The sequence below is a fragment of the Lycorma delicatula genome, chromosome 9, assembly GCF_047948215.1.
Source record: "Lycorma delicatula isolate Av1 chromosome 9, ASM4794821v1, whole genome shotgun sequence".
NCBI lineage: Eukaryota > Metazoa > Arthropoda > Insecta > Hemiptera > Fulgoridae > Lycorma > Lycorma delicatula.
In genome coordinates this window covers 132,790,272-132,934,450 of record NC_134463.1, presented here as the reverse complement: position 1 = coordinate 132,934,450, position 144,179 = coordinate 132,790,272, and the positions used below count along the sequence as shown (strand labels likewise).

General features: G+C 32.4%; 1 protein-coding gene and 1 long non-coding RNA gene across 7 annotated transcripts; one reads left to right on the top strand and one right to left on the bottom strand.

Annotated features, from left to right (window-relative positions):
- Window positions 1-51,276: 51,276 nt before the first annotated feature.
- LOC142330764 (testis-expressed protein 2-like) lies at window positions 51,277-63,159 on the bottom strand. The gene is made up of 6 exons (XM_075376209.1): window positions 63,153-63,159; window positions 62,581-62,642; window positions 57,075-57,256; window positions 55,542-55,809; window positions 53,747-53,968; window positions 51,277-51,585 (listed from the first exon to the last, which is right to left on the bottom strand). Exons 1-6 carry the CDS (start codon window positions 63,157-63,159, stop codon window positions 51,277-51,279), a joined length of 1,050 nt encoding a protein of 349 aa, XP_075232324.1.
- Window positions 63,160-81,876: 18,717 nt separating this feature from the next.
- Window positions 81,877-126,718, top strand: LOC142330061 (uncharacterized). 6 transcript variants are annotated; one of them, XR_012757666.1, is made up of 9 exons: window positions 81,877-82,216; window positions 83,730-83,923; window positions 94,549-94,721; window positions 96,192-96,388; window positions 104,320-104,482; window positions 107,005-107,177; window positions 108,648-108,844; window positions 122,584-122,811; window positions 126,327-126,718. It is a non-coding gene; the product is annotated as an uncharacterized LOC142330061 (long non-coding RNA). The 6 variants fall into 6 exon arrangements; XR_012757665.1 differs by lacking the exon at window positions 104,320-104,482 and having other exon boundaries at window positions 81,884-82,216; XR_012757670.1 differs by lacking the exons at window positions 104,320-104,482; window positions 108,648-108,844 and having other exon boundaries at window positions 81,878-82,216.
- The last annotated feature ends 17,461 nt before the right edge of the window (window positions 126,719-144,179 follow it).

The window sequence follows — 144,179 nt, the reverse complement described above, 5'->3', positions numbered from 1 at the left end:
ATTAAAAATAAAAATCATATTTTTTATTTTATCTAAAAAATAAGAGTAAACTTTTTTCGAAATCGTTATCAAACGATTTATTTTAAAGGGGCGAGTGGCACTTCGTAAATAACAATTTCAAAAATGAGTATAAAAATCTTAAAATTTTTTATACTCATTTTTTTCACTACTCATTCTTTTATGTTTGAATGATTGAGTAAAATTTTATATGATTATGTGATATTTTTGCATAGTATTAAAATCAGAATGAAAATACTGTCCTTTATGTAGTTAGATCTGAATTTTTTTTCTTTTCATTTTCTAGATGCATTATTTTTAAAAGGTTGTTTGTTGATCTTTTGATTTAACAAAAAAATATTCTAACTTAAAACATAAAAAATGAAATGTCCGATCGCAGGTAGTAAAGTAATAAAAAATATTTTTATCTGATCCATTACAGAAATAAATAAACGGTATTTAAATTTTTTTTGGTTATTAGCTAAAATAGTAAATCTTTCATAAAATAAATTAATTCAATAAATCTGTTGGAAGCTCCATAAAAGAAATACTTAAATTTATAAAATTGCCGAGTATTTATTTTACTACGATCTTAAACAATTTTTTAATAGTTTTTTTTTTTTAATTACCCTATAAAGGCTGCGTATAAACGAAAGAATTTTATTTAAGTGAAATTAAAACCTAAAACTTAAGAGTATTCAAAATATTTAACGATAGTCATAAAACTGTTACATGACAAAACTAAAACCACATCAAATTAATAATATTTTAAAAATCTGTACAAATTTGCTTTAAAAATTTGTATCGATTATTCTACTTTATTGAATGCTATAAAATTTTGTAAACTCGTGTAAAATATTTATTACATCTCATACTATTAGTAACAGTTTAATTATTATCGACCAAATTGCCGGTGACTACGGTTTTTTTAATAAGATATTGGTCGGCTGTTAGTAATTTTAAGACATTTTTATAACTGAATTGTATAAATTTTCCCATTTTGATGTAGAAATGTTAGATACAAAAAAAAATTATCTTGTAATTAATTTTTATGTGTTATAACTTTGATTAGTTTTTTATACATTTTTTAAATTCGGAAAAACAAAATTAAATATCACTAATAAAGGATTTATAAAACATTAGAACGTTATCAAATTTATTTTATCAACATATTATTTAACAGCCTATCTCCTTAGCGGAGTAGTAGCTTCTCAGTCTTTTATCCGGAGGTCCTGGGTTCGAATCTCGGTCAAATATGGCATTTTTCATACGCTACAAAATTCTATTTCCAAAGTTCTCTGTAAGCTTTTGTGGTAAATTAAAAAAAAAAGATAAATAAATACGTACTATTTCTTCAAATTTGTATTAGATATCCGTAAAAAAATTAATTAAATACCGTTTCCTTGTCAAACTTTCCATTGTTTTACCCTATCTTTTTAAGAAAATATTTTTTGATGGATTTATAAAATCATATTCTCGTTTGTTCTATAAAGCGATTTTTTTTGTGCTCATTTTATGTGTTTTCAGTCATACATAGTAAGGTGAGATCTGAAAAAAAATGGTCATTTTAAAAAGTAATCCACTTAGTTGATCGGTCAGACATTTTCTCACTAATCTGCGTACAAAATATATACGCGCGCACACACGTATATATACTAGCCGGTCAGGGTTTGATTTGTTCGGCCTTCCCGTCCGGTCAGGACCCCGCTATGTTCGTTATCCTCAATGGTTGTGAGAATAATAATGATAAATAGCAATTAAAGCCTGAATGCTCTCTTTTTTTCAACGTTTCTCTAGTTCTTGACATAGAAGCTCTGATGTATTCCTGCTGTAGACGAACATATCCCTTTTCGTTCCCCTTTCCATTACCTTCTTTTTTTACTTCCTTGTACGAAGTAAAGGAAGTATTGTGATCGCGAAAAATTTCGGTTTCCAGATTTCAATGGAAATATCCATTTTCACCATCCCTGAATCCTTTTCGACTAGTTTCGGCGTGACGTCTGTACGTCGGTATGTATCTCGCATAACTAAAAAAAATTAGCCGTAGGATGATGAAATTTTGGATTTACGACTTTTGTAACATCTAGTTGTGCACCTCTCCATTTTATTGCGATCGACTGAACCAAAAGTGCTCAACAAAGCCCAAAACCCCAAAAGAATTTGGATTTCGGACTTTTACTTAACTACAGTAATAAGCCCTCATTGAAAACTTTTCAATGATATATCATAAGTGGTACTTGTTTTCATCGGTTTCAGAGTTACAGCCGAATAAAATTTTAATTAATGAAATCTTTGGTTCTTACAAGAGAAAGGGCACATCGGTTCGAATCAGACTTCATCTCCTTTTTTTTAAATTTAAATATATTGATTTATTAATAATTATTAATCTCTGATTGTAAACAAATTTTTACGATAAATTATAATTCAATAACAATAAAAAAAAATTAAAAAATATCACAAGTTATTAATGAAATAAAATAAATTTAACGTACTTTTCATTTTAAAGAAATGTGCATATGTAATTTAATTGCCGTACAAAGAAGTCATGTGGTGTCCACATCAAATCTTCAATTAAAAATTTTAGTATTTATGTAATCTGTACAACTTTTATATATATATATATATATATATATATATATATATATATATATAAATGTTATGTTCGTTTGTGTACGCGTCAAAAACTCAAAATGTTCTGCACCGATTGAGCTCAAATTTTTAGCACGATATATAACCCGCATCAAAGATTGTTTTTATCTATTTTTCGCATCAGTCACATACCCGCGACCGCGAGAAAACAGTTTTTTTAACGGTCAGCTGTGTACCAGTGACCGCGCCATCTGCCGGAGCGCGAGGGAAGCACTCGCCAAACTAGCTAACGACAACCGCAGTCACATGTGAAACAATACCTGTTCCCAATTACATTGTTTATTAACAAAAAAAAAAAAAAAAACGTATCCACTTGCATCTGATTCAGATTATTATACAATCTGAATTAAATATTCACTTTAATCGAGGTACTTTTGTGTGATCGTGTCGCGATTGAGCTGCGCCTTTCACCAAGCTCTGAATTTATTAGAAAACGACCAACAGTGGGATATATGTATTAATCACGCGTACAACACTGCACAACCAAACCAGATTCGCGCATTATTCGCAATTATATTGACCTCTTGCTTCCCTTCATCTCCCACAGCGTTATGGGAAAGATATCGATCGCATATGGCTGAGGATATTTTGCATAGAGTACGCCTAGAAAATACCAATATGACCGTGGAATTTACAGAAGGCATTTACAACGAAGCATTGATAAATATTGAAGACAAGTGCTTAGCTATTGCAAATAAAGTTCTTAGTCAATTGGAATGGCAGCACCCACCCGAGCTGCGATCGCTTCATTTGATGTGGATTTACGCTGTGAACAGAGTTACAACATCGGTGATCTTCAGTCATATGTCCGATCAAACATTCCCAAATTAACGCGTGAACAGAAAGGCATTTACGATCGCATAATGCAAATGATAAATGACGGAGTTGGGGGGAACCCTATTATAGCATCGTCTTTTTTAGCTTCCGGGACCATCGATAAACAATGGAAGATTATATATTCGTTAAAACGATAACGCGAATTTAAAAATTTAGTATGCCAAACTAATAGAAACAGCTAAGTACTTTTTTTCTTATGATGAATATAGATACTGTAGATAATTTAATAGATTCTGATATACAAAATTTGGTATGACAGATAAAATCTCTGAATATCATTTAGACAACTTTAAATTATGATGTAATAGTACTTTCCGAGACTTTGGAATAGTGATGACGATCCATTTAATTAAATCATCGGTAGTTATAAATCTTTTTAGATAACAATTGTTATATAAGAATAGATATTCTTTTTAAAAGAACAACAAGCTATACGGAATGAGTATTAAAAATCGTTTTGCAGAATTTTCTTCCTTATCATTTAACCTCCTGAAACGATATCATGATGCGGCTGACCAGGCCACCTGACCTTTCAGCATACATTTTCTTTCTATCAAGTTTTTTGAAAACTCAAGAATTCAGGAGTAGAAAAGTTGAATTTAATAAGAACTTAATTAAATCCCTGTAGATATGTCCAACCGACCGCTAGTCCCTACCTCAACCTAAAGTCAGTACCTCAACCAGGTACTAACTTTACGTAATTTTATGTTCAATTTGTGTCGGCTGACACCGACTTCAAGAATTTGTGATAAATACTTTTACTTAATAAATAAATAAAAAATTATTTATAACAGTTAAGTAATATTATTTTTTGAAGTCGGTTTTTATTTTTATTTTTTATGAATTATTTTATAAAACCTTCTCCTTTTGTAATGTGCGAGCGGTCAGCGGCAAAAGGTGTAGAGACCCATTCGGAGTTTTTTTGTATTTCTGCTCAGATTATCATCGGATTTGGTTAAAAATTATAGGTGACCGTTCCGAAATATATTCTTAATTAGGAAATAAGTTCTTAAGAACTTAATTAAATCGCTGTAGATATGTCGAGTCGATTATGCAAAATCCTTACTAAAGCATACAGAAAGCTGTTCATCTGAGACATTCCTTAGATGACGAATGGTGATGTATAAAATGTATTTACCTTATTAATAATTAAGATGTGCCATCACTACTTATTCTACAAAAAAAAATAAAAAGTAAATGTTTTCAAAAGTTTTATTAAACTAATGATTTTTTTAAATACAAATCGTTTAGAAATTATAAGTGTTTAATCTCATTACATAATCTCAGATTTTTAAATAATAAATATCCAAAACCAAAAATATTTTCGTGGTGAGGGCCCACCACCCCACCACGCTTAATCCCACCCCGCCCATATCGTTATGGTTCAACCATTTTGTTTGACTTTTCTTTTACTTATACTACCTTATCTTCGTTTAGTTTACAAATACCTGTTGATGTTAGATCTGTTCCTGGTACTTCAAGTTTTTTGTGATGTTTTTCCTTCGATTTAGTTTCTACTTGATGTTATTTGACGTTAAATGTTTTCTTGCGGTTTCTTTTTATTTTATGTTCCTTTCTTTTTGTTTCTGTTCACCGAGACAATCCTTTTATTGGTGTTTTTTGTCTAAAGAGTTATCAATTGATTAAGTAGATTATCTACTTACAAGCTTTATAAGTCTGAACTTAGTTAAGTTTAAGCTTTGAGAAAAGTTTAATAGGTGTACTTCTATCGATGGTTCCAATAAAAGTAAATAGAAAAAATGTTATAAGTTACTACGTAACTGATTAAGCATTGTTAAGAAAATAAAATTTTTGTTTGTTTGTTGTATATTTTTTATTTAATTCTTGCAATTAAAGGTGCATATATATATATATATATATATATGTATTTTATGTACGTTTCTTATTTCATTAGAGTTCAGTAATTTTGACTGTTTGCGGATTCAACTGAATTACAAGCAGTACAAGCATTATGTACTCAGTACATAATGAATGTAATGTACTCATTACATGGATTACTTAAGCTAGGTAATTCAGTATATTCTATATACTGTATTACTTAGTATAAATATACAGTATAACTATACTTAACATACGGAATAATACTACGGAATAATTTGAAATATATATATATATATATATATATATATATACTAGCTCTACCCGCCACGCTTCGCTGTGGCACATTGTGGTTTCATGGATGAGAAATGAGAAACAAAACAAAGCATACGTTTCATAAAAGTTTAATTTTGCAATACTTGTGGATATACAATATTTTTTGTTTTTCCACTGTCTGCGTAGGCTATCTGATTTGCCGACTCGGGAACACGCAACATACAGTTGCCCATGTGAGAAGCAATCCGCATCTAAATCTAAACCACACGATTCTAAAGATTGACCTTGAGCTTTATCGATTGTGATTGCAAATGCCAATCGAATTGGGAATTGCAATCTTTTAAATGAAAATGGTGTATCGGTCGAGATTATGGGTATTCGAGGAATGAGGACATCTTCACCTTTGAAAGGCCCCGTTAAAATCGTTGCTTCCACTACGTTATTCATCAATTTTTTAACTGCAAGTCGCGTGCCGTTGCAGAGTTTTGGCCGATTAATATTCCGCAACAGGATAATTGTCATTTTCTGATCGAACAGGTGCTAGAATCGATCTAATGAGGAATGTTTTTCCAGTTCCTCCTGGCGCATCCAAGAAGAAGGTTCCCCCCAACTCCGTCATTTATCATTTGCATTATGCGATCGTAAATGCCTTTCTGTTCACGCGTTAATTTGGGAATGTTTGATCGGACATATGACTGAAGATCACCGATGTTGTAACTCTGTTCACAGCGTAAATCCACATCAAATGAAGCGATCGCAGCTCGGGTGGGTGCTGCCATTCCAATTGACTAAGAACTTTATTTGCAATAGCTAAGCACTTGTCTTCAATATTTATCAATGCTTCGTTGTAAATGCCTTCTGTAAATTCCACGGTCATATTGGTATTTTCTAGGCGTACTCTATGCAAAATATCCTCAGCCATATGCGATCGATATCTTTCCCATAACGCTGTGGGAGATGAAGGGAAGCAAGAGGTCAATATAATTGCGAATAATGCGCGAATCTGGTTTGGTTGTGCAGTGTTGTACGCGTGATTAATACATATATCCCACTGTTGGTCGTTTTCTAATAAATTCAGAGCTTGGTGAAAGGCGCAGCTCAATCACGACACGATCACACAAAAGTACCTCGATTAAAGTGAATATTTAATTCAGATTGTATAATAATCTGAATCAGATGCAAGTGGATACGTTTTTTTTTTTTTTTTTGTTAATAAACAATGTAATTGGGAACAGGTATTGTTTCACATGTGACTGCGGTTGTCGTTAGCTAGTTTGGCGAGTGCTTCCCTCGCGCTCCGGCAGATGGCGCGGTCACTGGTACACAGCTGACCGTTAAAAAAACTGTTTTCTCGCGGTCGCGGGTATGTGACTGATGCGAAAAATAGATAAAAACAATCTTTGATGCGGGTTATATATCGTGCTAAAAATTTGAGCTCAATCGGTGCAGAACATTTTGAGTTTTTGACGCGTACACAAACGAACATAACATTTATATATATATATATATATATATATATATATATATATATATATATATATATAAAAGTTGTACAGATTACATAAATACTAAAATTTTTAATTGAAGATTTGATGTGGACACCACATGACTTCTTTGTACGGCAATTAAATTACATATGCACATTTCTTTAAAATGAAAAGTACGTTAAATTTATTTTATTTCATTAATAACTTGTGATATTTTTTAATTTTTTTTTATTGTTATTGAATTATAATTTATCGTAAAAATTTGTTTACAATCAGAGATTAATAATTATTAATAAATCAATATATTTAAATTTAAAAAAAAGGAGATGAAGTCTGATTCGAACCGATGTGCCCTTTCTCTTGTAAGAACCAAAGATTTCATTAATTAAAATTTTATTCGGCTGTAACTCTGAAACCGATGAAAACAAGTACCACTTATGATATATCATTGAAAAGTTTTCAATGAGGGCTTATTACTGTAGTTAAGTAAAAGTCCGAAATCCAAATTCTTTTGGGGTTTTGGGCTTTGTTGAGCACTTTTGGTTCAGTCGATCGCAATAAAATGGAGAGGTGCACAACTAGATGTTACAAAAGTCGTAAATCCAAAATTTCATCATCCTACGGCTAATTTTTTTTAGTTATGGGAGATACATACCGACGTACAGACGTCACGCCGAAACTAGTCGAAAAGGATTCAGGGATGGTGAAAATGGATATTTCCATTGAAATCTGGAAACCGAAATTTTTCGCGATCACAATACTTCCTTTACTTCGTACAAGGAAGTAAAAAAAGAAGGTAATGGAAAGGGGAACGAAAAGGGATATGTTCGTCTACAGCAGGAATACATCAGAGCTTCTATGTCAAGAACTAGAGAAACGTTGAAAAAAAGAGAGCATTCAGGCTTTAATTGCTATTTATCATTATTATTCTCACAACCATTGAGGATAACGAACATAGCGGGGTCCTGACCGGACGGGAAGGCCGAACAAATCAAACCCTGACCGGCTAGTATATATACGTGTGTGCGCGCGTATATATTTTGTACGCAGATTAGTGAGAAAATGTCTGACCGATCAACTAAGTGGATTACTTTTTAAAATGACCATTTTTTTTCAGATCTCACCTTACTATGTATGACTGAAAACACATAAAATGAGCACAAAAAAAATCGCTTTATAGAACAAACGAGAATATGATTTTATAAATCCATCAAAAAATATTTTCTTAAAAAGATAGGGTAAAACAATGGAAAGTTTGACAAGGAAACGGTATTTAATTAATTTTTTTACGGATATCTAATACAAATTTGAAGAAATAGTACGTATTTATTTATCTTTTTTTTTTAATTTACCACAAAAGCTTACAGAGAACTTTGGAAATAGAATTTTGTAGCGTATGAAAAATGCCATATTTGACCGAGATTCGAACCCAGGACCTCCGGATAAAAGACTGAGAAGCTACTACTCCGCTAAGGAGATAGGCTGTTAAATAATATGTTGATAAAATAAATTTGATAACGTTCTAATGTTTTATAAATCCTTTATTAGTGATATTTAATTTTGTTTTTCCGAATTTAAAAAATGTATAAAAAACTAATCAAAGTTATAACACATAAAAATTAATTACAAGATAATTTTTTTTTGTATCTAACATTTCTACATCAAAATGGGAAAATTTATACAATTCAGTTATAAAAATGTCTTAAAATTACTAACAGCCGACCAATATCTTATTAAAAAAACCGTAGTCACCGGCAATTTGGTCGATAATACTTAAACTGTTACTAATAGTATGAGATGTAATAAATATTTTACACGAGTTTACAAAATTTTATAGCATTCAATAAAGTAGAATAATCGATACAAATTTTTAAAGCAAATTTGTACAGATTTTTAAAATATTATTAATTTGATGTGGTTTTAGTTTTGTCATGTAACAGTTTTATGACTATCGTTAAATATTTTGAATACTCTTAAGTTTTAGGTTTTAATTTCACTTAAATAAAATTCTTTCGTTTATACGCAGCCTTTATAGGGTAATTAAAAAAAAAAAACTATTAAAAAATTGTTTAAGATCGTAGTAAAATAAATACTCGGCAATTTTATAAATTTAAGTATTTCTTTTATGGAGCTTCCAACAGATTTATTGAATTAATTTATTTTATGAAAGATTTACTATTTTAGCTAATAACCAAAAAAAATTTAAATACCGTTTATTTATTTCTGTAATGGATCAGATAAAAATATTTTTTATACTTTACTACCTGCGATCGGACATTTCATTTTTTATGTTTTAAGTTAGAATATTTTTTTGTTAAATCAAAAGATCAACAAACAACCTTTTAAAAATAATGCATCTAGAAAATGAAAAGAAAAAAAATTCAGATCTAACTACATAAAGGACAGTTTAATACTATCCAAAAATATCACATAATCATATAAAATTTTACTCAATCATTCAAACATAAAAGAATGAGTAGTGAAAAAAATGAGTATAAAAAATTTTAAGATTTTTATACTCATTTTTGAAATTGTTATTTACGAAGTGCCACTCGCCCCTTTAAAATAAATCGTTTGATAACGATTTCGAAAAAAGTTTACTCTTATTTTTTAGATAAAATAAAAAATATGATTTTTATTTTTAATACCTCCTCTATGAATCATGAGACCTTGCCGTTGGTGAGGGGGCTTGAGTGCTCAGGGATACAGAGTAGCTGGACCGAAGGTGCAACCATATCGGAGAGGTATCTGTTGAGAGCCAGACTAAGGAATGATTCCTGAAAGAGGGCAGCAGCTCTTTCAGTAGTTGTTAGGGGCGTGAATCACAATGACTTAAACGGCCGTATCAACATCACTCAGTCCTCTGAGTACTGCGCAGCTGAAAGCAATGGAAAACTACAGCTGCTTTTTTTTTCCAAGAAAATGTGGCTCTGCATTTTCACATAACAATAATGGAGGCGCCTTCCTTGGTAAAATATTCCGGAGGTAAAATAGTCCCCCGTTCGGATCTCCGGGTGGGGACTACTAAGGAAGGGGTCACCAGAAAATTAAAAAATAACATTCTACGAGTCGGAGCGTGGAATGTTAGAAGCTTGAAAAAGGTTGGTAGGCTAGAGAATTTAAAAAGGGAAATGGGTAGGACAAATGTGGATATAGTAGGAATTAGTGAGGTTCGGTGGGAAGAGGAAGGCGACTTTTGGTCGGGTGATTTTAGAGTAATTAACTCAGCGTCAAATAACGGGCAGGCAGGAGTAGGTTTCGTGATGAACAAGAAGATAGGGAGGAGAGTGGAGTATTTCAAAACGCATAGCGATAGAATCATTGTAATAAGGATAAAATCAAAACCTAAACCGACAACGATTGTTAACGTCTATATGCCTACAAGCGCCCATGATGATGATGAGGTAGATTGTGTATACGAAGAGATTGATGAAGCAATTAAACACGTAAAAGGAGATGAAAATTTAATAATAGTTGGAGATTGGAATGCAAGCATTGGAAAAGGCAAGGAAGGAAATATAGTGGGTGAATACGGGCTGGGCAAAAGGAATGAAAGAGGGGACCGACTTATAGAGTTTTGCACGAAGTATAATTTAGTAATTGCCAACACCCGATTTAAAAATCATAACAGAAGAATATACACTTGGAAAAAGCCAGGCGATACTGCAAGGTATCAGATAGATTATATCATGGTTAAGCAAAGATTTAGAAATCAACTCGTTGACTGCAAAACTTACCCTGGAGCAGACATTGATAGCGACCGTAATTTGGTGATAATGAAATGTAGATTGGGGTTTAAAAACCTGAAGAAAAGGTGTCAGATGAATCGGTGGAATTTAGAGAAGCTTGAGGAAGAGGAGGTAAAGAAGATTTTTGAGGAGGACATCGCAAGAGGTCTGAGTAAAAAAGATAAGGTAGAAAATGTAGAGAAGAATGGGAGAATGTTAAAAAGGAAATTCTTAAATCAGCAGAAGCAAACATAGGCGGAATAAAGAGAACCGGTAGAAAACCTTGGGTTTCAGACGATATATTGCAGCTGATGGATGAACGTAGAAAATATAAGAATGCTAGTGATGAAGAAAGTAAAAGGAACTATCGGAAATTAAGAAATGCTATAAACAGGAAGTGCAAACTGGTGAAAGAAGAGTGGATTAAAGAAAAGTGTTCAGAAGTGGAAAGAGAAATGAACATTGGTAAAATAGACGGAGCATACAGGAAAGTTAAGGAAAATTTTGGGGTACATAAATTAAAATCTAATAATGTGTTAAACAAAGATGGTACACCAATATATAATACGAAAGGTAAAGTCGAAAGATGGGTGGAATATATTGAAGAGTTATACGGAGGAAATGAATTAGAAAATGGTGTTACAGAGGAAGAAGAGGAAGTTGAGGAGGATGAAATGGGAGAAACAATACTGAGATCTGAATTTAAGAGAGCATTAAAAGATTTAAATGGCAGAAAGGCTCCTGGAATAGACGGAATACCTGTAGAATTACTGCGCAGTGCAGGTAAGGAAGCGATTGATAGATTATACAAACTGGTGTGTAATATTTATGAAAATGGGGAATTTCCATCAGACTTCAAAAAAAGTGTTATAGTAATGATACCAAAGAAAGCAGGGGCAGATAAATGTGAAGAATACAGAACAATTAGTTTAACTAGTCATGCATCAAAAATCTTAACTAGAATTTTATACAGAAGAATTGAGAGGAGAGTGGAAGAAGTGTTAGGAAAAGACCAATTTGGTTTCAGGAAAAGTATAGGGACAAGGGAAGCAATTTTAGGCCTCAGATTAATAGTAGAAGGAAGATTAAAGAAAAACAAACCAACATACTTGGCGTTTATAGCCCTAGAAAAGGCTTTCGATAACGTAGACTGGAATAAAATGTTCAGCATTTTAAAAAAATTAGGGTTCAAATACAGAGATAGAAGAACAATTGCTAACATGTACAGGAACCAAACAGCAACAATAACAATTGAAGAACATAAGAAAGAAGCCGTAATAAGAAAGGGAGTCCGACAAGGATGTTCCCTATCTCCGTTACTTTTTAATCTTTACATGGAACTAGCAGTTAATGATGTTAAAGAACAATTTAGATTCGGAGTAACAGTACAAGGTGAAAAGATAAAGATGCTACGATTTGCCGATGATATAGTAATTCTAGCCGAGAGTAAAAAGGATTTAGAAGAAACAATGAACGGCATAGATGAAGTCCTACGCAAGAACTATCGCATGAAAATAAACAAGAACAAAACAAAAGTAATGAAATGTAGTAGAAATAACAAAGATGGACCGCTGAATGTGAAAATAGGAGGAGAAAAGATTATGGAGGTAGAAGAATTTTGTTATTTGGGAAGTAAAATTACTAAAGATGGACGAAGCAGGAGCGATATAAAATGCCGAATAGCACAAGCTAAACGAGCCTTCAGTAAGAAATATAATTTGTTTACATCAAAAATTAATTTAAATATCAGGAAAAGATTTTTGAAAGTGTATGTTTGGAGTGTCGCTTTATATGGAAGTGAAACTTGGACGATCGGAGTATCTGAGAAGAAAAGATTAGAAGCTTTTGAAATGCGGTGCTATAGGAGAATGTTAAAAATCAGATGGGTGGATAAAGTGACAAATGAAGAGGTATTGCGGCAAATAGATGAAGAAAGAAGCATTTGGAAAAATATAGTTAAAAGAAGAGACAGACTTATAGGCCACATACTAAGGCATCCTGGAATAGTCGCTTTAATATTGGAAGGACAGGTAGAAGGGAAAAATTGTGTAGGCAGGCCACGTTTGGAGTATGTAAAACAAATTGTTGGGGATGTAGGATGTAGAGGGTATACTGAAATGAAACGACTAGCACTAGATAGGGAATCTTGGAGAGCTGCATCAAACCAGTCAAATGACTGAAGACAAAAAAAAAAAAAAAAAAAAAAAATTTTTAATACGCTGTTATTACCCCCCCCCCCCTCCCCACCAAAAAAAGAAAACTACACCGCTTTAATTTATTCAAAAATTTCGTTTATTTAGTAAGAGTTAAGAAATAAATGAAATAGCGAAATTTGTCATTTTAATAGATTACAAAAAAATTGAAGTTAATAACAGTTTTACTTAAAATTCTAACTCTCTTCTTAAATGGAAAAAATTGCAACTATTTTTTAGCGTTCATATTTTACATATAAAAAATTCACCTATATATCAAAATATGTGCATTTAAAAAAAAATCTTTCTATCATATTTATCCGTTAAAAAATTAACAAAAAAAAGAACAAATTCAATATAAATCTATCGATGCAGTTTAACACAAATTTAAAATGTGCAATGTGGAGAGTAAATGAAAACTGTAATGGAAATTTAAGGTCTTTTTTTTTTTTTTAAATGGTAAAACAATAAAAAATATTTTTTTCAAAATAAAGTTTCTAAGGGTACATACTACTGTTTATATTTAGTTTCTATATATAAATAAAAAATTCTAAAAAAAATCATTTTGTATTTTAAAATATGTATTGTTTTTGAAAAAATATGCATAAAGACAAGAGCGTAAATACGACAAATAAATATCGTAAATAGTATCCTAACAGCAAGATATATTTATGAAAATGATTTTTTTATTTATTTACTACTTATTATTCTCTTTTCTTTTCCTTTACGTTTAGTACTTCGGTAGAGATTTCTGTTTCAACTGAATTTGAATTTTGAAATACATTCGTATTATGTACGTACAAATGGAAATTCATATTATCGTACATAACTGAATTACGAATTACAGTTTGCATTACACCGTAGAAGATTACAAAAGAAGTTTGTATGCGGTAATGTGAAAATGGATATTTGTAACGTATGAAAAATTCCATATCTGACCGGGATTCGAACCCAGGATCACCGGACGAAAAGCCGAGACGCTACCACTCTGCCAAAGAGACCGGTTTACCAGATTTTTAAATCGTTTTAAAACTGCATTAACGAAGCAATCTACTCTGCAAAAGCGCTAACGTAGAGGAAAACAAAGAAAATTATAAACAGTGTATGAAAAAAAATGTTATAAATAATGAAACGTAAACAATGTAAGTTACAGGAGAGAAATATTTTAAAACATTATAAAAGCAGTTCAATAAAAAAATTTGTGATTAATTTAACCTTTAGGGTAGTTAATTAGAATTATTGTATAATGTAACCGGTGAGCTAAGTACGTAAGGAATTCGACATAAATTTTCCTACAGGCAAAGAAAAATTAAATTATTACACCTATATATGTCGATCGATGTTAGCAGGTGTCACCTGCTAACACCTGCATCTCTGATATAATAAATACAACGACGATCCTATAGGCTACGTGTTGTAATACCACACTATATTTGTTCAGTAAATAAAGTAATAGATAGTTTCTTTTATTTTTAACTGCTTAGTCGTACTTCAGCTAACATATAAATGTATACTTCTATCAGCATCATACAAAAATCATTTTCGCTGTGGCATGATAGATATATAGTAGAAAATAGTACGAATCATACTGTACCTTGTTAATATGGACTCGATTTAAAATACGCGTTAGAAATTTTAATTTTTCAAGTCTTATCATTAATTAGATATTAATAAAATAAAATTTAAATTCGTTCATAAACTGTTCTACTGTTTTTTTCCTTTAATAAATCATTCAAAACTGAATAAAAACCCCCGTTTCTGGAATTCTGATAACATTTTAATATGAATAAATAAGTATTTTATAATTTACATAGACCACACTAGGAATGAGTATCTTACAATTTTTATGAATAAGATGATCTGGTTAAACTCTATATTAATAATTTAATTTATAAAAAATGAAACAATAGTAAAGATTAAATAAAATAATTAACAATTTAGAAGACGTTAATAAAAATTATTTGAGTACGTATGCAAAAAATAATCTTAGTGCAGAAAATTCAATTATTTTTTTATTTTTAATTGGTAATTCAAAAATATTCATCGACTAATTAAAATTGTTTATGCAAAAGAAAATATTTTAATTTTATTTTAAATAGATCGGTGTGAAGGTCTTTTCACCGGTTTAATAATTTGATAAAAATGGCAAAAAAGTATAATAAGTTCCTCTACTGTAAGCCGAAATATCGGGCGAGTCAAAAAGTAATTCACAACTTTAAATCCATATAAAAATTTATTTAAATAACTTACAGATTTCGTTGAGGTTTCATTTCATAGAAAAACACATCGAGTTTGTCACCCGACATTCATTTCGGTTCGATATGGCATCCCACCTCAAGTCGATTTCTTTCCAGATTGTAGCCAACGTTGGTTGTAACGTCACCAGCTGCGGCGTTAATCCGAAGCCTTAACTCAAAAGATCAGCAGGCAAAGGTGTTACATAAACCCGATCTTTAATTAAACCCGCAAGGAAAAATTTAGCGGAGTAAAAAAATCTAAGAACCGAGGTGCCAATGCGTTTGGACCTTTACGGCCAATCCACCGACCTGGAAATCGAGTATCAAGGAAATTTCGGACTTCTAGGCGGAAATGATATTCAACAGCAACGGTGTTCATCTTGGTTATCATCGTCTAACTGAGGAATTAAAAAATTTTGAAGCACGACCAGATAAACGATACCTCGCCAGAGAAAACAGAAAAATGATTTACGGTTGCCTCCTGAATGAAGAACGGGCCGTACCAACCGTGTTTGCTTAGGGATATCACGAATGTGCTGCAAAGTTTTATGAGGGTTTTACCCCGTATTTGACAGTTATGGGTATTCACCTTGCCGCTGATGTGAAACGTAGACTTTTCAGTAAAAATTACATCGTCGTGTGCAATTCTATTCAGCATTTCCACACAAAACTATAGCCTAGAAACTTTGACGTCATCTGTAATACGTTGAACCAGAGTTAATTTGTACGGCTTCAAGTGCAATCGACTTCGTAATATGCGCCAAACATTCGTTTGTGGAATGTCTATCTCACGTGACACTCGTCGAATTGTTTCTTTGGACTATGTGCAAAGCTTTCCGAGTTGTTCCACAGCAGCTTCACAGACTCATGGGTGTCAAGGTGTTATACAAGTTTCAACAAAGGTTTGGTACCAAGAGTAAATTGCACGCCTAGTAGGAGGCCCCTACCGTACTCTCTGCGTAAATTACGTTGAACTGCAGTTGCCGACTGCAAGTCGTGAAACTAAAACACCCAGCGAGCACGTTCCGCACCAGTAAATGTATCGATTTATAACAACACTGACGAGAAGGGTGAGAATATCGCCGGGCGAGTCCGGTGTCCTCTCGGCTCGTAAGGGTCAAGGGGATGACCTCCTCCTTCGAGTGAGAGACGAAAGGAACACCTGAGCGACTCTGTAGGGAGATTGCAGAGACGGTTGAAGGTGTCACGACGACATTGTCAGGAAGAGGAGGAAGACGGGTCCACGTCTTTATCAAGGATGTGGATGCCTTAACCACAGAAGAGGAATTCTTGAGAGATCTTTGTCGTGTTACCGACGACTCGTAACGCTTGATATACTCTCTATGAGGTCAGCCTACGGAGCTATTCAGGTGGTGACATTGGCCCTGCAACCTATCCTGGCGAAAAAATTGTTACATGACGGCCGGGTACGGATCAGATGGGTGGCCTGTAGGGTAGTGCGGCGGTGGTTGAAGGAACGGTTCTTTCGTTGCTGGAGTACGGGGCACCGGGCCAAGTTTTGCGGTGGCTCGGACAGGACTGGTCATCGCTTTGTGGGGAGGTCGACTATGTCAAGAGGAACTGCCAAAAGGAGGCCCGCTGTGCTTCATTCTGCACTATTGGCCACGCTCAGGGATGCCGGGGTTGCAGGGTTGCACATCAGAATTGAGAAGTACACGCTGGTAAGTGTGGATCTACGGTGGCTCCGGCATGGGACAGCCTCGTCTAGGAGAGGTGAGACGCTCCGGCGTCCCATCGTCGATGAGCGAAGTAAAGACTGAAGACCTTCAGGTGGAGGATCCTTTTAGGAATTCCCCGTTTGAGACGAAGGCATCGTAAAGACCGAAGCCCCGGTGAGGGGATCCCTTCGGGGATCTCCTTTCTAGAGGCATGGCACGAAAAGACCGAGTCCCGGCTGCCTGGGTGGGGCCTTGGAAACGGCATAGCCGGGCCCTGCGTTACTGCTAAGGTGGTTTGAGGTACTGGCAACCCCCAGAGCTGTGTTTACGCTTAAGTGCGAATTTGGTTCTGCGAGGCGGTGCAATTAAAAAAAAACAAAAAACAGCACTGGTGGCTGAATTCGGTACTAATGAACTAGAGTCAATTTTGATGTGATTTTCTATATGAGACCACAACCGAATCGATAAGTTACTAAATAAATTTTTATATGGGTTTAAAGTTGTGAAGGCCTTTCTGAATTACCCTTATTTAAAATACACGTTTCGAAGCTTCATCAGTTAATTTAATAATCGGTTTTTAAATTTTAAAATAAATTACAAATTCATTAAACATTCTACACCTGCTGATTAGACGCTAAGTATTAAAATTATATTTAATGCTTATTATATTAAAATTATTTAGTGTTTAATATTAGATATTTAGAATATCTATAATAAAGAGTTATTAAAATAAAGTGGAAATCAAACAACATCCAAAAACGATTTACAAAAGATTTATTTAAATCTGCACTTAAAATATTATTACGACCGTTAAACAATCATTATCAGTAGATATTAAAGAATTAATAAAAAATTCTACATATTAACTATTATTATTTTTTTAACCTCTCATCTGAGTTTTAAAAGTTATAATGGTTTATAACAAAATTTTTTGGCTGTTTTAATGCTTCGAATTATTTTCCAAAATTTCATCGTTCATAGTTATTATATTAGTTCAAACTTGTATATTACATAATAAAACAGTATACATATATTATACGCCATAACTATTTTGATTACATACAATAAATACCAACATGCGTTCAATGCCAGGTTTATAAAGGAAAGTGAGGGAGGAAGTGGTTACCTTGACTTCATCACTATAGCCGTATATTATCAGCATGCCGATGCTCTGAAATAAAAGTGATATTTATCCCTAAATGAGATACCTTTATTTTCTTCATCGCTGGTAGTGATTGCATAAATATAATTTCTTTCAGAGAAAGACATTCATAGTAGTAGTTACATACTTCAGCATCTAGAATGATCGAGACAGTGTAAAGCGAGAAATTAATTTTTATTCTTTGCGATGGAAAACAATGCGTTATATATAATCTCCACATATTAGGAAAAAAAATACGAAGTGTTAATAAAATATAGGAGCTCTATATTAACTATTTTCAGTAGTTAAATACAGAAAAAGTTTAATTTACCAAATGGTCCTCCTTAAAAACGATCTATTTTTCTGTATGAGATCACCAAACCCCAAACACCCATGGGACCTCCCGTTTGGGAGGTCCCATGGGTGTTCGACTCAAACGTTTTAAATGAATAGGGTAGTTGGAATGTCACACATAATTTTAAAGACATATACCCATTTTTTAAAGTACATAAAATTTTATTTCACTAATAACTTCTGATTTTTTCCGTATTTTTTTAATTTTATTATTATTATTGAATAATTATAGCGACCATAATTTGGTGATAATGAAATGTAGATTGGGGTTTAAAAACCTGAAGAAAAGGTGTCAGATGAATCGGTGGAATTTAGAGAAGCTTGAGGAAGAGGAGGTAAAGAAGATTTTTGAGGAGGACATCGCAAGAGGTCTGAGTAAAAAAGATAAGGTAGAAAATGTAGAAGAAGAATGGGAGAATGTTAAAAAGGAAATTCTTAAATCAGCAGAAGCAAACTTAGGCGGAATAAAGAGAACCGGTAGAAAACCTTGGGTTTCAGACGATATATTGCAGCTGATGGATGAACGTAGAAAATATAAGAATGCTAGTGATGAAGAAAGTAAAAGGAACTATCGGAAATTAAGAAATGCTATAAACAGGAAGTGCAAACTGGTGAAAGAAGAGTGGATTAAAGAAAAGTGTTCAGAAGTGGAAAGAGAAATGAACATTGGTAAAATAGACGGAGCATACAGGAAAGTTAAGGAAAATTTTGGGGTACATAAATTAAAATCTAATAATGTGTTAAACAAAGATGGTACACCAATATAAAATACGAAAGGTAAAGTCGATAGATGGGTGGAATATATTGAAGAGTTATACGGAGGAAATGAATTAGAAAATGGTGTTATAGAGGAAGAAGAGGAAGTTGAGGAGGATGAAATGGGAGAAACAATACTGAGATCTGAATTTAAGAGAGCATTAAAAGATTTAAATGGCAGAAAGGCTCCTGGAATAGACGGAATACCTGTAGAATTACTGCGCAGTGCAGGTGAGGAAGCGATTGATAGATTATACAAACTGGTGTGTAATATTTATCAAAATGGGGAATTTCCGTCAGACTTCAAAAAAAGTGTTATAAAAAAGTGTTAAGAATTGAGAGGAGAGTGGAAGAAGTGTTAGGAGAAGACCAATTTGGTTTCAGGAAAAGTATAGGGACAAGGGAAGCAATTTTAAGCCTCAGATTAATAGTAGAAGGAAGATTAAAGAAAAACAAACCAACATACTTGGCGTTTATAGACCTAGAAAAGGCTTTCGATAACGTAGACTGGAATAAAATGTTCAGCATTTAAAAAAAATTAGGGTTCAAATACAGAGATAGAAGAACAATTGCTAACATGTACAGGAACCAAACAGCAACAATAACAATTGAAGAACATAAGAAAGAAGCCCTAATAAGAAAGGGAGTCCGACAAGTATGTTCCCTATCTCCGTTACTTTTTAATCTTTACATTGAACTAGCGGTTAATGATGTTAAAGAACAATTTAGATTCGGAGTAACAGTACAAGGTGAAAAGATAAAGATGCTACGATTTGCTGATGATATAGTAATTCTAGCCGAGAGTAAAAAGGATTTAGAAGAAACAATGAACGGCATAGATGAAGTCCTACGCAAGAACTATCGCATGAAAATAAACAAGAACAAAACAAAAGTAATGAAATGTAGTAGAAATAACAAAGATGGACCGCTGAATGTGAAAATAGGAGGAGAAAAGATTATGGAGGTAGAAGAATTTTGTTATTTGGGAAGTAAAATTACTAAAGATGGACGAAGCAGGAGCGATATAAAATGCCGAATAGCACAAGCTAAACGAGCCTTCAGTAAGAAATATAATTTGTTTACATCAAAAATTAATTTAAATGTCAGGAAAAGATTTTTGAAAGTGTACGTTTGGAGTGTCGCTTTATATGGAAGTGAAACTTGGACAATCGGAGTATCTGAGAAGAAAAGATTAGAAGCTTTTGAAATGAGGTGCTATAGGAGAATGTTAAAAATCAGATGGGTGGATAAAGTGACAAATGAGGAGGTATTGCGGCAAATAGATGAAGAAAGAAGCATTTGGAAAAATATAGTTAAAAGAAGAGACAGACTTATAGGCCACATACTAAGGCATCCTGGAATAGTCGCTTTAATATTGGAAGGACAGGTAGAAGGGAAAAATTGTGTAGGCAGGCCACGTTTGGAGTATGTAAAACAAATTGTTGGGGATGTAGGATGTAGAGGGTATACTGAAATGAAACGACTAGCACTAGATAGGGAATCTTGGAGAGCTGCATCAAACCAGTCAAATGACTGAAGACAAAAAAAAAAATTGAATAATTATTTATTTTAAAACGTTTTTACAATCACGGGTTACTAATTATTAATAAATTAATATATTTAAATTAAAAAATAAGATGTAAAAAAAAATAAAAGGAGATGAGGTCTAATTCGAACCAAAATTCTATTTTTTTATTTTCGGCTTCTTTGGACACTTACGGTTCAGTGGAATGCAATCAAAAAGGGAGGTATACAACTAGGTGTTACAGCAGTCCTAATTTCAAAATTTCAACATCCTACGGCTAATCGTTTTTGAGTTATGTGTACAGACGTCACGCCGAAACTTGTTAAAATGGGTTCAGGGATGGTCAAAATGGATATTTCCGTTAAAATCTGAAAACTGAAAACTGAGATTTTTCGCTATCACAATACTTCCTTTACTTCGTACAAGGAAGTAAAAACCATCATGCTACATTTAACCTAATATAGATGACGGCCATTTAATATTTTTCACGACTAATTTTAAAAATGACCAACAGTACACCCTAAGTTGTAGTCTCATACCGAAAAATAGATCGTTTTGAGGTTACAGAGTCAGCTAAATTTTATTTTTATAATATTTCATGATTTAGTTATTTTTTAAAAAGTAACTATACAGATATTTCTTCTCCTTAGTTGAAGCAGTGAAGATAACGCAGTATTTCAGAATAAAAAATCGTACATTAATATATTGTTTTAAAAAATCTGTCCCAGCCTTTCTTTTAGCAGTGACGTGTAAAACACCTGAATTACAAGAATCATCAATCGGAATTCCTTTCTCCGAGTGTAATGATGATCATTATGCAGCCAGTCTCTATGATGAAGAGATTAAAATATTACACAGGGTTGAATGTCACCAGCATTTCGGTAGTCTTGGTTTGTTGATATACAACCATATATTGGATAGAGGGAGTATAAAAGTCATTTGGAACCTACTTTTATAAATTAAGCCTAACTTAGGATGCTCTTGTCATTTGCTCTATGCCATTTCTGGGAGCAGTTTGCGACTCATGATAGATCGCCTATAAATCGTTACGGTTATGGAATTGAATACACTTACATTTAGCCAGAAATATTAAAAGATAATAAATGTAAACACGAAATAAGAACATTATTTTTATAGCTAATTTAAAATAACTATTTACTATTGTCGATACTCAGATTATCAAAGGGAAGGTAAAATATACTCGTACATACTACGAAAAAGGTTAAATTGGCCTACTACAGCGTACGGCGTTAAAAGTGTGCGTGTGTATGTGTGTGTGTGTGTGTGTGTATATATATATATATACCCACACACACCTTAGATCTTTGAAGACCTATAATATACGAAAACCACTAGACCAAACCGGTGGATTATATTAATTAACTGATATGAACATACGGCTCAAGAAGTGAAGATAGCCGCATTTAGTATGAAATTAGGGAACCCACCGGGTTGGTCTAGTGGTGAACGCGTCTTCCCAAATCAGCTGATTTGGAAGTCGAGAGTTCCAGCGTTCAAGTCCTAGTAAAGCCAGTTATTTTTACACGGACTTGAATACTAGATCGTGGATACCGGTGTTCTTTGGCGGTTGGGTTTCAATTAACCACACATCTCAGGAACGGTCGAACTGAGAATGTACAAGACTACACTTCATTTACACTCATACCCTCCTCATTCATCCTCTGAAGAATTATCTAAACGGTAGTTACCGGAGGCTAAACAGGAAAAAGAAAGAAAGTATGAAATTAGGACCCACCGGGTTGATCTATTGGTGAACGCGTCTGCGCAAATCAGCTGATTTCGAAGTCGAGAGTTCTAAGACTCAAATCCTAGGAAAGGCAATTACTTTTATACAGATTTGAATACTATCTCGTGAATACCGGTGTTCTTTGGTGGTTGGGTTTCAATTAACCACACATCTCAGAAATGATCGACCTGAGACTGTACAAGACTACACTTCATTTACACTCATATATATATATATATATATATATATATATATATATCATCCTCTGGAGTAATTCTGACGGCGGTTCCGGAAGCGAAATAGAGAAAGAAAAATTAAATTAAAAAGTAATGATAAAGGTAAATTAGGAATGATAAAGGTCGATTACAGAAAATATGTAAGATTAAGTACAAAAAACTATGAAAGATACACAATAAAAAGAGTGGAAGTTAGGAATAGTGACAAGTGGAGAAGGGATGAAGAAAACCGGTACAGTATTTATAGATTCTCCTAAAAGCAATAGCATTTAAAATATCAAAAAATGTATTGAAATATTGTAATTGTTTTAAAAACCCGTTGTCTATAAAACTCATTTTTTTATTATAGAAATTCATCATTCTATTTCTTAAGGGTATAATTTAATTTTTTATGTCCATATTAAACACATATAACTGCTGCAACATTACTGTATTAAATCGAGACACGATTCTGGCTTATGTGTATTATTATTACGAAATCGAGATCTCACTTTGTGAAAGGAGAGATAACGGATTTCTAAAAATCGTTTGACATAATTTATAGATAGATACTCGATAAATTATTATTTTTTAATAGCACAAAAACTTTCAGTAAAATCAATGTAGTTACTCACATAAAGGCGGTTAAAAATTATTGCAATAATTATGATATTGTAATAGTAGCAATGGGTGTTATAAGGACGATACAATAGTATATGCTTTTATACCGGTAGTTATAATATTAGGTCTTCTTCAAAGTCATTGTTACGAGAGAGTTTGTCACGTGCGAGACACGTGTCGTTACCATGGCAACAGGATCCGACAATGTCCTCTTTTGTTAAAACTCATAGAGATGGCAGCGCATGCGCGGCATTCCATCTTCTACGTTTCTATTATGTCCTGCTTAATTATTCGTTGACGGTGCCTACTTTAGATGGGCGCTAAGATTGTTGGATGGAAAAGCGTGATGAAACTTATACTACACGACTCGCGTCTCCAAAGATGAACTTTCACCAACGCCACCACCATTACCACCACAACTAACAGACAGTCACGCACTTGTATTGTAATAGACTACCGCAGTCAGCTATGAAAGAAAAAATACATTATTTTTTTGTTGTTTTTTTTTTTTGTATGCTCTTGGGAATTTTATATTATAACAATGAAAAGATGAAAAGAAAATGATCACATGATAACTAAATAAAAAGAAAGTTCCCGAATTTACGTATAAAAATTTTAGATTAACACAAAGTGCAAATTATCAGGTAAGGTTTCAATACCAGCTATGTTTTATATTAAGTTACATTCTCCAGTTAATAATACTCTATCATTATTTTCCAAAATTTTACTCTGCCTATGATAAGAAAAAAATATTTAGGGTAACTTGTCAGTTACGTGACTTACTAAATTAAAAAATCAATAAATACGGGTGGATACTCGTTCATTGTTATCGTAATTATTCAGTTACTAAAACACTATACATAAACCCAATGGCGACTCGCCTATATGCACCTCCTGATATTATCGATTTTCACTTGATTTAATGGAACGATTCCTTCTTTCTTTATATTTATACAATATATAATCCTTAAGCTTAAAATCAGTATCCATCTCACAGTTTATGAAAGTGATACAAGTCTTTGTGTGGAACTGTGCGCTTCACAGTTCCAGCGGCATGGTGTTTGGCTGTTGTGCGCATGCACACATAGGAAGCTGCACGCGAGGCTGTGAGGGAAGAGAGCACTGTTTCTCCCGCAGTACCGATCTTGGCGTGCAGGTGGAAGTTAATTTTTTTTTACTCCCCTTGTATACGGAACGTTCCTTGTTCGTTTCCTTTTCTAGTTTAGTCGGTGGAAGGAAAATGAAAGTAATTTAGTTATTTCATTAATAGTGATCAGAAGGTGGCGGAAAGCAAGGACTTTTTGATTGCTATATCTGTCCAAAAACGCTGGAAGGACGAAAGAGAAAGTAATTAGTAAAAACTAATTACGTATTTGTTTCTGTGTAGATAGAAATTTAAAAAAATTCCTTAACCAATAAAAAACTGACATTTTCCATACGATGCAAAATTCATTTGTCACTATAATATTGTAATCGCGCGACAGCCTTTATCTCTAAATAAGTTATAATAAATCAATTCTGTTTTGAAATTTATTAAGAAATTTTTCACTTCAGTAATATCTATTTTTTTTAATAATTTAGTACTTAAAGTACGAATTTCTACTTTAGCATCATTAATTAAAAAAAGTACGAGCACAATAAAATAACCAGCTGTTTCCTACTGCTTCGCTCACGTGGAATTTAGATTTGTACATAGCATAAGTTTTAAAAAAATAATAGATTTTTAAAATTCTAACAAATATTGATGTTTTAGTAAGAATAGTAAGAATTTATGTATTGAATAAGATGTTTAGTAAGAATTTCTAGAGGTCGGTAAAAATAAAATGTAAAAATATAAATTTTACGATAATAAATAATTTCTTTATTTTGAAATTCGAAGACCGGATCTATATTATTTCAGAGTATCGTAAATTAATACGCGTACTCGAGTAAAAATATTAAAAATAAATGATACATATGTTCTACCGCGTGAAATGATTTATCTTAAAACGTAAAGTAACTACTTTTACGTACGATGAAATTCGATACAATTTTTATTTCAAATGAAAACATCAACATTTTATTTTACTCGGTAGATAAAAATGCGCTAGGAGATTCCTTTGTAGTAACAATCGTCAAAGGGAACCGTAACAAAATACGATAATTGGAAAAACGCGAAAAACTAGATGGTTAAAGAGTAAAATACCATCTTTAATTATAATCTAAAGAACAATAAAAATAAAAAATGTCACAAAAATTCAATTGTGATATTCATTTGCCCGTAAAAATATCGGTATCTAAAACGAAGCGAAAAGTTTTAGGTGTATAAAGTTACTTAGAAAAGGAAATAAACAAGTTAATCTTTGCATCAAGAGAAACTAAAGAATTTTTGTTGTATTTAAACATACTATATAAATTACGTGTACATATTCCATATTCATACGCAGGTATGAATATTTGTATATGATTCTTTGTAATTTGAACGGAAACCTTTCTGTGCATGTCATTTACTTATTTTAATCGCATTTACATTTTGTAGTAAATTTACGATTTACTACTTTACTTATGATTTATGAAATAAGAAGAAAAAAAATTAATTTTTAGTAAGAGAAAGGAATATTAGATTAATCGAATAATATTATTTAATTTATTTTCTTTTTAATTTGTTAAGCGACATCATTATTTTGCAACAGTTAATTTAATTATTTTCATTCTTTTATAAATTTTTAGAAAAACACTATATTTAAAATGTTTGAAAAACGGGTTAAAACGTAATAAATTGCAAATAACATTAAAATTATCTACTTTAATTCGTTTAAAGATAAATTAATACAGTTAGAGTTGATACGTTTATAAAATTCATATATCGATACTGGAAGGCAAAAATTACATTTTATTGGTATTGTATACACCAGGGCTTCTTAAACTTTTTTATATAGCGACCCCCTTCAAGCTTAGGAAATTTTAAACGACCCCCTCCTCCATATAATGAAATATATATTAACCGTAGATGTAGATGTAATATCGCACTATTTTACAATGTAAATAAAATAAGGATTAAAGAATACGTACCCATTCATTTCACATATATATAATTGGAAACGTTGACGGGATATCGGTCGTAATAAAACACAATAAATAGAATGACATAAAACTATATATATATTTATTCAATAGAAAAAATAAACTTTTGTAACAATTTTTTTATAAGAAAACATAAAACTATATCTATATATTCAATAGAAAAAATAAACTTTTGTAACAATTTTTTTAATAAAAACATATTATTAACATCAAACAATATTAATGTGACGGATGTGATTGTTTATTTTTACACAAATAATTGAATCTAGGCTCAATTTGAGTTAGTGCAGATCGTAATAAATTTTCAACGTTTATTAAAGTTGAACGGTATTTTGATTTTATGTAAGTTAATGTGGAAAAGGCTGATTCACATAAATATGTTGTACAAAATGGCAGTAATTTGTTCATTGCCATTTCCGATAGTAGGGGATATTCTGATTTGATTTCTATCCAAAATTCATGCACAGGCACTTGAGAAAATCTAAGTCGCAAGGTAGTATCACTTGTTAATTCGGCAAATTCTTCTTGTGCTTTTAAGTTTAAAAAATTAATTTCTTCCATTTCAATTGAAAATGGATTGCAAATCCATTGTTGTGTATCGATATCATTGGGAAAATACCTATGCATGTAAACTTCCATATCCTTCAAATGATTAACTATAATTTTTGTTATAGGAGTATCTTTTTTTGAAATATTGTTACTAATTATATACTCGTCAGTAAATGGAAACATTTCGAGCGATCCACTTTCCACTCTGTTCTTCCATATAAGAATTTTTTTAACAAAGGCCTCAAGTTTATTTTTTAACATAAACATATTAACGCAGACTCCCTGCATTGATAAATTCATATCATTGATTTTATCAAAAATATCTGCCAAATAGCATAGCTTGAGAAGCCATAAATTATCTTGAAAATAATCGGCCAAATTAGAATTTTGCTCTGTTAGAAATATAAGAACTTCATCTTTTAAAGTTAATAATCGTTTCAAACTTCGACCTTTTGATAGCCACCTAACTTCAGCATGTAACAATAAACTTGTATAATCCGAATCCATATCGATGCACAAATTTTTAAACAATCGACTATTAAGTGCTCGACTTTTAATAAAGTTAATGATTTTGACTGCATCAAAAAACACAGTGTTTAATTCTGGTGCAATTTTTTTAACAACAAGTGCCTCTCGGTGAATCATACAATGTGTAAATGTAATATGATCATTTCCAGCTTTAACAAATGCTGTAAAACCAAGATCTTGTCCGGTCATTGCTGCAGCACCGTCCGTGCACACACCAACACAATTTTTCCAATTTAATCCTTCTTTTTCAAAAAACTCATTTACTTTTTTATATATATCTTTTCCACGAGTATGACCTTCCAGAGGACGACAAAACAGTATATCTTCGTGAATGCTTCCCTCATAAATATATCTTACAAAAAGTAACAACTGTGCCATTTTTGAAATGTCTGTCGACTCATCCAGTTGTATTGCAAACTTTGAGCTGTCTTTAAGCCTCATAAGAAGCTGTTGAAATTGATCATTGCTAATGTCTGAAATTCTTTTGGACACAGTGTCATTTGATAATGGAATTTTACTAATTTCAGCAGCATACTGTTTTCCATGAACAATTTCAGACATTCTTATAGCTGCAGGTAGTAAAAGTTGCTCTCCAATAGTAAAAGGCTTTTTCGTTTTTGCTATCAAATACGAAACTTCATACGATGCCAATAGATATTTATCATTCAAAGTAACATACTTCTCCAAAGTGTTCTTTTCTTTATTTGATGTTTGCAAAAGACGCTCAAAATATTCTATTGGCTTTTTTGATAACGTTGCATGTTTAGTATTCAAATGTCGTTGCAGTTTTGACGGTTTCATGCTTTCTGCAGCCAAAACTTCTTTGCAAATTAAGCACACTGGTTGTTCTTCATTGTTGTGAGAAGAGCATGTGAAGCCATACTGCAAATATGATTCGTCATATTTTCTTTTTTTTGTTTTGCTAGAAGTCGGATTTGAAGCACTGCAACTTGGTTGTGACGGCGTGGCAGACTTATTAGTTGGAATTTTAATTAGCCATTTATCCATGATGGTTAAATAATAATAAATAATTAAACAAAATGTAGTTGAACTTTAACGTAATAATTAAAAACACCAACTGAAAATTACACAGTAAATACACACATGTCACTACGAAGACAAAGCTGAGTCCAAACTGAAGTACAAACAGAAAAATAACTACACTCGAATCTTTACCAGTGCAATGACAACAAATTACGATCAGATCAACCCCGACGCATGGCGTGTTCAAAGTGTGCAGCGCACAAAGGCACCGTATCACAAAGACGCCGAAAAAGAAGCTTTCATTTAATTTTTTTTATTATTCTTTTATAAAAATAATATGCCGATTCGCCTAGCCTAGCTTGATTATGCTTCCGTATTGTATGTGTAAGCTGTAAGGCGACGCGGCGTCTGGGTACTTATAATCACTAAGTTATCTTGCAAACACTGACGCCGGCGGCCAGACATCAATGTCGAACGTTCAGTTGAAAATCGAGGAGCGCGTTGTATTTATTATTTTAAATGCTACTTCCATATTTTCATTTATAGGCCCTACATAACAGTTTTGCATTGCCACTTTTTTCAAAAAATAGTTATAATAAAACTACAATAGTATTTTGTATGATTTTTATTTGTATTTATATTTGTACGTAGTGTGTATACTAATTTTAAAATTTTATTTATAATGATTGAAAAGTATCAGATCTTTGCGACCCCCTTTCAGTAGTCTCGCGACCCCCCTGGGGGTCGCGACCCACAGTTTAAGAAGCCCTGGTATACACGAATGCAAATGGTAGAAATGAACTTAAATTGTACAACACTATTCCACATTTTCTACCTTACGCTACAATAACTGAAGCTTTAAAAGTATCTCTCTCCTACTCTTCACCACTTCTTTCCCTAGTCCTTACTTATATATATATATATATATACTACATACATACAGAGTGATAGTGAGGGAGGGGGGAGAAATAGACAGAGTGAGTGGGGGGGACACTCGAAATCAGGAAAAATACGAATAGAAATTACATCACCAAGTGACTTAAATAAGAGTAGAATGTTGACGTAACCCCTATCGTATTAAATTATTAATATAATTATTCATACAAGTAAAGTCACTATCAAGTTATAATAAACAACAAGTTCACAAAACCGATTAATGTATAAAAAATAAATAAATATATATAAAATAATATTTTCTGCTGTTATTTTATGTTTTTGGTTGCTGTCTGCTGTTTCCTTTCATTCTATGTAAAAAGTTGTAAAAGATTTTTTATATATTTATTGCGGTTCTTATTCTTATAAGCTTATCGATGGAATACAAGACAAGTTGAAAGTTAAGAAACTAAGAAATCTTAACTCGAGGAAGAAATATTTTTTTTTACATGTAAACTGAATGTAAAGAAAGCAACAGGATGCAGTTCTATATCACATGTGTGTGTAAATATACACATAAATATATAAATACTGATACATTCATTAAAACCTCTCAACAACGAAATTAATAATTTAGTTTAAGCATATTATATTCAGCGGATTAATTTACTTATTTTTAATGTAAATTAAAATTATGTTTGTTATTGTAAATTGTATAATTTATACTATATAGTAATCACTCCGAATTTTAATTTGTAATTATTTCTACACCTACATTTATTAAAAAAACAAGAAACAGTGTCATTTCTTGTTTAGAAAATAATACCTATTTTAAATAGGTACTGAATTAAATAGAATCGTAATATTTGTTTATTTTGTCATCGCTCGATTGAATAACTTGTAAAAACGATCTGAAAAATAAATCCTAATATTAAGCAATATAATATACTTTATGATACGCAGACATTTTATCGCCTATGTCAATATATTAGGAATTTGGAAGTCGTTAAATAAGTACGCTATACTTGTGTAGGCTTCGTAGAAATTTCTATGAAACAGAGGATAATAATAATCGGTGTAATATAAAAAAATATTTTGAACGTAGAAAAATGGACATTTAGAGAAGGATTTCTATTGAAATCCCTCAAAAACTATACGTATGGATATCTTATACGGTGTACATAAAGAAATAGTAAATATATATATATATGTCCATATAAAGATGAGTCCATGGAACGATGATAACGTTTAAATTTTAATTAAACGATTTTTTTTTTCATTTTTCAACGTGTAGTTAGCAATTTAAGCTCCTGTATTGTATTTTTTTAGCTAATTTTTTATCGTTTAACTTTGTTAACGTAATTTGTAAGCTATAAATAAACAGTACTAGACAAAGAATTAAATCATATCATAGTGACATATTATGATATATGTACCTAAAGTTTGGCGTAAACCAAAGGATCGTGTAACCGATTGTTAATTTTGTTTAACAAGTGTATCTGGAATTTCTAAAAAATCTAAACGTACTGTAAAATATCCTTCATCGCGATCTGCTATCAGGTCTGTACCTCACAATGAAATTATTCCAGTTCCTGGGCCGCCTGTGAATGTACGTTTCGAAAGCGGCGATGTAGAATCAGGCGATACCGAAGAAGACAAAAACGATTTTGATCGTGAATTATCTTCTAACAAGCCATATCTTATATCGCAAGATGAATTAAACGACTCGGCTAGAGATTTAAATTTATAAAAAAAATCAAGCTCAACTGTCAGGATTAAGATTGAATAAAAAAATTTCGGGCTTTCGAAGCTGACAAAATGAACTTTCCGAGTCCTTTATCGATGAAAATTATTCGGTTTATTGCACAAATATTGATGAGCGTATGTTGCGCTTAGAAAAGTTCATAAACCTGAGGACTGGCGCTTTTTCATCGATTCGTCCAAGTATATTTTAAAAGCGGTTCTACTACACGACGGTAACGAATATCCTTCGATACCGATCGCTTATGAAATTTTCATAAACTATATTTTAACTATATTTTCCCTTATTTTTTTTTGAAGCGTAATTTATTTAAAACTAAGGTCGATAGAAAAATTTTACTTACAGATCTGTAATGTACGCAAAAAAAAAATTCATGAAATGGTATCACGCTTTGAGAAACATTAAAAAAATGGTTTTTTATCTAACAGTATAATTAACGTCGAGTAATTTTTTTTTAATATTAAAAAGACTGTATTTTCTCAACAAGAAAACGATATCGTTTACTTGTGAATTCTATTATATTATTAACGTATCATAAAGTTTTGAAAAATGCGTTATTTTTTATTTATTTCAATTTCTTTTAGCTTAGTAGCTGAAATTGAAATTAGACGTGAAATATATTTTTATATAAATCAAAATGTAATGTTTATATAAGTTTTTCTACGTTCCAGTTTAGGTATTAATTTTATCAAATTCGAGTTAACTATTTTTAGGATATTAGCCGTTTAATAAAACATTTTATTATAAAATTTGTACGATATTTGATAATTTTTAAGAATTATCATATCCAGTTACCTCGATTTGTATACATATTGCTGATTTAAAAGATAAGTATGAAAATAAAACTCCGGTTCACTGAAACTTGTGAATTAACATATTTTTCCTGCACAGATAAATTTACACGGTTTCTATGATAGCGGTCAATAACATCATCTCTTTAAACGTTTAGTAGTAGACCTAGCCTTCTTAATTTAACATACTTTTTGGCGACCTAAAAAAATAGGTTTCTCGCTAAGGATGGAATTAAAAACAAAACTATGTAATATTTGTTAATATATACACATTTTTTAAAAATATACGGGCTCAAATTAGATTTTTATAAACGATTCTTTGAGATAAAAAAAAAATGTGCTGCAGGAAGTTTTTCTTAATTAACTTTAAAATATATAATAGGACGATTCATTCTCTCGTTTGTGATAACGTGTTTTTCTTTCTTTCTTTACTGTAAATGTATTCTAATAAAATATTTCAGGAAGAAAAGGATTAAAGTAAATTAAATTTGTATGTGAAAATATATTTTAGAATTTTTCTCCGTACTCCTTTCTAAAAAATAATATATATATATTAAAATATGTCGAGACAATACCGGGAACTAACTCGGAATAAATAGTTTACGTTTGAATTGAAATTAATAATAATAATAGACTACAAAAGCAGAAAAGTGGTAAATGATCTTTGCAAATTACAAACGTATAATCATTTAAAAAAATTATAATCTGTAAACTTATAGAAAACAGCAAGTTTTACACTAAAATAAAGGGTGCTAAAACCGATAATTTTGACTTATGAAAAAAATATGATAACACTATTTATAATCTATATTATTAAATTTTTACGCTACTAGGGAATTATGACTACTACAGAATCAAATCTTATTAGGGAACATAAATACACTATTAAGTTTACCACTGATGTTTTAGTATAATAAAAATGTTTGCAAATACTCATTAATTAAAGATGAATGAAAACAGAAATAAATTAAAAAAGAAAGGATGAAAATATTAATTTATATTTTTTATTCATAAAAACAAGTTACGAAGCAAATTAATAAAAAATACGGCGCTAATGAATATTATTTGCATAGAGCTTAAAATTTAATTTCTTTCTTAGTCATAAAAGTTGAAAACTTATTAGAGAAAACTAATAAAAATATGTCCAAGTCTGATTTGTTAATTCATTTAAATATAATTTAAAAAAAATTTCATGTAATTAGGCCTATGGATTAATTTAAAATCACCAAAATTACTCTTTCTTAACAAATAATTAGTATTTAATATACATTGATAAAAAGCAGAATATCAATCGGTAAATATAGTTTTTAATTTCATAAGAGGAAGTTGAAGAGGATGAAATGGGAGAAACAATACTGAGATCTGAATTTAAGAGAGCATTAAAAGATTTAAATGGCAGAAAGGATCCTGGGATAGACGGAATACCTGCAGAATTACTGCGCAGTGCAGTTGAGGAAGCGATTGATAGATTATACAAACTGGTGTGTAATATTTATGAAAAAGGAGAATTTCCGTCAGACTTCAAAAAAAGTGTTATAGTTATGATACCAAAGAAAGCAGGGGCAGATAAATGTGAAGAATACAGAACAATTAGTTTAACTAGTCATGCATCAAAAATCTTAACTAGAATTCTATACAGAAGAATTGAGAGGAGAGTGGAGGAAGTGTTAGGAGAAGACCAATTTGGTTTCAGGAAAAGTATAGGGACAAGGGAAGCAATTTTAGGCCTCAGATTAATAGTAGAAGGAAGATTAAAGAAAAACAAACCAACATACTTGGCGTTTATAGACCTAGAAAAAGCATGAGATAACGTAGACTGGAATAAAATGTTCAGCATTTTAAAAAAATTAGGGTTCAAATACAGAGATAGAAGAACAATTGCTAACATGTACAGGAACCAAACAGCAACAATAACAATTGAAGAACATAAGAAAGAAGCCCTAATAAGAAAGGGAGTCCGACAAGGATGTTCTCTATCTCCGTTACTTTTTAATCTTTACATGGAACTAGCAGTTAATGATGTTAAAGAACAATTTAGATTCGGAGTAACAGTACAAGGTGAAAAGATAAAGATGCTACGATTTGCTGATGATATAGTAATTCTAGCCGAGGTTAAAAAGGATTTAGAAGAAACAATGAACGGCATAGATGAAGTCCTACGCAAGAACTATCGCGTGAAAATAAACAAGAACAAAACAAAAGTAATGAAATGTAGTAGAAATAACAAAGATGGACCGCTGAATGTGAAAATAGGAGGAGAAAAGATTATGGAGGTAGAAGAATTTTGTTATTTGGGAAGTAAAATTACTAAAGATGGACGAAGCAGGAGCGATATAAAATGCCGAATAGCACAAGCTAAACGAGCCTTCAGTAAGAAATATAATTTGTTTACATCAAAAATGAATTTAAACGTCAGGAAAAGATTTTTGAAAGTATATATTTGGAGTGTCGCTTTATATGGAAGTGAAACTTGGACGATCGGAGTATCTGAGAAGAAAAGATTAGAAGCTTTTGAAATGCGGTGCTATAGGAGAATGTTAAAAATCAGACGGGTGGATAAAGTGACAAATGAAGAGGTATTGCGGCAAATAGATGAAGAAAGAAGCATTTGGAAAATTATAGTTAAAAGAAGAGACAGACTTATAGGCCACATACTAAGGCATCCTGGAATAGTCGCTTTAATATTGGAAGGACAGGTAGAAGGGAAAAATTGTGTAGGCAGGCCACGTTTGGAGTATGTAAAACAAATTGTTGGGGATGTAGGATGTAGAGGGTATACTGAAATGAAACGACTAGCACTAGATAGGGAATCTTGGAGAGCTGCATCAAACCAGTCAAATGACTGAAGACAAAAAAAAAGGGGATTATGACTACTACGGAATCAAATCTTATTAGGGAACATAAATACACTATTAAGTTTACCACTGATGTTTTAGTATAATAAAAATGTTTGTAAATACTCATTAATTAAAGATGAATGAAAACATTTTTTCAAACAGAAATAAATTAAAAAAGAAAGGATGAAAATATTAATTTATATTTTTTATTCATAAAAACAAGTTACGAAGCAAATTAATAAAAAATACGGCGCTAATGAATATTATTTGCATAGAGCTTAAAATTTAATTCCTTTCTTAGTCATAAAAGTTGAAAACTTATTAGAGAAAACTAATAAAAATATGTCCAAGTCTGATTTGTTAATTCATTTAAATATAATTTTAAAAAAATTTCATGTAATTAGGCCTATGGATTAATTTAAAATCACCAAAATTACTCTTTCTTAACAAATAATTAGTATTTAATATACATTGATAAAAAGCAGAATATCAATCGGTAAATATAGTGATACCTTATAGATATACCTTACAGCGTAAGGTATTTAGCACTAGTATTGGATAAATCCCTCACATGGGGATTACATATACAGGACTTGAGTGATAGATGCAAAAGAGCCCTAAACATTATAAAATGTTTATCGAACTTAAATTGGAGCTCAGAAAAAGAGACATTATTGAGATTGTATAAAGCATCGGTTCAATCTAAACTAGACTACGGATGTATCGTATATTCATCCGCTAGAAACTCGCACTTAAGAAAGTGCGAGTTTAGACTGACGGTTGCCAAAGATTCCTGTCGGATGATCTCTGCTGCTTTCTTTTTTATTTCTCCCTGAGATAGATCCAACCTTGTATTTACCGTTGGCGACAGCCATGGCGGTATTTCTCTTGTGGAAATTGCTAGAGTCTCCGGAATAGCAATTTCGTATTTTCTTCTTAATTCGTGGTACCTAATTCCGGCTGGTCTGGAATAGGTAGCACGATGTTCGTGTATAATGCAGCCATAGGATGATTATTAACAAGTTTATTATTTATACGGGCAGGAAAAGCCCATATATTTGCTGCGTATCTTAGCAGAAGGATCTCTCTTCTATAATGTAATGGCTGTATTCCGGCTTCAGATATTAGACTAGTCGCCGTACTTGTGCGGAAAGCGCCTGTTGCATATCTTATTCCGCTATTGTGAATAACGTCTAACTTTCTTATTATTTGCAGTATTTTGAAATAATAAAATTAAAATGTCGTTTTTTTTTTAATAAAAATTAAGTTTAAAAACATTTAAGTATTTAATAAATTTTATAATATTTTTCAATATAAGTAAATGATGTTTATGACTATTGAAATATAACGGAGGATTAATGATCATTTTGAATCATTAAAATTACACCGATAATAATCACGGTAATAATAGATTTCACCTATACATAATTTTACTTATTTTATCGACACACCGAAAATAACTTTATACGGAAAAATTTGTAAGTCGAAAAATAATTCAGTAATAATTTATAAAAAAATACTCGAAAAAATCTTTACTTTATTCACCAGGCAAAATTTTTACTTAGTTTTTTTAATATTACTAGATCTATGAACCAGTTACTCATTCGTAGATTGTGTACGTGTAAAATAAATTAACATTTGTGTTACTAGAGTTACTGTTATTTTTATATAAAGGCGATTCAAAAAGTACTTTAGAAAGCATATAGCTTTATAGATTCGGTTCAGGTCTCATTTCAAAGAAAAACACATTAAGTTTGTCACCCGATGTTCAGTTTGGTTCGACGGTTTCCGTTTGTAATGCGATATACATCCCACCTGAAGTCGAATTCATTCCAAACTGTAGCCAGCAAGTCGGACGTTACTTCTGAATGTGCGGCGTTAATTCGAAGCATTAGCTCAACAACAGCTAAGAGTTATATAAACCCGAACTTTAATGAAATTCTACAAGAAAAGATTAGCGGGGTCAAATCTGGGTAGCGAGGTGGCCATGCAATTGGACCGATCCCCGACCTGGGAATCGAGTATCAAGAAATTCTCGGACTTCTTGACGGTAGTGAGGTGGTCCCCAAAAATGGTGTTCATTTTGGTCATCATCGTCTAACTGAGAAATTAGAGAATTTTGAAGCGTACCCGATAAAAAACAACATTTACGATCGCCTCTTGAAGAAGAACGTGCCGTACAGTATTGTTGGCTTAGGACATTAAAAAATATTGATCTTAGGGCTATTACGAATGCGCTGCAAAGTTCCATGAGGGTTTTCGCTACCCTATAGTCAGCAGTTGTGGGTGTTTACCTTATCACTGATATGAAACGTTGACTCATCACTAAAAATTATATCGCCTAAAAATGTATCGTCTGCGATTCTAACCATCATTTCCACACGAAACCGCAGCCGAGAAACTTTGTCGTCATCTGTAATGCGCTGAACGACGGATAGTTTGCACGGCTTCAACCGCAATCCTTTTCGTAATACGTGTCAAACAGTCGTTTGTGGAACGCCAATCTTACGTAACGCATATCGAGTTGTTTCTTCAGACTACGTGCAAAGCTTTCTCTGATTTGTTCTACAGCATCTTCAGGGACGTATGGGCGTCCTAGTGATTTTGTATATTGAGCTGAACAACCTGCCTCGATGAAGGTTTGGTGCTAATTGCAGATTTCATTCCTACTAGGCTTCCTTCAGTACACTACGAAAATTACCTTGAACTGCAGTTGGTGACTGCAAATCGTGAAACCAAAACACACAGCGTGCACGTTACGCACCGGTGAATACATCGATTTTTAACAACACTGGTGGCCAAATTCGGTACTAATAAACTACGTAAGTCAAAAGCGGATGTGTTTTGCTATGAAATGAGACCTTAACCGAATCTTTAAATTATCTAAATAAATTTTTATATGCTTTTAAATTTGTAAAGTCCTTTTTGAATCGCCCATTGTATTATTTTAATTTAGTGATACTGGAAAGACGAACTAAAGATACAAAATGAGACGAAAAAGGTAAATAAATATGTTACAAAACACAATAATAAGTTTACAAAAATAATATTTTTTTTAAAATCATGTGAAATTTATTATACTTAAGGAGCACTTACCTTTATTTCATTTTTTTACAATATTCTCTGATTAATGAAAGTTTGGGTATCGGTGGGATGGGTTAAATTTTGTCGGCTGGATATTGGAATACAAGATTGACAAGTCGAAGAAATTTTCAATTTATCGCTTTGATTTACGTATCGTACCGTCTTATTAATTACAGTAGCATTGAATTGATCTTTTAGTATCAGAAGTAACATTTGTCTGTTTGTCGTATTACATACCCGCTATGGAACTATATGGACGTTGGATCAGTCAAAACGAGTCGCAAAAACCATTTAACTATTACAGTTGGTTTGCCTTGCTAATAAGAAATACTATAATAATCTCGGAGAACAAGACAGATGGGAAACCACTTTATTCTTCATTCTCCCTATAGAATGATTATTGTGATTGGCTATGTCATTTTTGGAGGTGACTAATCTGATATCAGGTAACTTGTGATAATTTACTTACGACATTCTAATGTACATAACACAACAAATTACAAATTTAAACTTATTTAAATTACTTTTTCAATGATTAATAGAGTGGGTTATCACAACACATCAAATGGAATGGAAAATATTTTCTTTGCTGATTTTACTGATGATTCGTAGCTCAGCGGTATTGCATTTTGTTGTAAGTGTTTGTTATATAATTCATTTCCAGTTTAACTGGCTCGCGTGATTGTTTAAATTTGTTGTTTGAAAAACTTTATGTCATTTTCACAAGAGACTTGTGATTCTGATTGTCTGCAGCCATTACAGTTTTATCACTTCAAACACCACAAACACGCTTAAACCCACTGAACAACTAACACAATTCCGTACTCTATTTCTGTTGATTTGATTTTGATTTTCCGTATTTTTTAATATCACCTCACATCCCCAATCTCACTACAATGCAAAGAGTTAATGTCTTTTATGTTTTTTCCTGATTTTTTCGTTTTCTAATGACATCCAGAATGTTTACCACAATTCACTTTCATGCGATGTTAACTTTATTCAGAACTGCCTAAATGCCTTTTTCTTTGTGTCGTTACATTTTTTGTTGCAGGATTTTGTCTCAGTTTCTGATCAACATTCATTTTACACAGTAGCAGTCTCTTAATAAACTCAGATAATATAGTATTAAGAAATTTTGATCAGAATGCTGTAAAAAAAATAATAAAAAATAAATAAAATACAAATAGAATCAGTTATAATGAAAATTATGTGATTATTATACAGCAGACTAGTTCAACATACAACATATTATATTACTTTTATGTAATGGCCCTTTCATGGAGAAAATTGCTTGTAATATTAAAAAGAAAGAAAACTACACATATATCCATATATAATTTATTATATAGCATATATAAATAAATAAAATACATAGTGATTAATAAACGATTATCATCACAGATTTAATAACAAAAATTGAGAAAAAAGATTGAATAGTGAACAGATATCAAAAAAACTAGGGGTGGTCAAATGTTTTTATGTAAATTTAAAATACTTAATTTAACAATAATTTAAATAAATATTGCTTTACATGAAAAATTTATTAAATTGGCCTTATCTGATTTGCCCTATCTTTAGGATACACTGTAGTTTTATATATGTAAAAGTAATTTACTGAATGAATAAATATATTTTAATATATAATGTGATGCAGTATATTATTATATAAGAAGTGGTAAGTTACGATGATCTTTTATTATCAAGATATAATCTGATACTTTTTGTTAAACTTATTGCACCTATTTTTTTTTTTATTTTGTTTACAATTTTGAAGAATAAATATAAATTATACTGGAGAAATATATTCATGTTTTTAAGTGTTTAGGTTTTTGTTTCTTTTTTTCTAAGTACATTTTCAAATATTTCTTTGTGGAATTAATATATTACTCGTATTAGTTTTATACGTGTAGGTGAATGTGTGGAATATAAAAATATATCTTTCAGATTGTTGCTATGTGTGGTTTAAGTTGTTGTCCTTTGTTCACAAATTTAAAAAAAAGTTTACATATTTTGTAATATTAATCACAAATAAATTTTACATCCAGTTTTGTAGAAAGCAGATCTCACCCAGTCTGTACATAAAATTGTTAATGTATAGACGAGTTAGCTGTTGTAAATGTACAAGATTCAGATATAAGTTTAAACATAAGTAATAGATATTATTATGCAAAATATATTTTATTGTCAATGTTATTGCACGTATGATTATTTAGATTCAATTAGTGAACTGATTCAGGTCTGTACACTTTAATCTAGACAAGAGTAATTGCGTAATTGTAACTGAGCAAACAGCAAGTTGTGAGGCAGTGTTATAAAACAATGAAAAGGAATAAAAATCTATTAAGTTGTATATGATAAATGAATAATTCAATTATCCGCCAGTCTCCATGGAGAAGTGGTAGTATCTCAACCTTTTATCTGGAGGTCCTGGGTTCAAAGCCTTTTTCATACGCTAAAAATTTTCATTTTCACATTCCTGTGCATCATTTTTTTGTAAGTTTGTGGTGAATTAATTCATCAGTCAAAAAAGTTTCAAATTTAGTAAAGATTTTAGAATTAATATTCTGTTTGAAAATCAAATTAGCTGAAAATTTAAAAATATTAGGTTGTCTAAAACATAGTGAGCCTTTGGAGGCCAAAATTAAGAACACATTTATTGTTACTGGGAAATTACATTATAAGACCACATATGCACTATTCTTTTTTGATTAACTTCTGCCATTTTTCTGGCAACACCATAATCTCATTGTTATAGAATATCTGTGATTTCTGGTCAAAAAATTATGACACAGTTTTCACAGGCTTCTTTTGAAACTAACTTACCATTCAGGCAGTTCTGCAGAAATTGAAACAAATGAGATTGTCTGGCAGTACCAGGTCTAGGCGATACAGGGGATGCATTAAAACCTTCCAATCAAATTCTCTCAATTCCTGACTGGTCGTTAAAGATGTATACAGTCTGGTGTTGTCAGTGTGATATATGACTCCCTTTCTGTTGACAATTCAGGCCTGTTTCTTTTGAATTGCTAGGTGCAATCGCACCAATTGTCGACAGCACAGGTCTGAGTCTATTGCACTGCCTGGCGGCAGCAGCTTGTTATATATTATTATGTCCTTCCATTCTCACCAAATGCACAACATAGCCTCCTGGGTGTCACTGTGAGGTTTGCCACAGACTACAGGCTTCTCTTCGTTTCATCCAAGATCTTTTTCACACATTGTCGTCGTAGGTTGTCCACTTTTCATGATTTGAACCACTTCAGAAATGGCTCAATTTTGTTACGTTTCAGTAGAGATTCACAGGTAGAAATTCAATCGAGTAAATGTTTCTGAGTCAGATCATGCAGAATCCAATATTGAGCTTTTTTGCACTTTGTATGAATTGTTTTATGTTTGAATTAATGAAAAATCATTCATTATTTTCTAATAAAGTAATTCTGAAAAGTACCAACTGTATCTCAAATGATATAAATGCATTACAGCATAGACTAATACCAACCTTTAATAACACAATCATGTTCTGGGCATATTTTTCTACAAGAAATGCTTTATGGGATAGTAAAAAAAAAAGATGTAGAAAAAAATAAGCAGCGTGAACTACTGACAGGTGTACTGTCAGTAAAGTAATACTCTCCAAGTGTATAAAAACTTACTTCAAGCTGTAGTTTTATCTAGTTACATTCTAGCTTTTACCGTGTAGTATCTTCATATCGCTGAACATTTTGCAATTTATAAGGACTTTGAACTTTATAAGGATTTTGAACTTTACTTTAAGGCTTAAGTAACTATAGGGTATTTTTTTACTGACTGACTAAGAAATTAATGAAAAACAAAGTTTTAAATTAGTTAATATTATCTTAAAGTTGCCAGGACTTTAATTTTACATTAGAATTAAGGGTAGGTGAAGCAGTGAAATTATTTTTCACCTAGTACTAAGTTACCCTCATGCTACATTCAAAAATGAAAGCAGTCATTTTTGATTGAAAGTTATTTCTAACCAGATTTGAATCAGTGCCACAGAATCTAAGAAATTATCTAAGCACAACTACACAATTTACCCTTTAGTCAATGCACATCCACATGTGGGATTTGATTCAGTTACGTATCATTATTATTCAGTAATTATTCTTGTCCAATGATATTTTGCGTAATTAAGAACAGAAGTAATGATAAAAATTAAATTACATCATTATAAATTCAAAGATATATAATCGTGTTTGATCAAACATGTGAAAAATTCTTGTTTTAGAGTATAATATAATGAGAAGATATAAAACTTTTACAAAATATAGACTTACTTTATAACAGTTAACATAATTTGACATCATACTAATTTGCATTTTTAAATGAAAATAGTTTAATAAGTAAAAAATTATACTGATACAAACTAGAGTTTATTTATGTATGTATATTAAATTACAAATTATTTGATTATACATGTCAAAACATAACAGAACTAAATTTTTATCACTGGAACAGTAAACTGTCCATAAAACTTGACTTGGCAAAGTTTCAGTATTTTTTTTTATTTTTCATATTTTTCTAGAAGGTGTAAATTCAGATACATATACTGCATAATAAAATATGCTATACTTTTCAAATTATTATCATGTACCTAATAAATAAAACATGAAGAAAATTTTTAATAAATTTTATTTTATTTGTAAGTGGTTTTTGCTTTGCATAAAATTTGTTTATGTAGTTTTTAGTATAAACTATTAGCAACAAATCCACATACTGTAAGAATTATGTTTTCTTTCACATGGCACACATGATAAATTTAAAAAAAATTGTAAACACCATGCTTTCTAAATACATAAAAAAAACTGCTTTTAGAAGCCTTTTTATCTATTTTTCAGTTATATTGCCAGTAATTTATAAGTTAAAATTCAGCCAAACAAATCTTAAAAAAATATTACACAAACTGAGCTGGTTTAAATCCAGTGTTATTTTATTAAAATGAATTCTGAACCATTCATTGGTCAACTCAGACGCAAAATTTCATCATTTAATTCTATCAAATCTTAATTTGACCACTTATAAACAATTACGTTAGTGCTGTTGACTGAATTTTAACATTATTTTAAACCTATAATAAAACCATTTAAATTTAATTTAAATAAAGGTGTATATTTAAACCTATTGAACGTTGATATAATCACAAGAGAAAATGAAGGAGAAAGTGATGCCAATGATTATAATGATATTTAAATCCTTAAGCAGTCTTATGAGTGCAATTACTATAAAAATAAATTACTAATTCCTTTTAATATTGAAATCTTAAAAATTTAAATTAATTCTGTAAAGATAAAACAGTTATCATTAAGGATAATAGTCCTGATATATCCTTAAGGAAAGAATATTAACTAAAGTCTTTAGTTCTAACATTATGCAATTCACAGATTAAGTATGAATACCCACCAAGTTAATCTAGTGGTGAACTCATCATCACAAATCAGCTGATTTTGAAGTTGAGAGTTCTAAGGTTCAAATCCTAATAAAGGCAGTTACTTTTATACGGATTTGAATACTAGATTGTGGTACCGACTGGTGTTCTTTGGTAGTTGGGTTTCAGTTAACCATACATCTCAGGAATGGTCGACCTGAGACTGTACAAGACTACAATTCATTTACAACTCATACATACATACATTCATTTACAATTCATACATATCGTCCACATTCATTCTCTGAAGTAATACCTGTACATTATGGTGTTTCCAGAGGCTAAACAAAAAAAGAAAAAGGTTGAGTACAATAACATACTTAAACCATTTTCACATGTAACTTATAAGTGTTACATCTTGAAAATTTCCTTTATCTTCTTTGTAAAAAAATATTAAAGTGAAAATTTTAACCCATTTATAAAGTTAATATAAACCTGCATAATGATTTAGCAGTATTTAAAAATTATGCACAGAACAAACACTAGAGTGTTTTTAATATAATTTATTAAACGCATTTTTCAATATAATTTATGTAAAAAATTTTAATTATATTTATAAAACAACTATTCATTAAACAATATGAACAAAACAACAATATAAACAACATAATTAATCATTCATTTAAACTATTAAGCAGCAAACTGGTCATATTTTAGTCACCATTTACAGAAACACATTTCATCTAATGGTGAACCAGGTTTTTCATTCTATTAATTAAAAATTTTGGCAGTCTTTCCTTGATTCATAACTTTGCTGCATCCTTCAGTTCATCAGCTGTGGTGAAATAAATATTCTTAATACTCCTCCTTAATTGGAAAAAAGTAAAAATTTCAGTGTCCCAAATCTGATGAGTACGGAGGTTATGAAATAGGTTCAAATTTCAACTTTAACAAGAGCCTTGGCAGTTGCATGTGCCTTAGAATTGATTTTATGGGAGTGGTTCAAAGAGAATCCAAAGTATATCGAAATAGGAAGGACGAAAGAAAATCTAAATCTTAACTGTTTTGGATTTGCAGACGACCTCACTTTGCTAACAAGTAATCGCCAAGAAATAAAAAATTAGATAACACACTACAAAATATTGCTTAAAAGATTGTTCAGAGAATATCCTCTGAAAAAAACGAAAATAATGCTAACTAACCCCAGTGATGGCTCGTAGCTAAAATTAATGTGGGTGCTGCTACAGAAAGGTTTATCTGGCCTTTTCCCTTGAAAAGGCCAAGAAAACTTTAACCATGGCCTTCCATGGTTAAAGTTTTCTGTGAAATAAAAGGACCGAAAAAAATTAATCAAATATAATGGCTGGAAGCAGGATAATAATTTAATTCTACACTTTATCACATTCAAGAATATGGTACACGGTTTTTAAGCACATTGTGCTTAAAATCCGTGTTTGTTTAACCGAATAAATAATAAAATGCCAATACAGATAATATTTTATAGTATTATTAGATAATAACTTAGAATGTCCTCTTAAAATCACTATAGTCAAATGGTGTTTAATTTACATTTCTATGTACACAGAAACAAATACATTAGTTTTTACTAATTACCTTCTCTTTCACCCTACCAGCATGTCTTTGGGCAGATGTGGCAATTAAAAAGCTCTTGCTTTCTGCCATCTTCTGATCACTACTGAAAAAACAACTAAATAACTTTCATATTCCTTCCACCGACTCTAAAATAGAAAAGGGAACAAACAAGGAACATTCCATACATACGCAGAGTAAAAAAAACTACCTTCCACCAGCATGCCAGGTTCGGCACTGCGGGAGCAATAGTGCTCTCTCTCTCTCCTTTGCAGCCTCGTGTGCAGCTTCCTATGTGCACATGCGCACAACAGTCAAACACTACGCTGCTAGAACTGTGAAGTGCACAATTCCATGCAAAGATTTTTGTATCTTTTTCATAAACTGGGGGATGGCTACTGACATTAAGCTTAAGGATTATGTACTGTACAAGTATAAAGAAAGAATTAAAAAAAAAAGGACTCATTATATTTAATGTTATCGATAATATCAAGTGGAAATAAGGGTTGCTGCAGTTCCACAGTGCTTATACATGAGCCATCATATTAATAAATCAATACATTTAAATTAAAAAAAAAAAAGTTAAAGAAAAGGAAATGAGGTCTGATTCAAACCGATGTGCCTTCCCCTAAGATACAAATATTTCATTAATTAAAATTTTATTTGGCTATAACTGTGGAACAAATGAAACTAATTAACACTTATGATATATCTTCGAAAAGCTCTCAATGAGGACTGATTATTGCAGTTAAGAAAAAGTATAAAATCCATTTTTTTTATTTTTGGGCACTTTTGGTCCTGTCGATTGCAATCAAAAGGGAAGGTGCACAACTAGATGTTATAACAGTCCTAAATCTAAAATTTCAATATCCTATGGCTAATCATTTTAGAGTTATGCGAGATACGTACATACATCTCTATGTGACTCATACAGCATTCAGAGGAAGGTAACACTTCGTCTGAAAACTCCCCAATACCTTGGGATTTGGCTGAACCGATCGAGGGGGTTCACTCTTCATGTTGCAGAAACATGTAGAAAGGTGGAAAGGGCAACTACGCCTGTTACCAGAGTGATGATAAATAATAGAGGCCCCAGAGCATCTAAACGGAAAATCGTGTCTGCGGTAACCTCTATCATTATGTACGTGGTTCCAGTGTGGCAAGATACTCTTGGGAAACAATGGAACCAAGAGCAAATGCACAGCATGTGTCGCAGATTGGCAATTAGGGTGATTCAGGCATATCAATCAGTCTCTCTAGAGATGGTGCTGGTGTTGCCAGAAATGCTACAGCGAGATCTGTTGGTTAAACAACGATCTGAGAAATGTAACGACAGGAATGCAGTGGAAGCCAGGGTTGAACTAATTGTGCATTGGCAGGAGAGATGGTGTAGTGCTGTCACCGATAGGTGGACAAAGAGACTGATCCCGGACCTAGAAAGCTGGGTTAATAGAGGGCATGGGAAGGTGGATTTTTGGATGGCCCAGTGGCTTACAGGCCATGGATCGTTCAATGCCTACCTTCATGGCAGGGGGAGATGTAGTTCTTCAGTATACCAGTAAGTTTTCCTAATATGCCAGAATGTGTGAGGAAAGTGATGATGTGAGCACACCTTTTTAAGATGCTGGAGAGGCCATTTGAAAGGATTATGACATCAGCGGACATGATGCATTGCATGATGATGTTGCAACTAATGAAATCACCTGCGAGTCTGAGAGGAAGTTGCTGCTTTTTTTTTTCTGTGGAAATTACAGAGACAGAGGTATGCCAGGTAATTTGCAGTTCTGGTTGGAATAAGGCCCCGGGTTTTGATGGAATCACAGTGGAGGTCCTTGTCTGTTCTGTTGGAATTTTTGTTGGTACTTTGACTAGAATTTTTAACAGAATGCTCTTTAATGACTATTTCCCTGTCTGCTGGAAGGTGGTGACAAGGACCTCACTGTAAGCTCCTCTTATTGGACTTTAATGCTTCTGTCAGTTATTGAAAAGGTTTTTGCAAAGGTATTGTATCTTCGTATTACTGATAAAATTGAATTCTAGAAAATTGTTGAATATCAGTATACTTTTCGCATGAATATGGTACACGCATGAAATTAGGGAAGTGTCAGATAGTTAGGTGGATTTCCCCCAATTGCCATAATACACAGTTTCTTTCTGGATATGATGCTTTTCAAGACAGGTTGGCCAGATTTGGTTTAATTCAGGCTTGTGTTCGCAGTGTAGGGCCATTGTCGTGTGTGCCATGTCTTATGTGTGCCCCAGGTATGAAGCTATCAAAGCAGTTAGAAGCTATCTAAGGTACCAAAGCAGTTAGAGAGCTTGCGAGGATCAATTCTGATTTTGATCTGTAAGTTAATTGGAAAAGTGAAAGGAATGGAACATAGCTGTTGGCTTCCTGAGATTCTTAGCCCTGCAGAGGATGGATGAGGAGGTCTGATGTAGTTATTGATAGAATAGCAACCCAGGTGGCTAGGGGTCTGCTTGGATGCTTACTTCACTAAGATAGGCTTTATGGCATTGAGCCCCAGTTAGCTGAGATATTCGCTGTTAGGTTGAGAATATTGATAACTCTGTGATGTAGCTGTGGTGTGGGAGAATGTAGGCATTGATCTCGCTCCTGAAAGCAGACCTGTGGAGAGAGAGGGGTAGGGTATGTTTTCATTAGAAGCTTATTAAATCTGTGTGTTTCTTATTTTTGAGTAAATTAAGAGGACTTTGAGTACATTGAATTGTAGGACAAAATTTTTGTTGTTAAGATCAACACTTGTTTTGTTGTTGGTGTGAGAATATTTTTGGACCCAAGGAAGTAAAGATTTGAGTGCATAGTTTAACTGAAGTTATTAGATATTGGAAGAGTTTTTGTGCGAAACCTTTGATGTTAGAGGAAGGCATGGGGATCATGCTTCCATGAATTGGTTAGTTTGATAGTTGAGGGTTCTGTAAATTATGGTTATGTAATTAAACTGCCCTGAGTTTCACTGAAATTTTTAGAAATTACATTAAACTGAACTAAACTGAGGTGGGAATTCCTTTTCATAAATGTTCAAGCTGATTCCAAGGAAATTTCCTACCGATTCTATTTAAATAAACCTAACATCTGGTCTGATCTGCCTTTGGAAGCAAGGTCAATTCTTTATCCTCTCACACTGCAGCTTCATCTCAGAGTTCTCTAACACTGAATTTAACAAATTTATTTGGTCTGCTCTCAGAAACAACTTTAAATCCTTCCACACATAACACCTTTGTATAGTAAAATCATAAAATAAGTAATATACCTAGTTTTATTAGGGCTTGATGACATAACGCCTACCTTTGGCCAATAAACACTAAAATGAGTACCTAACTACTCAGGCTGCTATTCTTAACAGATCATCAAGCCCCCTCTGCAGGTAGAAACTTAAGAATGCTGGCAACTATCTGTCATTCCATGAGAACCTTGCAATTGACTTGCAGATCAAGAAAGGAATTAATATTCAAGTTCCCTAACAACCTTGGTCCACAGTCTAGGCATGATGAAAATACAAGCCTAAACACTAAGTATGAAGAATTATGATACGGATACAGAGATGATGGACAGGTATTAATATTTTTTAACATGCGGGGCACTTGTATTATCAGAGTACTTCTTTTCATTAAAATAATGCATATATCATCAGTAATTGCTTAAAATTAAGTAAAAAAATATTTATACTTCTATACAAAAATACTTGTGATTATCAATAATTTCTTACAGGTATAAGTTTCTCATCTTTAAGAAAATATTTAACTCTCAGTATTTACTGTTCTTAATAAGAATTTACTGATTAGTAATTAGTATAATTTATTTAATCACTCAGTGATCCTTCTTGGCACCTCTAATTTAAGGTGACACAAAAATCAAGAGTTTTATTAAAAATGTATAGAGGCTGGCTTTACTGGGTAATTTCTATCCGTAAACAGCATCTTTCTCAGAATTTTATTTTTATCAGCCTAAGTTCAGTAGTATTTATTTATTTATTAATTTATATTGGCAACAATAGGCTGATGCCCAATAAAAACATTCTTTTATTTTTAAAAAAATGGTATTTGAAGCATGTGAAAAAATGCCAGAATTCAATGCCAAAATGTTCTGAATGAAAAGCAGAAACCTCCTGGAGGTCTGTCATGAACACTAATTGTGTTGAATACAGAAATGTACTAGTGTGTTAAAATCTACAAAGTAATGCTGTATTTTTTTCTTTACTAGAAACAATATAATTTTCCTTTGTGGATGTAATTATCTTCTCCATTAATTTTTAAACATCATGTGATACTGTAAAAAACCGACCAATAACAAGCGATTTAAGACCTCTCCCCCAACTAATTTACATTTATTTACATATATGATAATTATTGTGTACACTAACATTGTGGAATAGTGTCCGTCATATAACTCAATTTACAATGAACAACATCCTTAATGTGCTACAGCTTCTGACACATGTGAAAATAAGAAATACATTCAAAACTAGTTGGGGTAGGTATAAACCTATTCTTATCGGCCAATCTGTGATGATAGAATGTTATGTGATATTAATTAATATAAAGGAGAAATACCTCCAATGAAGATGATTGAAGTTTCTTCAGTAAAGAAAAAATGCATTATTACATATATAAAAAGAGCACCAGGAAGCAGTGCAGTATGATGGTACAGATCATCATGGACAGTTACAAGTTGGTGGGTGTTTAGACAGGTTCCAGCCTGTAATGTAGCTGTTCTAATGATTCACTGTCATTTGCTTTTTAGCTCTGTTAATGAAAAGAGGTAGTGATGTCACTGTGGTCGAAAACTGAATACCAGGTAGTTTTGTAGGTGGGTTAAATGTTGATCAGTGATTAGAGGAAATACTCTTGTAATCCATTGAAAGTAAAAATAAATATCAAAATTATTTATTATAGGCATATTGTAAAGACCAACCAGTTAGTACAGTGATTAGCATGCTGGCATTTAGATCAGATGGAAAAAATTACTCAAACTTAAATAAAAACCATGATATATAAATGAAAATCCTGTATTTTAGAAACTTTCTGGGCACATCTCAAAGGAAATAATTATTTGAACGTACTTACTCTCAAACTTAGTATGTAATTAACTGCTCAGATGGATCACAGAAGGAAATAAATATATTGTAGGTGAGCAAAGAAATTGGAAATTACAAAATTTAAATTTTACTTACTAACTGAAAAATTTTTTGTTTAAAGCAAGAGTAACCGCCAATTTAATTACATCACAAAACCATCACATTTGTGGCTATCATTTCAATTCATATATACTTTGACATTTTATGTTACTTGTGATGTGAGATGTTCGTATATTAGTTGTAATAACTTTGTAACAAATTCTTTTTTTTTCAGTTCTTTGGTATATGATTGGTATATGGATATGATTGGACATTGATGCAATTAAATTGCATGAGACCAGACATTGCAGACAAGTGGATGCTTCATCATGACAATGCCCCGTGTTACACGGCCATTTCCATCACGGAAGTTTTGATCTCCAAACGCATTCCTACGGTTCGTCAACCCTATTCACCTGATTTGAATCCTTGTGACTTTTTCCTTTTCCCTAAATTGAAACATGTCTTAAAAGGACATCATTTTGGAACTCTGGAGAACATTCAAAAGACTGTGACTGACCAGTTAAAAGCCCTACCAGTTGAAGCCTTCCAGCGCTGCTACCAGGAGTGGGAACAACGACTCTGTCCACCGACAGAGTGGTGTATAGCTGCCCAAGGAAACTACTTTGAAGGGGATATATTGGTGTTTGAAAAAAATGAAAACTTTGGTAAGTAAAAAGTCAGTCTCATTACTTTTCTCACACACCTTGTATTTTAAATAAAATGATAAATATTTTTAATTAAGTTGTCTGTGTATGTATGTGCAAGCCGTGCCTCAGAAACAATTGGGTTGTCAGGTTTTTTTTTAATACTTGCATTATTAATGTTTTGTACAGATGTGTATTTAGATTTTAATAAAGAATCCTTGGAATATTGCCGTTCAACTAGTAAAATAGAACTGTGTGATGATAGGTAGATTTTTAGGGATTTTACATTGGCAGCTGCTCTGAATAAATTTTATTTATAATTGCTTATTTCTTTAGCTCATATTTCTTTATATAAATAGTGTAGATGTGTGTATACCATAAGTGACAAATATGTCTTCACCAGAAAGTGTACAAGCGAGACCTTTTGTTTTATTATAAGTAGAGTTTTTAACATTTTTAAGTGTAGTATTAAATTTTATTGATAATTAAATCATTGGAATTCGTTACAAATCTTCTACTACACTTTTTAATAATTTTTAAATTGTAATTTTCTATAATTATTGCTGGCTCTCATTCAGGTAGAGAGCTAAACTTAAAATTTTTATTGGGTTATTTAAAAGTATTGAGAAGGAAGAGCGCAAAAGAACAAAGTTCTTCGTGCATGATGAACTGTCATACTGTCATACGCTGGTATTCTATACATTAAACATTTCATTTAAATGAAAATTAGCTATATATATATATATATATATATATATATATACTTATGTGTAAGAAGGTGAGGAAGAAACTTGGAAAACATCGCTACTTGAAGCTGACAGAAGAGACACATTCGTATTACTTGAACATAACAAATTAGTATCTGAATCATCTAATGAACCTTGTGCTTTCTTAAGTTTCATTAAATTTAGTTTAGTATCAATTGTTACTTGAAAATGTCCTTCATAAACCATGTCAAGATCTACCCAAATGCCATTTTCATTTAAAATTGGTCGAGATGCACGTTGAATCAAAGGAACAGTTTCTCCAAAATCAATATGACTTATTACAAGTTCTTCCATGAAATATGGTAACTAAAACACAATAAATAAAAAAGTTCATTTGTGATTAATAAAATGAAAAAGATAATTGTAAAATGGACAATTGAAAAGTTTATAAAAAGGGAAAAATAAATTTTAGTATCTATTTCAAACCAGTATTACTCATAATACTGCAATACACAATACACTCATAATACTCATTAATATTATCATAATACTAATATTAATAGCTAAAACTTATTCAACTGCTTTGTTAAACTAAAGCTTATTTCACTACTTTCTCATACATTCATATTTCACTCTTCAGAAATATATCTAGGAAGAATTTTAATTTTTTTTAAAGTAGTTGAGAAACCTAGCTTCAGGAGAATTAAATAAAATGTTTGTCCTTTAGAAGTGGGCTCAAACAGCCTGTTGACCTGTTGACAGATAGTTCCAGACTTGTAACAAACATGTGGAAATCACACGGTGACAGGTCCAGACTGTACAGTGGGTGTTGAAGAGGTATCCAATTAATTTTAACAAGTTTATCGCCAGCCTTTGTTTACATATGTTACTGACATTAGATGAAATTAAAAATAAATTACCGTATTTTTCAACATAGTTTCCTTTAAGACAAATCCATTTTCTCAACCGAAGAGGTAGCTTCCTGATACCCTCACTAAAAAACAAAATGGCTGCCCCAACAACCCACTGTGCACATAATGCTTGAATGAGGCATCATCTTGGAATCTTTCCCCTCCTAAACCTCTTTCAGCAAACCAACAAGTGGAAATCACTTGGTGACAAGTCTGGACTGTACAGGGGTGTTCAAGAAGTGTCCATTGAATTTTAGCGAGTTTACCGCAAATCTGAGCTGTAGTATGTGGTCCTGCGTTATGGAGAAGAAGGACGTTATAAATTGGTTGCTGGCATTTGTTGTGATAAGCATCTCTGATGACATTTAACAACTGGTTATAGTATACCATATGTACCGTCTTCATTCATGCAGGAAATCAATCAGCAGCACACCTTTTGAGTCCCAAGACACAACTGCAAGAACTTTTCCAGCTGACAAATGTTTCTTGGCCTTGATTGATGCTCCCTCCCCTTTTTTTACCACTCCATACTTGTTTTCTTGCTTTCTGGGGTGTAGTTGACCCACGTTTCATCACAGGTAATAATATGGTCCAAAAATGCCTCTCTTTCTACCTCAAAGAAATTCAGAAGCCGCTGACAGATGTCTTTCTGGACATTTGTCTGTGTCTCAGCGAGAAAACGTGGAACCCACCTTGTCGACACTTTGCTGTATCCAAGAGAACACAGTCCCAATTCTTATGCCCACCTCTGATTAGTTTCAGCGACCGTTATGAAGCGGTCACAAACAGCCTGAACGTTGTCATCACTGATGTTGGTCTGCAGACAATGTTTGTGACTTTTATTCTCCACTGCATCATGGCTACTTCAAAATCTTTTTAGTCCAATCAAACACTTGAGTTTTTGACAGGGTAGCACCTGTGAACTGTGCCTGGAGTAGTCAAAATTTCAGAGGATTTGACATGTTCATTGGTAAGAGATCAGATAAAAATTCGTTGTGTAACAAACAATGGTACCTCCTACTCAGACAATCCGTTAATGATGTGAGAACGTGAACTATGAGTGTGGCTGTCCAGTTGCTCCCCTCCATACATATCCAACTATCTACAGTGCCCCACCACATTCACTGCTCTTCCTCAGTCCATGCGGCAAAATTCTGGTTTATATTTGAATGACTCTTGTACTAAGCCATAGATTTTCTCTAGCACAAGTAGTTACACAATACTATTAAGAAAAAAAAAATTCTGTGTGAAATACAAAGTTCAAAATGCATCTGTTTTCATACCTGCAGTATGAACATAAAGCATGGTATTCTCTTCTTTTTTTTTACTAATGTATTAAGATATATCCACTTCAACATATAGTATTTTTAACATATAGGCTACTTCCTGAAATCAGATATAAAGTTTCATAAATTGATTAAAGAATTAAAAAAAAAATCATACTGTCTTCATTCACTGCTTTATTATAGAAAACCCAGTGATGAGTAGTGTTAATAAGAGATCTATTCAATCTTAAGAAATTCAAAAAACTGTTACATCTAATAAATTAGTTTATACTGTATATTTATTATTAATATAAATATATATTTGACAGTAATTTAATAGTACGTAATTACTTTAATAGCGCTGAGTTTTCTTTGGAATTTTTCATTTATTTTGTTCAACCAAAATGCATCTTTAAGAACATCATACAGAAGGCGACCTCCAAATGCATTAACCCACATTATTTCTTCACAGACAGTGTACATATCATCAGATGTCACAGGTGGAGTTGATGATGATGTCGTCGTAGGTGATGATGAAGATTGCTTTGATGAACTGAACTGCTTTGTGTTAGTCTGAAATAAAATAGTATAAAAAAATAATAATACTATAAGTTTAGAGACAACCTGCTAGTTTATAATATTTATAATCTCTCAAGGAGAGACACCTTGAAAATAAAAAGATGCAAGATAAAGTGGCTGCTGTTATGCTACAATTTATTAAATACAAATTAATTCTCACCAATTACTTAATTTCTATATTTAATGTACAATAATATTGAGTATAGTTTCTATCTGGTTGGGTTACTGCATATTTGTTATGTTTTTGATCAAATATCCTCAGAATTTTGATGCCTTGAAATTAAAAAATAAACACTAATATACTATACTTTTAGTTGATTACTAAAATAAAACGACCAACTAAAAACTATTATAGAAAATTTTCTCTATTTTATACTTCACTCTTACTGTGATCTCAATAATATTGACATTTCTATAGTGTGTGAAATTACTAGATTATTTAGATTTTCATAGACCTAGATCTAGTCAGTTCTGATTTAATCTGGGTGAACAACCTACAATGGAATTTAGAAAAAAACATTTCAAAATGATTTATTATTAAATCAGTAAAAATTTATAAAAGTTAGCAAAATTTCAATTTTTTACTGAACAAACATGACTTAACATATAAAATTAAGTTAAAATCTCCTCAAATGGGGAATTTTAATTCAAAATAAAAATAATTAATTTATTCTACCTCTGACTGAAAACTATTTACCCTCTTAGACTCATTTAAGAAAAAATAATGTTTTATATGGATATGCTGGAACGTAAAAAGTTAGTAAATTTATAAAATTCCTGGTTTTAATGATGAAAGTAAATTACATAAAATTAACTTTCTCATTTACAGAATAAGAATTGAAAAAAATATATTTATAAAAAAAAAATTAATACAAAAATATTTTAATAGCGAGAGATGTGATTTTATGAATTAAAACAAATCAACAAAATTATTTACATTAATATACTGAGAATTATTTTTTGATAAGTTAAAAAAACATTCACAAATAATATTTTCATATAGAATAAGCACCTTTATAAATATATGTTATCTCTTTATATTATCTACTTCCTCATCGGGTTTTTCTGACATTTTTACAGAATAAAACTTCCAAATAAACAACATTACCATTACATGTCCACACAAAAATACAATCTGTACTTGTGAATGACAAACATGATTTTAGTATTTTTGGACTGTAGTGCTCTCAAAATACACAATTTCTAAAATAAAGGGAGGAAATTATTTTTTATAACACCCAGTAAATAAAAAATTATATTTTCACATCCTGCCACATTTATTTTTTTTTTAGTAACAAATTATTAGCCTTAGCATTTATAGCACACTGTAAAAACAATGTAAAGTAGCAATGAAAAACGTTGTACTTGAACTGCTGCTGTAATAATAAAAATGCTTTGATTTGAAAATAAACCAATATTTGCAGCAAATGTCACAGGTTAGGTTAAATTAATTTATTAATGTTAAGTTGTAAAAATCGGTAATAACAAAATATTCTGTAACTCTTTGATTACTATTCTATTCTGTTTACACCTAGATTGATGAATTAAAAAAACACCTTTCCATTACCTCTTTATCTTTAGAAGGCAGTTTTGGCACTTTCTTTTGACCTAATTTATTCATGAAATTTAAATACTGTTTCTCTTTATTATACTGTGGATTTTCAGGTGCACTAATTTCTGGTTTTTCTTCTGGATTTTCTAATGATTTTTGTTGTTTTTCTGTATCATCAATACTAGTAGTGCCACTTTCTGACGAATCATTATTAATTTCTTTTTCAACTGATGGTATTGGTACATTCTGCTGGAGTCCTGAAGCGGTAACTAACCTTCTAAACCTGCAAGAAATATGATTAATTAATAACTAACAAAAAATAATTACAAAATCTAATTTATGCACAAAATAAATACGATATATGACTAATAGTAATACTCTAACACTCATACAAGAGCGACTGAATTTATATTTATTTATTTATTCTCTCTCTTCCAAGCCTGACGAATAGAATGCAAAACCTTCTACATAAAACGCAGACACCACTTTATCACAGAGGGGTTGATTAGTAATGAACTGTCAACGTCCAGAGTATAAATTTCTTACTATTTTATGAGCAGAACTTTATTTATTATGCACTAACACTTATTTTAGATTTTGAGGCAGTTTTTCTCACCTCTCACCCATTCAAAAAGTTTTGAAAATATTGTTTTACAGTAATTAAAGATATTTTAAATCTAATTTTGACTTGGACAGCCTAGAAAAAATCTATAAATAAAAAAAATACAAATAAAGGTTTTGAACGCAATAGCCAGAAGATCAAATAAGAGACTATTAGACAGGAACTTGGGTTAAAATAAATAATATTAATGGAGTTAGAAGAGGATTGATCAAGGTGGCTGGAAATATAGAACATAAACAAAACAGAATTGCACAGAAAGGACCTTCAAACAGAGACTAAACAAAATGGGCCAATAATAGGAGCACATGGAAATTTTCTAATCTGGAATGTTTTAAGGGCAAACAAACCAGATGATGTAACCTACCAACTGCCAATAACCTTTGACCAATAATAGACAACATTTGAGATGAACTATAGACAATGTAGTTTTTACAACTTTTTTTTAGAAAGGGTATAGAAAATTATAGTAAACAAAATACATCAAATTTTGTAAGCACAACACATAATAAATACGATCAGCAATATAAGTTTGTAAAGGGATTAAAAAAACTTAGGAAAACATGAACAAGACTGAGGACATTAGGAAAAGAAAAAGTGATTGGATACAGATGGAAAAGTCAAATAGGAAAAAATAAAAATAAACAAATAAGCAAGTTATTTGTTAAATACACAATGGTCACAACTCTGATAGCACTTCAGAGAAAAAGACAGATATGTAGATGTAATCATACAATGCAACAGCAAACAAACCGATTTAGTTAAGGTATATTTTTGTTTTTAATTAAAGGTAAGCTCTTGATATTTTAGGCTTTTAGTTAAAAGCCTTCTTTTATATTATAAAATCATACCTTTTAAAATTCTTCAACACTGTAGTTTACAAATATATACAATGAATATTTTTCTAACCAAGCAGTTTTCTAACTCACCAGATTTCCTTCTGTCGATCACACCGTGCAAATAAATAAATACAAAATTCATTTAATATAGAAGGAGAGATTCGTACAAAATCTTCTTCATCTTCATCTTCATTTCCACTATCACTTTGACTTGATTTGGGTTTGTCTTTTGTTAATGGATCTTCAGAACATAACACCAACTCCCCTTTTCCCTGGAAATTTAAAACAGAATATTTTAGCAGCAGTTAAAAATCTCAAGAAATCTTTTTTAAGAATGTCATACTTAATTTTTCTCTTAAGTAAGAGACTATTTCCTAGTACTAAGATGTTTTTACTGAAAATAAACAAAGTTTACAAATTTGTTTACAATGAAAAATGATTTTAAAATGAGGTCATGTACCAATAATATTTATAGATACCAATATTTTACCGTACATGAGATTTTTTGTTTTTTACATATTTAATGATAGTAACAAAAAAACGTTACTATTGGTCAACAAATGACTCTCTTAAATCTTTGTATTTCTTAATATTTTGAAGTCCCATCAGTCCAGAAATAAAAAATCCTATATATGTACATTGTTTTGATGTGTTTTGCTTTAAACCTTAGAAAAGTAGGTTTATTTAATCTACAATCATCAAATTTATTATTGCAGTTTGTTACTATAGATTTCATTAATCTTTTGAAAAATCAGTTAAGAATATGGGAAGATATTTATAAGTACTATAGCTTTAAGAGGGGGACTTTCACAAGTTAAGATGTGGCAAGAAGTTTTAAAATGAGATGGACTATACGCATAGGATAGTCAGTTAATACAGTTAAAATTATTTAATTATGAAATCTTGTCACGTAAAGCCCTTATCTTTGGTATAATTTTTACTTTCCCAGCTGCATTTCTATTACTGCTGCAGCAGCATAATGTAGGTATAAAAGAAAGTAAATTGATCAGCCAAAATTTTTGGTATTACAGTTTTGGCAAATATTGATGTGTCCCAATCCCCTTACTCCAGTCCACAAAAAAAAAAGGTTATTGAAATTTCCAAAAGATGTATAGATGTGTGTTGTTAGCCAGTATTTTGATTAATATTTTTTGAACTGGCTTAATGTAAATTCTTTGAAAATGGCTCAAAAAATTTCTATATATATGAGGCACCATTAATTTTCAAACAAAATTAAAAACTGGAAGAAGTAGTTTCTGCGATTTTTAAATCGCAGAAAGTCGTAGAAAAGTTAAGCTTTAATATCATTAACGTACTTATTAAGTCATTTAAAATTCCACAGTTTCAAGTCAATCGGATTTAGGCATGGAGGGATATGAAACATTATTTCTAAACAGTTTTTGCCTTGCATTTCAAAACCCACTGATCAAAAAAATTGAAATTTTGAAATATACACAAATATATATCAGAATATATACACAGTAATGATTGTTATTTACGATCAGTAAAATAAAAAAATACTTTAATGTCTCTTCTTGTTTAAACTTTTTGATAAAATTCTTTTATTCTGCTTTCTCATCTCCTTTTTAATACTTGGCATTCTACAAATTCTACAAATTTGGCATTCTACATCACATAGACTCATAGTTCTTCTAGGGCTTCCTTCACTGCCTTCTTGTATAAAATACTGCTGAAGTCTGTGAATGAATTTTTTTGCATCTTGTATAGATACGTAAATCTACATTAGGATGAGCAGCACAGTTATCAATAAACAGGCAAATATTTTGATTTTTTTGTGTAACGGATTGTTCCAAGCGCTCAGCCAATCATGAAAAATTAGACTTATCATCCAGGCTTTTTTGTTAAAATAGTAGTGCACAGGTAAACTTTCCATTCTTACCCACTTAAAATGTCATGGTTTATCTGATGTAACAATAACAAGAAGTTTTAATTTTTCACTGCGACATATTCATGCTACAAAGCACAGTAATTTGGTTCACTGGCTTTTTTTTAGCTAGATAATGCTATGTGTTTGTAACAGAAAGACCCATCTGACGTAGCACAATAAAACATGCCCGTTTCGTCTGCATTACAGATATCATTGTTGAATATTTCTTCATTATTTCAGAAAGTATATCTTCCATGATTTGACACTATCAGTATCAGCGCTTGCCTTTTCACCATGAGCATTTTTAAATTTTATTTTACGTCTCTATTTCCAAGACGACAACCAACCATCAGTTGCTTTGAAATCACAGTGTCCCAGTTGAGCAGTTGAGCAAGGGGTCCAAATTCTTTTGGTAAAAAAGTTTTTTTTTTTTTTTTTAGCAATCCTATAATAAGACGGTAATTTTTATGATAAAAATATTATTCAGTCAAGGGGGAGTTATTTTTACTAAGAATTTTTATTATATATCAATCGTACTTTTAATACTGCACAATTTTTTAAGTAAAAACATTTGATCAAGTTCGTCAAACTGGACCCAAACTTTTTAATTGAACATTCTGATTTTTTTCACAATTGTACAGTAAATATTGCATAATTAAGTCATTAATATTAAAAAAAACATATTTGAAATTTGAGGGAGGTACCAAAAAATAACCAGAATTCTTTTTTTTTAATTTATGTATTTATTATTTTTTTTACAAAAAACCTTCAATCCCCTTCAAAATATTCTCCAACACAGCTAATACTTTGTCCAATCTATTTCATTGTTAAAAACATTTTTTAAATTCATTTGTTTTGATGCCCGACAGCACCTTCCTTGTATTTTTCTTCATCTCATCTACATCAGCAAAACGCTTTGCTTTCATATCCCTTTTCAATCATGGGAACAAAAAAAGTTGCATAAAGCTAAATCAGGTGACTAAGAGTGATGGGGCAAGGGAGTCATGCTGTTTTTTTTTGTTAAAAACTGGCATACAAAGAGCTTTGTGAGCAGTGCATTGTCACAGTGGAAAATCCAGTTGGTCTTCTACCACAAATCAGGCATTTTTTGCTGCAAATTGTTGCACAACCTTCTTAGAACCTCCAAGAAGAAACCTGGTTAACAGTCTGACCTGGTGGAATTCTGAATGCACCAACCCTCCTCTCACATTAAAAAAACAAATGATTACCATTATCTTGATATTTGATGAGTTTTCATAGTCTTTATATTTGACAAGTTTTTTGGGACAAGACAATGCCGCAGTCATCCATTGGCTTGACTGTTGTTTGATTTCAGGTTCATTAACCATAGTGCCATGATTCGTCACCAATAATGACCTTGGAAATGAGATCTGGATCAGTTTGGGGCTGTTCTTTCAAAGTAAGGCATGCTTCCAAGCAACCCTCTTTTTGCTGAGCAGTCAGGGGCCAAGGCACAAACTTTGCAGTGACCCTTCTAGTCTCCAAATCTTGCGATAAAATTCACTAAACCAGGCTCCAAGTTACTTCAGACTTTTCAATTTATGATACGTTGTCAGTCTTCAAGCACAAATGGGTGAATTTTTTAGAATTTCTGTCCGTTCGGGAAATTGAAAGACATCCAGAATGATGTGGTTGATCATCAATCAACATTTTATCCTTTTTGATATGCAAAAACCACTCGTACACTTGAGTTTTACCCGTGCAGTATCCTTGTAAGATGTTTTCAACATCGCATTAGTTTCTGCGGCTTTTTCCCTGAGCAGGATGCAAAATTTACAATCAAACAGTGTTTTCATTGGAGTCCACCATGATAAAAAATGAGAAGCAGGTGAAACATAAACAGCTTTAGCAAAAAAAATTCACAGAGGTCAGACATAACCCAGATTATGCCAGAAGGTAGAATGACACAAAAAAGTCACTTGACACTCTCCTGGCAGGAGAACTGCATACCGTGGAAACTCCAACCGGCACAATGAGGTTCTGGTTATTTTTGGATACCCTCTGGTAAAAATTTGTGAAAGGTAAAGCCAGGAAACTTACTGAACCCTTTGTTGGTTTTTTATGTTTTAATTTTCATTCATTGTTAAAATAATAACTTGCATAATATAAATGTAACAACTAATGTAATATCATTTTAAATATATTCATTTCTATAGACAGTTTATAACAATCAGTGTCATAGAAAAAAACAGTTACTGTATGATTATAGTAAATAAACTACCCAAAAGTTCTAAACAATGTAGTAGTTTATTAAAGTAACAACTAGAAAAGTAACATCGAGTACATTTTGAAAGACTTAAAAGCTTTTGTATCAACATACAACTGTACATTGGAAAGGAAGCAAAGCTCCAGTAAGTAAAGGAGTGAGACAGACTTGAACTCCTTTGCATTGACAGACATTAACAGACATGAACATGAAAATGACATTAACAGACATTGATAGACATGAACCAATCCCCTTTACATTATGATTTGTAACAGAAAGATACAATATAATAGTGAAACTAAAAAATTTGAGAACCGATTAAAAATCAGGAAAAGAGAATTCAAAATATTAAGATTCACAGATGATACAAATACTCTGGCTAAAAATTCAGTTTTAAAGTAAACTTATCAAATATAATAAAAATAAAGACAATGAGTTAAATATTAAGTTGACAGAACGTATTTTTCCTGGGCACACAATGAAGTGTTGTCATCAGTGACCAAACACAATATTTATATAGTAAACAATTAAATATTAACTTAAAAATAACAACAATAATACAAAAACACAGTGTAGATGAAAACGCCTGTCACATGCTCAAAATAAAATAAAACCACAATGAAATGCAATATTTAAAATTTAACTTAAAAGAACAAGAAAAATAAATTGACTGAATGAATAATCAAATTTTTGAATCTAGATGCAAGCCCTTAAGAAATCATGACATTTGATAACATTGTTGCATTGTTCCCCAAGATATTTTGAATGTTAGCCCCTAGTTTAAACTTTTGACATAATGCTGCATAACAGACACAGTCCACAAGGATGTGATGTACCATTAGTTGGCAGTCACAGTGAACACAAATGGATGCATTGGTTTGAGTCATGGGATACCCATGAGTGAGCCTTGTGTGTTCTATTTGCAAATGGCAAATTAATAAGGTTGGCAGAACAGAATGAAACAGAAAATTCTATAAAATTTCAAAAGTAGAATATAAATTCCACAATTTATGTGGGAAAATTGAAAAGAATGAATGAACTGAAGAAGATATCAAAAGCAGGAGTCAAGGAAAGCCATTATACAGAAAAATAAACTGCTTGAATCAAATATAAATTAATGAATTAAAAATATTTTTATGAAGTATAGTGTTTTCTAGCAACAAAACATGATTTGTAGGATGGCAGAAAAATAAAGAACACATACTTTTCAGAAAAAGTATTGCAGAAAGATATTGAAAACTGAAAATGAAAGGCATTGATAACATATGAAATAAAGAAGTTTTGAGCTTAAGAACAAAGCTCACATAGAATAACATCAAGGGTTACTAGTTAATTCTATAAGGAAGTGTACAGGGTTACTAGACAGTAAAGGGATAAAAGATTAGAAAATATAGAACAGGCAACTGAGGCGGGTATTGGATGTAAGAGATATGTTGAAACTAAACATGTTTCTATGGCATATAAAAAAATGATTAAAATACCTCAGGTTTATCTCCTTCAGCACATTTATCTTTAATTTTTTCTTCTTCTGGAACAACTTGTTCTAAAAAAGTAATAAAAAAACACGTATAGTTTTAATTGATGAAGTGAATTTATTATCATTATATATTAAATTTAGCTTATTTAACTTAGTAAATTTAAAATTATAGAATAAATTATCAATTAATAATTAAAATGAATAAATTATGAAAATTTTATGTTACGCTATGTCATTAATTAACTGTTGGGTTCAGCCTGTTGTTTCTAAATAAATAAATAAATTAGCCGATTAACTAAGATTACATAGGGATTAAGAGAACTAATTAACAACTTCCAAATAATATCAGTAATGCTTATTTCTAACAATATGATTTACAGTTATTTTAAAAGATCATATTAAAAATTGGATCTAGAACTAAATCTTATAAATACAGAGTGTTTCAAAATGAATATCGGGGTTTTAAAGCTGAGTAATATTTCTGAAGTTTGACAAAAACTGATAAATTATACATGAAATAAAAGAGCAACTCAAACAGTTTTAGCTATGTGCAAGCTCATAAACTGTTTTCTGTACCTTCCATTTGAAAGCGCTAGTAGCAAAGATGGCGATCCCCAACAGAAAGCATTCTGTATTTTGCAGTTTGCAAAGTTGTGAATCTGTAATTACCGTTCAACATGCATTTCATTTAAAGTTCTGTTGTGATCCCCCGAGTGGCCAAAAATCATTCGTAGATGGTATAAACAATTTGAAACCACTGGCTGTATTTGTAAAGGGAAGAGTACAGGATGACCGAGTGTGTCCAAAGACAATATTGAACGTGTAAGAGTCTTTGGCATATAGTCCTAGGAAATCTGTTAGGAAGCTAGCTACAAATTAGCAATTCCAGTGATGTCTGCGTGGAGAGTTTTAAGGAATCGCTTACAACTGCGTTCATATTGTTTACAGCTGTTACAAGTTCTAAAGCCTACAGATTATGGTTTGCATGCTAGCTTCACAAATGACGCACTGTGACAATGAAGAGTTTCTTTATTGTGTTGTATTTAGTGACAAATACACATTTCATGTTAATGGAAAAGTAAACACTCATAATGTATGCATCTGGGGATCAGAAAATCCTCAAAAAATATTACAGTGTGAGTAAGACTCCCCAAAACTGAATGTTTTTTGTGCCATATCCTGACGGCAAGTGTACGTTATTTTTCACAGAAACAAGTGGTCTGGAATGAACTATCTTGATATGTAACAACTAGGCTCTTTCCTCAACTGCAATATGAACCACAAACTTTATTTGGCAACAAGATGATGCACCTCCTCATTGGCATAATGCTGTATGAAATTCTTCTCAACCGCTGGATTGGTTGCCAGGGACCAGATGATGGGGCTTGTTTGCCGTGGCCTCCATGTTTGTCTGATCTGACCCCGTCTGATTTTTTTTCTTTGAGGGTTTATAAAGAATCAAGTTATCACCATTATCAGCAGATCTACCGACTTGAGACACAGGATTGAAGCAACTGTCACATCAATTACTCCAGACTTGCTGATTAAAGTACGGATGAACTCTCCTATCAGTTGAATGTGACACGTTTGATGAATGGTGCTCGCATTGAACACTTACAGGAAAAACAGTTTGAGTTGCTCTTTCATTTCATGTGTAATTTAACAATGTAAGTAAAACCTAATATTACATAACTTTAAAACCTCAATATTCATTTTGAAACACATGGTGCAGTATAAATCCATTCCACTCATCCAAACAAGTAGAGATTTATACAGCATTAACATGTAATAAATATACATACTAATCAATTATTATGAAATTTCATAAACCGTTTGTTTAATTGGTAATTATGATTTGACTTTTTAATTTACAGAATTAAGAATTTAATTTATTAATTTTTTTTTTAATTTTAGATTTACATTTTTCAGATTTACTGAGTATATTAAAAATCAGATATCATCAATTAAGAGCATGTTTAAATACAAGTGTAATTTGCCAACTATTCAACAATATCACACTGATCCCATCCATTCCCAAGAAATTTGAGTATATTGTAGGCATACTAGGAAAAACAGGAATTTTTAGGGCTACTTTTGTCAAAATTGAACTTATTATACATAAAGTTTGAATTTATTATTAACAGATACAGTAAAAATTATATCAAAAAATTTTCATATTTTACTTCACACGTATTTTAATCTCAGTAAATAAAGATTTTATTCTCATTAGTAAATAATAGATTACACAGATCACTCTAAAGAATAGATATGTACACTATTCCATAATAAAAATAGGAACTGTCCCATCATTTGCATAAATGGATAAAGAGAAACTAATAAAATTTTGATTAAAAAATCATTACAAAATATTCAATTAATTATAAAATTAAAAAAAGTGGTTAAAATCCATACTAATAATTTAAAGAAAGTAAAATATATGAAGATAATAAATATAGAAAATAACTAAAAAATAAATCAAACTGTAGACAGCATTCTTGAAAATTATTTGAACAATATTTATGAACATGTTAAATAGAAATAGAAAAATTCAAGGATTTTTTTTAATTGTATTATTTAAAAACTCATCAACAGAGTAAAATATTACTTCTGTAAAGGAAGTTCTATCAATATTATTTTAAATAAATTAGGGGAAGTTCTTTTAAACGGTTTGATAATTAAAAATAGCAATACAAGTATGATAAGGCCCTTTCTTGTAACGCAAAAAAAATTATGTTGAGTTACATAACAGCAACTCTGATATCTGGTTAGACAGAAGAGGATTTTTTGATTTTCTAAGAATAAATGACTATTGTTTTTAGCAAAAAAAAAAAAGAAGCCCTATATAACTTTCAAATTACCGTATTTATTCGAGTACCCCCCCGCACTATTTTTCTTGGAATTGGAGAGAAAAAATAAGGATGCAGGGCTTATTTGAAACATAGTCTTTAGCGAGGATAATTTATGTAAAGTAAACAGGTGGATTGATATCTCTATTGCAATAGACAATACAATTGCAATACAGATGTCAATCCGCCTGGAATTATTACTTGGTCTGTCATACCCTTTTTTAAAATGTCTTTCACTTTATCAGTCGTATGCCCCCCGATAACTATCCATTACAAGCATACCGGTATTTTTTTTATTAAGTAAATCTTCTGATCGCTTTTGCCATACACACCTGATCCAATCTAAAATGAAGGTTTCGTCCATCCAACCTCATTCTTGTGCTCTGATAACTCCATTTACCTGTACGGTAGGAAGAGTTTTTCTATTAAAAATAATCTACGGAGGTAATTTTGATCCATCAGAAGTAATGCAAAGCATAACACTACACCTTTGTTTTTCATTACCACCAGTGCGAATCGTAACACTTTTTCCACCTTTTTTGTTTACGGTTCAAATAGCATTTCAAAATATACAGGGTTTGATCAGCATTTCCTATTTGAGAAGGCAAATAGTCTTTATCTTTTCTAAGATTTATGATGTATTTGTGAAAATGTAATATTTTTTGTTTTTAAGCATCTGGAAGTCATTGAGAAATGGTCGTCTTTTGTCTTATTGACAAATCATTTCGTGCAAAAAATTGTTATCCATCCACGGCTTGCTTTAAAATCAACTTTATTCAATGATTTAGCGATTTCATGAGCATATGATTGACTCATTTCTGTCGTAACAGCATAACCGCATTTCCTTTTTTCCATAACAAAGTCAAAGAATTTTTTTTTTATGTCTGTATTTTGGTTTTAAGCCATGAAAAGCCCTTTTATTACCAGTGCCTTTCACCAGAAGTTGTTTCTTCTTACACCAGTCTCGAATGCAGCTTTCATCTATGTCAAATTTTCTTCCTGCTGCCCGATTTCCAATTTTTTCAGCCTCTTCTATAACGTGCAGTTTTTCACTTACTGTAAAAGATCATAGATGCTGTCCTTTTGTACTCATTTTAATGTCGTAATTAAAATAAACCACTGTACTAAACTTTATAAAATAAACTAACCAGATAAAATGCACATATATATACAGTCCACATATATAAACAGTACAATGACAATGACGAATAGAGAAGATGACGATGGGTAACTGATACTGTAACTGTAGTATCATTAGAACCGGGTACAGCCTATAAAAAATGAATCAGTTTTATAAAAATACTGTAACTTCCTTCCTATCGATCATATGAAGAGGATGTTGTTAATAATTAAGGATGTATTCTGTATAAGTGGCATCCAGTATTGATAAATGAAAGCCTAATGTAGCAATATTTATGTGACTGAATTTAGGTATTTCTAAGAAAACGTTTACATAAATTATCCTGGCTAAAGGCTATGTTTCAAGCAAGCCCCACACTCTTATTTTTTCTCTCCAGAAAAAAGTGCGGGGGTACTCAAATAAATACGGTAATTTGGAAACAGAAGTTCCATGCCTTATTAGTAAGATTAAAGTTAAGGTAAAGTTTGGCTAATCAAATAACAAATCTGTGTATGCACGACAGATGTCAATGAAATTGTATGCAGATTTATTAAAAAGCCTGTTCATAGATATATTAAACATTTTTAACTGAGATTGGCTAACAGTTCATAAAGAGGGAAGAAAATAAGACATTAGTTATTGAAAAGATTAATTTCTGATAAAAAGGTAAATTTTTCTAAAGAAAAAGGAACGTTTCTTTCAGTTTTTTTGAGATTTAATTTTAGTAATTAAGTAGTTTATGGGTCTTACAAATGCCATCGAGAAGTAAAATAAGATCTCCCTTGAAATTGAAAGTTTTTTGTAAAACCAACTAGCTTTTAATTAATTAGAAAAGACAACACAATTAATATATGTTCATTTTGTTTGGGACGTGGAAATTTTAAACCTGTTCTGTCACCTTTTATTACTCTTCGTATATTATTACACATCTTCAAAACATTTTATTCTTATTTAAATAGGTAATTCTTTTAAATGATTAATGACTAGAAAATTATTGGTCTAAAAATGTTCAAATTGAACGAGTAAAATAATAAAAAAATTAGCTTACATATATGTCACATGTTATATACATCTAGTTATAACTAGATGTTATATACCACTCGCAGTAAAAATTGTTCATATAAAGTAAGAATTTTTGATAAATGGAAGTTCCTTAATTGAAAAGGACAAATATTTACTTCATGTAGGTGGTGCAATCTAGGTTGTTTCACCATGTCAAGCTCATATTCTGACTTCATAGTAAAATGAAGTCAGAATAGATTAATTAACGCCTATCAACGTTCAGATAGATTAATTACCATCAAATTCATCTACTAAAGAAGTATATAAAAAATTGTTAAGAAAGCACAATTTTCCTTCCAGGAATGAAATGCTAAAATTTAAACAATATGAACTAATTAAGAGTTTGTTCGCTGCACTATTTATCCTATTTCATTGATGAAATATTAGCTGTGAAAGACAGTAGCATTATCTGTCTTCCTGTCTTAATTGATAAAATTTTTTATCGGTGTACTCTTACAAAATCATCTTTTTTTTGAGTTCATCTAACTAAATCTGTAAAAGACCGATGTATGTGTTTAAACTTGTATAATTCTTTTATCAAAATATTTTTAATAAACTTTTGCCAGGTATTGTTATTAAATGTATAAGTTTATTGTGAAAGTGTAAAAATGTTTTAAGTTTTAAATTGTTTTGGTATGTAAATTTACAAGGTGTGTTCAAAAAGTAACGAGAATTTTGAAATTTCACGGATTGTATTAGTCCAATTCTCGGAAATTTTTCATTGTTGTATTGGTCATGCTTGAAAAGTATCTGTACATTTTTAGCCATATTGGAGCTGTGTTCAGCTGTCAAAAGGATAACATGTGTTTTGGTACAATTGGCGATTGTTTATTTATATAAATAATGGATCAGAGAATTTGTATTAAATTATGCTATAATAATGGAATAAAGTGTAGCAATGTTTTAAAAATTTTAAATATTGCTTTTGGTGAGTCTGCTATGAGTAAAGCACCCTAGACACGCCAGCACATCAACAGCGGATGAAAACGTGGGAAAAAGTGAAAGAAATGATTATGAATGATCACTGATGATGTTGGGATATCGATTGGCTCATACCATGAAATGTTTTGGTTATGAAACGTGTGACAGCAAAATTTGTTACAAAATTTCAAACTAAAACAGCAGCAAATGGAAGTTGCTGAGGAGTAACTAAATGCAGTCAACAATGTGCAGAACTACTGAAACTTGTCATAACAGGTGATGAAACATGGGTTTACGGGATCTACATGGTTTTTTGCAGCATATTTTATTTTTTTCATGAAGTGAGTCTAAGATCGATTTTCTTCATCTCTTACCCTCTTCAGTCCTCTATCCGTAGATTGTTTAGCAGCTGTTCCTCTCTATGGATCTCTTTTGATCCTTCTTATATCTTCATGAATATTACAATTTATATTTTTCATTATTTGGCTTATATATTGGGACCTTCCTCTCTGTCAACAGAGGACATCTCAAAACCCTCATTTTTGATAATTTCCTCTTGCCGTGTAATGTGGCCAATAATGTTTCTCTTTCTTCTTTTCCCCTACATTATTTAATTTCAAAAGAGGTTAATAATTGATGTATATAAAGTATTAATGCTTTTAATCCATGCAACAATAATATGGGTTTGTGAATAACATATCTAACTTAGATTAATTTTCTTCATAACTATGAAGAAAATTAATTTTTTCACTTACTACTTTGGTTTTTTTCCCCCATTTAGTACTTTCATAGAGATCTGTTTCATCAGAACATTTTTTGTGAAATTAAATTAAAAAACATAATTTAAAATTGTTTTAAATGTGTTGAGGTATGTTTACCGTCAGTGATAATGAAAAAATTGTTATTAAATTTTCTTAATTATGAACTGATATAGAGTGAAGGACTTCATAGTAGCAAAATACAGACAGTAAGAAAAGTAGAAAGGAAAGGAATAGAGAGAGACCTAAATATGATGTTACAGGAGGAGGTTGAAAAATAGGTTGGATTAATACAAAATGAGTGTTCTTAAGATATGAGGAAAGAAATTTATGGCAGAATGTTATGGTATTATTAATTGTTTAGTGTATATATCAAAAAATGTTGCTTTATCTTTAGGTCTTAGAAAAATTGCTATAATTATACTTAGATTTATAAAAGTTACAATTTATTTTTGTTTATATTTTTAAAGACTTTTTTGGAAGAAGTTAAGAGTTTCTGTCAGAAAGCTGAACATAATGAAGCTGATTCATGTGTTGTCATTGTTATGTCACATGGTGAGTCAGATAATGGGCATTCTATTGTAACATATGATGGAGAGAGGGTGAAATGTAGTGAAATATGGCAACAGCTCAACAGCAAAAATTGTCCAGCTTTGCATGGAAAACCAAAAATTTTGATAATAATATAATATATATATTTGATATTTCAATATATGACCAAATATTGATTTGGTCATAATTGATGATTTGGATTTCATTCTTAAAAACCCCTTTCAGTTTTTTTATTAGCAGTTTTATTAGCAGTGTCATCAACATCCTTGTATTGCTTTCCTTCCTGATCAGTTTCGAGTGATGAAACAATTTAGTGAATCTGTCCCTATTAGGATAATATGATAAATGGTCCAAAGACAACACATTTTGCCATGCAAGGACGTTCTTGAAAAGTATATATGTATCAATGTACTGATGCGTTATCATGCAAAAGAAATGTGTTTCTGATTAGAATAATAGACAGATAGAAGAGCAATGGTGATAACATGAACTCTGGCAACTTATGAAATAATTCCCTGTTACAGTTACATTTCAAACAAGCCTTTGATTTTGGAAACTTTGAAAACTACATTGCTTTAGCATTTAACAGATGTAGAAAACGACTATTAACTACTTAATGTAACTACATTAAGTAGTTAATAGTCGATTACTATTAACTAATAGTCGTTTAATAGTTAAAAAATTACTTTTTTTAATTTAATTTTTCTGATTGTAATTTATTTTTTGTAAGTTTGGTTTTCTTTTAAAATTGTTATTTTTATATATTAAAGATAAATATTTTATTATAATAATAATATATTTCAAGTATTTTATAACCTATATTATAAAAACATTACACTTTTGATTGTGGCAAGTAATTTAACATTTTTAGTGGCTGAGGTGGAATGTGTGAACATTTCATTAAAAATGTAAACATTTTTCCCATCCAAATGAAAAGCTTTTGACAGGAAAAGTAATAATCTTTAAAAATCTCACCGTTTGGTTGGTTGGTGTTTTTGGTGTATTTTTTTATTAATTTTTTTTTTTTTGTATAATGCAGTACTAATACATATATCACATTTTGAAATATTCACTTCATTTTGAAACTTCTTTAAAATTTTTTTTTTTTTTAGTAGTGTCTATCAGAATTTAATCGAACCTTAAATTTCTTCATCCAAAAAATTGATCAATAAAGCATTGGTTTCCAAGTGGCCTTCCTTTTAAACTTTAATTAATTTGTCGCATTAGGTTTGATGATGAACTATTATATTAGATAATAGAACATCTTATACTTTTATCATTGTTTTTAGTATTAGTATTATTTTCTTAGTCAACAGTAAACTACTTTGACAAAGTAAGTCTCAATTAAGGATTTGTACAAAGATGAATATCAGTTAAAGGAATTGTGTTTCTCCTATAATCTTACAGCTAACTAAACTGTAATAATACATTTGACACAATCGTGTGAAAACAGATAGGATGGGAAACAAAAGTGTTATAGAACAGTATTTTTTGGGATTGGCAACAATTACTTGGAACTGTTGTAAATACAGTTACAGGACAAATTGAACAATAAATTTAATAACAACAAAGCTAGTCAATGCCAGAAGCTGCACAAATGCACAGTAGAAAATATTTTAACATGAGTAGAAATTGTTCTGTTTATTTTTAAAATAATGTTATACAGAAATATTAATTTAAAATCGTCTTCAAAATTAAAAAATGCATACTTAAATAAAAAGTAATTATTTATAACTCAAATGGGATGTTAAATGAATTGCAATTTAATTTTCTTACAAGATAAATTTTATTTCTGTTTTCTGATAACTATTATTTTTTTTTTTGTAAGCACATTTTATTTTTTTAAAGCAATTCTACATTTTTTAATTTAATTTTATTAACATACTGGTGAAATTTCTTCACTATGTAGATGCATGGATGGCCCAAGATAAACTGAACCCAAAGGAAGTGAAGAACATATGATCTGTGTGTTATAATATCACATTAGGAGATATTATCCAAGTGAAAATGAAAAACAAAAATCTACTTATATAGGTTCCTCTTGTATATCGATAGGTACTGCAGGAAATGTTGACAGCCATGGTCCAGGCTCAGTTTGACCTGATGATTCGCATTCAATGTGACTTGCTATAACTATCTCGTTGGATGTTGGTGTTGGTGTTCCATATATTCTGTTGTAGTACATCAAGAGTTTGTGGATTATTCTAGTAAATCTTGCCCTTCAGCTTGCCACATAAATAAAAATTACCTCTGGATAGATCAGGCAACCGTGGTGGAGGCTGTAAATCCTTAAGACAGTCCTGCTAGGTGTGAAAACTGAGTGCCCTGCTTTCAAGGACTGCCATGCTGTCCTGCTTGTAATTTGAAAAACATCATTCGTCTGGCATCAGTTGCTCTATGAAGGGTTGGAAGATGTTGGCAATGTAATGTGCTGAATTCACTGAGTCTGAAGAAAGTGAGTCCAATGATCCCCATCCCTGACACGACTCACCACACTCCTATCTTTACATCATGAAGAGGTAGCTCAAATATTTTTCATGGGTTTTCGACAGACCAATATTACAAATTACTGTAACCACTGAGGTGGAACCACGTCTCATCTTTCATGAAGTAGCAGTTTGGATGAGTAAACCACTTTCAATTTTCTACAGTATCCATGTGCAATACCATATACCACATTTATATATGGTCTGTAAGTTTTGACTCTTGTAAAGCGATGATCTTGTACAACTTCAGGTTAAGGTCTTTTAGGAGGTACTGGCATGTTGTTCATTGTCCTTCTACACCTCAGTCCTTTTTACAGATTGTACTGGTGCTTCTTTTCAAGCACAGATCTAGTTTGCTCAAACTTCTTTATGAGCTTATGTATGGATGACTTGGGAAGTGGATCACTACTAAATTCTGCAATTAATTTTTCTTCCACTCCTTTGATTATTATAATATTGCATGATGATGAATATTCTGACATTCTTTGCCAGCAGCATATTCAGTGCGAGTTACAGCTTGCTTTTTGACATTCAAAATGTTATTGCTTGTTGCTACATTGAATACACTAATGCTTTTTGGTTTCTCCTCTCTTGTGTCAGGTTTGGTTTATCTTTGGCCAAACAGTACTAGTTCAGAAAGCCATCTTTTGCCTTTAATTTAGAAAACTCTAACTTTGAATGTCTATTACACTTATAAATTATACATCTCAAAAAATTTGTAATATTTCAAATGCTACATCGTAATCATAAAAAGTGAATATGCTGATCATAATCTTCAAACTTTCTTTTTCTAATTTTAAATCAATTTAGCTTGTTATCAATCATATGTAACAAATACTAGTTTTAAAAGTAATCAAATACCTAAGTTTCCATATTTTAAAACTCTACTAACTAATGTTCTATTTATTAACTTCTAATAATTTTTTCAGTGGAAGTTGCTCAAAAGTCTCAATTTGCAGCCAGCAAATTGAGACTTTTGAGCAACTTCCACTGAAAACATTCCACAACTTCCACATTTTGCCCAAATATTTACAGGCGTCTCAGGCTTTGACAGTATGGCATATACTTCTGTAAAAGATTGGTTTTTGGTATAACTTACCCTTTTTTGTTAATTTCCTTGTTTTTAAAGGCTTAAGTTAGTTCAGAACTGCTTTGTTCACTTTCTTAAAACAAAAATGGAAATATTTTGTTTCAGTTTCTAAGTTTTGAATAAGAATGGTTAGATATTTATTGAAAGTGATTTTGACCTGTCTTGGGATTTCCTACACTGCTTTGGTGCATTTATGGGAAACATATAGATAACTCCACCACCTAATTCTGGCAGTTATTGCTACAATTATAAAGGGTCATGTAGTATTGTATTGTGGTTGGTTTGTTAAAGCTAATTACGAATTTGTTATGGTTGATACGGAAGTTAATGAAAGAGTGTCTGATGGAGTTGTCATTGAATTTACAGTTTTATAAAAAGTTAATGGATAATGATATTCAGGTCATGTAGTATTGTATTGTGGTTGGTTTGTTAAAGCTAATTACGAATTTGTTATGGTTGATACGGAAGTTAATGAAAGAGTGTCTGATGGAGTTGTCATTGAATTTACAGTTTTATAAAAAGTTAATGGATAATGATATTCAGATTCCGAGGGCATCACCTCTGCGAAATAGTAGGGATAAAAAATGTATACCATACATATTAGTGACGATGCTTTCATGTTGTCTACTTACATAATGAAACCATTTCAAAACAATACTTTTCATAGGGATGTTTAATTATCGATTATCTTGTGCAAGACGTGTTGTGAAAAACACATTTGGCATACTTGCTTAAAGATGCAGAATTTTTCATACCACAGTTAATTTAAGGCCTGAAACTATTGAAGAAACTATTTAGCGTCATGTGTGTTACACAATTTTCTAGGACATAGAGCCAGGTACACCAAGTTATGACATACACTCCACCACAAAGTTTGGATTTAGAAAATACAGAGAATGGTGAAATAAGAAGGGGTGATAGGAGGAATGATCCACCCTCCAGGTGTTTGTTTACGAGTCTTCATGTAAGCCATTACAAACATGTTGCAGAGGAAGCTAAGCAGCTGTGACTGTATTTTTTGAAGTACTTTAATAATAAGGGAAAAGTTTTGTGGCAAGATCAAATAGCATAACTTTATTGTACTTATTATTTATTCTAGTCATTAAATTAAAAAATTTAAAGAAACGTTTATAAACTTTAATAGTTAGTTTGTTCCCATTGACTCTCTAATTACAGTAATAATTCAATGAATTTAAAATATCATTGAAATAAATAATATATTTCAACATAATTGTAAATACAAAAAAAGAAAAAAATTGTAAATTTATTTTTTGAAATATTTAGATTGATTAATTAAAACAAGATATCTCGTTAATTTTTGCTATAATATTGTCTCCTTCCTCTCCTTGTTCTTCTGATCCATATCACTGGGATCCAAACAGGATTTACTTTCTTGCTATATTTCCTGGTCCCCAGTAAATAAAAGATCGTTGTACTAGAGATGGGGCCTTGTCCACACAATTTGGAAAGCTCCACTGCACTTTGATCAACAACTATTTTAACTCTCTTCTGAATGCGGTTTATAAAGAATTTATTTTTCAGATCACCAGATCTTTGACCAGGTGCTTGGTTCAGTTTCCTTCATTTTTTCTACCATATCAGAATAGACGGGTGTTCTGTAGATCCCTGTTGCTATATTCTTTACTTTTTATCTTCCAAAGACAAGCGTAACTCCAATATAGTTCAATAAATTCTTGAATAAACACTTTAGGATAATTTCTCATCACATATTTTAAATTGATTAAAGAAAAAAATTAATTAGAAAAAACACAACAAAAAAAGAAGGATCTGATATAGAGAAAAAATCCCTTTCGGGACACCGGAATTCGGAGGTAGATTTCACTGGTGCTAAGTAGGGGATAAAAAAGATTTCCACCCTAAAGTTAATAAAAACTTCAAATTTACTCAATATTACAGTGGTTGCATGTGGAAAAGATTTACATGTTTAGTATATGTAATTCCAGCAACATTTTGGTCATCCCTTGCCGTAAGGGTTAGTCATATCAAAATTTGTTTCAGACAAACGTTTTAGGTAATTTTTAGAGAACTAATGACCACTTCTAACCGATTCAATATTGTAGCTATTAAGGGAGATATGATTTTTTTTTTAGAAACCCCATTTTTTCCACCCTCTGGGCCAGTGGTTGGTGATATCAAAAATCTTTACGTAGATAAATTTTAGGCTCTTATCCAAAGATTAAAAGGAACTTTAAACAAATTCTATATTTTACTTAATAAGAAAGTTATAGGGATATTTTGTTTTTTCGAAAAAGCCCTCCCCATTTCCACCCTAATGGTTTGATTTTGCCCATTAACGAACTTAACCGAAATTTTGAATTGTTATATAGTCTTTGTATCAATTTGAAAGTGATTGACACAAAATTACAACAGTTATCATGTCCACAAGAAAGTGAAATACTTTTCCAGAATTCGAATCATGGTACCCATTGCAATAGCTTTCTTATGAAATTACCTAAAACAGCCAACCAAGTACTATGCAGTAAATGTATAAGCGACAAAATTAAACCTGTCTTGATTACCACGTAAATGTTTGTACACGCAAAATTTTCATACAGATATCGTCCCTGGATGGATAAAACTGTATGTACACACTTTATTACACCTAAATAATACGATGAGAACAGTGATTTAACATGTTTGTACTGACAAAATGCCAGAAGTAAGTACGCACATATACAAGTTTTTACATGTTGGTCATCTTGTTTATAAAAGCAAGTATTTTAAAAATGCATGTGTAATTTCAACAACAAACTAGCATGTGTAGTTTCAATATATGTTGACACTAATATCTCTCAGCAAGTGTTTCATACATGATGATGCATTTACTGCTTTGTACTTACAAGTCAGTCATACAAGATTGTACATGTAGGGGGCCCTTAACCACTGTTTTTTTTTCATCTCGTTTGGTATTTCAGAGAGTTGTTAACAATTTTTACAACAATAGTTATTTTTGTTTTTTTAGGTATATTAAAAAATAAGAAATCATTTTCAGTCAGTTTTTTACAGTCTTACTTTTTCAATAATATAATTGGAATTCTTCTGAACCAATTGCTTTTTACATCAGTTTTTGTGTGTGTGTGTGTGTGTGTGTGTGTAGAACTGACATTATTAATAATGTTTTGTTTTTTCTGATGAATTTATTAAGTGTCATTTGCTGTTGGTCATGACTAAAAACCAGCTGAGAGTTGTTTTACTTGTTGATTGCTATCTCCATCTTTATGAAATGCCAAATTTTTTTGGGCATCACTGATTTTTGTGATATATAATTCATGAATGCTTATTGTGCAATAGCTTTTTTTAGCAATGTAAAGTTAATAAAATACTTATTTCATTAGTTTATATAATATTACGTAGAATTTAAACTTTTGCTATGTTTACCTTTTTTCTTAACCCATCGATTTATTAAACAGTTTATTAGTTTGTAATAATTTTTGTATATTCACTTATAAGCCTTTATTATTGTAATATGTTTATAATACTTACTTACATTATTAATAATGTTTTGTTTTTTCTGATGAATTTATTAAGTGTCATTTGCTGTTGGTCATGACTAAAAACCAGCTGAGAGTTGTTTTACTTGTTGATTGCTATAATACTTACTTACATTATTAATAATGTTTTGTTTTTTCTGATGAATTTATTAAGTGTCATTTGCTGTTGGTCATGACTAAAAACCAGCTGAGAGTTGTTTTACTTGTTGATTGCTATCTCCATCTTTATGAAATGCCAAATTTTTTTGGGCATCACTGATTTTTGTGATATATAATTCATGAATGCTTATTGTGCAATAGCTTTTTTTAGCAATGTAAAGTTAATAAAATACTTATTTCATTAGTTTATATAATATTACGTAGAATTTAAACTTTTGCTATGTTTACCTTTTTTCTTAACCCATCGATTTATTAAACAGTTTATTAGTTTGTAATAATTTTTGTATATTCACTTATAAGCCTTTATTATTGTAATATGTTTATAATACTTACCGGTTAACATCACTATTATAATTTCATGTTATTGTAGCATGTAGAATAAGAAAAATAATTTTTTAAATTACATCTCACATTTTGTATAAAAAGAATTTTTTTACATTTTTATATAATCAATTTTTTATATCATAAAATTGTATATTGTATCGAATGAAAGGTACAAGTGCACTTATGAATAACTTATTATAATTATATCTTAAATATTATAATAATTATTCATAATAAAATAATATAATTTTAAGATTTTTTTTTTCTAACCCCTTAATGCAAGTAATTATTTGTTATTAGGTAGTATTTATTAAGTGATGTTATTAATTATGATTTTTATTAAGTTTCTTAGTGCTAAAACAGTCTTAGTACTCATAGGAAAAATGATTTGTTAAAAAAAATTGCTCAAAAAAAATTAAGAAAAATATGTTCATGGTTGAATGTTAAAATCTTTTAAGCGGTTAATTAATGTTAGTTACCTTTTCTAGTTGCCATTCACTAGTAATATATATTTGCCATTTGTAGCTTTTGTATTTTATTGTGACTGGTCGATTAAATGGTTACTAAATTTTAGTCTTGGTTGTTGTTATTGTTGATGTACCAAGCAATGTATAAATGAGCTTTTGAATAGAATGAGATTGTATGAGATTATATGTACTTAAGTACATATAAACAAATAGTCCTAATGAGACTGACTTCTTTTCAAATCTTACAGTGCTGTAATTATTGCATAATATATTGCTACATTTAAAAGTTATATCCAGTTTTTATACTAAACAGAAATTATATAATTATAATACCATCTAAACTTTAGCCTCACCGCCAAACGGCCTTTGAAAAGCATCATCGTGGTCCTCTCCGAGCTAAATGATGTCTTATGTAGATGATCCTTTAACCAACAAAGGAAGCTGCAACAATACAACAACCAACCCCCTACGCATGGCGATCTAGCCAAGTTAAATCTGCGCAATGTAAGCACCCTACGCATTTAATTGCCAAATTTTAGCAATCTAACGATATTCAATTGTAATACATTACGACACCATCATTATAACACGCACAATACTTAATTTTTACAGAGTGCTTACGGTACTACTGCAGACATCTGCAGTTAGCACAAGCCGGGTGCACTGACTACTTAGGATACTGCTCTCGTTTATGTCTCTCATCCCCAAAGTGGAAGCACACTACCACTAGATTTTACACAGTTCAACTACGTGATTAAATTGGCAGGACTTGTAATAACGTTCAACATCTACATATTCTTCGACCCAACACAAAGAGAAGTCAGTAAACAACCTGCCCTCAGATCGCACTCCTTAAAGTAGTTCAATACTCACTTTCTTTTTTTTTTTTCTCTCTCAGCTTCCCTGGGCCGGACCGACTTGTTGGTATTACGCCGCCCAGGGGAGTGTCTTTAAACTCAAATAGGCCTCCCCACCTACCGGCTATATACCGGCAAGGCAGGTCGGCCTACCGGTTAGCTCTTTTTGAGAGTTCTTTTTAATATTGCCCTTTTGAACAACACGCCAGACCCAGTTCGCCGCGACGCGGCGCCGGATCCCTTCAGTATTCAGTGTGCTGTTGCCTGACTGTTACCCGTGGAGTCCTTGGTGGCTCATCAATGCCAACACACCGCAGCATGCTGGACCTCACCAGCAAGGCTGTCCACCCAGTCCTATTCTAGCCAACACCTTGTCTTCTCTCATCGGAGTATTTCTGTAGAACAACTTGTCTAACAAAACTAGCAAAATTATTCTGGTTTGACTCGCTTCTTAGCATGTAGTCTATTGTTGTCTCTGGAGTTATACCTGTGAGTGCCTTACTATGTCTAAGTGTGTCCCACCTATTGCACTCAAAAAAGGTGTGCTCAGCATCATCTATCTCGTTTTTTTAATGGAGCAGTAAGAAAGATCCTATAAAAAATCAAGTTTTTTATAGGAGCAGTCCACACACCCTGCAAGAATTGAACGAAAGACAGACATTAAAAATTCCATTCAGGAAATAGATGGGATACAGCTTACAATAGTAGCCTGGAACACAGTTAAACGTGTTGACAAGTGCATAGAAGTGGATGGACATTTAAACACTTGTAAATTATTATGTAAGTGTTTGCCAGTAAATTATTATTTGTAGACTAAACTAAGTAATGGGACCTCTTTTAAGTTGAACCCTACTTAAAAAGTTATGAAATCAATCCAGAACAGCAGTACAACAAAGGGGTATTGTTTTCTGCATAACAATGTTCAGTTTCATTCAAGTGAAACATTTTCAGCCTATCCTGGACTTAGGACCAAGTAACTACCGTCTGTTCGACAAAGTCCATGTCCAGAAGTTCGACAAAGGTCCATCAGTGCAGAAATACTGTTATGTTAAGGTCTTGAATCTGGTGAAGTAATGTTATAGATGTAACTTTAACTTCATACATTAATCTTTTTTTCTGCTGAATTGTTCTTAGAATACACACAAACCAGAAAGAGACCAGTGGGTTAAATAAATATATCTCACTAAAACCATGTGATACTTTTTTTCTTACTAGCATCTAACTTTTCAGGGGCTTATAGATTAAAAAATGTAGTTACTACTAGTTTACTTGATTGAGTGTGTAAATAAAATATTTTTCTTTAATCGGAATTCAGTCTCTAATTAAAAAAAAAAAAATGGATAGTGCTAATTTTCTTAGCCATTTAAAACGTATGGTTACTATACACTTGTAAAGGTACGTCCACATTTGTACCACTTGCATTCATTTAGCCCTAATGCTGCTATAAGTTGGTATATTTAGTTGTAAATGTTTCCCAGTCCAGTTATAGTTATTTTGATAATTGCTGTTTTATATTTTTGATGATACCTTATGGCTGCAATATCATTAAGAAATGAAAGAAGTATTCATAATACATGTTAAAGCGTATTAACATTATATTGTGTCATTAGATGTATACTGCCTTAATATTTGAATTTAGTTCAACTTAATAAAAACAAAGATTATTAAATTTGTAGGTAATTTTTTTTAAATTGGCACCCTGAAATATGGATTCAAAAATGTGGGTGAATTAAGAAAGTTAAAAAATGATGTTAGAGTTAACATGATGCAGTAATGTTGAAATTAATTTTTATTTAAGATTTGTTACGAATTAAACATCACTTTATAAATTAAAGTTAAACCTTTTTTTTTACATTAAAAATTATGATTCAAAATTGCTTAAATAGATAGTAGAATGTCATTTTTTATTTTTTTTAATAATTTCTATTTTAGAACTTAAAATACTTTTGTTAAAACATTGTATTTCTATTTTATAAAATTCATGAAGACAGTTTATAAACTCTTTAATTTTGTTTTCTAATTGTTGATTTTTATATCTGGTTAAGAAATAAAAGCCTAGTCTACTGTTATATATAGAAGTATATGCTGTTTGCTTGTCAGAAACAGAGAATACTCAAAAGTTTTGTGTGTGTGTATATATATATATATATACACACACACACCTTTTTGTATATTTTATTAAAAAAAAAATATATTCTGTAAAATTTTAAAGGTTGAATTGATCAAATGAAAGAAAATGAAATTTTCAATTTTTTTTGTAATGGTGAATTAATTCACCACTGAGAAACTTTTGTGGGAATATGGAATTTTGTATGAAAATGCCATGCCTGACTGGGATTCAAACCCAGGACCCTGGATGAAAGGTCAAGACACTGCTACCACTCTACCATGAAGATTGGCAAATTCTTTTGTGTGAAACATTCAAAAAATGTTTCAACACTACGTGTGCTGTTCATTGATCTTGAGAACAACCCCTCCTGTGTACTACTTTTTTTCTTGTACAGCTTACATGTTAGATATGTGTGTGAAGAATATGTCAATGTGTTAACAATTGAAGAACTTACATTTATAGTGGAGAATGTTGTTAAATCTTGTAATAAACAGTTAAATTTAGTTCAAGAAAAACTCAGAGAGGTTTTACATGAACATTTATTTATTTCTAAAAATTATACCAATCATAAATTTACAAATAAACACAATTTTTATACAGTTCATAATCCTTGAAATTGTAATAAACTATTACTAAACAATTTTGTTCTTAGATTATAAAATATTTTATTAAGTCACATGGATTTTACATATAGGTGACACATGACAGATATAATATTTAATTCATAAATTTTAGAATACTAGCAACGTATCTTGTGCACTAAGAAGTGATTAAGCTACTGTTTTGAATGGGAGGCATGTAAACTTTCCAAGATTCCAGTTACTTAGTATTTCAACAATTCTCATTAATGTCCAATAATCAGCTAAGAAGTTGTACTATTGTAATTTAAAAATTCACTAAGAAAAAAGAAATAAGTATTAAATAAAATTATTTCCATAGGCAAGTCTAGGTTTTGTCTGTCTAGCTATATTAACTCTTTATTTGTTGAGTAAGATAAACTGCACATTATTCATGAACAACCATATTCTGATTTAACTTGTGTTTAGATAGAAGTTTTAAGGTGATGAACTGTGGACTCCATGTACTTGAAAACATCATGCCCAATTCTATTACTCTGAGATAATATGACTGTTCATTTGAAAACTTGTTATAAATGAAATATTGAATGTTTAAAGAGAATTCACTTATATAACTTCCTGACAGGTAACCTTGTGACGTATGTTCTGAGAAGCTGTATATAAAGAATACAAAAAATATATAAAATAGCCATCTCTACTTAAACTGCCAACACTTAACAACTTGTGTACATAACATGGCTGTAAGAGTTGAATTATGCCTAGAACAAAGTGACAACACCTGCTGCATTTAACATAAAGGTAAATTTCATTTCAATAGTAATTTTCAAAAAAAGGTTCTATGATGTATTATTGTAATAATCTGCACCCCTTGCAACCTGATTATTCCACAGCAAAAAAAAAGTAGCCTCTTAAAAGTAGAATGATGTGAAGTAAGATAGAATACTAACAACTAAAGTGTAATTTAATAAAATTGTTTACATACATTTTCAAAAGTCTTACTAATTTTTATTGTCTACTACTGATAATGACCATAGCAAGGAAAACTTATTAAAATTTTAAAAATACATCTTTTTATATTGAAAAATAAATCATATTACAAGTAATGATATCATTAACATGTAGTATTTTGAAAATAAAAGTAATTACATTAGAAACAACAATATATAGTATTGAAAAACAAACAAACAAAAATTTAGTGGTCTATTATGAGATAGACCATAGCTAACGTCATCAAATTTATATAAAATTTAATTTGCCAAACTGCTGGTTTTCTATTTTATTTTATTAACTAATGTAAACTACGTGTTTAAAGTATAGCCGAGTTATTAATGTATATTTATTGGTAAAAACTGGACCTTGAAAATCCTTTCATTACATATATCATTTTAAGCCAAAATTAGGTAAGCAGTAACTTTTTTGTTAGCTTGTTTTAATATCAACTGTACTTTATTTTATGTACCAGAGGATTAGTTATTAAAAACATGAATTCTTTTATACATGTCCCTTAACATAAGATGCAAAGAAATCTAGATTTCAAGTATGTAACATAATTATAGGATTAATTGAAGGTCATAAGTTTGATTTTCAACAAAATATTATGTAGTTTAATAACTGTTTTGGCCTGCTTAAGAGATAAATCTGTATTTAATACCAAGCACTTATAAATACATTTTATCTGAAATAAAAGAATACACAAGGATTGTTTTATAAAAACGTATTATTCTATTTCAAGCGATGTGGGCAGAGGCAAACATAGGTTGAGAGTAAGCCGGTAAAAGACACATTTCGAAAGTAATATACGAGCATAGAGCTTGGATTTATATTGTTATAGTACAATGATATTTTCTGATATGTGTAAGAATTTAAGTAAACCATTTTATTTCCAAACAAAGTTTTTATCTTATTCCATTTCAGGTTATGTTGGCTCCAAAGTCAAAACAGTTAACGATTTATTGGTTATGTTCAGTCGAGTTTATCGTAGTGTATAACATATACATCATTATAAAATAAAATAAAATAATCTAAGTATATTTTTTCATATTGGTCAGTATTTTTCATAGCGACTTTTTAATTTTTGTAAACATTAAAAACGTCAAGGACAAAAATTTAATTCAAATCCGCCGCTAGACGTGCTAATTGCTTAAATTATTTACCACACAGTCTGTTAAAACGGTTATTTTGTTTACTGTGTTCGTTCGTCGAATGAAAGATCGAGGGAGGTGTGGTTGTCATGTGCCTTTTTGTTCCTTTTTTTGAATTGTATAATCCAAAAAAAATATTTATTCAGTGAATAAATTATGCTTGTTTTCAGAAAAGATTACTGTAAATAGAGTAATCAGTGTTTAAGTGTACTACCACTACCTAAGTATGAACGAAATTTATATATCGTATAGATTAGTTGAAGATTCAAAACCACACTATGTTTATACTGTGGAAGTACTCTCGGACTGTGTTCATCATAAAATAGACAAAAGATATAGCGCTTTTCATTCACTGCACAGAGAAGTAAGCATTTTCAATAATGTTTTTGATTATATTTAGTAAGTGTGTAGTGTTCATAAATAATCTGAAGTAACAATTGTTTTAAAGGTACCGCCTTCATCCTGTTGCATCAGGGTATTCGTGCATACTAATGGTAATAATCTACATTTTAATAGCTGCATTCGATTAACGCATTTAAAAATGTGATACTTATTACTAACTTGTGTTTCAAACTGGTTAATATTGCTTTTTGATATCTTAACTTAAAATTTGACTTACATCTATTAATTAATGAAATTTGTAATATAAAAATTTTCGTACTGTTACTGTGATTGATCAGTGTCGGAAAATGTTTATAGGCTAATAATCAGGTTGCATCTATACTTCCATTCTTGGGATCTAACTGAAAGTTTTGTTTACTCCTTCATGGTGTAACTTTTACTGTTACAATTTTTTTTAATTGCTTACTCTGGCGTTTTGTGTGGTGAGTGAACTAAATATTTTTGATTTTATGTTCTGATAGATTATTTTGTGGCTGTATGTATGCTTATGAAATGTAAATGAGAGGTGTAATACCCTACTTTGTAATTATAAAGGTAAATACTGCTACCTAAAACTGCCATCCATGTCTGCAGTAAGTTTCAGTATGGCATGTTTATATACAGTTTGTAGCCTCATGCATAATGTAAAAGCGCAGCAATAGTTTGGCTTGGTATCATTCAGAAATATACATTGAGATAATCCTCTCTGTATCAGTAGAGTAGTACGTTATGTCAATTAGCTGCTACGGTTCTGCAGAACCCAATTCAAGTCTAAAAAGTTTATTTACTTTTGTAAGGAATTTAGATATCATATTATTAATGCGATCTGATTGTTAGTGTTAAAATATCAGCATTTTCTCAATGATAAAGGATCTTATCATACTATATCAGGGCAAGAGCAGCTGCTGAGCTATTTTATGATAATTCATAAAATTATGAATTATTTAAATTCCTATTATTTTATATTTTATTATAAAATCCTAAGAATTTTTTCAAGAAATCACAAATTTTTGTTGATTAAATAATCAGTTTACTTTTTGATTTCATCCAGTTTGAGAAGACCTGCCACTGTCATTTGCAATATTTTTTTAAAACTGCCCATTATCAATCTAATGAATTCATTTGAAATAGTAGTATCCTTTTCTTTTTCACTCATCACTTATTTGTTTTAAATCACAAATTAAATGTAGCAGTGTTTTAATATAAGATACCTAACTAATAGATGCTATAATGAAAAATTATACAAGTAAATATCTATAATTGTAAATTTAGATCCTCACACATACACACATGCACGTACACACACATACACACTAAGAGAGAGAGAGACAGAATGTGTGATTGAGAGAGAACTAAAAGATGTTAATTAGGATGTTAAAAGAGGACTTAATCAGTGGTATCAATTTATATACTTAGCGTAAAATACTAGCTTATGATAATAATGAATGCAGTCCATCAAACCAGTTAAGAAGAGTACTGGGTAAAATTTAGGATAATGTAACAAGTGATAGTAACAAATAAGTAATGTAACAAATGATTCATTTATATACTTATTTCCTTTAAGAAAACTTGTCCAAAGATTGAGTGTAATGAAACAAACTACAGTAGTATTTGTGTTGATATTTACAGTTTTTAGCTGATAATTAATAAATTATTAATTTTTAAAAATTCATTAAAACTCAACTTTTGTTTAAAATGTAAACTTAACCCATCAATGTTTTTAAACTAGAACTTTATTTTTGTTTTACAACTAGTGATATTATCTAAATATTTTGTAATTTTCCAACCTCATAGCAGTGTAGTTGCATATTACCCTTTCATCCAGATGCTGTTGTTAGGTTTGGATCATGATTCCCAGTGACGGATCAGCCTGAGAATTTTTCATACAATTGAAAATTTCCTAAGATATTTTCATGTACTTTTATAAAGTTTTAATTATATAAATAAAATGATATCACAAAATATTATAGGCCCTACTGTGATTTTAAAAAAATTCTTGCGTACCATAATGCCTAACTTGATTTAACATTCATAGTAGCAGGCTTAAATTAATTCTGTTACCTATCTTGTATTTGTTTCTGGAGTTCTTGAATTAATGTTTGATTATTTTCAGCGCTTAAATAATGATAATTCTCATTGTAGTGCTTCCCCAATTAAGCTGTCATTTATATATTAATAAAAGATACATTTGAAAAAAAATAAAAGGAAATAAAATTTAGTACAAATTTTTGTATATAAAACTGATAATAATGCTCACCTGAGATGCTAATATTCATTAGTTTTAAAGAATGCATTATCTACCAGGTAATGCTCCAGTTGCACTTTTTTTAATATTAATTCTTGTCTTCTTTTAAAATATTTATATTTATTTACTAATTTAACAAGGGTTCGTTTAAAAAAGCATCAATTGGCGATTGGGAAATAAAAAAGATATCTCTTTAATCCCCATGGTCATGAAAATTAATATTTTAAATTTATATTATTTAAAAAAAACCATGCTTGTCTTTGGAATGTTGCTTGCGTGATTTATAACTACTTTTTTGTTGTTCAAAAGCTTTCTTTAAATATATTTTTTAGAAAGTGCTGTTTTTCAGGGAAAACGTATATTAGTAATATCTACTAACTAATTCCTTAACTATTGAATATATTGAATTCATAAGAAAGGTACCTATTGTAATGGGTGTCAGGATTCGTCTTCTGGAAAATTTCAACATTTTTTTTGTGTTCACATCCCCCAGATCCCAGAACCACTGTCAGTTCAAAAGTTTATATACACATATATATTTCACTTTCTTGTGGCGATGATAACCGCTGTAATTTTTCACAAATCACTTTCAAATTGATACATAAAATATAATGACTCAAAATCTTGCTCGAGTTCATTAATGGGCAAAATCAGACCATGAGGGTGGAAATAGGGGAGGCTTTTTTGAAAAAAACAAAATATTGCTATAACTTTCTTATTAAATAAAATATCAAATTCATTTAAAGTTTCTACTATTCTTTGGATAAGGGCGTAATACTTATATAAGTAAAGTTTTTTGGTATCATCAAACATTGGTCTAGGGGGGTGGAAAAAATGGGGTTTCGAAGACAAAAAAAAACATATCTTCCTTAATAGGCACAGTATCAAATTTGTTTAAAGTGATTGTTAATCCTTTAAACATTACCTAAAACTTTTGTCTGAAACAATTTTTGATATGACCAACCTTTCGGCAAGGGATGACAAAAATGTTGTAACCCTGCGGCACCCCCCTCCCCATGAATATAGAAGTCGCAGCCCACGCCTCCTTCTGACGTCGCCTTTACTCTCCGGTTATTTAAATAGTCGTTAACCAACGCTCTTATGTATAGGCTTATTTCCCTCCATTCCAGTTCTTCCATGACAGCTGAACAAGGAACGTTATTGAAAGAGTTCTTTACATAAAGCAGTACCACCACCGTATTCTCCTCCAGCGCCAGGTGCCTGCTGCCTTCTGATTTGGCCAGGAGACCACCCTCTCTACTGCATCTATAGTAGACCTCTCATTCCTGAACCTGAACTGATTCTGTGAGAGGTCTCCCTTTCTTTTCTTGTCTGAGAGCCTTCCTGCCAAGAGGCAAATACCTTTCCCATTGTGCTAAGCAGGCACAATGGGCAGTATCCTCCAGGTATTCCCATTTGCATCTCTGCCTTTGGGAGTAAGACCAATCTGGCCTCCTTCCAGCATTCCAGGAATTGACCATCCTGTACCGCAATATTTATTGCTTCCAAAACTGGCCAAGGGTGGCTTTCCATTAGTTTTTTCATGACCAGCGCCGGAACACCATCCGATTCTGAACTCGTTTTAACATTTATCTCTCTTGTTGCCAGCATGGTTTCACCCACCTTGAAGCGCCTTGATTGCCCCAGCTCTATTCTTTCTCACTGATGATGTTGTGCTGGGAAAAGCTCACGTACGACTCCCCTCACTTGGTCTTCTGTGAGAGTAGACAGGCGTCTCCGTCACAATCTGGTATGTCTGCCCCCAAGGGTTATTGTCTATTTCAGCCCAAAGCTTCCTCCAAGCTTCCCTTTTTTGCTCCTTGATTTCTGCTGTGAGCCTTTTCCTGGCTGCCTTTTGTTCTTCTACTAGCATCAGATCATCTTCCCCATGTCTCCTTTGGTCTTCTTTGTGCACTCATGACTTCCCCTCTTAGTTCAGCAATCCTCGTTGTCCACCAGTAGGCCCTTCTCCTTCTTAAACCCCTAACAGGAGCTACGCTGTTGGATTCTTCTTTGAGGTCCGCATGAGTACCTCCAGCTCGTCCAGTGGGTTCTGCTCAAATCTAGCAGCTCGTGCTTCCACTTTCCTTTACACCTGTGCTTCATTGGGCCCCAGATAGTCTGGATTTCCTCTTGATCCACATTTCCCCACTCCATCTGGAAGCTGATACCACAATGATCACTGGCGAAGTCCGTGAATAGGACCTGCCATTCTACCACTCTCCTCACCGTGCCTTCAGACACAAAGGTTACATCCACCACCAATCCTCTGCCCCTTCCTATAAATGTTGGATCCCCTCCATCATTAATGCAAGTTAGTGGGAGAGAACCAACCACCACCAAGAGTTTGTCCACACACACTGACACTTGCTTGTTTTCAACAGTAGTCTTCCCTCTCCTCTCTCTACTTTTATTTTCGCATATCTCCCAATTATGTCATAGATGGCCATGTCTCCTTTTCTATCAGTGATTCATCCATGGGCCACCCAACATCTGTTTAGGTTAATTTGTAATATTCTCATTTCTGACGTAATTTGTTACAACTGAAGCTTCCAATTCTTTCTCCTTCTTTCCTGCAAGATACACATCTGGTGGGTTCCTTAGATTCTTCTCTGAAGTGACCTAAGGCTCCACAGTTGTAGCAATTACATGACCTGTTGGGGCCTCTGCATTCTACAGCCTTGTGGCCTGGCTCCCAACATCTATAGCATGATTCTACTTCCCTCCTCGGCTCCACTCAACATGAGTGCCAACAAGTAGCCTCCTTTTCTATGTCAACCTTCCTGCATGTTTCTGGGCCAGGACCATCATGGCATTCTTCATGCTGCCGAATGCAGGGCGCAGTGAGGTAACACGTATTTCTTCATCAGTTCCAACTTCCTTTTTTACCGCCTCAGTCAATTCTTCCTTCATGGTTTCTAGGTCGAGATCTTTGATATGGACTGACACCATTCTCTCCCCTTTTGACCTGTCCATCACCACCAGTCCTTGGATCTGTGACCCACCCCTTGATTTCAGTGTGGTTCTTCCCTCACTGTTTTCTTTCAGCGTAACTTTCACCTTTTCTCTTGGTCCCTTTCGCACTGAAAGGATATCTTCTGCCAGGTCATTCCCTACACACCTCTTAACATCCTTCAGGAGGGTGTGCATAGGTGGCACCCTCGTTTCTCATTGTCACCATGACCGTCTTTGGGCCCAGTGGAGTCCCTCTCGTTTACTTGCTCCTTTACCAAACAGGTATAACGGAGCTTTAAGTCCCCACCGGACACACCAGTATTCTGTCACTTTTCTTGTTAGTACGGCCTATGTCTTCATTGGCTGCCACTATTCCAATCTACCTTTTTTCTGCCTTCCAAAGCTTGTTCAGCCCGTCCACCATGTGCTTTGTCCTCTGGTCTTCATCACCTGCTACCAGTAGGACATACGCGGATGCAGACCCTGCTTCCTTGTTTTCTTATGTTTTCCTATTATGTTTATTTGCATCACGTCCTTCAGTAAAAGGTCTGAATGTAAGTTTCCTTTCATCAGTCTGGCATGTGCTCCTGGCACCTTGGAGCACACATGCCTTGCATACGGTGCCTCCTTGTTACCTTTTAGGTCCAGTACATATTGGTATATGTACTGGACCTAAAACCAAACCTTTGTAATGTAAACAAAGGTTTGTGATAATAATAAGTTCAAACCTGCATACAAAACGAATAACCACATAATAAAACATTTAATAAGTAATATACGTAATAATACTTCTGATATATAGAATTTGAATGGTATTTATAAAATTGTATGTAATGATTGTGGCAATATTTATTTATATTGGTAAGATCACTATATCTTTTAAAGCTAGATTTATAAAACATTTTAGAAGTTATAAAAAAAGTAAACTGGGTTTTTTGAATGTATCGGATCATTTTATTAAAAATAAACACACAATATCAGATATTCAGACAAACTTAAAAATATTAGGAATTAAAAAATGCAATATGGATAGGATTAACAGGATTTCGGTTTTGACATTTTAGAAAGGTATTGTATATATAAACATAAGAATAATATGATCAACCTTCAAACAGAATACAAGGATGACAGTAGTATAAAGGCTGCAGTATTTGATCTGTCAATATAGTCAGTAGGGTAAATTCAGTGAAACAACTGGCACATGATTTTTCTTTGCTTAAGTTTTTGTTTTTACTTTAAAAGTTTTAATTTTTATCTTTGTTTTAATTATATTTTTACATTTTAATTTTAACTTAATTGATAAATTTTTATAATTTTAAACAATTTTTTGTTTTTTGTCTCTTGTTTTGATTATAATTTTAAAAAATGTTTAATTTAATTAAAAGTTTTAAAATTTTTTTATAAGACTTCAAAGTATGATAAGTTAAATTTAATTTGTTTAAAATATTTTTAACTTATCACAAATTATAAGCGAATAAGTGGTATGTTTTCATGGATTGCAAGTTTATGATGTTTTTTTGTATGCAGCTGATGATGCGAATCAAGTTCACAAAACCACTTCTATTTGTGTAATGAAATCCTATTTCAATTATTCAGTAGTTAGGGTTGATCTCTTAAATATAAATTAATATATCTATTTATATAGCAGGGGGTTCTTTAATATGGAAGCTATAAATATAATAGCTTGTATTTTATATTTATATAGCAGAGGGTTCTTTAATATAAAATAATTATTATTCAGAGCCCCCTCCCCAGACTGCATTTAAATATTTTCATTGAAGGAAAAAATTTTCTTATCAATATAAGACCTGGTAAGATCTTAATCATTACACATCCTTAAATGCCTGCTATTTCTACAACATGAAAAATATATTTAAACAAATTAAAACTGTCGATTGATTGGTCACCCATTATTTTATTGAATACTGCTGCATAATGATATTTAATCCTTTATTTTCATACCTCGTTTTCTTTTTTTTTAGTTCAGTTTTTTCAGGCAGTCATATTTTTCATTTTTATAGTTCTTTTTATTATATTACTCCAGATATACTGGTTAAATGATGAAATAAACTCATCAGTTGAATTATGCAGGGTGATGAAATGTGCTCACATTGAACACTTGTAGGAAAAACTTGCTAAGAAATTTGAAAAGGAAGCACCAGTGAAAAGTGTTACTCAGAATTTAGTTGAAAAATTACACGAAACGGGTTCAGAGTTAGACCAGAAACGTGCCCAACACAGTCAGTTTGAACATCACATGTTTTGATAACATTCATGGAATACAGGTGTTTCATAAGCTAACTAATGCCATTCAAAAGGATTTACTACTGTCAGTGGTTCAAGAATTTCATTAGAGGCAACATTGGCATTTTAAATAGTGTTTTTCACAGATGAAGAAAGTAGTCTGAACTATTGAACCAGGGGTAATGAAAACCTGCACAGATTTCTTTGATTCTCCCCTACATCCACAAAAAGTAGATGTATAGTATGCGATATCAAGGTGACAAATAATAGGACCCTTGTTTTTTTAAAAAACTTGGATGATGCTGTCTACCAAAAAATGATCCTACAGTTCATAGCCTTGCTGCAAGAGGAAAAGCGTAACAGCCAGTTGCAACAAGACAGCACCACTTGCTGTACAACTCATTCTATTACAGAGATGTTACAAGATTTTTTTAATGGAGCAGTAAGAAAGATCCTATAAAAAATCAAGTTTTTTATAGGAGCAGTCCACACACCCTGCAAGAATTGAACGAAAGACAGACATTAAAAATTCCATTCAGGAAATAGATGGGATACAGCTTACAATAGTAGCCTGGAACACAGTTAAACGTGTTGACAAGTGCATAGAAGTGGATGGACATTTAAACACCTGTAAATTATTATGTAAGTGTTTGCCAGTAAATTATTATTTGTAGACTAAACTAGGTGATGGGACCTCTTTTAAGTTGAACCCTACTTAAAAAGTTATGAAATCAATCCAGAACAGCAGTACAACAAAGGGGTATTGTTTTCTGCATAACAATGTTCAGTTTCATTCAAGTGAAACATTTTCAGCCTATCCTGGACTTAGGACCAAGTAAGTACCGTCTGTTCGACAAAGTCCATGTCCAGAAGTTCGACAAAGGTCCATCAGTGCAGAAATACTGTTATGTTAAGGTCTTGAATCTGGTGAAGTAATGTTATAGATGTAACTTTAACTTCATACATTAATCTTTTTTTCTGCTGAATTGTTCTTAGAATACACACAAACCAGAAAGAGACCAGTGGGTTAAATAAATATATCTCACTAAAACCATGTGATACTTTTTTTCTTACTAGCATCTAACTTTTCAGGGGCTTATAGATTAAAAAATGTAGTTACTACTAGTTTACTTGATTGAGTGTGTAAATAAAATATTTTTTTTTAATTGGAATTCAGTCTCTTTAATTAAAAAAAAAAAAAATGGATAGTGCTAATTTTCTTAGCCATTTAAAACGTATGGTTACTATACACTTGTAAAGATACGTCCACATTTGTACCACTTGCATTCATTTAGCCCTAATGCTGCTATAAGTTGGTATATTTAGTTGTAAATGTTTCCCAGTCCAGTTATAGTTATTTTAATAATTGCTGTTTTATATTTTTGATGATACCTTATGGCTGCAATATCATTAAGAAATGAAAGAAGTATTCATAATACATGTTAAAGCGTATTAACATTATATTGTGTCATTAGATGTATACTGCCTTAATATTTGAATTTAGTTCAACTTAATAAAAACAAAGATTATTAAATTTGTAGGTGATTTTTTTTAAATTGGCACCCTGAAATATGGATTCAAAAATGTGGGTGAATTAAGAAAGTTAAAAAATGATGTTAAGAGTTAACATGATGCAGTAATGTTGAAATTAATTTTTATTAAGATTTGTTACGAATTAAAGATAACTTTATAAATTAAAGTTAAAATTTTTTTTTTACATTAAAAATTATGATTCAAAATTGCTTAAATAGATAATAGAATGTCATTTTTTATTTTTTTTAATAATTTCTATTTTAGAACTTAAAATACTTTTGTTAAAAAATTGTATTTCTATTTTATAAAATTCATGAAGACAGTTTATAAACTCTTTAATTTTGTTTTCTAATTGTTGATTTTTATATCTGGTTAAGAAATAAAAGCCTAGTCTACAGTTATATATAGAAGTATATGCTGTTTGCTTGTCAGAAACAGAGAATACTCAAAAGTTTTGTGTGTGTGTATATATATATATACACCTTTTTGTATATTTTATTAAAAAAAAAATATTCTGTAAAATTTTAAAGGTTGAATTGATCAAATGAAAGATAATGATATTTTCAATTTTTTTTGTAATGGTGAATTAATTCACCACTGAGAAACTTTTGTGGGAATATGGAATTTTGTATGAAAATGCCATGCCTGACTGGGATTCAAACCCAGGACCCTGGATGAAAGGTCAAGACACTGCTACCACTCTACCATGGAGATTGGCAAATTCTTTTGTGTGAAACATTCAAAAAATTTTTCAACACTACGTGTGCTGTTCATTGATCTTGAGAACAACCCCTCCTGTGTACTACTTTTTTTCTTGTACAGCTTACATGTTAGATATGTGTGTGAAGAATATGTCAATGTGTTAACAATTGAAGAACTTACATTTATAGTGGAGAATGTTGTTAAATCTTGTAATAAACAGTTAAATTTAGTTCAAGAAAAACTCAGAGAGGTTTTACATGAACATTTATTTATTTCTAAAAATTATACCAATCATAAATTTACAAATAAACACAATTTTTATACAGTTCATAATCCTTGAAATTGTAATAAACTATTACTAAACAATTTTGTTCTTAGATTATAAAATATTTTATTAAGTCACATGGATTTTACATATAGGTGACACATGACAGATATAATATTTAATTCATAAATTTTAGAATACTAGCAACGTATCTTGTGCACTAAGAAGTGATTAAGCTACTGTTTTGAATGGGAGGCATGTAAACTTTCCAAGATTCCAGTTACTTAGTATTTCAACAATTCTCATTAATGTCCAATAATCAGCTAAGAAGTTGTACTATTGTAATTTAAAAATTCACTAAGAAAAAAGAAATAAGTATTAAATAAAATTATTTCCATAGGCAAGTCTAGGTTTTGTCTGTCTAGCTATATTAACTCTTTATTTGTTGAGTAAGATAAACTGCACATTATTCATGAACAACCATATTCTGATTTAACTTGTGTTTAGATAGAAGTTTTAAGGTGATGAACTGTGGACTCCATGTACTTGAAAACATCATGCCCAATTCTATTACTCTGAGATAATATGACTGTTCATTTGAAAACTTGTTATAAATGAAATATTGAATGTTTAAAGAGAATTCACTTATATAACTTCCTGACAGGTAACCTTGTGACGTATGTTCTGAGAAGCTGTATATAAAGAATACAAAAAATATATAAAATAGCCATCTCTACTTAAACTGCCAACACTTAACAACTTGTGTACATAACATGGCTGTAAGAGTTGAATTATGCCTAGAACAAAGTGACAACACCTGCTGCATTTAACATAAAGGTAAATTTCATTTCAATAGTAATTTTCAAAAAAAGGTTCTATGATGTATTATTGTAATAATCTGCACCCCTTGCAACCTGATTATTCCACAGCAAAAAAAAAGTAGCCTCTTAAAAGTAGAATGATGTGAAGTAAGATAGAATACTAACAACTAAAGTGTAATTTAATAAAATTGTTTACATACATTTTCAAAAGTCTTACTAATTTTTATTGTCTACTACTGATAATGACCATAGCAAGGAAAACTTATTAAAATTTTAAAAATACATCTTTTTATATTGAAAAATAAATCATATTACAAGTAATGATATCATTAACATGTAGTATTTTGAAAATAAAAGTAATTACATTAGAAACAACAATATATAGTATTGAAAAACAAACAAACAAAAATTTAGTGGTCTATTATGAGATAGACCATAGCTAACGTCATCAAATTTATATAAAATTTAATTTGCCAAACTGCTGGTTTTCTATTTTATTTTATTAACTAATGTAAACTACGTGTTTAAAGTATAGCCGAGTTATTAATGTATATTTATTGGTAAAAACTGGACCTTGAAAATCCTTTCATTACATATATCATTTTAAGCCAAAATTAGGTAAGCAGTAACTTTTTTGTTAGCTTGTTTTAATATCAACTGTACTTTATTTTATGTACCAGAGGATTAGTTATTAAAAACATGAATTCTTTTATACATGTCCCTTAACATAAGATGCAAAGAAATCTAGATTTCAAGTATGTAACATAATTATAGGATTAATTGAAGGTCATAAGTTTGATTTTCAACAAAATATTATGTAGTTTAATAACTGTTTTGGCCTGCTTAAGAGATAAATCTGTATTTAATACCAAGCACTTATAAATACATTTTATCTGAAATAAAAGAATACACAAGGATTGTTTTATAAAAACGTATTATTCTATTTCAAGCGATGTGGGCAGAGGCAAACATAGGTTGAGAGTAAGCCGGTAAAAGACACATTTTGATTTTTATTGTTATAGTACAATGATATTTTCTGATATGTGTAAGAATTTAAGTAAACCATTTTATTTCCAAACAAAGTTTTTATCTTATTCCATTTCAGGTTATGTTGGCTCCAAAGTCAAAACAGTTAACGATTTATTGGTTATGTTCAGTCGAGTTTATCGTAGTGTATAACATATACATCATTATAAAATAAAATATTTTTTCATATTGGTCAGTATTTTTCATAGCGACTTTTTAGTTTTTGTAAACATTAAAAACGTCAAGGACAAAAATTTAATTCAAATCCGCCGCTAGAAGTGATAATTGCTTCAATTATTTACCACACAGTCTGTTAAAACGGTTATTTTGTTTACTGTGTTCGTTCGTCGAATGAAAGATCGAGGCAGGTGTGGTTGTCATGTGCCTTTTTGTTACTTTTTTTGAATTGTATAATCCAAAAAAAATATTTATTCAGTGAATAAATCATGCTTGTTTTCAGAAAAGATTACTGTAAATAGAGTAATCAGTGTTTAAGTGTACTACCACTACCTAAGTATGAACGAAATTTATATATCGAAGTATAGATTAGTTGAAGATTCAAAACCACACTATGTTTATACTGTGGAAGTACTCTCGGACTGTGTTCATCATAAAATAGACAAAAGATATAGCGCTTTTCATTCACTGCACAGAGAAGTAAGCATTTTCAATAATGTTTTTGATTATATTTAGTAAGTGTGTAGTGTTCATAAATAATCTGAAGTAACAATTGTTTTAAAGGTACCGCCTTCACCCTGTTGCATCAGGGTATTCGTGCATACTAATGGTAATAATCTACATTTTAATAGCTGCATTCAATTAACGCATTTAAAAATGTGATACTTATTACTAACTTGTGTTTCAAACTGGTTAATATTGCTTTTTGATATCTTAACTTAAAATTTGAACTACATCTATTAATTAATGAAATTTGTAATATAAAAATTTTCGTACTGTTACTGTGATTGATCAGTGTCGGAAAATGTTTATAGGCTAATAATCAGGTTGCATCTATACTTCCATTCTTGGGATCTAACTGAACGTTTTGTTTACTCCTTCATGGTGTAACTTTTACTGTTACAATTTTTTTTAATTGCTTACCCTGGCGTTTTGTGTGGTGAGTGAACTAAATATTTTTGATTTTATGTTCTGATAGATTATTTTGTGGCTGTATGTATGCTTATGAAATGTAAATGAGAGGTGTAATACCCTACTTTGTAATTATAAAGGTAAATACTGCTACCTAAAACTGCCATCCATGTCTGCAGTAAGTTTCAGTATGGCATGTTTATATACAGTTTGTAGCCTCATGCATAATGTAAAATCGCAGCAATAGTTTGGCTTGGTATCATTCAGAAATATACATTGAGATAATCCTCTCTGTATCAGTAGAGTAGTACGTTATGTCAATTAGCTGCTACGGTTCTGCAGAACCCAATTCAAGTCTAAAAAGTTTATTTACTTTTGTAAGGAATTTAGATATCATATTATTAATGCGATCTGATTGTTAGTGTTAAAATATCAGCATTTTCTCAATGATAAAGGATCTTATCATACTATATCAGGGCAAGAGCAGCTGCTGAGCTATTTTATGATTAATTCATAAAATTATGAATTATTTAAATTCCTATTATTTTATATTTTAACTTATAAAATCCTAAGAATTTTTTCAAGAAATCACAAATTTTTGTTGATTAAATAATAAGTTTACTTTTTGATTTCATCCAGTTTGAGAAGATCTGCCACTGTCATTTGCAATATTTTTTTAAAACTGCCCATTATCAATCTAATGAATTCATTTGAAATAGTAGTATCCTTTTCTTTTTCACTCATCACTTATTTGTTTTAAATCACAAATTAAATGTAGCAGTGTTTTAATATAAGATACCTAACTAATAGATGCTATAATGAAAAATTATACAAGTAAATATCTATAATTGTAAATTTAGATCCTCACACATACACACATGCACGTACACACACATACACACTAAGAGAGAGAGAGAGAGAGAGAGAGAATGTGTGATTGAGAGAGAACTAAAAGATGTTAATTAGGATGTTAAAAGAGGACTTAATCAGTGGTATCAATTTATATACTTAGCTTAAAATATTAGCTTATGATAATAATGAATGCAGTCCATCAAACCAGTTAAGAAGAGTACTGGATAAAATTTAGTATTAATGTAACAACAACCAATGATTCATTTATATACTTATTTCCTTTAAGTAAACTTGTCCAAAGATTGAGTGTAATGAAACAAACTACAGTAGTATTTGTGTTGATATTTACAGTTTTTAGCTGATAATTAATAAATTATTAATTTTTAAAAATTCATTAAAACTCAACTTTTGTTTAAAATGTAAACTTAACCCATCAATGTTTTTAAACTAGAACTTTATTTTTGTTTTACAACTAGTGATATTATCTAAATATTTTGTAATTTTCCAACCTCATAGCAGTGTAGTTGCATATTACCCTTTCATCCAGATGCTGTTGTTAGGTTTGGATCATGATTCCCAGTGACGGATCAGCCTGAGAATTTTTCATACAATTGAAAATTTCCTAAGATATTTTCATGTACTTTTATAAAGTTTTAATTATATAAATAAAATGATATCACAAAATATTATAGGCCCTACTGTGATTTTAAAAAAATTCTTGCGTACCATAATGCCTAACTTGATTTAACATTCATAGTAGCAGGCTTAAATTAATTCTGTTACCTATCTTGTATTTGTTTCTGGAGTTCTTGAATTAATGTTTGATTATTTTCAGCGCTTAAATAATGATAATTCTCATTGTAGTGCTTCCCCAATTAAGCTGTCATTTATATATTAATAAAAGATACATTTGAAAAAAAATAAAAGGAAATAAAATTTAGTACAAATTTTTGTATATAAAACTGATAATAATGCTCACCTGAGATGCTAATATTCATTAGTTTTAAAGAATGCATTATCTACCAGGTAATGCTCCAGTTGCACTTTTTTTAATATTAATTCTTGTCTTCTTTTAAAATATTTATATTTATTTACTAATTTAACAAGGGTTCGTTTAAAAAAGCATCAATTGGCGATTGGGAAATAAAAAAGATATCTCTTTAATCCCCATGGTCATGAAAATTAATATTTTAAATTTATATTATTTAAAAAAAACCATGCTTGTCTTTGGAATGTTGCTTGCGTGATTTATAACTACTTTTTTGTTGTTCAAAAGCTTTCTTTAAATATATTTTTTAGAAAGTGCTGTTTTTCAGGGAAAACGTATATTAGTAATATCTACTAACTAATTCCTTAACTATTGAATATATTGAATTCATAAGAAAGGTACCTATTGTAATGGGTGTCAGGATTCGTCTTCTGGAAAATTTCAACATTTTTTTTTGTGTTCACATCCCCCAGATCCCAAAACCACTGTCAGTTCAAAAGTTTATATACACATATATATTTCACTTTCTTGTGGCGATGATAACCGCTGTAATTTTTCACAAATCACTTTGAAATTGATACATAAAATATAATGACTCAAAATCTTGCTCGAGTTCATTAATGGGCAAAATCAGACCATGAGGGTGGAAATAGGGGAGGCTTTTTTGAAAAAAAACAAAATATTGCTATAACTTTCTTATTAAATAAAATATCAAATTCATTTAAAGTTTCTACTATTCTTTGGATAAGGGCGTAATACTTATATAAGTAAAGTTTTTTGGTATCATCAAACATTGGTCTAGGGGGGTGGAAAAAATGGGGTTTCGAAGACAAAAAATAACATATCTTCCTTAATAGGCACAGTATCAAATTTGTTTAAAGTGATTGTTAATCCTCTAAACATTACCTAAAACTTTTGTCTGAAACAATTTTTGATATGACCAACCTTTCGGCAAGGGATGACAAAAATGTTGTAACCCTGCGGCACCCCCCTCCCCATGAATATAGAAGTCGCAGCCCACGCCTCCTTCTGACGTCGCCTTTACTCTCCGGTTATTTAAATAGTCGTTAACCAACGCTCTTATGTATAGGCTTATTTCCCTCCATTCCAGTTCTTCCATGACAGCTGAACAAGGAACGTTATTGAAAGAGTTCTTTACATAAAGCAGTACCACCACCGTATTCTCCTCCAGCGCCAGGTGCCTGCTGCCTTCTGATTTGGCCAGGAGACCACCCTCTCTACTGCATCTATAGTAGACCTCTCATTCCTGAACCTGAACTGATTCTGTGAGAGGTCTCCCTTTCTTTTCTTGTCTGAGAGCCTTCCTGCCAAGAGGCAAATACCTTTCCCATTGTGCTAAGCAGGCACAATGGGCAGTATCCTCCAGGTATTCCCATTTGCATCTCTGCCTTTGGGAGTAAGACCAATCTGGCCTCCTTCCAGCATTCCAGGAATTGACCATCCTGTACCGCAATATTTATTGCTTCCAAAACTGGACAAGGGTGGCTTTCCATCAGTTTTTTCATGACCAGCCCCGGAACACCATCCGATTCTGAACTCGTTTTAGCATTTATCTCTCTTGTTGCCAGCATGGTTTCACCCACCTTGAAGCGCCTTGATTGCCCCAGCTCTATTCTTTCTCACTGATGATGTTGTGCTGGGAAAAGCTCACGTACGACTCCCCTCACTTGGTCTTCTGTGAGAGTAGACAGGCGTCTCCGTCACAATCTGGTATGTCTGCCCCCAAGGGTTATTGTCTATTTCAGCCCAAAGCTTCCTCCAAGCTTCCCTTTTTTGCTCCTTGATTTCTGCTGTGAGCCTTTTCCTGGCTGCCTTTTGTTCTTCTACTAGCATCAGATCATCTTCCCCATGTCTCCTTTGGTCTTCTTTGTGCACTCATGACTTCCCCTCTTAGTTCAGCAATCCTCGTTGTCCACCAGTAGGCCCTTCTCCTTCTTAAACCCCTAACAGGAGCTACGCTGTTGGATTCTTCTTTGAGGTCCGCATGAGTACCTCCAGCTCGTCCAGTGGGTTCTGCTCAAATCTAGCAGCTCGTGCTTCCACTTTCCTTTACACCTGTGCTTCATTGGGCCCCAGATAGTCTGGATTTCCTCTTGATCCACATTTCCCCACTCCATCTGGAAGCTGATACCACAATGATCACTGGCGAAGTCCGTGAATAGGACCTGCCATTCTACCACTCTCCTCACCGTGCCTTCAGACACAAAGGTTACATCCACCACCAATCCTCTGCCCCTTCCTATAAATGTTGGATCCCCTCCATCATTAATGCAAGTTAGTGGGAGAGAACCAACCACCACCAAGAGTTTGTCCACACACACTGACACTTGCTTGTTTTCAACAGTAGTCTTCCCTCTCCTCTCTCTACTTTTATTTTCGCATATCTCCCAATTATGTCATAGATGGCCATGTCTCCTTTTCTATCAGTGATTTATCCATGGGCCACCCAACATCTGTTTAGGTTAATTTGTAATATTCTCATTTCTGACGTAATTTGTTACAACTGAAGCTTCCAATTCTTTCTCCTTCTTTCCTGCAAGATACACATCTGGTGGGTTCCTTAGATTCTTCTCTGAAGTGACCTAAGGCTCCACAGTTGTAGCAATTACATGACCTGTTGGGGCCTCTGCATTCTACAGCCTTGTGGCCTGGCTCCCAACATCTATAGCATGATTCTACTTCCCTCCTCGGCTCCACTCAACATGAGTGCCAACAAGTAGCCTCCTTTTCTATGTCAACCTTCCTGCATGTTTCTGGGCCAGGACCATCATGGCATTCTTCATGCTGCCGAATGCAGGGCGCAGTGAGGTAACACGTATTTCTTCATCAGTTCCAACTTCCTTTTTTACCGCCTCAGTCAATTCTTCCTTCATGGTTTCTAGGTCGAGATCTTTGATATGGACTGACACCATTCTCTCCCCTTTTGACCTGTCCATCACCACCAGTCCTTGGATCTGTGACCCACCCCTTGATTTCAGTGTGGTTCTTCCCTCACTGTTTTCTTTCAGCGTAACTTTCACCTTTTCTCTTGGTCCCTTTCGCACTGAAAGGATATCTTCTGCCAGGTCATTCCCTACACACCTCTTAACATCCTTCAGGAGGGTGTGCATAGGTGGCACCCTCGTTTCTCATTGTCACCATGACCGTCTTTGGGCCCAGTGGAGTCCCTCTCGTTTACTTGCTCCTTTACCAAACAGGTATAACGGAGCTTTAAGTCCCCACCGGACACACCAGTATTCTGTCACTTTTCTTGTTAGTACGGCCTATGTCTTCATTGGCTGCCACTATTCCAATCTACCTTTTTTCTGCCTTCCAAAGCTTTTTCAGCCCGTCCACCATGTGCTTTGTCCTCTGGTCTTCATCACCTGCTACCAGTAGGACATACGCGGATGCAGACCCTGCTTCCTTGTTTTCTTATGTTTTCCTATTATGTTTATTTGCATCACGTCCTTCAGTAAAAGGTCTGAATGTAAGTTTCCTTTCATCAGTCTGGCATGTGCTCCTGGCACCTTGGAGCACACATGCCTTGCATACGGTGCCTCCTTGTTACCTTTTAGGTCCAGTACATATTGGTATATGTACTGGACCTAAAACCAAACCTTTGTAATGTAAACAAAGGTTTGTGATAATAATAAGTTCAAACCTGCATACAAAACGAATAACCACATAATAAAACATTTAATAAGTAATATACGTAATAATACTTCTGATATATAGAATTTGAATGGTATTTATAAAATTGTATGTAATGATTGTGGCAATATTTATTTATATTGGTAAGATCACTATATCTTTTAAAGCTAGATTTATAAAACATTTTAGAAGTTATAAAAAAAGTAAACTGGGTTTTTTGAATGTATCGGATCATTTTATTAAAAATAAACACACAATATCAGATATTCAGACAAACTTAAAAATATTAGGAATTAAAAAATGCAATATGGATAGGATTAACAGGATTTCGGTTTTGACATTTTAGAAAGGTATTGTATATATAAACATAAGAATAATATGATCAACCTTCAAACAGAATACAAGGATGACAGTAGTATAAAGGCTGCAGTATTTGATCTGTCAATATAGTCAGTAGGGTAAATTCAGTGAAACAACTGGCACATGATTTTTCTTTGCTTAAGTTTTTGTTTTTACTTTAAAAGTTTTAATTTTTATCTTTGTTTTAATTATATTTTTACATTTTAATTTTAACTTAATTGATAAATTTTTATAATTTTAAACAATTTTTTGTTTTTTGTCTCTTGTTTTGATTATAATTTTAAAAAATGTTTAATTTAATTAAAAGTTTTAAAATTTTTTTATAAGACTTCAAAGTATGATAAGTTAAATTTAATTTGTTTAAAATATTTTTAACTTATCACAAATTATAAGCGAATAAGTGGTATGTTTTCATGGATTGCAAGTTTATGATGTTTTTTTGTATGCAGCTGATGATGCGAATCAAGTTCACAAAACCACTTCTATTTGTGTAATGAAATCCTATTTCAATTATTCAGTAGTTAGGGTTGATCTCTTAAATATAAATTAATATATCTATTTATATAGCAGGGGGTTCTTTAATATGGAAGCTATAAATATAATAGCTTGTATTTTATATTTATATAGCAGAGGGTTCTTTAATATAAAATAATTATTATTCAGAGCCCCCTCCCCAGACTGCATTTAAATATTTTCATTGAAGGAAAAAATTTTCTTATCAATATAAGACCTGGTAAGATCTTAATCATTACACATCCTTAAATGCCTGCTATTTCTACAACATGAAAAATATATTTAAACAAATTAAAACTGTCGATTGATTGGTCACCCATTATTTTATTGAATACTGCTGCATAATGATATTTAATCCTTTATTTTCATACCTCGTTTTCTTTTTTTTTAGTTCAGTTTTTTCAGGCAGTCATATTTTTCATTTTTATAGTTCTTTTTATTATATTACTCCAGATATACTGGTTAAATGATGAAATAAACTCATCAGTTGAATTATGCAGGGTGATGAAATGTGCTCACATTGAACACTTGTAGGAAAAACTTGCTAAGAAATTTGAAAAGGAAGCACCAGTGAAAAGTGTTACTCAGAATTTAGTTGAAAAATTACACGAAACGGGTTCAGAGTTAGACCAGAAACGTGCCCAACACAGTCAGTTTGAACATCACATGTTTTGATAACATTCATGGAATACAGGTGTTTCATAAGCTAACTAATGCCATTCAAAAGGATTTACTACTGTCAGTGGTTCAAGAATTTCATTAGAGGCAACATTGGCATTTTAAATAGTGTTTTTCACAGATGAAGAAAGTAGTCTGAACTATTGAACCAGGGGTAATGAAAACCTGCACAGATTTCTTTGATTCTCCCCTACATCCACAAAAAGTAGATGTATAGTATGCGATATCAAGGTGACAAATAATAGGACCCTTGTTTTTTTAAAAAACTTGGATGATGCTGTCTACCAAAAAATGATCCTACAGTTCATAGCCTTGCTGCAAGAGGAAAAGCGTAACAGCCAGTTGCAACAAGACAGCACCACTTGCTGTACAACTCATTCTATTACAGAGATGTTACAAGATTTTTTTAATGGAGCAGTAAGAAAGATCCTATAAAAAATCAAGTTTTTTATAGGAGCAGTCCACACACCCTGCAAGAATTGAACGAAAGACAGACATTAAAAATTCCATTCAGGAAATAGATGGGATACAGCTTACAATAGTAGCCTGGAACACAGTTAAACGTGTTGACAAGTGCATAGAAGTGGATGGACATTTAAACACCTGTAAATTATTATGTAAGTGTTTGCCAGTAAATTATTATTTGTAGACTAAACTAGGTGATGGGACCTCTTTTAAGTTGAACCCTACTTAAAAAGTTATGAAATCAATCCAGAACAGCAGTACAACAAAGGGGTATTGTTTTCTGCATAACAATGTTCAGTTTCATTCAAGTGAAACATTTTCAGCCTATCCTGGACTTAGGACCAAGTAAGTACCGTCTGTTCGACAAAGTCCATGTCCAGAAGTTCGACAAAGGTCCATCAGTGCAGAAATACTGTTATGTTAAGGTCTTGAATCTGGTGAAGTAATGTTATAGATGTAACTTTAACTTCATACATTAATCTTTTTTTCTGCTGAATTGTTCTTAGAATACACACAAACCAGAAAGAGACCAGTGGGTTAAATAAATATATCTCACTAAAACCATGTGATACTTTTTTTCTTACTAGCATCTAACTTTTCAGGGGCTTATAGATTAAAAAATGTAGTTACTACTAGTTTACTTGATTGAGTGTGTAAATAAAATATTTTTTTTTAATTGGAATTCAGTCTCTTTAATTAAAAAAAAAAAAAATGGATAGTGCTAATTTTCTTAGCCATTTAAAACGTATGGTTACTATACACTTGTAAAGATACGTCCACATTTGTACCACTTGCATTCATTTAGCCCTAATGCTGCTATAAGTTGGTATATTTAGTTGTAAATGTTTCCCAGTCCAGTTATAGTTATTTTAATAATTGCTGTTTTATATTTTTGATGATACCTTATGGCTGCAATATCATTAAGAAATGAAAGAAGTATTCATAATACATGTTAAAGCGTATTAACATTATATTGTGTCATTAGATGTATACTGCCTTAATATTTGAATTTAGTTCAACTTAATAAAAACAAAGATTATTAAATTTGTAGGTGATTTTTTTTAAATTGGCACCCTGAAATATGGATTCAAAAATGTGGGTGAATTAAGAAAGTTAAAAAATGATGTTAAGAGTTAACATGATGCAGTAATGTTGAAATTAATTTTTATTAAGATTTGTTACGAATTAAAGATAACTTTATAAATTAAAGTTAAAATTTTTTTTTTACATTAAAAATTATGATTCAAAATTGCTTAAATAGATAATAGAATGTCATTTTTTATTTTTTTTAATAATTTCTATTTTAGAACTTAAAATACTTTTGTTAAAAAATTGTATTTCTATTTTATAAAATTCATGAAGACAGTTTATAAACTCTTTAATTTTGTTTTCTAATTGTTGATTTTTATATCTGGTTAAGAAATAAAAGCCTAGTCTACAGTTATATATAGAAGTATATGCTGTTTGCTTGTCAGAAACAGAGAATACTCAAAAGTTTTGTGTGTGTGTATATATATATATACACCTTTTTGTATATTTTATTAAAAAAAAAATATTCTGTAAAATTTTAAAGGTTGAATTGATCAAATGAAAGATAATGATATTTTCAATTTTTTTTGTAATGGTGAATTAATTCACCACTGAGAAACTTTTGTGGGAATATGGAATTTTGTATGAAAATGCCATGCCTGACTGGGATTCAAACCCAGGACCCTGGATGAAAGGTCAAGACACTGCTACCACTCTACCATGGAGATTGGCAAATTCTTTTGTGTGAAACATTCAAAAAATTTTTCAACACTACGTGTGCTGTTCATTGATCTTGAGAACAACCCCTCCTGTGTACTACTTTTTTTCTTGTACAGCTTACATGTTAGATATGTGTGTGAAGAATATGTCAATGTGTTAACAATTGAAGAACTTACATTTATAGTGGAGAATGTTGTTAAATCTTGTAATAAACAGTTAAATTTAGTTCAAGAAAAACTCAGAGAGGTTTTACATGAACATTTATTTATTTCTAAAAATTATACCAATCATAAATTTACAAATAAACACAATTTTTATACAGTTCATAATCCTTGAAATTGTAATAAACTATTACTAAACAATTTTGTTCTTAGATTATAAAATATTTTATTAAGTCACATGGATTTTACATATAGGTGACACATGACAGATATAATATTTAATTCATAAATTTTAGAATACTAGCAACGTATCTTGTGCACTAAGAAGTGATTAAGCTACTGTTTTGAATGGGAGGCATGTAAACTTTCCAAGATTCCAGTTACTTAGTATTTCAACAATTCTCATTAATGTCCAATAATCAGCTAAGAAGTTGTACTATTGTAATTTAAAAATTCACTAAGAAAAAAGAAATAAGTATTAAATAAAATTATTTCCATAGGCAAGTCTAGGTTTTGTCTGTCTAGCTATATTAACTCTTTATTTGTTGAGTAAGATAAACTGCACATTATTCATGAACAACCATATTCTGATTTAACTTGTGTTTAGATAGAAGTTTTAAGGTGATGAACTGTGGACTCCATGTACTTGAAAACATCATGCCCAATTCTATTACTCTGAGATAATATGACTGTTCATTTGAAAACTTGTTATAAATGAAATATTGAATGTTTAAAGAGAATTCACTTATATAACTTCCTGACAGGTAACCTTGTGACGTATGTTCTGAGAAGCTGTATATAAAGAATACAAAAAATATATAAAATAGCCATCTCTACTTAAACTGCCAACACTTAACAACTTGTGTACATAACATGGCTGTAAGAGTTGAATTATGCCTAGAACAAAGTGACAACACCTGCTGCATTTAACATAAAGGTAAATTTCATTTCAATAGTAATTTTCAAAAAAAGGTTCTATGATGTATTATTGTAATAATCTGCACCCCTTGCAACCTGATTATTCCACAGCAAAAAAAAAGTAGCCTCTTAAAAGTAGAATGATGTGAAGTAAGATAGAATACTAACAACTAAAGTGTAATTTAATAAAATTGTTTACATACATTTTCAAAAGTCTTACTAATTTTTATTGTCTACTACTGATAATGACCATAGCAAGGAAAACTTATTAAAATTTTAAAAATACATCTTTTTATATTGAAAAATAAATCATATTACAAGTAATGATATCATTAACATGTAGTATTTTGAAAATAAAAGTAATTACATTAGAAACAACAATATATAGTATTGAAAAACAAACAAACAAAAATTTAGTGGTCTATTATGAGATAGACCATAGCTAACGTCATCAAATTTATATAAAATTTAATTTGCCAAACTGCTGGTTTTCTATTTTATTTTATTAACTAATGTAAACTACGTGTTTAAAGTATAGCCGAGTTATTAATGTATATTTATTGGTAAAAACTGGACCTTGAAAATCCTTTCATTACATATATCATTTTAAGCCAAAATTAGGTAAGCAGTAACTTTTTTGTTAGCTTGTTTTAATATCAACTGTACTTTATTTTATGTACCAGAGGATTAGTTATTAAAAACATGAATTCTTTTATACATGTCCCTTAACATAAGATGCAAAGAAATCTAGATTTCAAGTATGTAACATAATTATAGGATTAATTGAAGGTCATAAGTTTGATTTTCAACAAAATATTATGTAGTTTAATAACTGTTTTGGCCTGCTTAAGAGATAAATCTGTATTTAATACCAAGCACTTATAAATACATTTTATCTGAAATAAAAGAATACACAAGGATTGTTTTATAAAAACGTATTATTCTATTTCAAGCGATGTGGGCAGAGGCAAACATAGGTTGAGAGTAAGCCGGTAAAAGACACATTTTGATTTTTATTGTTATAGTACAATGATATTTTCTGATATGTGTAAGAATTTAAGTAAACCATTTTATTTCCAAACAAAGTTTTTATCTTATTCCATTTCAGGTTATGTTGGCTCCAAAGTCAAAACAGTTAACGATTTATTGGTTATGTTCAGTCGAGTTTATCGTAGTGTATAACATATACATCATTATAAAATAAAATATTTTTTCATATTGGTCAGTATTTTTCATAGCGACTTTTTAGTTTTTGTAAACATTAAAAACGTCAAGGACAAAAATTTAATTCAAATCCGCCGCTAGAAGTGATAATTGCTTCAATTATTTACCACACAGTCTGTTAAAACGGTTATTTTGTTTACTGTGTTCGTTCGTCGAATGAAAGATCGAGGCAGGTGTGGTTGTCATGTGCCTTTTTGTTACTTTTTTTGAATTGTATAATCCAAAAAAAATATTTATTCAGTGAATAAATCATGCTTGTTTTCAGAAAAGATTACTGTAAATAGAGTAATCAGTGTTTAAGTGTACTACCACTACCTAAGTATGAACGAAATTTATATATCGAAGTATAGATTAGTTGAAGATTCAAAACCACACTATGTTTATACTGTGGAAGTACTCTCGGACTGTGTTCATCATAAAATAGACAAAAGATATAGCGCTTTTCATTCACTGCACAGAGAAGTAAGCATTTTCAATAATGTTTTTGATTATATTTAGTAAGTGTGTAGTGTTCATAAATAATCTGAAGTAACAATTGTTTTAAAGGTACCGCCTTCACCCTGTTGCATCAGGGTATTCGTGCATACTAATGGTAATAATCTACATTTTAATAGCTGCATTCAATTAACGCATTTAAAAATGTGATACTTATTACTAACTTGTGTTTCAAACTGGTTAATATTGCTTTTTGATATCTTAACTTAAAATTTGAACTACATCTATTAATTAATGAAATTTGTAATATAAAAATTTTCGTACTGTTACTGTGATTGATCAGTGTCGGAAAATGTTTATAGGCTAATAATCAGGTTGCATCTATACTTCCATTCTTGGGATCTAACTGAACGTTTTGTTTACTCCTTCATGGTGTAACTTTTACTGTTACAATTTTTTTTAATTGCTTACCCTGGCGTTTTGTGTGGTGAGTGAACTAAATATTTTTGATTTTATGTTCTGATAGATTATTTTGTGGCTGTATGTATGCTTATGAAATGTAAATGAGAGGTGTAATACCCTACTTTGTAATTATAAAGGTAAATACTGCTACCTAAAACTGCCATCCATGTCTGCAGTAAGTTTCAGTATGGCATGTTTATATACAGTTTGTAGCCTCATGCATAATGTAAAATCGCAGCAATAGTTTGGCTTGGTATCATTCAGAAATATACATTGAGATAATCCTCTCTGTATCAGTAGAGTAGTACGTTATGTCAATTAGCTGCTACGGTTCTGCAGAACCCAATTCAAGTCTAAAAAGTTTATTTACTTTTGTAAGGAATTTAGATATCATATTATTAATGCGATCTGATTGTTAGTGTTAAAATATCAGCATTTTCTCAATGATAAAGGATCTTATCATACTATATCAGGGCAAGAGCAGCTGCTGAGCTATTTTATGATTAATTCATAAAATTATGAATTATTTAAATTCCTATTATTTTATATTTTAACTTATAAAATCCTAAGAATTTTTTCAAGAAATCACAAATTTTTGTTGATTAAATAATAAGTTTACTTTTTGATTTCATCCAGTTTGAGAAGACCTGCCACTGTCATTTGCAATATTTTTTTAAAACTGCCCATTATCAATCTAATGAATTCATTTGAAATAGTAGTATCCTTTTCTTTTTCACTCATCACTTATTTGTTTTAAATCACAAATTAAATGTAGCAGTGTTTTAATATAAGATACCTAACTAATAGATGCTATAATGAAAAATTATACAAGTAAATATCTATAATTGTAAATTTAGATCCTCACACATACACACATGCACGTACACACACATACACACTAAGAGAGAGAGAGAGAGAGAGAGAGAATGTGTGATTGAGAGAGAACTAAAAGATGTTAATTAGGATGTTAAAAGAGGACTTAATCAGTGGTATCAATTTATATACTTAGCTTAAAATATTAGCTTATGATAATAATGAATGCAGTCCATCAAACCAGTTAAGAAGAGTACTGGATAAAATTTAGTATTAATGTAACAACAACCAATGATTCATTTATATACTTATTTCCTTTAAGTAAACTTGTCCAAAGATTGAGTGTAATGAAACAAACTACAGTAGTATTTGTGTTGATATTTACAGTTTTTAGCTGATAATTAATAAATTATTAATTTTTAAAAATTCATTAAAACTCAACTTTTGTTTAAAATGTAAACTTAACCCATCAATGTTTTTAAACTAGAACTTTATTTTTGTTTTACAACTAGTGATATTATCTAAATATTTTGTAATTTTCCAACCTCATAGCAGTGTAGTTGCATATTACCCTTTCATCCAGATGCTGTTGTTAGGTTTGGATCATGATTCCCAGTGACGGATCAGCCTGAGAATTTTTCATACAATTGAAAATTTCCTAAGATATTTTCATGTACTTTTATAAAGTTTTAATTATATAAATAAAATGATATCACAAAATATTATAGGCCCTACTGTGATTTTAAAAAAATTCTTGCGTACCATAATGCCTAACTTGATTTAACATTCATAGTAGCAGGCTTAAATTAATTCTGTTACCTATCTTGTATTTGTTTCTGGAGTTCTTGAATTAATGTTTGATTATTTTCAGCGCTTAAATAATGATAATTCTCATTGTAGTGCTTCCCCAATTAAGCTGTCATTTATATATTAATAAAAGATACATTTGAAAAAAAATAAAAGGAAATAAAATTTAGTACAAATTTTTGTATATAAAACTGATAATAATGCTCACCTGAGATGCTAATATTCATTAGTTTTAAAGAATGCATTATCTACCAGGTAATGCTCCAGTTGCACTTTTTTTAATATTAATTCTTGTCTTCTTTTAAAATATTTATATTTATTTACTAATTTAACAAGGGTTCGTTTAAAAAAGCATCAATTGGCGATTGGGAAATAAAAAAGATATCTCTTTAATCCCCATGGTCATGAAAATTAATATTTTAAATTTATATTATTTAAAAAAAACCATGCTTGTCTTTGGAATGTTGCTTGCGTGATTTATAACTACTTTTTTGTTGTTCAAAAGCTTTCTTTAAATATATTTTTTAGAAAGTGCTGTTTTTCAGGGAAAACGTATATTAGTAATATCTACTAACTAATTCCTTAACTATTGAATATATTGAATTCATAAGAAAGGTACCTATTGTAATGGGTGTCAGGATTCGTCTTCTGGAAAATTTCAACATTTTTTTTTGTGTTCACATCCCCCAGATCCCAAAACCACTGTCAGTTCAAAAGTTTATATACACATATATATTTCACTTTCTTGTGGCGATGATAACCGCTGTAATTTTTCACAAATCACTTTGAAATTGATACATAAAATATAATGACTCAAAATCTTGCTCGAGTTCATTAATGGGCAAAATCAGACCATGAGGGTGGAAATAGGGGAGGCTTTTTTGAAAAAAAACAAAATATTGCTATAACTTTCTTATTAAATAAAATATCAAATTCATTTAAAGTTTCTACTATTCTTTGGATAAGGGCGTAATACTTATATAAGTAAAGTTTTTTGGTATCATCAAACATTGGTCTAGGGGGGTGGAAAAAATGGGGTTTCGAAGACAAAAAATAACATATCTTCCTTAATAGGCACAGTATCAAATTTGTTTAAAGTGATTGTTAATCCTCTAAACATTACCTAAAACTTTTGTCTGAAACAATTTTTGATATGACCAACCTTTCGGCAAGGGATGACAAAAATGTTGTAACCCTGCGGCACCCCCCTCCCCATGAATATAGAAGTCGCAGCCCACGCCTCCTTCTGACGTCGCCTTTACTCTCCGGTTATTTAAATAGTCGTTAACCAACGCTCTTATGTATAGGCTTATTTCCCTCCATTCCAGTTCTTCCATGACAGCTGAACAAGGAACGTTATTGAAAGAGTTCTTTACATAAAGCAGTACCACCACCGTATTCTCCTCCAGCGCCAGGTGCCTGCTGCCTTCTGATTTGGCCAGGAGACCACCCTCTCTACTGCATCTATAGTAGACCTCTCATTCCTGAACCTGAACTGATTCTGTGAGAGGTCTCCCTTTCTTTTCTTGTCTGAGAGCCTTCCTGCCAAGAGGCAAATACCTTTCCCATTGTGCTAAGCAGGCACAATGGGCAGTATCCTCCAGGTATTCCCATTTGCATCTCTGCCTTTGGGAGTAAGACCAATCTGGCCTCCTTCCAGCATTCCAGGAATTGACCATCCTGTACCGCAATATTTATTGCTTCCAAAACTGGACAAGGGTGGCTTTCCATCAGTTTTTTCATGACCAGCCCCGGAACACCATCCGATTCTGAACTCGTTTTAGCATTTATCTCTCTTGTTGCCAGCATGGTTTCACCCACCTTGAAGCGCCTTGATTGCCCCAGCTCTATTCTTTCTCACTGATGATGTTGTGCTGGGAAAAGCTCACGTACGACTCCCCTCACTTGGTCTTCTGTGAGAGTAGACAGGCGTCTCCGTCACAATCTGGTATGTCTGCCCCCAAGGGTTATTGTCTATTTCAGCCCAAAGCTTCCTCCAAGCTTCCCTTTTTTGCTCCTTGATTTCTGCTGTGAGCCTTTTCCTGGCTGCCTTTTGTTCTTCTACTAGCATCAGATCATCTTCCCCATGTCTCCTTTGGTCTTCTTTGTGCACTCATGACTTCCCCTCTTAGTTCAGCAATCCTCGTTGTCCACCAGTAGGCCCTTCTCCTTCTTAAACCCCTAACAGGAGCTACGCTGTTGGATTCTTCTTTGAGGTCCGCATGAGTACCTCCAGCTCGTCCAGTGGGTTCTGCTCAAATCTAGCAGCTCGTGCTTCCACTTTCCTTTACACCTGTGCTTCATTGGGCCCCAGATAGTCTGGATTTCCTCTTGATCCACATTTCCCCACTCCATCTGGAAGCTGATACCACAATGATCACTGGCGAAGTCCGTGAATAGGACCTGCCATTCTACCACTCTCCTCACCGTGCCTTCAGACACAAAGGTTACATCCACCACCAATCCTCTGCCCCTTCCTATAAATGTTGGATCCCCTCCATCATTAATGCAAGTTAGTGGGAGAGAACCAACCACCACCAAGAGTTTGTCCACACACACTGACACTTGCTTGTTTTCAACAGTAGTCTTCCCTCTCCTCTCTCTACTTTTATTTTCGCATATCTCCCAATTATGTCATAGATGGCCATGTCTCCTTTTCTATCAGTGATTCATCCATGGGCCACCCAACATCTGTTTAGGTTAATTTGTAATATTCTCATTTCTGACGTAATTTGTTACAACTGAAGCTTCCAATTCTTTCTCCTTCTTTCCTGCAAGATACACATCTGGTGGGTTCCTTAGATTCTTCTCTGAAGTGACCTAAGGCTCCACAGTTGTAGCAATTACATGACCTGTTGGGGCCTCTGCATTCTACAGCCTTGTGGCCTGGCTCCCAACATCTATAGCATGATTCTACTTCCCTCCTCGGCTCCACTCAACATGAGTGCCAACAAGTAGCCTCCTTTTCTATGTCAACCTTCCTGCATGTTTCTGGGCCAGGACCATCATGGCATTCTTCATGCTGCCGAATGCAGGGCGCAGTGAGGTAACACGTATTTCTTCATCAGTTCCAACTTCCTTTTTTACCGCCTCAGTCAATTCTTCCTTCATGGTTTCTAGGTCGAGATCTTTGATATGGACTGACACCATTCTCTCCCCTTTTGACCTGTCCATCACCACCAGTCCTTGGATCTGTGACCCACCCCTTGATTTCAGTGTGGTTCTTCCCTCACTGTTTTCTTTCAGCGTAACTTTCACCTTTTCTCTTGGTCCCTTTCGCACTGAAAGGATATCTTCTGCCAGGTCATTCCCTACACACCTCTTAACATCCTTCAGGAGGGTGTGCATAGGTGGCACCCTCGTTTCTCATTGTCACCATGACCGTCTTTGGGCCCAGTGGAGTCCCTCTCGTTTACTTGCTCCTTTACCAAACAGGTATAACGGAGCTTTAAGTCCCCACCGGACACACCAGTATTCTGTCACTTTTCTTGTTAGTACGGCCTATGTCTTCATTGGCTGCCACTATTCCAATCTACCTTTTTTCTGCCTTCCAAAGCTTGTTCAGCCCGTCCACCATGTGCTTTGTCCTCTGGTCTTCATCACCTGCTACCAGTAGGACATACGCGGATGCAGACCCTGCTTCCTTGTTTTCTTATGTTTTCCTATTATGTTTATTTGCATCACGTCCTTCAGTAAAAGGTCTGAATGTAAGTTTCCTTTCATCAGTCTGGCATGTGCTCCTGGCACCTTGGAGCACACATGCCTTGCATACGGTGCCTCCTTGTTACCTTTTAGGTCCAGTACATATTGGTATATGTACTGGACCTAAAACCAAACCTTTGTAATGTAAACAAAGGTTTGTGATAATAATAAGTTCAAACCTGCATACAAAACGAATAACCACATAATAAAACATTTAATAAGTAATATACGTAATAATACTTCTGATATATAGAATTTGAATGGTATTTATAAAATTGTATGTAATGATTGTGGCAATATTTATTTATATTGGTAAGATCACTATATCTTTTAAAGCTAGATTTATAAAACATTTTAGAAGTTATAAAAAAAGTAAACTGGGTTTTTTGAATGTATCGGATCATTTTATTAAAAATAAACACACAATATCAGATATTCAGACAAACTTAAAAATATTAGGAATTAAAAAATGCAATATGGATAGGATTAACAGGATTTCGGTTTTGACATTTTAGAAAGGTATTGTATATATAAACATAAGAATAATATGATCAACCTTCAAACAGAATACAAGGATGACAGTAGTATAAAGGCTGCAGTATTTGATCTGTCAATATAGTCAGTAGGGTAAATTCAGTGAAACAACTGGCACATGATTTTTCTTTGCTTAAGTTTTTGTTTTTACTTTAAAAGTTTTAATTTTTATCTTTGTTTTAATTATATTTTTACATTTTAATTTTAACTTAATTGATAAATTTTTATAATTTTAAACAATTTTTTGTTTTTTGTCTCTTGTTTTGATTATAATTTTAAAAAATGTTTAATTTAATTAAAAGTTTTAAAATTTTTTTATAAGACTTCAAAGTATGATAAGTTAAATTTAATTTGTTTAAAATATTTTTAACTTATCACAAATTATAAGCGAATAAGTGGTATGTTTTCATGGATTGCAAGTTTATGATGTTTTTTTGTATGCAGCTGATGATGCGAATCAAGTTCACAAAACCACTTCTATTTGTGTAATGAAATCCTATTTCAATTATTCAGTAGTTAGGGTTGATCTCTTAAATATAAATTAATATATCTATTTATATAGCAGGGGGTTCTTTAATATGGAAGCTATAAATATAATAGCTTGTATTTTATATTTATATAGCAGAGGGTTCTTTAATATAAAATAATTATTATTCAGAGCCCCCTCCCCAGACTGCATTTAAATATTTTCATTGAAGGAAAAAATTTTCTTATCAATATAAGACCTGGTAAGATCTTAATCATTACACATCCTTAAATGCCTGCTATTTCTACAACATGAAAAATATATTTAAACAAATTAAAACTGTCGATTGATTGGTCACCCATTATTTTATTGAATACTGCTGCATAATGATATTTAATCCTTTATTTTCATACCTCGTTTTCTTTTTTTTTAGTTCAGTTTTTTCAGGCAGTCATATTTTTCATTTTTATAGTTCTTTTTATTATATTACTCCAGATATACTGGTTAAATGATGAAATAAACTCATCAGTTGAATTATGCAGGGTGATGAAATGTGCTCACATTGAACACTTGTAGGAAAAACTTGCTAAGAAATTTGAAAAGGAAGCACCAGTGAAAAGTGTTACTCAGAATTTAGTTGAAAAATTACACGAAACGGGTTCAGAGTTAGACCAGAAACGTGCCCAACACAGTCAGTTTGAACATCACATGTTTTGATAACATTCATGGAATACAGGTGTTTCATAAGCTAACTAATGCCATTCAAAAGGATTTACTACTGTCAGTGGTTCAAGAATTTCATTAGAGGCAACATTGGCATTTTAAATAGTGTTTTTCACAGATGAAGAAAGTAGTCTGAACTATTGAACCAGGGGTAATGAAAACCTGCACAGATTTCTTTGATTCTCCCCTACATCCACAAAAAGTAGATGTATAGTATGCGATATCAAGGTGACAAATAATAGGACCCTTGTTTTTTTAAAAAACTTGGATGATGCTGTCTACCAAAAAATGATCCTACAGTTCATAGCCTTGCTGCAAGAGGAAAAGCGTAACAGCCAGTTGCAACAAGACAGCACCACTTGCTGTACAACTCATTCTATTACAGAGATGTTACAAGATTTTTTTAATGGAGCAGTAAGAAAGATCCTATAAAAAATCAAGTTTTTTATAGGAGCAGTCCACACACCCTGCAAGAATTGAACGAAAGACAGACATTAAAAATTCCATTCAGGAAATAGATGGGATACAGCTTACAATAGTAGCCTGGAACACAGTTAAACGTGTTGACAAGTGCATAGAAGTGGATGGACATTTAAACACCTGTAAATTATTATGTAAGTGTTTGCCAGTAAATTATTATTTGTAGACTAAACTAGGTGATGGGACCTCTTTTAAGTTGAACCCTACTTAAAAAGTTATGAAATCAATCCAGAACAGCAGTACAACAAAGGGGTATTGTTTTCTGCATAACAATGTTCAGTTTCATTCAAGTGAAACATTTTCAGCCTATCCTGGACTTAGGACCAAGTAAGTACCGTCTGTTCGACAAAGTCCATGTCCAGAAGTTCGACAAAGGTCCATCAGTGCAGAAATACTGTTATGTTAAGGTCTTGAATCTGGTGAAGTAATGTTATAGATGTAACTTTAACTTCATACATTAATCTTTTTTTCTGCTGAATTGTTCTTAGAATACACACAAACCAGAAAGAGACCAGTGGGTTAAATAAATATATCTCACTAAAACCATGTGATACTTTTTTTCTTACTAGCATCTAACTTTTCAGGGGCTTATAGATTAAAAAATGTAGTTACTACTAGTTTACTTGATTGAGTGTGTAAATAAAATATTTTTTTTTAATTGGAATTCAGTCTCTTTAATTAAAAAAAAAAAAAATGGATAGTGCTAATTTTCTTAGCCATTTAAAACGTATGGTTACTATAAACTTGTAAAGATACGTCCACATTTGTACCACTTGCATTCATTTAGCCCTAATGCTGCTATAAGTTGGTGTATTTAGTTGTAAATGTTTCCCAGTCCAGTTATAGTTATTTTAATAATTGCTGTTTTATATTTTTGATGATACCTTATGGCTGCAATATCATTAAGAAATGAAAGAAGTATTCATAATACATGTTAAAGCGTATTAACATTATATTGTGTCATTAGATGTATACTGCCTTAATATTTGAATTTAGTTCAACTTAATAAAAACAAAGATTATTAAATTTGTAGGTAATTTTTTTTTAAATTGGCACCCTGAAATATGGATTCAAAAATGTGGGTGAATTAAGAAAGTTAAAAAATGATGTTAAGAGTTAACATGATGCAGTAATGTTGAAATTAATTTTTATTTAAGATTTGTTACGAATTAAACATAACTTTATAAATTAAAGTTAAAATTTTTTTTTTTACATTAAAAATTATGATTCAAAATTGCTTAAATAGATAATAGAATGTCATTTTTTATTTTTTTTAATAATTTCTATTTTAGAACTTAAAATACTTTTGTTAAAACATTGTATTTCTATTTTATAAAATTCATGAAGACAGTTTATAAACTGTTTAATTTTGTTTTCTAATTGTTGATTTTTATATCTGGTTAAGAAATAAAAGCCTAGTCTACAGTTATATATAGAAGTATATGCTGTTTGCTTGTCAGAAACAGAGAATACTCAAAAGTTTTGTGTGTGTACACACCTTTTTGTATACACCTTTTTGTATATTTTATTAAAAAAAAAATATTCTGTAAAATTTTAAAGGTTGAATTGATCAAATGAAAGATAATGATATTTTCAATTTTTTTTGTAATGGTGAATTAATTCACCACTGAGAAACTTTTGTGGGAATATGGAATTTTGTATGAAAATGCCATGCCTGACTGGGATTCAAACCCAGGACCCTGGATGAAAGGTCAAGACACTGCTACCACTCTACCATGGAGATTGGCAAATTCTTTTGTGTGAAACATTTATTTACTTTTGTAAGGAATTTAGATATCATATTATTAATGTGATCTGATTGTTAGTGTTAAAATATCAGCATTTTCTCAATGATAAAGGATCTTATCATACTATATCAGGGCAAGAGCAGCTGCTGAGCTATTTTATGATTAATTCATAAAATTATGAATTATTTAAATTCCTATTATTTTATATTTTAACTTATAAAATCCTAAGAATTTTTTCAAGAAATCACAAATTTTTGTTGATTAAATAATCAGTTAGTAATAAAAAAGATATTAGTAATATCTACTAACTAATTCCTTAACTATTGAATATATTGAATTCATAAGAAAGCTACCTATTGTAATGGGTGTCAGGATTCGTCTTCTGGAAAATTTCAACATTTTTTTGTGTTCACATCCCCCAGATCCCAAAACCACTGTATACATACACATATATATTTCACTTTCTTGTGGCGATGATAACCGCTGTAATTTTTCACAAATCACTTTCAAATTGATACATAAAATATAATGACTCAAAATCTTGCTCAAGTTCATTAATGGGCAAAATCAGACCATGAGGGTGGAAATAGGGGAGGCTTTTTTGCAAAAAACAAAATATTGCTATAACTTTCTTATTAAATAAAATATCAAATTCATTTAAAGTTTCTACTATTCTTTGGATAAGGGCGTAATACTTATATAAGTAAAGTTTTTTGGTATCATCAAACATTGGTCTAGGGGGGGGGGTGGAAAAAATGGGGTTTCGAAGACAAAAAATAACATATCTTCCTTAATAGGCACAGTATCAAATTTGTTTAAAGTGATTGTTAATCCTCTAAACATTACCTAAAACTTTTGTCTGAAACAATTTTTGATATAACCAACCTTTTGGCAAGGGATGACAAAAATGTTGCTGGAATTGTAAGAAGATGGGGTTGGTCGTATGTGAAACATGTAAAACTTTTTTTTCACATGCAACCATTGTGATATTGAGTAAATTTGAACTTCTTCTTAACTTTAAGGTGGAAATCTTTTTTATTCCGTACTTTTTCTTTTTCCTGTTTAGCCTCTGGTAACTACCGTTTAGATAATACTTCAGAGGATGAAGGAAGATGATATGTATGAGTGTAAATGAAGTATAGTCTTGTACATTCTCAGTTTGACCATTCCTGAGATGTGTGGTTAATTGAATTTTATCCCGTACTCAGCACTGGTGAAATCTACTTCTGCCTTCTGGCAAGCCAAAAGGGATTTTTTTAATTGATTCCTGGATTCATAAAACTAGTTCCCCTCACTATTCAGCTGAGATTCACTTTCTCCATAGGGCAATGTTAGAAGTCAAGTTGTACAGTTTTTTGTTCTTTTATTTTTTCTACAAAAAAACATTGTGTATAAAAAAAATGTTTAAATTTGTATGAGTGATATCTAAATCAAGTCATTTAGTGAAATTTAATTTAGTCAGTGTTCATAGATTTGAAATTATATTGGTTAGTTTATTTTCATTAGGATTAATGAGTAGGTGGAATTATCAACTCTATTAATAAAGTCGATAAATCCCATCGTTATTTTAATCCCGTCATTATACATAAAAGTCATATCTGAAATATGTAAAAAATGTGATAGTTATTTTTTCAAATTACTCCAGTTTAAAAAACAAACGGTCTTGATTCATCCAATATTTGCAGAAATAGAGTGATTTCTTCGCACTCCGCTGCCGATTTGAAGTTAAGAATTCAGCTTTATTCATGTGTGAATGCTGCGAACCACTTAACTACACTTAACCTTTCCACGACTGGCATGCATGCATACTCTATTTCTCGCTCATTTTTTTGAAGAAGTGTAAACATGTTTTACAATAATCTTTGGTCTAAAACTATTCTCCATTTGAAAGTGCAAGCCTTGATGATATAGATTGCACTTGAAATGGACATGAAAAAGTTCTTAAAGACCAAAATAATTACAGTTACCTGAAAAGTCTTTTTATAAACAAATTATATCTCAGCAATGCATTTGTGTATGTCAACAATTTTCTTGTGTAACCACTTATTGAATTTGGAATTCCAAGTGCCAGCTTTTAAAATCAAAATTGTAAAAAAGTTATTTTTGCACTAATTATTGCCTTTGCAACAAATTACCATTTTTATCAGTATTTTGAATTTTTGCAGTAACTAATTAACAAAATTCAATGTTTATGGGCTTAAATTATAGGTACTGCAAATGCCTACAATTGACCCCGTAGAGGAAGACATCCTCCATGTGGCAGTTTTGGTTGCCATGCCACCCTCTCTGTACCTAGCCCTTATGGGCTTTACTGGAGGTCATTTTCAGAATCCCAGCACCTATAACTTTTATTCAGAATTTTTTCGCCTAGGAACTTTACTTTGCCTATAAAATTGAAAAACCGATTTTCACCACCTTTGAACAGCCACCATTTTGTCCTATTAGTGAAAATTTTGTCCTGTCACATATAAACAAGTTATACTTGCCCTAATCTGCAACTCCATGTACTTCCCTAATATCTACTATTTTTTTAGCAAAGAAATTCCTATTGACTGAACTATAAAGTATTTATTAATTTCTTGACAGCAAATCAAAGAACTAATGAATAAGGGGAGACAAACCATCAGTGAAAATTAGAGAAAATTTTCAACAATGGAAAAAACAGCTGATTATTATTCTTAATGGGTATGTTGCCATCTGTTCAACTAGTGAATAATAGGCAGCATCTCCTGGCCCAATAAAATGATGATATGTATGAGATGTAAATAAAGTGTAGTCTTGGCTGACCATTCCTGATATGTATGGTTAATTAAACCCCAACCAACAAAGTACACTGGTGCTCCACTGTTTATTATTCAAATCTATATAAAAGCAATCAACTTTTACTAGGATTCGAACCCGAGAGCCTTTGACTTCAAAAATCAGCTGTTAAACAAAGCTGTTAAAACAAATCAGCTGATTTGTGATGACAAGTTTAACCATTATACCAGCTCAATGGGCAGTAATGGGTGATAACTATTTAGCATTAAAATTGTATTTATTGTTTTTGTAAGTTTACAATTATCAGCTTGTAGCTCTGTAATGGCTGTGTTTTTAGAGAAGAATACCCAAAAATAAAAATACTGTTTCCTATCCAAAAATGCAATAAAAATATGGAGTTTCACTTGAAATAATGAATTTGGCTGCAGTATTGGGAAAAGAGCAAAGATTTAAAAAATGGTAATACTGTATTTTTAATGTTGGGAAAAATGTAGTGAAGGTTTTCCATTTAAAATTTTTGTTTCTGAGATCCCAATGATGGTTATCTTAAGTTGATCACTATATATACATACATTAGGTCAGGATAGTAGTAACTATTTTGTTTTTATCTTTTAAAAAAAAAATTATACTGCATAATAAATCAAAACCCAACGCTTCAGTGCTCTAATGTTATCAAAGAAGATATTTAACCATGCACTTTTGACAATTTTGATTTCATGTAACTAATATTATTATTAGCATTTCATTATAATTACATTAAATGACATGCTGAAATATATTAATTTTACATTAATATAAATAATTCAAAAGTAAAAATAAATGATGAAGTTTGCAGTGGAGATGAAAGTGAAGATGCAGTTTGGATTTTTGACAATGAGATAATGTGTAGATATTTTACTTCTACATAAAATTTTGAGAAAAAGGCAAGTTCTTAATATAGAAATTCACATTATTCTTTTGGATGTGGAAAAAGTTTAAAGAATGTTGTGCTTAAAGAAAATATTTAGTCTTGAGTTTGAGATATTTATATAAATGAAAAGCGTTAAGGTAGGAAATATCTCTTGCACATTCATAAATGCAACGTGAATATATGATTGAAAACTGTCAGTAACCTAACCTATGCATAGTGGGATTTGAAGATTAAGTTAATGTGACAAAGTATTTGGTGAATGAAGCAAGGGCAGATTTATAGTATGCCTTATCATAAATATACAGCAATATCAATGAAGTGTTTCATTAATTTAATTATCTTGTTTTCCATTTTTTTACAGTAAAAAAAATAGTGTACACATAATTTGAGTTTTATAAATGCTTTAAATTTTTGGATGACAACTTGAAATAAATTTTGCGTAATTTTATTGAACTGCATTTGAAAATCTGCTGTGCCAGAGTTCACAGCAAAAAATGAGAACGAAAACAGAAAGGAGTATGAATGTATTCTTAACAATATAGTACAAAATATTATTATTTCATATAAGAAGAAAAAAAAGTCGTTAAGGGTAATAACAATTTTCTACTTATATTAATTGAAAAAGGTTAAATTTTAAAGTTTTATATAAAAGGTGATTCAGGAGAAAAGGAAAGTGATTTGGGAACTGTTTCCAGAGCTTGAAGTAAGGAAACAAAAGGTCAAACAAACATATGTCCAAAAACACTTTGTTGTTGAATTATGGCTAGTGAAAGATATCACCTAGATTTCAGTTACCGTGGTGAAATTAGGTCAAACTGAAATTTTGAAGATGTATTAAAGGGGTAAACTTCATGATTTCTTATGTATTTTGACTTGAAAAATCGAATAAAATAGGTACCAGAAGTGTACCTCATATAGTTTTTATGATATCCAATGTAAAGCAGAACAACAGAAAAATTCAGTGACAAAAAACACATTTCTTTAGGTTTGAATTGTAATAACTTTATTAAATTTGTAATGTAAATTTTGTTATCAAAACTTGTAAGGAACTTAATTCTGAAAAAATTGATTAATGAAGTCTATAAAAAACAAAAACAAAGTCAACTTTTATTATTAAAAATAAAATAGAACAAAACTTAAAATAAAAGTGTTATGATTTTGGAAGAATATCGATGTAGGTATCCTGGGCGAATAGTTTCAAACAGTAAAGTATTTTATAAATTTTTTAGTAATCTTTATAAGAATGGTACAATTCATGTTTCATCTGAATCTCAACCGATACATGGTGATGCAAAGGAAAACATTTTTCAGGTAGTACAGCTTAGTCCTATAACAAGTACGCTAAGAATTTCCACATGACTCAACATTTCATAAAGTGCACTATCTAGGACATTACATGTTCACGAACTGTGTGTCCTTATCATGTTCATGAAAATACAACATTTCCAGCTTGGGGACCATGTCAGACAATTGCAATTTTGTTAATGGGTTAGCAGTAATTATCACTTAATTCTGTTCATACTATTTTCAGATGAAGCTGCTTTTACCCATAATGGAATAAACAACACCCAGAATTCACATTGGTGGTCTAAAGAAAACCCACATGCTGTAGTCGAATCAAATTTCCAGCAACAATTTTCAATGAGCATGATCGACAACCAGTTAAAAGGTCCTTTCATACTAGAACAACATTAACAGGAAGAAATTATCTAGAATTTTTAAACAATGAATTTCTTACAGTGTTTGAAAATTTCTCATTGGCAAAACAGATTGAAATTTACTGTCAACTTGATAGAGCACTAACTCATTTAACAGATGAAGTAAAACAGTTCTTAGATGACAAATTTACTGGTAAACAGATTGGTTGTAAAGGCCGGTAAATTGGGCACCTAGATCGTTGGACCTTACCCTCTTAGTTAACTGCTTTTAGGGATGGATGAAATGCAACATATACAAACAAAAATGTAGACACATGATGAACTGTTTGCTCACATTCTTAATACTGCTGCCCTCATCAAGGAACTCAAAGTTATTAGGTTGGCAACAGGAAACAAATTGAAAAGTGCATCAATGTCAATGATGGAATTTTTGAACATTTATTGTAGATTAATTTTATATAAATCACAATGAGTATTTTTTTAAAGCAGTATTTTAATTTTTTAAAGGTTTAAATTTTTTTGCATTGAAAACAGCTGTTTTTAATTTTGTACTATTCATAACATTTTTCTGTTAAGTTTTATTCTGTTTTGTTTTTAATAATAAAAGCTAATTTTTTTTTCTATTTTTCATAGACTTTATTATATCAAATTTCCCAGAATTAAATTCTCTGCAAGTGTTGATAATAAAATTTGCATTAATTTTACCGGTCAATTAATAAAGTAATTGTAATTAAAACCTATAAAAAATGTGTTTTTTTCTACTGAATCTTAAAACATTAGATATCTCAAGAACTATAGGAAACAGTGCTGGGACCTGTTTTCTTCAATTTTTCAGGTCAGTAAACATAAGAAACCATCAAGTTTACCTTTTATATACGCCTTAAAAATTTCAGTATGACCTCATTTCACTGAGGGAACTGAAATCTGGCTAAACTTTATCACTAGCCGTAAATCAATAACAAAGCATTTTCGGACAGATATTTATACAAACTTTTTCTGTATTTCAAGTTGTAGAATCAGTTCGCAAATTAGTTTCCTTTCCTTCTGAATCCGTCTTTCTTCTTCTTCTTTTTCTTCTGAATCAGTATTGCAGGAAAGTTAAACAAAATCTCCTTCAACAGAGTCTAAATTCCTGTCCAAAAGGAAACTGTATGCTGAGTTATTTAATTAATTTCTTTTTTAGTAATTGTTGGAAATAGTTTATATAAATATGACGTCTTCTGCAGCATTGATTTGTATTTTACTTTTTTAATATTTGTGGATGTTAGTCCAAGAGTTTTCCCTGGTTTAATGTAGCCAGCAAGCTGACTACATTCTTTCCCAGGACTTTAAGTTTATGCAACTTTTTGTAGACAAGAAGATTTAGGTCAAAATAATTTTGTGCATGTTTCCATGTTATGAAAATAACGTGGAAAATATTCTTTAATGTAATCAAGTGAATTATATTTCTCGTTAAGATATTTAAATAAATAATAATTCTGTTATTATTTATTTTGAGATGTTCCCTGTTTTTTACTAATAAAAAACTGAGGAAGATGATTTGGCTTACTGCACGAGTCATCACAGTATATGAGCATAGCTTATGTACACAGCTACATGAATTTATCATAGTCCATTTTTTTGTTTAATCAGTTACTTATGCAACCATTTCATGAACATACAAATCAAAACATTCTCCACTCGTTTAAAATTAATACTTTTCATGAAGCACAGTTTATTAAAGCCTTTAAGAAATTAAAGGCTTTAATTTTAATTAAAGCCATTTTTAATTTTACCTAAAATGTGTCTAAGGCACACATTGTAGACCCAGTGTCTAGCTTATTACAATTAATTAATATTATTTTCATTTATTTCAAAATATATTGCAGAGATTAAGGTAGTATTGATCAAACATTACCATTTACTAGAACTGTAGTAAAATGTTTTTCTCTTAAAAAATGAAAATAGCTATTCTCTGGCTTCTAGTATTGTATGTTGCACTCAGATTTTTATCTGTAAATAAATGAAAAAAGAAAAACAAAATTAAAACCATAAGGATGCAAATTTTAAGATTGTCAAATATATTAAAGGATGGTTGACCTCGTTTCTAAGAAAATTTGTTTTAGTTTATTTTAAAACGTTTCTGGTGTGGTATTTATGTGTAACTGCAATATCAAATAAATTTCAACACAATGTGGTAAATTATTAGAAATTTTTAAATTTAATTTTATGTATAAATATTGAATCGATTTATTTATATATACTTACATGTTGAATTTCTACCTTTATGCAAATAAATTGTAGAACGAAAAATGTAGATAATTTTTGACTTGCCCTTTATATTCAATTAATTTACTTTATTGTTATGTTTTTTTATCTTATTTCATTTTCTGTGACATCAATTATTTGATGTAACATTTAATCTTTTTAAAATATGAACATTGAAGGTTCTTTTTTACTTTTACAGGAGAAATAGAACAATTGGTCATCAGCCGGTCTTTAGAATTAGTACTCAGACTGAGTGCAAACGAAGTAACTTACCAGATATAGTTGCTGAAGGAGTTATAAATGCCATATATAAACAGTCTAAAAAAATAAAATGAGATTGCACTTATTATTAAATGACCATGTTATTTGTAAATATTGATGGTTGTGTATTTATGTGTACATCTGCTTGTATATAGTTGTAATTTTTGTGGTGTGGGTGATTATAATTTATATGTGTTCAAGGTTATGTTAATTAATTTGTAACTTTATCTATTTACCTTAATACTTAATAATGAAAAGTTAGTCTATAATATTCTGTTCAAATTTAACAATTTTTTTCTTTCAGCTAATAAACTAATTTTATCATTTTAATTGCTGTCTATTGATTTTTTCTAGTTTGTTGAAATCCATTTCATCCATGTCCCCCTCCTCTTCTTCCAAAACATGAAATTTAAATCTAAATACATATGGAATTTAAATTTAACTTTTTATTATTTGATGTTTTAAAGTGTATGAGTATTTGATGTTTTAAAGTGTATGAGTAAAGTGTAGTGTAATTGGTGGAGGAAACTTTTAAAGAAAATTTATAAGTATTTACTTGTTAAAATAAATCATTCTGATCTTACTTTTACTTTGAATAAACAAATTATTTAATAAATAAGAAAATAATTTAATTTCAAATGTTAATTGTTTTCAGTTTATCACTGGTAGAAGGATTTAATTTTACCTCCACGTACAATCACAGAAAAGTTACTTACTGATGACAGTGAGTTAAAATGCACAGATATTCTTGCCATTTCTCTCATTGCAGGTAAAGTAAAACTTACAGCATCTTCTGAATTCAGCAGAATCATGTCTACGATGGCCTATTTTCTCTATTTCTCAATAAAAATTTGATGTTAATTTGCCCTGCAATAATAAAACCTGGCCGTTGGCATAGCTATACTATTTAGACTACCATTTTACCTTTTTTTCCAGCCCAGCATAACAAAGTAAAAAGAAATGTGAAATTCCTTGACCATGTAAAGAAAACAATAAGTTATATAAACTGCATTTATTAAAATTAACATTTTATAAAAACTTAGTGAAGTATTTGAAATATTAAATTACCTACGTAATTTGTTTTTTATTACATTATCACAAATAAATATTACAGTAATATTGATTATTAACTACCATTTCAGAAACTATATATATTGAAAATCTTAATGATAAGATTTTTTGTGGCGTTAAACAAACATTATTTTATTAATTCTGTTGATATCTATGTTACCTTTTTATTAACAACTTTATAATGATAAATTTTACAAAGAATATTTTTAATGTCTGTTTATGATAACAGAATTAATTTCTGCTCACTTTGTTTGTAATCAATCATATTATTAAAATTAATATTTAGCAATTTCATATTCAATGTAGTATAGCCACATTTTGAGTGTTAGTAGCAGACAGTTTTTATCAATTTAGTTTCAAAAACCTTTGCTCACTTCAAGCAGTAGATAAAAAAGAAATTATATCTACGTGTTAAGTTTGGTGTTGAATGTGCAGTACTATCTTGACAATAAGTCAAAACTTTAAATGATGAAAATTTCTTAGCTGGTTCTTGATTTTAGCTCTGGTTTGATATGATTTTGGCTCCATTTAGATTTTTTTCAGTTAAAAAATTGTTATAATGATGTTATTTTCAGAGAACTCCTTGAATGTCTGATTGAGATTTGGAATAAACTTATGCAAGTCTGTATTTGAAGTGCCAATGAAATACCAACTCAGTATAGCGATTATTGACTAGATATTTTCAATTGTTTGTTAGTTTATCCAGTTCATTTAAAGATATCAATACGCAAACATTCAACTATTTTTATTTTCTGTGAATGTGTGATATCAGTAGCTTTCTTTCCTTCATACTTGCTCTTTTCAACGTAAAAAGAGCCTTTAAAACAAATTTATAAATATATATAAATTTGAAAAAGACTATATATATATATATATATATATATATACTTTTTTTTTCTACTTGAAAATTTGACTTTTAGAAGCTATACCAAATTTAAAACAACTATCAACACCTTACATCCCTTAATTTGGTGTTGACTTAAAAATAGAAAATTTGAACAGGGACTTAAAAAACTTACTTTCAAATAATCAATGGATGAAGCCATTACTTGATGAAAATCCATTTTAACAAAAGAAAATCAACAAATATATTATTTGATTTTTACAAAATTATTTTAAAAAAGAATGACAACAGCTACCTTGGTATACCTTCCCAGAATTACAAACAGAATAATAAAACTAAAAGTACATACAACGGAAAAGGTAAATTAAAAAACCAAACGAGATAAAATGCAGAAAGATAAAGAGCAACAATAGGGAGTGTGAACATATATCAGTAATATATAAATTTAACAGTAATACTATTGATAAATTCAGAAAAACGGGGTGGTACTTACAAAAAGATAAAAACCCATCTCACATCCATAAGTTCTACAACAGTGAAGTATTCAAGTCTAATTGGTCATCTAAAAATAAATTAAAATTTTAAGTTTTAATTTCTAGTGACTACAAGGTTCAGTTCAACCTTTCTTCTCAACAAAAAGTACTTTGAAATTACCTTTAAAAATATTATTCTCATCAATTAAGTGACAGAATAATTAGAAACCCTTTTATTGTTGGAAAAACAAGATTTGAGGTGCCACTTTTCAAAAGATCTACCAGAGTATCCAATATAAACTTTATCACAAGAACCATATTCAAGTTTGTAAATTCCTGTTTTTTTAGGCTTATCAGTTTTACTTTTGTTATTCTTAATAGATTTGCATAGAGAATTATCAGATTTGAAAATTATATTAATATCTCTCTCTGCTTCTAAAAGATTTTCAAATTTTTCCTGTGGGATTATCTATATAAGTGACTGTGAAATTTCTTCTGCTGGAATGAATTACTTGATGAAGGAACATTTTACTAATTGCAGTTTTGTATAATTTATTCCGAAGCAGCTGATTAGTTATATTCATTTTGTAACCATTATTCATTACTATTTGCCTTTTAATATTAAATACATTCTCAAAATTATCATCTGACGTCAGAACATTTAACAGTCTTTGAACTATTAAAATCTAATTTATATGTAAATGGATGCAGTAATGAACTATGAATGATAGCATTAGTGTGTGTGAGGATTTGTGATATTTGCTAAAATCCAATTTGTAACTGATTTTAGTAAATGAGGTTTGATAAAAAATATGCGAAATTTTAATTTTTGTCAAAAAATCTTTATTTATTCATCAATATTGATTTTTATCACCTTCGAAGTACTTCTTTTTGAGATGTAATACATTTGTGCCAGTGTTTTTTCCAATCTTCGAAGCACCTCTGGAATGAATTTTGGTATGGCGTTTAGCTCCTTCAGTGATTCTGTCTTTATCTCTTCAATGTTGGAAAAATGTTGCCTTTCATGTTTCTTTTCAGCTCAAGAAATAGGAAGAAGTCAGAGGGTGCCATGTCCAGTGAATATGGAGGCTGAGGCATCATAACAGTGTTGTTTTTGGCCAAAAGTTCATGAACTAGCAGTGAAGTGTGAGCAGGTGCATTATTGTGGTGCAATTGCCATGAATTATTATTTCACCACAGATCAGAGCATTTTCTTCACATTTCTTCATGCAAATGGAGTAGAACTTCCAGGTAGTAATCTTTATTGACTCTCTGATAGTGATTCGGTGATAGCCCATAATCATTTTCTTCACTTTTTTGATGTTATGGGATGTCCAGGGTGCTCATCATCTTCAACATCTTGATGGCCCACTTGGACACATTTGTATCACTTGTAAATGTAAAAATGTTACAAGTAAAAATTTTTACTCATAGAAGAATTGCCAAAAGCAACATTCAACACTTCAAATGGGGTACTGCACTATATTCATTTGCTGAAACATAATTTAATGCAAATTCTTTGTTTAATTTTTTTTTCACAAGTTAAGAATCACTGACCATACCAAAACATAAACAAACTTTTCAATAGCTAACAATAAACTGAGCATCCAATATGGCTGGCTACCAATATAAGCCTATGTTGGGACAAATGTATTAACACAACAAAAAAAATTGTGAAAATTGGACTATAGCTTGGAAAATTTAAAAATTCCACATATTTTTTGATTATACCTCATTTTCAAATCTAAAAAGACAGGATTATTTTGTTCAACCTCCAAACTAAAAGGTGTATTTTTATGTAATGTGTTCTAAAAATTATCCAATGTGTACATGAAGTTATTCCTTATTGTCTCAAGATACCTGTAATAACAAAAAATATCATCTGCATCTCTACACCAAACTGAATTATTTTTTAAAAAAATGAGCACAGACTTTGTTTTCTAGATCATTAAATAAAAATTTCAGTAACTAACAAGCTAAGTGGATTACTCATAATTAAACCCTCCTTCAGAATGTAATTGTTATTGTTAAACTTAAAATAATTTTGTTTAAAACAAACATTCAGTGCCTCAACTCAATTTTTGTAACTTCATTAGGTTTTTGGGTAATCAGTAACTTGTTTATTGGTAATGTGTTGTGGTAGAATACTTGGAAATAAATTTTTTATATCAATAGGATGCAGAATAGAATTAACCAGAATATATAAATCTTAATATTTTGAACAAGTACAGTTGAGGCTTACTAAATTCCTAGACAATTTAACAGCAGGAGCATTGATATTTGAATTTTTTTAGCAAAACAATTATTTTTTTTTTTTTTGCTGGATTAATGTCTTATCATTTGAAATGTTCTTCAGAATTTAACTCTTGAAATGATATATTCTTATTAACTTTATTTTCAGAATTAAAACAAGTTCACACTATACACCTAGAATTTCTAAATCCTTCTTATATTTGTTTGACTTTAGGTTGTAACTAAAACCGTTTTCTAAAAGTCAAATTTCATGTTTGCTAAACTCTACATCAGTTAAATTCATAAATTTAATTTTCTCCTTAATTTTTAAGGAATCCTTTTGTTATATGCTGATATCAGACAGTGAGGAATCCACCCTCTTTGACCTAATCAGTTGAGAACTATGATTGAATTTGTTCCCAGTATGATTAGATGATTTGTCTTTAATGCTTCTTGTTTTCTTCTTTAATATATGCAGGAAAGCGTTGTGAAAATTTCTGTTTCTGTAAGTAAATATTCTTATTCCTATGATACCATAGAATGAGATCCAAAAAGATCAGATTACTGGATAAACCAAAAAAGACTGTGGCCATCAGTTTGCATCCAAATGGCTGTGGTTTGACCTTTGTTGGTCTAGTTGGTGATTGAGGATGATTCCATTCACTTGACTGCCGTTTTCTCTCTGGCATGTAATACAAAATCCACATTTTATTGGTGGTAAAAATCTAATTTAGGAACCCATATCACCTTTTTCTGTATAGCGCATCAAAAATTCGAAAGCAGATCCCATTCTCAGTTTTTTTGTGATGTTCCATTAAGACTTGCAGCACCTGACGTGTACAAACCTTTCTGAAGTCTAAATGGTCATGAACAATGTGACTGATAATAGCTCTTGAAACATCAGGAAAAATAAGGTCTGAGGTCGGAAATCATTGAGCGACTATCTTTTCTGATTTCATCGTTGATGCGTTTCAACAAGTACTCAGTAATTATCGAGGGTCTCCCTGAACGTCCTACATCGTGCACATTAATTCTGTTATATCTAAATCTTTCACACCATTTTCAGACGTTTCTTTCATTCATTACATTATCATCATCACAAGAACCAACTGCTATGAATTTCAGCCAGCTTAATGTTTTGATGGTTTACAAACCGTATGACTCCATGTATTTCACAGTCGACGGCAACATCAATTTTCCTATTCATTTTATATCATAATATCACACACGTAATCAGATACTATAACGTAACAATTTACAGATAACAATGCAGTGTATACATTATTAGCATGGCTATGAACAACACAGGTTCGCCAACCTTAAGGAGAGAAATTTCCCATCGGTCTTTACATTAGAGATACCTTGTAATAATATTTTATCAATTACTGAACACATTAAGAGGCAAGACCGAATATGTAGGATTAACTAAGTGAGGTACATAAAGGTGTCACAAATCTCTCCTATTTAAAATCACCAATTACAATCTTTCCTTGTAATTGAAAAAATACAATACAACGTAAGGTAATCCTTACGTTTACAATACCTTTCCCTTTTGATAAATTAGCGTTTCACTTCTGGGCTTTTTCCTGATGCTTAGAGATTTATTAAGTTGCAATTTATTAGAAGGGTGTTCCAACTGATCCAGACATCTGTTGGATTGTAAGTTTGGTTCTTTCTTTGTACATTGTGTTTCAAGGTCTGATGTACAGACCTTGGATCTGTATTAGACCTAATTTCTAATATTAATTTATTGTTCAATCCACGATTTTGATTTTTTCATGGGAAATTGAATCGATTAGTATTAGGTTACTGTAAAATCAATTATTGGTGCTTTTGAAAGAAAACAGTATGTAGATAATAATCTATGTTATCCTAGCAAGGCATTTGATGTCGACTGTTTCATCCTTATTATAAAGAAGTTCTACTGTGGTATCAGTAGTAATCCATTGAAACTCTTTCAGTCATATCTTGCCAGCAGAAGGCAGGATGTCTGTGCGGATGAAGCTCTTTCATTCTTCTGATTAAGTTTTGTATGTTGACAACACTTACTGAATTTTCATGTGTTCAACCTTTGAGGAGTTCTAAGGAGATCAGTTCCATAAATTTACAAAGACAATAGATTGATTTAGAGGTATAGAACTGTATGCATGTTTGAATTGAGATTGGTGCAAAATGACTGAGTGAGGAGAGATATCTAGATTTTTACATTGATCCCTATTCTAACCTGGAAGTCTCATGTGTATCAGTGTCTCCACTTAACTTTTTTATTGTTAGTGTTATGATCTTGGCTAATCCATTAAAGTACAGCTTATGTCACATTTTAATCTATCCCAGTGCCACATAATTTATGGAGCATATATTTTAGACATTCTTCTCTTGTTGAAAAGAAATTGACTTATATGAAAAAAGCTATTACATTTGGGAAAGAATACAAAATGTAATTCTAGATTTTTATTTCCATAACTTAAATAATCACCATTGTACGCTTATTTATGTGAAGGTGAATTCACAGTAATTTTTGTTTATGTGAATAAGAAGGGTGATGACCAACAATTCTGTAGACCAACAATTACGCTCTGTTCTTGTATAAAACTCGGTTTTCATCACCTGTCACAATATCTGTAAGGATTCAGCCCCCCCTATTGTTTGTGAAATAAATTTATAAATGTCAGCCAACACCCATTTCTTTTTGTGTTCATCTTCATGCTTACAAGGAATCCATCTCACATAGATTTTTCTATACTTGAGATGAATAGTGACAATTTCATAGATAATTATAAGGAAACAAATGAAAAATGTTCACTAATTTCATCAGGTATGATAAATGACTAGTGTGAGATTGTCTAAACGGGAATAGACATGTGTGCGAGCCGCCTGTGCTAAGGATGTGGAAACAGATGTTACTCTCAGTTATTAACCTGGTATATCAATCAGTATCTTCAATGCTGCTCTTTGGAACTAAAATATGGTCTATGAGGAGTAACTGGAAAGCAAAATAAATTTTAGAAGAATTAACTTAAGAAAATGTCAAAATGAAAAAGATTCGATTTAAAATGTTAACATCGGAGAGGAAGTGGGATTAGCCTCAAACAGTGGAGCTAGTTAAAAGACATGTTTGAGGATGGTTTAAACAAATGAAGAGAGATAATGAGAGTAATCTGAAGCTCAGTGAGAAGATAATAAAATAGAAGATGCAGGATGGAAAGATCAGGAAGGAAGATGAGAAAGGATTGGAAATGTTGAAAGCACTAGTTTGAGGTTGAAATGAATTTTTTTTGTCTTCAGTCATTTGACTGGTTTGATGCAGCTCTCCAAGATTCCCTATCTACTGTTAGTTGTTTCATTTCGGTATACCCCCTACAGCCTACACCCCTAACGATTTGTTTTACATATTCCAAACATTGCCTTCCTGCACAATTTTTTCCTTCTACCTGACCCTCTTATATTAAAGCCTCTAATATTCCAGGATGCCTTAATATGTGGCCTATATGCAACACCTCATCATATGTCACTTTATCCACCCATCTGATTTTTAACATTCTCCTATAGCACCACATTTCAAAAGCACATTTTTATTTTTATATGTATTCATTCTATTACTTATGTATATCTCATAACTGTTATATATTACCTAATATCGTATTATTTGTCAAGGTTACATTATGTTCAAAAACTGTATCGTATTTGTATTACATTATACTATGAATTTTCTTATAACTTAATTATTTATGTATTACTCATTCGTTTATATTCAAAATCTGCCGATTTTGGCGGGCAGTTATGTTAAGTTTTAATATCATGTTTTCTTATTCAAAATATTGTAATGGTAGCTTGTTGTTGTAGTTACATTTCACGTCGCTAGGGCTGACGACACGCGTGCACTTCTTTGTTACAAGGGTGTGGACACACATTGCAAGATGGTGTAGTGGGACGATAACATACAATGCATTTAGTTATTCAATCATTCGTTTACGTTAATTAGATTCAATATACTACTGAAGTATATTGAATATATATATTTGAGTATTCTCAAATGTTGTATATATTATTAATATTCAATGTGTTATTACTAAACTGAAATCAAACTACAACAAACAAGACTACCAGATATACTCAACCAAAAATGTATTCTACAAATGAATAAATACTACATTAACTCGTCTACTTATTCAATCTCCAACTAATCTACACAACAATGGCAAAATTATGATCAAGATTTGAGTGGCCATCATACTGCTACCATCGTTTATCCTCAATCTCTTCATATTCAGTTTTATATTTTACAGTTTCTCACAACTTAACAATGAATTTATATTCCATGTTCCTGTTTGTAACTCCTCCTTTTTGAGTTTCCTTTTAGATGTACCCATCCATAGATACCACGTTGGGGAGTCTTATTGTTTAGAACTTTGGGGATTGGTGTCCCCACAGACTCTGCTGCACTTGCCTCTGCAGCTCTTCTTCCCACTACACCCTGAGCTGCAGAACTACACCAAGAATATTGCACAAATTCTAACATATACCCTTACTCAAATACACAACAACATCCTACATTATTTCTTCTTACATGTACACTTGGTGGTGTCGCAACACCTTACGAAACGCAACCCTAGCCCAAGGTGGAAACTATCATGTTGATGAATATATTGCTGTGTGTAGTGAGTCTCGAATGATGTCCTCTGGGTATCTGGGTGAACTCAGTTGTATTTAGCTCTAGCTCCAGTTCGCATTTGCTCTACTGTAGTAGTCCATTATATCGCCGGTACTTGTGGGAATCGTATGACAGTGTCAATTTCAAATCCTACAGTGGTTGTTGGTACACTTGAAAAAAACCAATAAGAAATCGGGGAGTTTAAAAAAACTTCGAGTGATGTTGCCAGCCAAAGATGTATCCAGCATCGAGGAGGTAAATAATGTTATATGGCGGTGGGGTGTGAAACCTTCCTTTGTAAGGTTTCTTATAAGATTCAGCGAGGAAGAGGTAAATATTTTTCTAGAGTTTCCCCCTTCCTGAATAAGTGTGTTGTAACAGCTTGCAGAGATCCGAAATTGGTTAAAAGGCTCAGGCATTTACGCGTTGGCTGAGGGATGGATTTCTATTTAGAGAAACTGAAGGTTTTGCCATGCCATCCAGGATCAGGTCGTTGAGATGACAATTACAAGAAGTTCATAGAAAATCAGGACATCAGTGATGAGTGCCGGATGTGTCACCGATTATCGGAGACAATTGATCATTTGATAACTGAGTGCGCCAGTCTGGCTGACAAGGAAATCTGCATCACCACGATCTTACATTAAACACCGTTCATCAGGCGTTGGCGTTGAAATTAGGACTCGAAGATGACAGGGAGCAGTGTCCTTTTATGAATATAAGGCGAGGCCTGTGCTGGAAAATGAGCACTATAGACTGTGTTAGATCTCTCGGTAAATACTGATAAAATTATTGCTGCGAAGAAGCCAGACATGGTTCTCCACAACATTAAAGAAAAGACTGCTCTTCTCATTGATGTCACTCATCCATCTGATCACAATATTAATAAGGCTGAGAAGATAAAATAACCAAGTACAACCCTCTGGCAATAGAGTATAAGGAAATTTACAGACTGAACTCAGTAAAGTCATTCCCGTTGTGATAACGGCAGATACTCTGGTCCCTTGTGCGTCTCAGAGTATCCTTGTGGTATACCTTACTATCAGTGTCTTTTGGCTGTCGTCGTGTGTGTACCTTCCGACAGTATCGAGGTTAGCTGATCCTAAGTCTGTATTCACTAACAGCGCATTTTAAATTAGACTCGACATCTGTAGCTCTGCTGCGGTGTGATTGGCGTGGATTTATACGACGCGTACTCGCCTCAACGCGGCGAAAGGGTGGGCAACGACTGCTGGTCGTTAGACCCCGTGACAGAAAAAAGCTCTGCCTTTTAGTCCTAATGCGCTCTTGTCAGAGCGAGGGCCGTAATCAGTGGTTCATTATTGTACGTCTAGTGCATCAATCGATCGTTCCAGCAGCGGCGAAGAGGTACGTAGCGTGACAGGAGAACGTAAGGGTCTCCAGCTGCCCGTACTCGCTGCGGGCAGTCGTCACACAGTGGGCTTGCCCAAACCAGTTTATAGGGAGACAGCGAGAATTTCGTCAGTTTTCAAGTACGTTAGGGAATCTTCGGCCATGTCGGAGTTCCAAGTAGTAAAGAAGTCCAGGCGAAAGAGGAAACCAGCGCCGGTACCGTCGACTAGCTCCTCAGAGGACGAGGTAAGCGAAGCGATGGATACAGGGGCATCCACCCAGGTGCGGTCCTCCCTGTAGTAGAGGCATTTAAAAATTCAAAGGGCAGACCTGGTAGTTCTGCCCTGCTCTTGAAGCTAGTCCAGGAGGACCTGGACTACTTGGTAGAGACTTTCTTTCGCTTCCCGGCGAGGTCAGCTCGGGTGCGAGGAAGACAATTCTCCCCCGGCTAGGTAAGCTGAGGGAAGCTTTTGCGGCGATAAGCGAGGGTTTCGAGGCCTTGGTCTCCAAGCCCCAAGAGGTCAAGGCTCCCAAGGTGGTTGTTCAGGCCCCAGCGTAGCGCCTACGGTGAGGTCCTGAAGACCAAACGAGAGGCCAGCAAAGCGGTAAAGAAGCCGGAGGTAGTTTTTGTTAAAAAGGCGGAGGGCTCCAAGACCACGAGTCAGGAATTGAAGCGCGATTTCCGGGAAGCCTTTCGTGGCGACCGGAATCGGCTTAGGATTCGAGATATACGGGAGACCAGCAAGGGTTTAGTCGTCGTTGCGGATAACAAGGAGACGGTCCAAGTCATCAAGGACTCTCCAGCGGTGCAGAAGCTTGAGGTTAAGGTGGACCCCAAGCGATTGAGAAAGCCCCGACTAATTATATATGACATCGAGCGGGGTCTCTCTGATGAGGAAGTTCTGTCTCTCATTCGAGAGCAGAATACTGATTTGGATGCGGCCATGTTCAAAGAGCAGTGTAGGTTAGTCTTTAAGACTAACCTTAGCAAGAAGCTTCTTGCACAGGCGGGCGGATTGGCCCAAGTTTTCCAACATTCTTGCGGCCAGGTTGCGGGTGTTCACTCGCACCCTGGACGAGGTCCCTCTAGATAACCTGGCAGAGAATTTCTCTTCTGCGGTGGTTGAAGCCGCAGAACTCTCAATCCCCCGTAGGACGGGTCGGGAGAGAGTAGCTGGTTGGTGGTCTCGGGACTTGACTGCGATAAAGCAGGCCGTGGGCCGACTCAGGAGAGCCGCACAGCGTGCGCGTGATCCTGACCGGCGCGAGGCCCTGTTTGCGGAGTATCGTCAGAAAAGGAAAGAGTATTTTCATAGAATTAGGACTTTTAAGCGAGATTCCTGGCGCTATTTTGTTCAGGAGCAAGGGAATAAAGACCCTTGGGGTGTTGTTTATCGTGTACTTGGTCACAAACGTAAAAAGGAGAGTCTTCTGTCGGTCTCTCGACCCAAGACGGCGTTGTAGTTGACAAAGATCTTGTTTTATCTCTTCTGATGCACGATCTGCTCCCCGATGATACCGAGGTTGGTGAGACCTCGTATTACCGGAGAGTTCAAGCGGCGGTTGTGAATTTCAATACGGACTGAGGCGGAGGTCCGCCAGGTAATCTGTAGCCTTGCTACAAGAATAAAGCCCCCGGATATGATAGTATCACGGTGGAGCTCCTTGTTCGCACCCTGCCTGTAATTCTTGGCCCGTTGACTAGGGTGTTCAATAGGTGTTTATCTGCCGGGTATTTCCCGGCTTGCTGGACGCGTGAAATTTTGAAGCTGTTGTTCAAAGGTGGCGACAAGGACCCCACCGTTAGTTCTTCTTACCGACCTCTGACGCTCTTACCAGTTGTTGGAAAAATTTTCGAGAAGGTACTTTACCTCCGCATTAATAGTAGGCTCACTTTGAATCACATGCTGATGGACGACCAGTATGGCTTTAGATCCGGTAAGAGTACAGAGAATGCGGAGTTAGGGTCCTGGATCTGGCTTCAGGCAGTGAGTGCAAGTATGTACTCTGTGTCTTCTTGGACATATCCGGGACATTTAATAACTTGTGGTGGCCCTCTGCCTTGTTTCAATTACAGAAGCGTGGTTGCACGCGGGATGAAATTAGGACTCTCTCGAGTTACTTCAGCAAAAGAACTGTTGTCCTTCGTGACGGCAGTTCGCAAGTAGGAAAGACCCTGTCAAAAGGATGTCCACAGGGCAGTATATTAGGTTCACTCGTCTGGACCATCGAGTTTGACTCTCTCATGAGGCTACGTTTGTCCGGTGGCTGTCGCATTGTGGCTTATGTCGACGATGGGCTGCTGCTGGTTGAGGGTGGTTCGAGTGCTGAGATTGAGCTCAGAGCGGCACAGGCATGAAGGGTTTTGCGGTTGTGGAGTCTTCAGCATAAGATGTTTTTCAGTGCGGAGAAAACCACTATGATGTTTCTGAAGGGCCGCCTATCTGCAACTCGCCATCCACGGGTTGTGATGGACGGTCGTTCAATTAGGTATGTCACTCTTCAAAAGTATCTGGGTGTTATCCTTGATGAGAGGCTTCTCTTCAAGGAGCCCCTGCAGTATGTGGCAAAGAAGAAGCGAAGATGCTTTCTTCGGCGTCCGTAGAGTGGTCCATCCCGAGTGGGGGTTGAATTTCCGTACCATGCGGATTCTTTACAAAGGTGTTTGCGAGGCCATTATGTTGTACGCTGCGCCCGTCTGGGCTCATCGTTTGCAGTACCAATGTTTTAGGGACATTCTATTACGAGCCCAGCGTCTTCTTATATTAGCGGTTGTCGGCTAATATAAGAACTAATTGTCGGCTAATTATACAGAACTGTCTCGCGAGAGGCAGTAACTGTGATCGGGGGCATCAAACCTGTGGATATTTCGGCTACGGAACGTAGCCAGCGGTATGTTGCAAAGAAGGGAGGCCTTCTTACTTCTGGGGGTATGCGTGAGATTGAAGACCAAGGTTTTGACTCTTGGCAAGATAGGTGGAATACTTCTTTAACAGGTCGTTATACGCATGGTATATTCCCCAATGTTAGAGAGTTGCGAGCGGTTAGCTGGGTATCCCCCAATCGGCACACGACACAGTTCCTCTCCGGATATGGTGCCTTTAGGGATAAATTGGCTAGGTTCAGGTTGGTTGATTCCGGCTTCTGTCCGGACTGTAGGGTCGATGACACCGTGGACCATGTCCTACACATATGTCCCCGATACGAAGCTGAGCGTACCAGAGTTACTAGGGAACTCGAGAGAGTAAACTCTGTTTTGGATCTACGAGTCAACTGGAGGACTCGTAGAGAGTGGACTATAGTTGCTGGCTTCCTTCGCTTCCTCGCCCTGAGCAGGACTACCGAAGGGATTTAGTAGGTGATAGGAACCTGGGTGGCTAGGGACCGCCTGGGCAGTTGATTGGCCGAAGGTAGGCGCTTACGGCAGCGTGCCTCGGTTAGAATAATTGGTGTTATTTTGTTGGAGTAAAGCTGTCTGCGGAGTTGCGGCCGCTGCCAACGGGCATGGTTATCCTTGTCCCGGGGGGTGCGGTCGCGCTTCGACGGAGGCATTTTGTGAGCTAACGACACTGTCAGCGGGGCGTCTCTGGGTGCCGCTTCGGTGGCATGCAGCGGCGTTTCGGCGGCGGTTACGAAAGATGGTGAATGTCACGCGGGACTTCGCGATGGAGCTGTGTGGGAGTAGGTGTTAATTCTCCTCTCCCGGGCAGACCGGAGTCAGTAAGAAACTCATTTCGAGTAATAAGCGGGGTTCTTAAGGGAACAAGGTCTAAATTTCGCTGTGTTAAACTTTAGTGGGAAAGTTTTGTTACAGTGGTAGTTTGCTCGGATCTGAGACATTCGATAATTGGCTCAATAAAGTTAGTGCTAGGCGCGGAGTCTTCATTCCGCGGTTAGGCTTCTAGCTTAGTTCCTGAGGGCGACGTGGTAGCTGCAGGTGTCCGTTGTCTTCTTTCTGAAGGCATAAACACGTAAAACTATCTCGGGGTGAACTTTACCGATGCAGATGTCCCTCGGGGCATCTGCATCAGTGGCATCTCTGCGGGGCCTGAACTGAAAGCTGTGGTGCGCAATCAGTATGAGGGCGAGAAGATATCCTCCGTTAAGGCCACTACTGGCTAGGAACGGAGGGGGTGGTGTAGCGACCGGACACGCTAGGAGGTGGGATCTTCTCCCCTCGGGGGGGAATCGAGATGCTGCCTTTGTATGAGTTGAACTATCGTACCATGCATATTCTTTACAAAGGTGTCTGTGAGGCCATAATGTTGTACGCTGCCCCCGTCTGGGCTGATCGTTTACAATTCCAGTATTATAGGAATATTCTTTTGCGAGCCCAGTGTCTTCTACTGTTAGCTGTTGTCAGTGGCTACAGAACTGTCTCGCGAAAGGCAGTCACTGTGATCGCCGGCATAAAACCCCTTGACATCTCGGCTAAGGAACGTAGCCAGCGATATATTTCTAAGAAGGGAGGCCTTCTAACGTCAGGGCGTATGCGAGAAATGTTAGACCAAGGTTTTGACTCTTGACAAGCTACGTGGAACGATTCTTCTACTGGTCGATACACACACTGTATTTTTCCAAATGTTAAGGACTTGCGAGCGATTAGCTGGGCTTCCCCCAGTCGGCATATTACTCAATTTCTTTCGAGATATGGTGGTTTCAAGGATAGTTTGGCTAGGTTTAGGTTTTGTTGACTCCAGCTTGTGTCTGGACTGTCGATGACACGGTGTAACATGTCCTGTTTGTCTTTCCCCGGTACGAAGCTGAGCGTACCGTAGTTGTTAGGGAACTTAAGAGAGTAAACTCCTTCTTTGATCTGCGTGTCACTGGAGGACTCGCAGAGATTGGGCAATTGTTGCTGGCTTCCTTCGATTCCTCGCCCTGCGCAGGACGACCGAAGGGATCTAGTAGAATAGGAACCTGGGTCGCTAGGGTCTGCCTGGACAGTTTGACTGGCCGAAGGTAGGCGCTTTGCCAGCAAGCCACGGTTAGCTAGAATTGAGATTATTAAATAATAAAAGCTGTCGGAGGATTGGCGACTGCGCTGCCGATGAGCATGGAATGCCATGCAGCCGTGAGGTGTAGCGGCATCTCGATTAGAGTTTATGAGGTGAATGTCACGCGGGACTCTGCGATGGATCCGAGTGGGAGTAGGAGGTCTGTCCGCCTCTCCCTAGTGGACCAGACCGGAGTCCATAATTTAACCTAAGTGTGTGGCCTGAACTAAGTTGAGTTCACCAAGGGAAACGGGACTAAATATTCGTTGTTGCAATCAACATTTTTGGTGGTGTGTTGTGTTTTTTGCCTCGAATTACGAGACATTCACAAAATTGGCTCATTATAAGTAGAACTAGGCGCGGGGTTCGCACTTCCGCGAGCTCGGTTAGTTAGTTCAGAGGAATACAATGTAGGACATTCATGATGTCCGGACGAGGGCTACAGGTAATAAGCTGAGTTATTAAATACCGATGCAAATGTCTATCGACTAATTTCTGCCGAGGCATTTACATCAGTGGCATCCCAATGAGGCCAGGTTTATTGCTATGAGATGTAAAAGTCAGAGTGCAATAGACAACTCACGTAAACCCCAACAGGGCATCGAACAGGGGGTGGGGTGACCGGAACGTCAATAGGCGGGTGTCTTCCCTTACCGGGTTGGATGGTGCCCTTTGTATGTATATAAACTGTTCTTATGCCATCAGAAAGGGGATAATTTCAGTGCAGTGGTATCATTTACAACTAAAACAATACTATTAGTAAGACAGTAAATTTGTGAAAGGAAAATTCTCCACCATTCTGATCAATAACAGAACTCTTCTTAGTTTACTTCCCACATCTGGAACACAACATCTACGTTCCACGTCCAGGGCTGTAACAGCTGTACTTATGTACAATACATATAGCTGGCTAACGGGGCTCCGAGTAAATTCCTCGGATATGCTTTTCTTTTGACCTGTTTCCACCTTCAGGTCCTCACATGGATTGGATTTTTCGGCTACCTGCAGGATATGAACAATTTATTGATTAGGAAGTGGAACAATTTATTACGAAACTTAGAGCTGGCGATGTGGCGGCCAGGGTCAATGTTATTGCAGGTGTAACGGAGACCTTTCCGTTGTCCACATGCCCCCTGCGATGGCAAGCATGTAGCAATGGTGCCTATGTATGTCGGTGCATGGGAGCTCTGAAAGCTTCGGTGAGTAGGAGCCTGGAGTCAGTGCAGATATTGCGCATCCGCTCTCTGCCAGGACATATGCCGGTTCCACCGGAGTACCAGATCGGACCTCCAAGGTTAGTAGCCCTGGAGTGGGGGTGTACCCCGGCGGCTAGCCTTGCTACAGAAGGGATAAACGTTCATGAATATTGAACAAACTAACGTGGCAGAGGGTGCACGTAAACACACTCATTTAGAAACCTCCGATTCGCCACAAACGAAGAGGGAAAAAGCAAGGAGTCAGATAAAATCAAGAGAGATGCTGACAAAATCAGTAGAGAATTGAGAAAGTCGTTGTTTTTGGAAACATTGCTCCCAAACCAAGATTTTTAATTATTACAAAGGAGAATGGAAACTTTCAAGAAGTTAGTCCATTCTTAATCGCAAGAGAAATTACTAATTGTGCTGCGGTTTCTATCCAACCGCATAGCACACTTAACTCATCCAGAGGAGTTGTTGTTTGTCGCGATCTTCTTAATTGTTCAGAAGAAGAAATTATACAAGTAATGTCGAGTCAGGGAGTGACTCAGTGTCGCAGACTAACCTTGCGAAGAAATGGTGAAGTTCTTCCTTCGGCCTCGCATGTTAACTGTAAAGGGCATCACAACTGTCGTTCAAGGAACTGCCCTACATATAAATTAGAAACAGCCATTCAGGAAGTTAAAACGCTTCAGAAGGTCAGTTATCCTGAAGCGAAGAAAATTGTTAATCAGCGTACACCACGACCATCGACTTCTTATGCAGAAGCAGCGGCTGCCCCTTCCACATCTAAAATTAATGTGGAGCAGTTGCTTAACAGGATGGCACCAAGTCTTGCGACAATGATTGAAAGAATCATTGATTCAAAGATTATTCGACTCATCAGAGAAAATAAAGTAAAGATGTGAAGGCTCATCCCCGGACTGACGCCGTTGACATGAGAGACGCACCAGCGCCGTTTAAAAAACCAGCCA

Bases quoted from the DNA above. Each gene is read 5' to 3' on its own strand.
- LOC142330764 (XM_075376209.1), bottom strand. The intron at 55,810-57,074 runs GTGAGTTAGAAA...TATTTCTTGCAG, and splicing joins GATCGACAGAAGGAAATCTG to GTTTAGAAGGTTAGTTACCG. The intron at 53,969-55,541 runs GTAATGGAAAGG...ATTTTATTTCAG, and splicing joins TGCCTTCTAAAGATAAAGAG to ACTAACACAAAGCAGTTCAG.